Below are 144,179 nucleotides of genomic sequence, written 5' to 3'. Positions count from 1 at the left end.
AATGAGTATAGGTACAGCAGATGACAGCATGGCTGGAGAGATGGTACAGGAGGGAGGGCTTTAGATTCCTGGGGCATTGGGACCATTTCTGGCTGAGCTGGGACCTGTACAAGTTGGATAAATTACATCTGAACAGGAATGGCACCAACATCCTCACGGGGAGCTTTGCTAAGTGCTGTTGAGATGGATTTAAACTAAATCGGCAAGGGGATGGGATCCTGACAGGTAGTGATAGAATCTTCAGGTTTGCAAAGTGGTCAGGGACAGGAGGGAGTGACTGCAGCTGAGGCAGTCACTAATCTAAAAGGGGCAAAGGGAATTGGGTGGTAGTTCTGGGGAGGGGATAATGTAATAGCTTTGTTAATATGAGATGGAATAAAGACAACAACAAGAAATGATCTTGGATCAGAAAATGTAGAATCCATATGGGTGAAGGGAAAAAATAACAAGGGGAAGAAGACACTGGTGGGAGTAGTCTATCAGCTCCCTGACAGTAGATATACTGTAGGGCGGGGAATGAATCAGGAGATAATGAGGATATGAAAAAAGGCAGTACATTAATCATGGCTGACTTTAATCGTCATGTGGATTCGGACAAGTTGGCAGAGGTAGCCATGAGGAAGAATTCAGAGTGTATTAGACACAGTTTCCAAGAAGAATACTTTATGGATCCAAGCAGAAACCAGGCCAGTTTGGATATTGTAATGTTAATGATACAGCTTTCATAAACAATCAGAGTAAAAGCTCCGCTCGGAAACAGTGACATTAACATGGTGGAATTTAGCATTCAGTTTTGAGTGCAAACTTGAGTCAGAGGAAACTGTGCTCAACTTAAATAAGGGTAATTGGAAAAGAATGAGAGCAGAGTTGGCTAGACTGGACTGCAAAAGATGTTTAGCAGAAAAGACGATCGCTCAGCAATGACATACGTTATGAAAATAGTTTATGACTCACAACAAAGATACATACCAGTGACAAACAAGGATTCTGGAAGGGAATAAATCAACCATGGTTAACCGAGGAAGTTAAAGATTGCATCAAACTGAAAGAAGAACATAGGATGTTTCATATATTAGTGGTAGGACAGGGCATTGGGGAAGTTTCAAAAACCAACGAATGATGACCAAAAAAATACTAACGTGGGAGAAGATGAACTACAAACGTAAATTAACAAGTAATTTAAAAAGAAACAGGAAGAGCTTCTATAAATATATAAAAACAAAGAGAGAGGCTAAAGTGAACATAAGCTGCTGAGAGATTGAGACTGGGAAATAAAAGGAAATGGCAGAGGAGTGAAATACATAATCTGTGTCAGGATGGCCGAGTCGTCTAATGTGCTTTGTTCAGGTCACAGTCTCCTCTCGAGGCATGAATTCAAATTCCAGTCCTGACATTGTTTAGGGGAGGCAGTGGTGTCATGGGCCAGTGATCCACAGACTCTGGGTAATGCCCTAGGGACCCGCGTTCAAAATCCAACACAGCAGATGGTGAAATTTGAATTCAATATGAATCTGCAATTAAAAACCTAATTATCGCTCATCATAAAACCCTATCTGGTTTACTAATGTCCTTTAGGGAAGGAAATCTGCTGGGCAGGCGTGTGTTTGAATTGTCAAGTCTTGAGGTAACAAAAGCATGGATGAGGGTTTCAGGTACGGGTGAGTTGAGGTATTATCAACAATGTGTGACGTTACACAGCTGGTAAGAGGTGATCTTGGTGAAGGAACAGATATGTGGTCAGAATCTCATTTCCGAGTCTAATGAGGTGCCAAGATTATGAGGGTTTGTTTCAACCTCGAACACTGACCAGTAGGAGAGATGGAGTCAGTGATTGGGAACAGAATTTGTGGTGGGACTATTGGTCTTCCAAATATTTAATTGGGGGAATTCTCTGCTTAGTCAGTAGCAGAGGTCGGAGAAGGTGTCTCATAATTTAATGATGTGGAGATGCCGGCGTTGGGCTGGGGTAAACACAGTAAGAAGTTTAACAACACCAGGTTAAAGTCCAACAGGTTTATTTGGTAGCAAAAGCCACACAAGCTTTCGAAGCTCTAAGCCCCTTCTTCAGGTGAGTGGGAATTCTGTTCACAAACAGAGCTTATAAAGACACAGACTCAATTTACATGAATAATGGTTGGAATGCGAATACTTACAACTAATCAAGTCTTTAAGAAACAAAACAATGGGAGTGGATTGTTTTGTTTCTTAAAGACTTGATTAGTTGTAAGTATTCGCATTCCAACCATTATTCATGTAAATTGAGTCTGTGTCTTTATAAGCTCTGTTTGTGAACAGAATTCCCACTCACCTGAAGAAGGGGCTTAGAGCTTCGAAAGCTTGTGTGGCTTTTGCTACCAAATAAACCTGTTGGACTTTAACCTGGTGTTGTTAAACTTCTTATCATAATTTAATAACAGAGGATTGGTTGTGAGAGGTGATGGTGAGGTAGAGCTGGGTGTTATCAGCATACATGTGAAAGCTGTGTTTTTAGATAATGTCACTGAGGGGTCAGGTGTAGATGAAAAATAGGAGAGAGTCAAGGAAAGATCCTTGGGGGATTTGGGTGGTAACAGAATAGAAGTGAGAAGATAAACCATTGCAGGTGATATTCTGCATATGGCCAGAAAGATAAGATCGGAAGTGCAGTCTTACCCAGCTGAACAATCCCTGCTCATCCTTCACAACCTATCCACACCTTTGACATGGTTGACTGCCCCATTATGCTCCAATACCTTCCCACTGTCAGATCAGTGTTCACAGCAGATGAAGATGTTAATGTACCTGACATCCTGGGGAAACTAATGATGAATGAAGGGCTGGGCCTCAGTAAACGAGTGTAAAGAAGGCTGGAGTTCTCAATCATCTTCGTCTCGGGTGGCAACTCCTCCGTCTCAATGTGTGTGGTGAGATCAGGCCATTCTGCTAGTCAGGAACACCCAGACTGACTGTAAGAGAGAGAGAGGCTGAAATTAGAACCAAACAATGAGGGATATTCAATCAGAGTAACCAAGCCCCACCCCCAAAACACAGCACAGGAAGATCCCAGTATCTCTCCCTGGCCTATGCAGTGTGAGGTCCTCTAACCCGGTGTGGCACTGAGCCCCACACACAGGGTACAGGAAGATCCCTGTGCTGATTGGTCTGACTCCAGGGGGTTTGCAGCGCTGCCACTGCTGAGCCCGGGGATCTGCAGCGTGACATGTTTACACAGGAAGCCGCCATTGGAAACCCTGAGCTCAGGATTCACAGCCGGGCGGGACGGGATTCCCGCTGCCAAAACCCTTCCCCCATTCGGAGCCCCGCCGCGGGCTCAGGATCCGGGCCCGGGGACTGAAGCCACTTGCGGGACATTTGCTGCCGCTCCGCGCGGTGTCTGATGGGCCCGGGGTAAATCCCCGCCAACGGCCTGTGACCGGCAGCTGGGAAAACCAATCGGAAATTGACGCATCGCGGTTATCCAATGGCCGCTTTGCGGCTACTGAGTGACAGCTACTTTATCCAATCCGTGAGCTCCATCCAGCTGAACAGAATGAACGCTGAAAATGACGCTGACAATTGTAACCAATCACAGTCCCTGCTGATGGAAACACACGCCCCTCAATGTAATTGACATCTTCTTTAGCCAATCGCAACGCATTGACCAAGTGGAATGTGCCGCTCCTGCGCCTTTCGCGCAGCGTCACTCCCAGCCCAACGTCATTGCGTCATTTAATTTGATGAAACCAATGAGTGATGAGAGAGGTGGAGGCGGAAAGAATCCTTAAAGTTGAACTGTTCAGATAATTATAGTTGTACAATTATAATTCGTTGATGGCAGTTAAAGCGGCAAAAGGACTGCGGAAAGTCAGAGGGTGCAAAAAGTGAAACCCGCGGGAAAGATAGGAGAAAATAAATGAAGAGAACAGTCAACAAAAATGAACGGGGAGGAAAGCAAGCAAGAAGCAGGTGCATTTAGAGAGGGAATTCCAGAGCTGAGACATCGAGAGCTGAAAGTACGATCATCAGTGGTGGAGTGAATCAAATCAGGGATGCTCACGAGGGCAGATTCAGAGGAGCTCAGATATCTCAGAGGATTGTTGGGCTGGAGATGATGAAAGGGAGGAAGAGCTGAGGACATGGAGGGATTTGGAAACACGGATAAGAAAATTAAAATTGAGACATTGCTTAATCAAGTGTCAGTGTTTGTCACTGAGCACAGGGTTGATGCATTAACGGTATCTGGAGTAAATTCTGATTTAATGATGAGGAATGAATTAGCGGCTTTCTGGACCCAGCAGCACAATAAATCGGATCAGAAGTGGACTACATGGCCCCTGAAGCCTGCTGCTCGATTCAATAGGATCATGTTTTAGATTCCAAACCACTGAATCTTTACAATGCAGTAACAGCCCATTTGGCTCATCAAGTCTACACTGCCTGATTGAAACAGTGTTCCATCTAATTCCACTCTCCCGCCTCACAGCCCCAGAGACCTGGGCTTGCTTCTGCCCTTTGGTGACTGTACAAATTTTGTACATTCTCCCCGTGGGTTTCCTCTGGGTGCTCTGGTTCAAAGATGTGCAGGTTAGGTGTATTGGCCATGTTAAATGTTCCTTTAGTTTCCAAAGATGTGTACATTAGGCACTGAATCGGTGCTGTTTTAACACTTATTTTGAATTTTTTCCCCTGCTTCTTGATGAACTCTTGAATCGAACATGAAAAACTCTATTACAGAATCCCTACAGTGCAGAAGGTGGCCATTCGGCCCATTGAGTCTGCACTGATTCTCTGACCTATCCACACAACCTCACATATTTACCCTGTTAATCCTCCTAATCTAAACATACTGGGACACATAAGGGGAAATTTAGCATGGTAAATCCACTTACCCTATCAATGGAGTGTGAGGGGAAACCAGAGCACCCGGAGGAAAGCCACGTGGACATAGAGAAAATGTGGAAAATACGTACAGTCACCCAAGGCCTGAATTGAACCTGGGTCCCTGTCATTCCGCAGCAGCAGTGCGAACCATTGTGCCACCCTTCTTTATCTTCCATAAGACCATAAGCCACAGGAGCAGTATTAGGCCACTTGGCCCATCTGTTCCACCATTCAAACATATATTTTTCTCATCCCATTCTCCTGTCTTTTCCCCATAACACCTGATCCCCTTATTAATCAAGAATCTATCCCTGTATTAAAAACATTCAATGACCTAGCCTCCACAGCCTTCTGCGGCATAGATTCACCGCTCTCTGGCTGAAGAAATTTCTCCTCATCTCTGTTTTAAAGGATCGTCCCTTTAGTCTGAGGTTGTGCCCTCTGGTACTAGTTATTCCTACCAGTATATATTTTGTCACCAGCTTCCTACTAGTGGAAACATCCTCTCCATGTCCACATCCATTCTAGCCAGGCTTCGCAGTATCCTGTAAGTTTCAATAAGATCATCCTTCTAAACTCCAACGTGAACACTCCCAGAGTCCTCAACCATTCTTCATACAACATGCTCTTCATTCCATGGATCATTCTTGTGAACCTCCTCTGGACCCTTTCCATGGCCAGCACATCTTTCCCTAGATATGGGGCCCAAACTGCTCGCAATACTCCAAACGAGATCTGATCAGAGCCTTTGCCAGCCTCAGAAGTACATCTGTGCTCTTGTATTCTAGCCCTCTCGACATTGCATTTGCCTTCCTAACTGCCGACTGAACTTGTACGTTAACCTGAAGAGACTCTTGAACAATGACTCCCAAGTCCCTTTGTTCTTCTGATTTTCTAAGCATTTCACAATTTAGAAAGTAGTCTATATCTCCATTCCTCCTTCCAAAGTGCATAACTTCGCATTTTCCACATTGTATTCCATCTGCCACTTCTCTGCCCACTCTCCAGACCTGTCCAAGCCCTTCTGCAGCACACCTGCTTACTCAATGCTACCTGTCCCTCTTCAGGTCCGCTCAGACTCCTTTCCCAAAAGAAAAATACCCAAGCTCTCAATTCTATCTTCATAGCTACAAATCTTTATCAATAGAATCATTCATGTGAATATCCTTTGCACTGTCTCCAATGCCTTCGCAACCTTCTTCAAGTATGGTGTCCAGAACTGGATGCAGTGCTCCAGGTGAGGCCTATCTCGTGTATTTAAAAGCTCAACATGACCTTCTTACTCATGTATTCAATCCTCCAATAAAACATAGGATGCCATTTGCTGTATTACTTGCTCTCTCAACATGCCCAACCACCTTCAATAACCTTTGTACTTAGAAACTGAGATCCCTCTGTTCCTGACTTTCCTTAAGAGTTTCTCCCTTTATTTCTCCACACTCTCAAAATGAATCAACTCACACTTCTCTGCATTGAACTTCATCTAGTTAGGTGCATTGACCCGAACAGGCGCCGGAGTGTGACGACTAGGGGAATTTCACAGTAACTTCATTGCAGTGTTAATGTAAGCCTTACTTGTGACCAATAAACTTTACCTTAACTTTACTTTACTTTTACTTTATCTGCCACTCGTCTGCCCAGAGGACAGCAATGGAAGCATTCACTCAGCGTCTCTACATTCTTCTGAACTCCAGGGTCTCTCAGCCTAATTCACTCAGCCTCTCATCATAGAACAACTTCCTCATTCTGGGGGGCAATCTAGTGAATCTGGTCTGTACCGCCTCCAACGCAAGTTCTATTCTTTCTCAAATGTGGAGACAATCGCTGTACACAGCATTGCAGATGTGGTCTCAATAAAATCCTGTACAATTGCAGCAAGACATCTTTCTTCATCTACTCCAATCCCCTTGCAATAAAAACAAACATGCCATTTGCTTTTCTAATTGCTTTAGTGGATAATCCCGATTGTGCTCCGAATTCTCTTCAGCATTTAAAAATCCGTCACATTTCAACCTCTCTTCAGCTCTGAAGAAGAGTGCTGCAGACTCGAATTATTAACTCTGTTTCTCTCTCGATAGATGTTGCCAGACCTGCTGAAGTTTCTAGCATTTTCTGTTTTTATTTCAGATTTCGTCCCTCTGCCATCCTCACATCCTTTTAGACACATATTTGGTTTTTTTTTTAACTCGCTCGTTAGACTTCTGATTCCCCACCAACTCTCTTGCCATTTAATCATTGCTGCACTTCTCCTTGTTTAGGAATGACAAGAGAAAAGTTCCCACTGATTCAGTGATGAGTGATGAATGAGAAGTTGTGACAGAAAATGAACATCTCCGCCTTCTCCCTGTAACCCTGCACATTCTTCCTTTTCAGATAACAGTCTAATTCCCTGAGGACGTTTCAATTGAATCTGCCTCCGCCACACTTTCCGGCAGTGAATTCCACACATTAAGCACTCACTGTGTGAAAAATGTTTTCCTCGTGTTCCTATTCCTTCCTTTGCTCATGATGTTCAATCTGTTCTCTCTCATTCTTCATCATTCCATGAGTGGGAACAGTTTGTCCCTATCCCTTCTGTCCAGACGTTTCATGACATTTAATACCTATAAGTGGAACCCCTGATGGGGTGGTAAGATTGTTAAACCAGTGGACATTAAGGCACTGATAAAACTCGCATTCACTTAAATGACTTTTAAATACGTTTATGAACAAGAAGCAATGTGAGATGCAGTAATTGATTCAAATGAGTAATTACGATTGTAAAACACATATGCTGATATTTTGAATGGATTTTTATTGACTTTGAGGAAGTTACCAGTTGGCAGTAAACCAGCCCAGATGACACTTTGTCAAAGGGTCATCTGGACTCGAAACACTAGCTCATTTCACTCCTTACAGAAGCTGCCAGACCGGCAGAGATTTTCCAGCATTTTCTCTTTTGGTTTCAGATGACAGCATCCGCAGTAATTTGGTGTTATTTTAGAGTTGTACTGTTGCACCTCATTTAGAGTTGTTGGACTGAGAAACCTCACTAATGAAATGCATTAGAACTTTGGAACTGTTTCCCTTTTACTTTTCATTGTCTCTCTATAATCTTCCTACCAGAATGAATCACTTCACAATTCTCAGCTTTGAATTTCATCTGGAACTTGTCCACTCATTCCGTCAACTTGTCTAGATCCTTTTTTGAAGTTTTACACTATCCTCCTCACAGTTCACAATGCTTCCAAGTTTCACATTATCTACAAATTCTGAAATTGTGCCCTGTGCACCATTACCTCGATCAGTAATATATCCTGGCGCATGTTCACAGTATCTACAGCTTGTGTGCATAGCAAACTGGTTTGAGGCTTATAACAGAGAAGACGAGCCGATGCAAATACCTGCCTGCATATTCCACGTAAATGTTGCAGAATTGTCGTTAAGTGAGTTTGTTATCATTGTTGATAGGAAGTAGCAGAGAATGGTTTCAACCCATTGACCTCTGAGCTATGGGCCCAGCACGCTTCCCCTGCGCTACTCTGCTACAGAAAGCCAGCACTCATTGCCAATCCCTAACTGAACTTAAGAAGATGGTGGTTCGCTGCTTTCATCAACTGCTGCACTCCCTTGGTGTCGGTACAGCCACAGTGCTGTTAGCCTAACAGTCTTTCAGGATTTTGCCACTGCGACAGTGAAGAAGCTATGATGTATTTCCAAGTCAGGACGTTGAGTGGCTTGGAGGAGGCGGGGGGGGGGGGGGGGTGGGGGGGGGGGGGGGTGTGGGGTGGGGGGGGGGGGGGGTGTGGGGGGGGGTGGAGGATGGTGGTGGTGGGAGGGAAGGGGGGTGTTTGCAATGCTGGTGCTCCCTTGTATCTGCTGCCGCTGTCCTTCGAGACGGTAGAGCTGGTGGCTTTGTGGGTGCAGTCTAAGAAGAGTAGATGAAGAAATATTGTTCCCATTGCCAGAGGAAATAAGGATGGTTTTTAATGCGCTGAGTGTTTAGGACCTGGGATGCACTCCTGAGAGGGTGACAGAGGCAGCATCAAATCAGGGCTGTCAAAGGGGAATGGGATCAGCACCTGAAGTGAAAGGATTTGCAGGGTTCTGAGACAAGGACTGGGAAAGGCATGAGCTGAGTTGTTCTTGCACAGACCAGCACACAGACAAAGGGCCGAATGGTCTCCCTCTCTCTGTTGTATCCATTCTAAGATTCTATGGGTAGGAGTGTTGGACTCTTTCTGTATTGCTCTGTATCTGGTGTGACAAATGTGTGTGATATTCATTATAAATCTATCTGAGAGACTTCGAAAATCTGTACACATTCTACATGGAAGATACCTAATTGAAACCGGGCCTTTTGTTCTAATTAGTACATGATTTCACACGATCCTCTACTCAAAATCTTCAATGTAACATCATCTGCTTATCTCTGAAATTAATTCTCCATCGTCTCATTTCCGAGATTTCCCTTTAGTTCATCGATGCTAGTCGACTCAACTGCTCCAGGTAATAGAAAACTCCAAGTTATACTGACTACATGGGAAAGTACATTAATATTGAATTCTCTATGGGATTTAATACTGACATCCAATCATTAATTCCTGGTTGATCTGTCTCTGCAACAGCGACAGTTAATGTGCGTTTTTCCGCTGTACTGCGATTCTGTATTGCGGCCAGTAGATGTCAGCACACTCTGGTAGACTGAAGTTTAGATCCAACAGACAAGAATTTTTCACATTATATTGAACCTGGACGGAGGAATTTAGAAATACTATTGACCATATCATTTTGAAATCTACCAGTACGCTGCTTCCCTCTGTATTCATCATTTAAATCCTGATACACAAGTGAAAGTATCAGTGCCGGGAGGCATTTTATTTTGAACCAAGTGGCATTTTGAATCATTGTTGTTTAGCATCGTTAGAATTTCATAAAGCAACAGTTTGACTATTAGTACAAATCTATTAAAGCATATATTACACAAAGTTTTACCCTATTTATGATTGGGGACGGTATATAGAGAGAAACTTGCTTTCCTTGCTATTTATTACTGACCTATATCTGGGTGCACAGGTTTCAATCTCAAAATTTGCCAGTGGTGCAAAACTTGAAAATATTATGAACTTTAGTGAGGAGGATATTGATAATCTTCAAGAATATATAGACAAGCTGGTGGAATGAGTAGACACGTGACAGATGCATTTTAATTAATGTAAGGAAGTGTGAAGTGATACATTTTGGTCCGAAGATCGAGGAGAGGTGAAATAAAATAAAGGGTTCACCTTTACCCTTCCTAATCCCTATTGCACCTTTACCGTGCGAAGATTCCACAGTCTATTTACCCATTTCAGAACCCATTCAATATCCAGCCTGCAGTCTGCATTGCACCTTCGACTTGTACAGTGATCATTAAACATTTAGCACTCCCACTTTCTTATGTACCTTCACCTTGCAATGTCTCCCTGCTCCGTCTCACAAGCCAGTCAACGTCTCACCTCCACTTTGTCCATTGCCCATGGTAGGCTTATCCTGATGTCGAGATGCCGGCGTTGGACTAGGATAAACACAGTAAGAAGTCTCACAACACCAGGTTAAAGTCCAACAGGTTTATTTGGTAGCACAAGCCACCAGCTTTCGCAGCGCTGCCCCTTCATCAGTTAAGTGGGAGTTCTGTTCACAAACAGGGTTATCTTGCCCAGTCCCCATTGTGTTTCACTTTGTTCAGTTGTATTGCCCAGATTGCAGACTGTTCCAACTTTTCTATTCTCCATTAATAATACATGAATAAACAGAACCATCCCTTGATTAAACACTGTCACCTTTCAATGTTTAGCGGGTGAGTTTCATGACGTGCTGTGTGTGATTTCCGCCTTCATGCTCCGGTACAAATTTAGTCAAAGTTATCCAAATGTATCCTCAATTCCCCTTCTCATTCACAAAGAACTGAGCGGGTGATGGATACAGTTTCAATAGTCGCTTTAAAAGATAGAGAATGGATTTACAAATTTAAAATCCAAGAGTGACATCAATGCCTGAAGTGGTTTTCAGGCTGTGGCGACTAGAATAACAATGCAGATGATCAATCTGAATTGTTCAAAATCATAGAATGGAGCATCCATTGTGGATGAAGGGAAACTTTAAACTGTGCAGCTGTGCTGTGCTTCAGAATCTTGTTTTACAGAAATCTCCATTAATCAAAAGTGGTGCCTCAGCTACTGAGCATTTCCAGCATTTTCTGTTTGTGTTTCAGATTTCCAGATTCCAGCTTTGTGTTGTGTTCTGTGCAGGTGTTTAACTGGAGCAGGGAACGGGTTCTGATCAGCCCTGTGACAGATAGAGTAGAATGTGTCTCCCGACTATCAAGCCTGCGAGATTTGACTCCAAGCTGTACAGGAGAATAAGGAAGGGAGAGAGGGAGGATCATTCTGTGATGGACAGATTTCCTGTATAGAGGACAAAAGCAGCTGCTTCAACAGACACAACATATCTCAACATGACTTGCAATCAATAAAGTCGCTCTTAACAGTCCTTGACATTTGAACTATGAGATTGTTGAACTTACCAATAGTTTCCACATTGTCAAAAATCCATATATGGACAAGTAAAGTGAACTTCCAGCACACGGCTCTGTGACTCAATGGATAGCACGTTGGACCTCGAAATAATGGCAAGTCAGCCATTCAAAGGTTGTGGGTTTGAGAGCCACCAGAGTCGGATTTTGGATCAGGTTAGTCGCAAACAGTTTGCTGCTTCATTGATATGATTCAGCTTTGGCACAGACATTTCCTGTTCTGTCATCTCTCTATGCTGCTTCTGTTTACTCGGCTCCCAAGGAAACCACTGACTCGAAAATAAATCGCAAGTCCCAGGGCCTTTCTTAAATTACGACACAACGTTCGCTGGTTGGGTTAGAAATAGTAACATGTTTTCAATTAGATATTTCGCTTTTTTTGGAAGATAAAGATTTTAAAGAACACACACGCACAACAACAACTTATAAATAACTACAATCAAAAAATAAATATCAGTGCCCTGCAACCTGGTGGTGTTATTCTGATGTGTCTACTGCGCTTGTCCTTCTAGGCTGCAGCGGTCGTAGGTTTGGAAGGTGCTGGCAAAGGAGCCTTGCTTTGTTGCTGCAGTGCATCTTTTAGATGGTGCACACTGCTGCCATTTTGTGTCGGGAGTGGAGGGAGTGAATTTTTATGCATGGGAAGCGAATGAAGTGGGATGCTTTGTCCTGGATGGTGCCAAACGCCTGTAGTGCTGTTCAACCTGCAGTCACCCAGGCAAGTAATCTCAGCAAACCAGGTGCTCCGGTTTCCTCCCACAGTCCAAAGGTGAGCAGGTTGGGTGGATTGGTCATGCGAGATTGCCCCTTGGTCCCCAAGGTGTTCGTATTCGCAGAGTGGGTGTGTGGTGCAGCAGGGATAGGTCCTGTGTGCGATTCTCTGTCGGAGAGTCGGGACAGACTCGATGGGCAGAATGGTCTCCTTCAGCACTGTCGGAATTGTACGATTCTAAGGCCATTTGACTGTGTTAGAAATTCCCTGAGAAAAAAATGGAAAACTGTGTTTCTAGAATTTACAGCATTGGGTTTATTGCAGATTAAATGTTTTTTGCTGCAAGATGATAAAAATACTTCGATATTGTAACTTGCGCTGTTGCAAACATCACTGGAAAGGTATACAAGGCTCTGCTGGGATTTGAACCAAGGATCTACTCTTTTTAAGAGGCAGGCACTTTTAACCAACTAAGTCACAGAGCCTGATACTGCTGCTCCTGCCACAGCGGAATACTGCAAATACGTGCCAGACCTGGTGGTATTTGTGAAAAAAGAGATATTACCAGATCTGGAACGTATCTGTGAAAATAGAGATAGTTCACATTTCAGATGCAGACCTTTCACGGGAATGACCGGTTCTCTCTCCACAGATGCTGTGAGATCTCTGATAGACTTATGAAAGAAAAATAATTGAATTCCACAGTGGCCCATCAAGACTGCACCGATTTCCCCGGAAACCTTTCAAATCCGCCTTTCCCCGACACCCACCCACCAGGGTCTCAGGGGAAGTGTTCCTCAGGAATTCACAAAAGCAAGCACATCAGAGGGAATTACACACATCACTCTTCCACTCAACATTGAGCGGTTTATCGTGAGCTGGTTCCACTGACTGTTTTCAGGCACGCATCTGGTGTAAAATTAGCCGTATTCAGGATGTGATTCACACACACATCTTTCTGCTCTGAAGGCAGATGTGCTCCTTCTGTGGCACGAGGTGATTTTTAAAAAAATACTTCATTCATACGGGATATGTGTGCTGCTGGCCCGGGAAGCATTTATTCTCAAAATTAATTATCTTTGAGCAATTGGTGATGAATTCAGTCTTGAGCCACTGCGGTCCATGTGTTGTATGTGCACATATACTCCTGTTAGGGAGGGAGTTCCAGGATTGTGAGCCAGCCAGGGGAACGGCGGTATGTTTCCAAGCCAGGATGATGTGCGTCTCGGAGTGGAACTTCCAGGTGGTTGTTGTTTCTCAGCATCTGCTGCTCTTGTGCTGCCAGGTGAGAGATTTCTTGGGTTTGGATGGTGCCTCGTGAAGGAAAGAAATCACTGTTAGAAGTGGGATTAGAGCTCACACCACCAGGGAAGACTGTAACCTATACGCAGCACCTTCGATCGATCGACCAACCTGACTACATTGGCAAAAGTGTAAAATCTCTGCACAAATTGAAAACTCGATGTGTTTTTTCCATTTTTGAACCCCAGCCAGAGGCCTGTAACTGAGTCCCATCCTTCCCCAGGCCGCCGGGGGGTGAGGAGCTTCTCATTGCTGCATTGCTCTGTTTGCTCAAATCAACAAAGACCCAATCCCCGCCCCACCTGTTCCTTACACTGAGCTGTTGAGATTGTAAGATCTGAACAACGTGAAGTATCCAATTGTAGAGTTACATCCTGGTGACAGGAATATCTCTCCACGGCTGTTTTCGGAGCCGCTGAATATTTCCAGCATTTCCTCTTTCTGATTTTGTGCCATTATTACAGGAGTTCATTTACTGACAACCCAAAACTTGTCTCTTGGACGCAGCACATAACACAGGTTTTCTGTGATCTTCACACAGACAAGTTCACTCTTCACTTTCCAACACACATGCTTTAAAATCGGCTGTTTCACACTCAGCATCTTTTGGCATTGCCTTCAAATCTCACCCCACCCTCCACCCGCCCACCAGAGTGTCAGAGGTACAAGTGCTTCTTAGGAATTCACAAACTTAAGGGAATCACAGTGTTTATAAGGGAATATAAAGGGTTAATCCACACTCACAAACAGACTGATTATGTGAGAACCTCTCTCTCACACACATAGACACACACACAGACACGCACAAATTGAAAACTCGATGTGTTTTTTCCATTTTTGAACCCCAGCCAGACGCCTGTATCTGAGTCCCATCCTTCCCCAGGTCGCCGGGGGGGGGGGGGGGGGGGGGGGAGGAGCTTCTCATTGCTGCATTGCTCTGTTTGCTCAAATCAACAAAGACCCAATCCCCGCCCTATCTGTTCTTTACACATCACCACCACCACGGCAAATGGTGAAATTTAATAAAAATAAAATTCAATAAAAACATCTTACCTGGTCTGGACCTAAATGTGTCCCCCGACCCACAGCAACTTTGGTGACTCTAAGCTGCCCTCTGCGGTGACTTATCAAGCCGCTCAGTTCAAGGGCAATTTGGCATGGGCAATAATTGCGGGCCCAGCCAGCGACACCCACATCCCAGGAATGAATAAACAAAATAAATCGGTGATTCAAAATGAGGGGATACAGAAAGTTAGCTGCAGTACCAAAGGTTGACAGATACAGAATTAATTTACAAACTATGTTTCAGTTCCGGAAGCTGACAGTCAGAACAAGTGACTTGTACTCGCACAGTTTAACTGATAAAATCAGAAAGATCCCAATGCTCACTGAGCAGCAGATAATGCAAAACACAGTCTGAATACAGACAGATGCACCAGAAAAAGCATTCCTTCTGGTTGCCTCACAGCTTGGTCTGGTTCCTGCTCTGTCCAAGACCGCAAAAAATCTACAAAGTGTCGTAAACAAAGCCAGTTCATCACGCAAGCCAGCCTCCCATCCATTGACACTTCCCACTGCCTTGGAAAAGCAGCCAGTTTAATCAAGCAGCGACACATGCTGGACATATTCTCTTCCACCGGCTTCCGTCGAGAAAAAGGTACAAAAGTCTGAGGACAGGCACTAACCAACTAAAGAACAGCTTCTTCCCTGCTGCCATCAGAATTTTGATTGGACATATCTCGTATTAATTTGATCTTTCTCTACACGTTGCTGTGACTGTAACTCGACATTGTGCACTCTCTCCTTTCCTTCTCTCTGTATGGTATGCTTCGTCTGCATAGCATGTAAGAAACAATACTTTTCACTGTGTACTAATGCAGGTGACAATAATAAATCAAATCAAATGTAATCAAAGAATATAACACAGATATAAAGGTAAAGTCGCTGTAGTCGCAAATGACCAGAGGCTGCTCATCCTCTCAAAGGGGAGAGCTTACTGGTGGTGATTTAGCCTAAGGATTACCACACCTCAGGCGAGGGGCAAGATTGAGAATATCTAATGTGCTATCTAATAGCACATCTGCATTTTCTTTGCAATAAATTTGCATCAACGTCTTGATTTAGTTTTTAAATCCGAGGATGCTGTGCGGTTCTCACAGGCTGTCGTCATCTTCAATGATTTAAACACATGTTCACACATTTCCCGCTGTTCCTGCACCCACTTTTGGCATTATACGCTTTATTTTATATTGACACTACGGTCTTCCCACCAAAACGAGTCACCTCATTCTCCATCTGCCACATGCCATCCCATTCCACCAAGCTGTCTGTGTCCTTTTGAAGTTTTTTTCTGTAACTCTTTTCACAACCACAGGACGCCCCAAAATGTTTCACTGACAACAAAGTATTTTTGAAATATAATCACTGTCCCAATGCTGAACTTTTGATGTGTCTGTTTGACAACATCAGAAATTCCCATATGGAGATGGGAAATAACTGATGTAGGTGTGGCTCTGTGACGCAACGGATAGCGTGTCATTGTCTGGTGAGACATTCAACGGTAAAGCTTGAAGGAATCAGCTATTAATAAGCTGATAAGTGGCTACAGCTGCGATGGCCGAGTGGTTAAGGCGTTGGACTTGAAATCCAACGGGGTTTCCCCGCGTCGGTTCGAACCCTGCTCGCAGCGAGTGTGTTTATTCTCTTTCGTCATTTCTTGAAAACTGGTTGCCATTCTGATTGGATTTCGTGAAGGTATCGACAAAATATTGAGTGAAGTGATGGTAAAGAAGACAATAAGAATATCTGTTTGATTTTTGAACTTTGGGAGCGGATCGTGGCTCTGGGAGGTGTAGGGGGTGAGGACATAGGTGCGGGAGATGAATAGGACACGGTTGACCGCCCAGTCAAACACCGAGGGAGCGGGTGGAGGCATCCTGGATTCAGGAAGTTGGAGTCCATGTCAGAAGCGCCGTTTTGGAAAGAGGCATCAGGGAAACAGTTGCGACTGAGGTGAAGAAACTAGGAGAATGGGGATGGGGTCCTGACAGGGAGCGGGGTTTCAGGATCTGTACTCGACGTGTGAGTCGGTGGGGTTTTAATTACTGGCGGTCAGTCTATCTAGAATTGGAGACAGAGAGGTCAAGGAAGGTTAGAGAAGTGTCGGAGATGGACCTTGTGAAGGAGTGAGATTGGAAATTGGAACCAAATAGTTATTTTTGTTCCAGCTGTAGACGAGGGCAGGAAGCGGCACCGATACAGTCGAAGATGTAACAGAAAAATAGGGGCGGGAAAGGGTCCTGAACAGGACTGGAACAACGGAGATTCCACATACTCCATCAAAGTGACTGTAGCCGAACGGATGAGGTGTCTAATTTCTAGTGCTTTCAGTGCTGCTACCTGAAAATTACAGGTTCCAGCCCGGTCGCTTTATACAGAAATCTGGTGGAACCTCCTGAAAACCGAGCTCTCGCCCGTTAACTGCAATCCACCGTTCCTTCCAAACATTGCAAGGAGCTTTCTCAGGTTACTTTCGTTGTAACTTTGTTCATTTAATTCTCACTCATTTTAGTATTTTTAAATTCGAACTGTTCCACAATATCTGTTTGATCTGGATAAATTATTGATGTTCCCAACGAGAACAAAATGCTTTGTATCAATCGGCTGATTGAAATTCTGTGGAGGGAATTCTAATCTCCTCAGGAAGAGGTTTAATAATGAGCTGAATGAACTGTTTCCGTTAATCGGCGTGAAAGGTTGTGTCATTGGGCACTAATATTTGGGGATAGGGAGTAAATCCCACCACGGCAGCTGGTGAAATTAAATTCACTGATTTAATGCATAGAAATATCGATAGAAAACAGAAACAGGAGTGGACCATTCAGTCTAAATTTATCTGGAATTGAAAGCAAGTCTCAGTAATGGCGGCCTTGAAATTCCCGTCGATTGCTTTCCCACAGAAAACATCTTCACAGAACAACAGAGAACATTTCACACCACAGGCAACACCTTTACAGAACAGAGAAAACTTCTGCTGAAGACTGATCATATTTACACAACCGGGAACACATTTACACAACAGGGAAGAATTTGACAAGAACCACAGTGAAGATCTGTCAACGGCAGAGTCACAGTTCCACAACAGAGAGAACAGTTCCACAGCAGAGAGAACAGTCACAGGAAATACATTTCAAATGGGCGGCACGGTAGCACAGTGGTTAGCACTGCTGCTTCACAGCTCCAGGGTCCCGGGTTCGATTCCCGGCTCGGGTCACTGTCTGTGTGCAAGTTTGCACATTCTTCTCGTGTCTGTGTGGGTTTCCTCCCACAGTCAAAAAGATTAGTTTGATTGGCCAGGTTAAAAATTGCCCCTTATTGTCCTGATGTGTAGATTAGCGGGTAAATATGTGGGGCTCGGGGTGGGGTGGGATTGTGGTTGGTGTAGACGCGATGGGCCAAATGGCCTCCTTCTGCCCTCTATAATCCCCCCTCCCTGGGTGAGGTGCCCCTGAGCCGCCTCGCGGAAATGTCCTCCGTGCCTTTTTCTACTGCGCGGAGGCGTTTCCTGTGCGGGCTGCTGCTGCACACCTTCCACTACCGCCTCCTCACCTGTCGCCCGGATACACCTTGGCGGGCCTTGTTGGCGGAGGTCCCCGCTGGAGGTCCCTCTACGGAGGGATCTCCCCCAATTACGTCGGGGACCTGGGGTGGAGGGTGATGCATGCAGCAGTTCCGCACAACCCACTGGTTCAAGGGCTCCGAAGACTGCCCTTTCTGTGGCCTTGTGGAGTCCGTGGACCATGTCTATGTTTTGTGTCTTAGGCTGCACTCCCTTTATGTCTTCCTAAAGAACCTTTTATTGATGTTTTGTTTGCACTTCAGTCCCACGCTCCTGATCTGCGGACACCCGGTGCGGAGAGGGGAGGGTCAGGATGGCGACCTCCTCGTGAACCTGCTCCTGGGCCTGGCGAAACGCGCCATTTACTGGTCCAGGCAGCGGGCGATTGAGGGGGCCGTCCATCCTGACTGTCTTCCCCTCTACCGCGGCTACATTCGCGGCCGGGTGTCCCTGGAGAGGGAGCATGCGGTGTCCACTGACGCGGTTGACGCCTTCCACGCCCGCTGGGCACCGCAGGGGTTGGGGTGCGTTATCGACCCTAATAATCACATTTTCATTTGATGTTTTTAAGTTTCCTTTGTACTTTGATTTCTGTTCGGGCTGTTCCCCCTCTTTTTTGGCGAGCTGCCCCTTTTACTTTGTCCTGACTTAATCTGAGTTTGTTTATTTGGTTTGACCTAAAAAGAGGGCACAACAGAAGCGTGCTGGGCTTGTAACTGAGAAGTTGCTGCATCAAAACCATCCTTTGCTATTCGATTCTCACTCGTAGCAAAAGGACATAGTCGGCTGCTGTCCAATTGCATATCAGGGTTTCCTTGACAGTAAATTTGCTTTGTCATCTTGATTTGTCTTACCGTGGGTGATACAGCGCATTTGTCTCAGGTTGAGCTCAGTTGGCTGGATAGCAGATTCAGCCACCAGCTCTGGATAAATTCCTGTATCGGTTGAGATTATTGATAAAGGCCCCGCCTTCCCAGCCTTGCTTCCCGCCTGAGGTGTGAATCCTCCGGTTAAATCATCACCATTTCGCTCTCTGCTTTGTGTCCTCTCATAGCAGCCATTTCAGCCCTGGGAAAAAGCCTCCGAGAATCCACCCGATCTATACCTCTCAACATATTGTACACCTCTATCAGGTCACCTCTCATCCTTCGTCACTCCAAGGAGAAAAGACCGAGCTCCCTCAACCTATCCTCATAAGGCATGCCAACCAATCCAGGCAACATCCTTGTAAATCTTCTCTGCATGCTTTCAATCATTTCCACATCCGTCCTGTAATGAGGCGACCAGAACTGAGCTCAGTACTCCAAGTGGGGTCTGAGGAGGGTCTTGTAAAGCTGCATCATTATCTCCCGACTCCTAAACACAATCCCTCGATTGATGAAGGCCAGCACACCATATGCCTTCTTAACCACCCCCTCTACCTGCGAGGCCCATTTAAGAGTCCTATGGACCCGGACCCCAAGGTCCTTCTGATCCCCTACACTGCTAAGAGTCTTACCCTTGATATTATACTCCTTCATCCCATTTGACCTGCCAAAATGGACCATTACACATTTACCTGGGTTGCAATACATCTGCCACTTCTCTGCCCAGTCTTGCATCCTATCTATGTCACGCTGCAGCTCCTGACATCCCTCCAACCTATCCACAACACCACCAACCTTCGTGTCGTCGGCAAACTTACCAACCCATCCCTCCACTTCCTCATCCAGGGCATTTATGAAAATGACAAACAGCAAGGGTCCCAGAACAGATCCCTGGGGCACACCCACCACTGGTGACCGACCTCCATTCAGAAAAAGACCCATCTACAACCACTCTCTGCCTTCTGCAGGCAAGCCAGTTCTGGATCCACAAGGCAACAGCCCCTTGGATCCCATGCCCTCTCATTTTCTCGAGAAGTCTTGCATGGGGGACCTTATCAAACGCCTTGCTGAAGTCCATGTAAACCACGTCTACCGCTTTTCCTTCGTCAATGTGTTTAGTCACATTTTCAAAGAACTCCACCAGGCTCGTAAGGCACGATTTGCCTTTGACAAAGCCATGCTGACTCCTTTTGAGCATACTGAATATCCATTGCTGCCTAAGAGGGACTAATCTTTTACTAGGAACTGGACCTTTTAAAAGAGTTTCATATCCAGTTATTATCTATTACAAAGTTGGCATTTAATTGTTCATTGTACAAATGTACAAATACGAAACTTCTCTAAATGTTCATCAATCCTGTTCCTCAGGATCTTCTCCATCAAATTGCCAACCACTGAGGTTAGACTCACCGGTCGGTAATTTCCTGGGCTATCCCTATTCCCTTTCTTGAATATAGGAACCACATCCACAATCCTCCAATCCTCCGGAACTTCTCCCGTCTCCATCGACAACGCAATGATCATCGCCAGAGGCTCTGCAATCTCTTCCCTCGCCTCCCATAGTAACCTGGGGTACATCCCATCCGGTCTCGGCGACTTATCTATCTTGATGAGATTCAAAATTTCCAGCACATCCTCTTACTTAATGTCCACATACTCAATCTTTTCAGTCCGCCTCAATCCTGTAGAACCACCAAGGTCTTTTCCCACCGTGAATACCGAGGTAAAATATTCATTAAGCACCTCTGCTATTTCTTCCGCTTCTGTACAGACTTTCTCACCTTCACATTTTATAGGTCCTATTCCTTCACATGTCATCCTTTTACTCTTCACATATTCATAGAACACCTTAGGGTTCTCCTTAATCTTACCTGCCAAGTCCTTCTCGTGATCCCTTCTGGCTCTCCTAATTTCTTTCTTAAGTCCCTTCCTACAAGCTGTATACTCATCGAGATCCCAATCATCGCCTAGCTCTCGGAACCTTTTGTATGCTTTCTTTTTCTTTTTGACTAGGTTCAGCGCAGCTTTCGTGCACCACGGTTCCCATAACCTACCAAAACCTCCCTGTCTCATCGGAACGTTGTCATGCAGAACTCCAGACAAACATTCCTTGAAAATCTGCCACCTTACTTCGGTACTTTTCCTCGAGAATGCCTCCTTCCAATTTACGCCTCTAATCTCCTGCCTGATGGCTTCATATTTCCCCTTACTCCAGATAAACACTTTCCTAGCTTGCGTGATCCTATCTCTTTCGAATGCTAGCGTAAAGGAGATAGAGCTATGATCACTATCCCCAAGATACTCCCCCACTGAGAGATCCGACACCTGTCCAGGCTCATCAGCCAATACCAGATCGAGTACAGCCTCTCCTCGTGTAGGCTTATCCACATGCTGTGTCAGGAAACCCTCCTGAACACACCTAACAACCTCCTCCCCATCCAAACCCCTTACCCTAGGGACATTCCAATCGATATTTGGGAAATTAAAGTCTCCCATCACAACAACCCTGTTATTACTACATCTCTACAGGATCTGTTTCCCTATCTGCTCCTCAACATCCCTGTTGCTATTGGGCGGCCTGTAGAAAACACCCAGCAAAGTTATCGACCCCTTCCCGCTCCGAACTTCCCCCCACAGAGAATCCGTAGACAATCCCTCCATGGCTTCCATCTTCTCTACAGCTGTGACACTATCCCTGATCAGCAGTGCCACCCCCCACCCCCCCCCCCCCGCCACCCCCCCTCTTTTGCCTCCCTCTCTGTCTTTTCTGAAACATCTGAAACCCGGCACCTGAAGTATCCAGGCCTGTCCCTGTCCCCAAGTCTCCATAATGGCCATCACATCACACTTCCAAGCATCGATCCACACTCTAAGCTCATGCACTTTATTCTCTACACTCCTGGCGTTAAAATAGAAACATCTCAAACCTTTGGTCTGAGCTCTCCCCTTCTCCATCACCTGTCTATTCTCCCTCTTACACTGTCTACAATCCTTCTCTATTTGCAGGCTAACCTCCTCGCTCTCAGTCACCTCATCTCGATTCCCTCCCCCCAACCTTTCTAGTTTAAAGTCTCCCCAGTAGCCTCAGCCAACCTTCCTGCCAGGATGTTGGTCCCCCTGGGATTCAAGTGCCACCCGTCTTTTTTGTACAGGTTACAACTGCCCCTAAAGAGGTCCCAATGATCCAGGAACCTGAATCCCTGCCCCCTGCTCCAGTCCCTCAGCCACACATTCATCCTCCACCTCACTCCGTTCCTGCTCTCACTTTCCCGTGGCACAGGCAGCAATCCTGAGTTTACTACCTTTGCGTTCCTCCTTCCCAACTGTCTACCTAACTCCCGATATTCTCTTTTCATGACCCCTTCCCTCTTCCTACCTATGTCAGCGGTACCAATATGTACCACGACCTCTGGCTCCTCTCCCTCCCACCTCAGGACATCTGGGACGCAATCAGAGACATCCCGGATCCCGACACCAGGGAGGCAGACCACCACCCGAGACTCCCGTCTGTCTCCGCAAAAACGCCTGTCCGACCCCCTTACTATTGAGTCCCCAATTAATACTGCCTTCCTCCACCTTTCCTTAGCCCTCTGAGTTACAGGGCCAGATTCTGCTCCAGAGACACGGCCACTGCTGCTTCCCCCAGGTGGGCTGTTCCCCCCAGCAGTACTCAGACAGGAGTACTTATTGTGAAGGGGCACATACACCGGGGTGCTCTCTATCACCCGAGCTTTCCCCTTCCTGGACGTTACCCACTTGTCGGCCTTTTGGCTAAGATCAAGTGTAGTATGGTCGGCAGCCCATGGTCGGCCGCACTTGGTCGAGGTCATTAGGTTACACTGAAGCTTCATATGTTTCATATGAAGCAATTTTTAAAAGCGGCATCTCGGCCTTTTGGCTAAGATGCAAATGAGCTCAGGTCTTGGAGGAGGAACCTCCCCCTTCTCCAATCAGCTTGGCTCATGTAGATCAGGCCCAGGACAGGGTGGTTTGGTCGCTCGCCCTGTCTTGTCAGCCTGGATCTGAAATGTCTCAACTTGTTGAGACTCTGAATTGGATTTGATTTGATTGAATTGGAAAAGTATTTTAAAAAACTTGTCTACCTCCCGTGGCCCCGGTGTGACCACCTGCTGACAGCTCCTGTCTATCATCTCCTCATTTTCCCTAACCAAACGAAGATCATCGAGTTGCAGCTCCAGTTCTCTAACATGGTCTCTTCGGAACCGCAGCTCGACACACCCATCACAGATATGGACGTCCAAGTTTGCAAAATGCTAGAATATGATCTGCGCGTGGAAGCCGGAAGTATCCCTAAAAAATCATTATATCATAATTTGAAATTTATAATTTCGGAAACAATTTACCCAGAGACAAAATCCAAAGACCGAATACAGTAAAGCGCCGTGAGTCTGACGTGATTTGAACGCGCAACCATCGGATCTGGAGTTAGAAGCGCTATCGTTGTACCACAAGCTCACGCTAACAGCATCTTTCGAGATCTGGCTTATTTTCTGTGAATTGAAAATCAGACAGGGACCAGAGAGGATAACTGTCTCTCTCTTTACTTTCTATTGATTTGAATCGAATGGAAGAGTAACAGCGAACCGAAATTAACGAGAGAGCAGAAACACAACATTATCCTGCGGGAGAAATGCGTTTCTTTCTAAGAACACAAGAGCTCGTTGGGGGGATAGTGACTGCATGACGAGGTGGCCGAGTGGTTAAGGCGATGGACTGCTAATCCATTGTGCTCTGCACGCGTGGGTTCGACGATGGACTGCTAATCCATTGTGCTCTGCACGCGTGGGTTCGAATCCCATCCCCGTCGGAAATATATTGACATTGATCCACTTATTGAGGGTCAACTGATGACTTATGTTGAAGTTCACGAACCAAGGTGAAGTTGAGGTTCAGAGTTCCACAGGTTTGAGGGTGAATAATCCAGCACCATTCCATATCCCTCATCCAAATGAAAAACCAAAAGAGAACTCGAGCTTGAAATCAGGACACCAGCTTTGGACAGGAGTTTGCCACCATGAAAACATGTGGTTTCAGAAGCTCCAAACACCAGCTTCATTTGCGGCACCAGTGACAGATTTTGTTTTTAGAGAATCGGCCGTTCCGCCATGAAAATTAGCGCCGGGTTAGGTGCAATGGTCATGGTAAATTGCCCCTTAGTGGTCAGGAGCGTTAGCTCGTTAAATACGTGAAGTATTGTTCACGATTGTTGTTGGCGCAGATTCTTCTGTACTGCAGGGATTCTACAACGTTCGGGGCGGCAGTTTCACTCCTCTGAGAATATTCACAACTGTTCTCTGATAACATTAAAACTTCTAACCAGTCAATGCCTGTTTGAGAAATGGCCATGAATAGGGCTGACATTGAAACGGTTCATATTGAATTAGTTACAGCAAATTGATTCTTGAAGAGGTGTTAATATAATGCTTTCAGAGAGACTGTCATAACATCTTAAAAGATCAGTTGCCCTTGTTTTTCCTTTGTTCGGTAATTTTGTGAATCTATTGGGAGCGGGTGCATTTGGTCAATATCTGTGCCTCTTGCTTGGCCAGCTCCGCGGCAACAGCAGCTCCATTCCTGTCCAGATGCGTGGACACAAACAGCAAATCCGAATTATTGTTCACTGCTGCCATCCCCTGGCTGAACGCGAGTTGTGCAACATGGTTACCATTCGTTCAGAACCTTTTTGGATTGGAGTGAAATAACATGAACATGGTTCTCACCGATTAAAATGAGTGCAAAACATGATATTAATCAAGTTCCATGTCTCAGAGATCTGCTTTCTGACTGGGCGATCCTGCTCACCCCGATCTACCGGAAAATGTAAAACGTAAGACTCCCAGACCTGAAATATCTGTTACAAGATTCTCTAATCTCTGATTTCTCTGCCACTTCATTGCTCCTGTGTTCGTTCTATAAATACAGAGGGGGCGGCAGAGTTTGGTGAGCGATGGTGGTGTAGTTGTGACTGTGCGAGCATTTGACCAAGGGCCAGTTCCTGACCATCACAATGGTGACTTACTTAATTAGCTATCGCAGGTCAGTCCCTCCTAAAATGAAATTCACTGAATATTCTCATTATTAATGAGTTACTGACGGAAAATCCAACTCCAATTTGTTTTCAGTGTAAAATTTCAATGGAAGAACAGGCCTCAAAATTAATCCATGAGTTCTCAGTCAGAAACAACAGTAAAAAGATCAAATAATCTGTCCAGAAAAACGAGACAAGCCAAGTTCAGTTTACAAACTGTGCTCTGGACACACCTGTGAAATCAGCAACTAAGCTAGTTCCGTAATTATAACTAATGAAAATAACAGGTACTGAAACAGTGAGCGATGGTGGCATAGTGGTGAGTATAGCTACCTTCCAAGCAATTGACCCGGGTTCGATTTCCGGCCACCGCATTTGTCGTATATGTTGAACCTTATCCATGGCCTCTTGCGTTTCAAAGCATGTGGACAAAAACAGTTCGAACGCAACAATAAAATAAAATGGATTTTCCGCTTGAGTTTTTTTTCGGACGGAAAATTCGGCTTCAATTTCTTTATACTGCAAAATATATTGAAATAGAAGAAAAGTCTCTGGACTAATAAATGAGTTCTCAGTCAAAGATAAAGATATCAACAAAAAAATCAGATGAACAAATTTCAGCTCACACACTGCTCTGCACAATTCTGGTGCCTGATGAATTTAATATGAACGTTGCTGAGGTGGTTATATCATTCTTACAACCTTCGAAACCTGCTCGCAGAGGCTGTCATTGGAAATGCTTCATTGGTTTCTCCAGGGCAGTTCACAAGAATGATTCCTAATTTTCAGTGGTCTTTTTCTATGAAGACCTGGATCTGTGCTGTGGGCCGGGTGCAGGATGTTGGTATTGGAATGAGCAACACGGTGTTCTCACAAGGCATGGCCAAGATGGGCCGAATGGCTTCTGTGCTCTAACTTCCATGAGAAAAACAATGACGTGAGAAGAAAGAAAAATAGCAGCATAGGAACAAAACAAAGTCTCATGTCAGAGGAAGATTCTTGTGTAATGACACACAGAACATAAGAAATACATTTCACCAGAATACATTGAAAAAATGAGAATTTCAAAATGCTGCTTCGATGATATGACATCGTGTTCATTCAAACACATTGTAACAAGCTGGGCATTGGGTATTCCTGGTGACAACAGTTTGGGAATGAAAGGAGCAGGTGAAAAATAGGGAGGAATAGCATATCGGAACTTTATCGAAAGAGGATTCTTGAGAATAATAAGACATCAGTGGAAATTCCATGTTAGAATTGATTTCAAAATGTCTATGGATCACTTTGCTCAGGACTCCAAACACAAGCGATAAAGTGGTGGAATATATTCAGAGATTAGAAAATTTTGGTCGAAATCGATGTTGCTTTAAAAGACCTCTAATCATTTCTGACAGATTGAACCCAGCTGGGCAGCTCATTCAGAAAGCAGTTGTCTTGTTTACGCACAAGATATATTTCTGGTACAATATGTCCCAGGCCAACAAGATGATATCCGAGAGTGTGTGGAAAATCTGTGTGAGAGTCAGAACTGGATCCGAAATGAAACCAGTGGTGGCGGCACAGAGCAACTTAAAGGCAGAGAGCCGACGGAGCAGAGACAAGCTGCTGTCAGCTCCCGGCTCCTCCAGCCTCTCTGTGTTTCTCTCTCCTCACAAACTCTTCCATTGCAATTAAAATTGGACACTCCAGATTCTCAGACTGACTTATTTCTGTTACTGAAACCCGACTATTTCCTGTTGAGAAAGTTCCATCCGAATTCAAGGCGGCAATTTCCATTTCAACCCCCTCTTTGCTGCATTGATCGCGCTCTCTCAGTCAAACGCTGACTTATTCGCCGTTTGTCAACTGAAATCTTGAAATGGACTAACATTTTCCATTATATTCTCTCTTCAGGTCTGAGCAGTGGAGCAGCGCGATCCTATGACAGGGAAATCTTGTGATTTGACACAAGAAGGGCTGGGAAATCCGGCGCTGAGAGCGGACACACAAACACAGTAACATTATTCTAACCCAGTCGCCCCTTCAACACACTCTCGCTGACACAATGTTCACATCTGTACATTGACAGGTCAAACTGTGCCTCAGATTGACAGCTCCAAGTCCAGGCTTTCCTCTCCTCTCGCTCTGTGTTGTGGATTCTCGGGGATTAGTTCGAGTTTCCCAGCTCAGTAACTGTTAAAGCCTCTGAGGCCCGCGATGCTCACAGTGGCTGTTCCCCAGATTCAGGGGGCTGCAGCCAATCAGAGCTGGGTTAACCAGAACTGGTTGAAATTATGACCTTGTTCACAAACTGAATTCTATTTAGTCAGATGAAGATACCGATTGTGTGCATTCAGACACTAAACAATATTCAGCTTTCATACAGACTTGATGAGAGGGGGTGGAGGGATAGACAGCTCGGCTAGATTATGTAACAGTGCCAAAAATCCTTGTAAATTCCGGCTTGGACAAACAGAAGCTGCAGTCTGAGCTCTCACTGATATTGTAGCAGAGACACATTATTCATCCCACATTCAGGAACAGTGCTGCGTTCTGACAGAAACGATTGGAAAGGCAACAGAACAAAGGATCCTGACAGTATGAAGTAGGCAATTTGGCCCATCGAGTCTGTGTTGACCACAATCCCACCCAGGCCCTATTCCCATAGCCCCACACATTTACCCGGCTAATCCCCCTGACAATATGCATTCAATCCCATTGGCATTTAGTATGGTCAATCAACCTTACCCGCACATCTTTGGACTGTGGGAGGAAACAAGAGAACCCGGAGGAAACCCACGCAACACGGGGAGAAAATGCAAACTCCACACAGACAGTGACCCAAGGTCGGTAATAGAACCCGGGACCCTGGTATTGTGAGGTAGTAGTCTGAGTCACACCTCAGCAACCTCAGCACACCTCACCACCTCAGCAACGTTCATATTAAATTCATCAGACAGTCACAACCACTGTCCCGATGACTGTGCCACCGTGACACTCTGAGTGGTCCAGTTGTCAACAGTGTGCAGGATCAGAGGGACCTGAGGTTCAGATAGATTTTTGAAGGTGAGAGGAGATTTTGAGAGAGTCGTTTGGGAAGTGGATTGGATCCTTGGCTTCAGTAGTGGAGAGCTAGAGTATAAAAACAGGGAAGTTATGATCAATCTTTATAAAGCTCTGATTAACTGCGGCTGCTTCAGGATTGCATCCAGATCTGGGAACCAGGCTTTAGAAAGTGTGTGAGGGTCCTTAGGAGGGAGAAAAGGAGATTTACTGGTTTGGATCCAGCGATGAGGGACTTTGGTTATAAAGTTTGGTCGGATAATTCGGAGTTTCTCCCTTTGCAGCAAACGAGATTGAGTGATGCTGTAAGAGACGTGCAAAAGAGTGCAACATATTGAATTAAGGTACACAGGGGAAGTTGCTGCATTAGCTGCGAGCAGAAGGATTCGGGGACAGATATTGAATATTGAAGACGGGATGTATAGGAGGCATAGGATCCCGACAGTGCGATATGAGGCCATTCGGCCCTGTGATTCTGCACCGCCTCTCCAACAGAGACTCCCTCCCTATCTTTGTGACCCCGTAATTACCCTGCTAATCCCCCTGACACTAAGGGTCAATTTGGCCTGGTCAATCCACCTAATCTGCACATCGTTGAAGATGAGAGGAAACCGGAGCACCCGAAGGAAACCAAGGCAGACACGGGGAGAACGTGCAAACTCCACACAAAGGGTGATCTGGACTCGAAACGTCAGCTCCTTCTCTCCTTATAGATGCTACCAGACCTGCTGAGATTTTCCAGCATTTTCTCTTATCGTTTCAAACTCCACACAGACAGGCACCCAAGAATGTTAGAACTGGACTGTAGTTTTCCGCACGTTACAGCAGCTGGAGTTTTCCCTTCAATTTTCTGGTATCTGGAAATCAGCGGAGTATCCAAAAATAGAACTGACAATGAGTATAACCGCCGTAGTTATTCACATGACACTAACACCCGGCGCAGTGCTTCATGTGTTGACCGCGTGGCCTAATGGATAAGGCGTCTGACTTCGGTGATCATGACGATGATATCAGAACATTGCAGGTTCGAGTCCTGTCGCAGTCGCTTGATGCAGAAATCTGGCAGTGTTTCTGGAAAACCATGTTGGCTGTCGTCAGCTGAAAGTTCCGCATCTGTTTTGGAAACATTGCAGGGCGCCTTGTCAGAAAGTATTTCCTTGTTGTTTTGTTCATTCAATTTTCTCATATTAATTTATTGAGCTCCTAAGAAATCAATCTCATCTGTGAAATCTTATTAAAACTTAAAAAAACAGCTAATGTGACGCCACTGTTTAAAAAAGGTCGACAAAAGGCGGGTAACTACAGGCCGGTTAGCTTTCCGTCCGTAGTTGGGAAATTGCTGGAATCCATCATTAAAGAAGAAATAGCAGGACACCTGGAAAAAAATGGTTTGATCAAGCAGACGCAGCATGGATTCATGAAGGGAAAGTCGTGTTTGACGAATTTACTGGATTTTATTGAAGATGTAACGAGTGTGGTTGACAGAGGGGAACCGGTGGATGTGGTGTTTTTGGATTTCCAGAAGGCGTTCGATAAGGTGCCTCACAAAAGGTTGCTGCAGAAGATTAAGGTACACGGAGTTGGGGGTAAAGTGTTAGCGTGGATTGAGGCTTGGCCATCGAACAGGAAGCAGAGAGTTGGAATAAATGGGTGCTGTTCTGGTTGGCAGTTGGTGACTAATGGCGTGCCACAGGGATCGGAGCTGGGGCCTCAACTGTTTACCATATACATAGACGATCTGGAGGAGGGGACCAAGTGTAGGGTAACAAAGTTTGCGGACGACACAAAGATGAGTGGGAAAGCGAATTGCGTGGAGGATGCAGAAAGTCTGCAGAGAGATTTGGATAGGCTAAGTGATTGGGTGAGGATCTGGTAGATGGAGTATAACGTTGACAATGCAAGGTTATCCACTTTGGAAGGAATGATAGTAAAATTGACTATTATTTAAATGGTGAAAAATTACAACATGCTACTGTGCAGAGGGACCTGGGGGTCCTTGTGCATGAATCGCAAAAACTCAGTTTGCAGGTGCAGCAGGTGATCAAGAAGGCAAATGGAATGTTGGTCTTTATCATGAAGGGGATGGAGTATAAAAACAGGGAGGTCTTGCTGCAATTGTACAAGGTACTGGTGAGATCACAACTAGAGTACTGTGGGCAATTCTGGTCCCCTTATTTGCGGAAGGATATATTGGCCTTGGAGGGAGTACAGAGAAGGTTCACCAGGTTGATACCGGAGATGAGGGGGTTAGCTTATGAGGAGAGATTGAGTAGATTGGGCCTGTACACGTGGGAGTTTAGAAGGCTGAGGGGAGAACTTATACAGACATATAAGATAATGAAGGGGCTAGACAGGGTAGAGGCAGAGAGATTCTTTCCACTTAGAAAGGAAACAAGAACTAGAGGACACAGCCTCAAAATGAGGGGGAGTCAATTTAGAACAGAGTTGAGGAGGAACTTCTTCTCTCAGAGGGTCGTGAATCTCTGGAATTCTCTGCCCATTGAAGCAGTGGAGGCTACCTCGTTAAGTATGTTTAAGTCACAAATAGATAGATTTCTGATCAATAAGGGAATTAAGGGGTTTGGGAAGTGGGCGGGTAAGTGGAACGAAACCACTGTCAGATCAGCCATGATCTTATTGAATGGCGGGGCAGGCTCGAGGGGCTAGATGGCCGACTCCTGCTCCCATTTTTATGTTCTTATTGATGCTCCCGAATGGAGCAACAGGCTTTGCAGCAATAGGTTTAATAGAGTTTTGTGGGAGGAATTCTCATCTCCACAGGAAGAGGTTTAATAATGAACTGAACGAACTGTTTCTGTTTACAGGGATGAACATCAATGTCACTGCGCTGGTAATCCAGAGGCCCGCACTAATCTTTGCGGACACGGAGAGAATCCCACCATAGCAGCTGGTGAAATTTAAATTCACTGATTTGATCAATCTGGAATTGAAAACTAGTCTCAGTGATGGCCGCCTTGATTGTTGTAAAACCTTGTCTCGTTCACCAGTGCACTTTAGATAAAGAAGTCTGCCCTCCTTACCTGGTCTGGCCACATGTGCCTCCAGACACAGAGCAATGTTGGTGACTCTTACCTGCCCTCTGAAATGGCCGAACAAGCCATTCTCACTTGAAGGGCAATTAGGGAAGGGCAACAAATGTTGTTCCTGCAGGTGACACCCACAAGAACAAAGGAAAGGCCTGGTAAAGTTTTGACTGTTTGCATCTTTCTTTTCTTCTAATAACAAGGCTGAGGGTTGGCCTGATGCTGGGCTTTAAATAAGTGAAAGATTTTGAAAAAATTCATTTCGATAAAATGGGCCAGAGAAGGGAAGATAAGAATGTATCTCACTCTCATACATGTCGTTGACAGTTCGTGATTTTAGCACAATGATGTAACTGCTACCAGTGTATCAGCGAATCCTAAGAGTGTGAGAGAAATTCCATCAGCAATGTTTCACCGACGTCCTCTAGGTTGAAACGAGGCAGCATTCATGCTGATGACTGGAAGGAGTTTGTTACTCATCCTTAAAAATGGCCAATACCTGTCCCCCAAACTGCAGCACACTTTGAGTCACAAGATCTTAATGATGAAGCAGAATGGCGGCAGGGAAGAAAGTAACAGGAAGCAAATCCTGAACTCCGGATCCCACCGTCTCGTCGGACATCCTGTCCCATGTGTCCAAATATCTGTGGGCCGAGAATCGCCCTGTTCACTCACATGAACACCCATAGGAGAAACTCACGGCCCTGAGTGGATGTCATCCTCGAATCAAACGACAGACAGCGATAACAACTGTTTACTACAAAATAACTGTCATTAAAAGCCACGTCAAACATTAGTATTGTTAAAACTTCCCACTGCCAACAGAATGTGAACAATTCTTGCCTGTTGTGTCCCTCTCTAATCTGAGAGCTTCGCTCTACCCGAGTGTGCTGACATCTACTGGCCGGAAAACAGACCTTCAACAGAGGGAAGATATTCACATCAATTTTCGGTGTTGCAGGAACAGGTCAATATGAAGAATTAATGATGGGATGAGATAGGATCGACCTCGTAATTTAATCATTAACTATAAAAATCACTATTAAATTATCATTGAATCGGCAGCATTTGCAAACTGCTATCGTCTCGAACATTGGAGACGATTAGCACAGCTGCAATTAATGGAAATGTGGATAAGTGTTGGGGGGAGAAAGGATTTCAGAGACTAATAGGTAATGTTACATGAAATAGTCTGGATGGAGGGTCGTGTCAATCAGTTTATCAATTAGAACAAATTGTTCCAATTCCATTTAGGTATATTATTTGTCGTAGGGAAAGATACCTCTGAGTCGATTCGTAGGTCAAAATACTTTGGTTTATTTGCACAATTGTGGGAGACCGTCCGCTGCCTAACATGGCCTCAGATGTCTCAGCAAATACAGGCTAAAAACATACATTTATACCCCTCCTTGCACGTACTCAGTTTCCGAGTCCTCACAGGTTCCCAGGCAGTTGCACATCTTCCTGTGTGAACCTTGCTGCCTTGGCGTTTTCTTTACGGTTATCCCAAGGCCGTGGGTGTTGTTGTTCTCTGTGAGCACAGGTGGGGTATCTTACTAACGTACAAAGTTACAGTCTTCGTACAAACCAGTTAATTGGCATACAACAGTTTATATACGTTCGTAGGTCATTGTATAATGTATATCGGTACAGGTTATGATGAAGGTATCATTATACGTCAGAGAAGGCCGACATATAGGCCTCAACTGTTACACAGCAATACATAATTAAAGAATACAAAATGGCGGGTTAGCCACATTCTTGAACAGAAAAACATACAACAGCTGTGCTCTTATCTGTTCTGGATACATGAGCATGAAAACACCCTAACGTAAACATGAGTTCTACAGTATTTCTCACACAAGCTCTAAATATCACAGAGGTCACTGTGACACTTCGAGTATTGAAGTTCATTAACCCATTCCCGACTTCTGAATTACTCCAGATTTACAAAGTGTCTCAGAGGCTGGAGATAACGAATAAATCCCCACTCACATTGTGAAGAGTATCACAGGATGAATCAGTCACTCATAGTTTGAATCAGGGTAGGACTGACTCAGTTCATGGTAGGGCGTTGGGGAGAGTTACAGAACAAAGAGATCGAGGGGTGCATATTCATAGCTCCTTGAACGTGGAGTCACAGGTGGACACAGTGGTGAAGAAGGCATTCGGCATGCTTGGTTTCATTGGTCAGAACATTGAATACAGGAGTTGGAAGATCTTGTTGAAGTTGTACAAAACATTGGTAAGGCCACACTTGGAATACTGTGTGCAATTCTGGTCATCTTATTATAGAAAGGATATTATTAAAGTAGAAAGAGCGCAGAAAAGATTTATAGGATACTACCGGGACTTGATGGATTGAGTTATAATGAGAGGCTGGATAGATTGGGACTTTTTTCTCTGGAGCGAAGGAGGATGAGGGGTGGTCTTATGGAGGTCTATAAAATAATGAGGGGCACAGATCAGCAAGATAGTCAATGTCTTTTCCAAAAGGTAGGGGAGTCTAAAACTCGAGGGCATAGGTTTCAGGTGAGAGGGGAGAGATACAAAAGTGTCCAGAGGGGCAATTTCTTCACACAGAGGGTGGTGAGTGTCTGGAACAAGCTGCCAGAGGTAGTGGTAGAGGCGGGTACAATTTTGTCTTTTAAAAAGCATTTAGATAGTTACATGGGCACGATGGGTATAGAGGGATATGGGCCAAATGCGAGCAATTGGGATTAGCTTAGGGGTTTTAAAAAAAACGAGCGGCATGGACAAGTTGGGCCGAATGGCCTGTTTCCATGCTGTAAACCTCCATGAATCTAAACCTCAATACACACCCGCAGTGACTGACAGATAAACTATGAATTCCACACTCAAATCCTGCACCACTAACCAAGTGACACAGAATGATTCCGACACCCATACACATAGAATAGTTACAGCACAGGAAAAGATCATTCGGCCCTTTGTGTCTGGGAGTTGTCTTTCAATAGAAGCACAGCGATCCCAATCCACAGCATGAAAGCATGGGAGCAAAACTTGCAGAAGACACAATATATGTAGGAATGTAAGTTGTGGGGAGAACGGAAGGAGCTTGCAGATGGCGAAAGATGGGCTCTGAGCATGGAACTAGAAGATAATGTGAAGTTATTCACTTCGGCAGGAACCAAACAAAATTAGATTATTACTCAGATATGGAACGGCTGCAGATTTCCAATGTGCAGAAGGATCTCGGTGTTCTAGTGCATGAGGCGCAAATAATTAGTATGCAGGTATAGCAAGTAATAAAGAAGGTTAATGGAATGTTTGCTTTGTTACAAACATTTGACCATGTAAGAAAATAATGTCATGCTTCAGTCGGGAGTCGAACAACACCAGGTTAAAGTCCAACAGGCTTATTTGGTAGCAAACACCACTAGCTTTTCACTCGCCACGAGCATCGACACAGACATCAAGTTTCTACACTGAAAGCTAGTGGCGTTTGCTACCAAATAAACCTGTTGGACTTTAACCTGGTGTTGTTCGACTCCTTACTGTGTTTACCCCAGTCCAACGCTGACATCTCCACATCATGCTTCAGTTGTACAGGTCATTGGTGAAGGATCAAGTATATTAGAAACATAGAAACATAGAAAACTACAGCACAAAACAGGCCCTTCAGCCCCACAAGTTGTGCCGAACATATCCCTACCTTTTAGGCCTACCTATAACCCTCCATCATATGGAGAAAATGAAGAAAGGTTTTCAAGAATGTTCACCCACGCAACCGGACTGTAAACTTGTCCCAATAAACCAGTCAGGCCTGTCCATTGTTTCCCGTTGTGGAGATGCCGGCGTTGGACTGGGGTAAACACAGTAAGAAGTTTAACAACACCAGGTTAAAGTCCAACAGGTTTATTTGGTAGCAAAATCTTCAGAAGAAGGGGCTAAGAGCTCCGAAAGCTTGTGTGGCTTTTGCTACCAAATAAACCTGTTGGACTTTAACCTGGTGTTGTTAAACTTCTTACTGTGTTTACCCCAGTCCAACGCCGGCATCTCCACATCATTGTTCCCCGTGTCAGGGACCTTGCTTCATGTGTTCAATTGTATATTTGTCAGAAAGAAATTGCAGTCTGACAAAGCTGGGGGAGAGGGGGGCGGGGGGGGGGGGGTGGGGGGGGGGTCACTGTTTGGTTTTGAATTGATTATATTTAAACTGTGCTCCAGGTGTTTCACTGGGCAGAAAGTGAATCTTTGTAATGTTGTTCGGCATTCCATTCCAGAGGTAGTTAACACTTTCAAGAGGGGGTTTTGGAGAGGCTGTCCATGTTTGATTAGACACTCGGACCAGGTTTCATGAATCTAAGGATACTGAAGGAAATGATCAATGTAATTGCAAAGAGACTGGAAATAATTTTCCAATCTTCGGACTTACCAAAAGCAACAATGTTTTCAACTGACTGTGTTGAGTATTTTGCAGTGGTAACCGAGGGGGTTGATGAGGGTAATGCTCTTGATGTGGTTTACATAGAATTCCAAAGGCATTGAAAATGTTTCATACGGCATATGAAAAACAATGTGGTGAAATGTGAAATGATTTGTGTTGAAGGAAGAACCAGATACAAAACCTAAAATACATGGCTCAATTCTAAAGAGGCAGGTCCATAGATATATCTACCAAGTTGTCAGGTTTGGTGAGGAGAGTGGTTAGAATAAATCAGTAAGAAGTCTCACAACACCAGGTTAAAGTCCAAGAGGTTTATTTGGTAGCAAATACCACAAGATTTTGGAGCGCTGCTCCTTCGTCAGATGGGGTGGAAATGTGCTCTCAAACAGGGCACAGACACAAAATCAAGTTACAGAATACTGATTAGAATGCGAATCCCTAAAGCTAGCCAGGTCTTAAAGGTACAGACAATGTGGGTGGAGAGAGCATTAAACACAGGTTAAAGAGATGTGTATTGTCTCCAGACAGAATAGCTAGTGAGATTCTGCAAGCCCAGGTGGCAAACTGTGGGGGTTACTGATAATGTGACATAAATCCAACATCCTGGTTTAGCCCGTCCTCATGTGTGCGGAACTTGGCTATCAGTTTCTCCTCAGTGACTCTGCACTGTCGTCTGTCATGAAGGCCGCCTTGGAGAACGCTTACCTGAAGATCCAAGGCTGAATGCCCATGACTGCTGAAGTGCTCCCCCACAGGAAGAGAACAGTCTTGCCTGGTGATTGTTGAGCGGTGTTCATTCATCCGTTGTCGTAGCGTCTGCATGGTTTCCCCAATGTACCATGCCTAGGGACATCCTTTCCTGCAGCGTATCAGGTAGACAATGTTGGCCGAGTTGCAAGAGTAGGTACCATGTACCTGGTGGATGGTGTTCTCACGTGAGATTATGGCATCCGTGTCGATGAGAATAAATCAGACAGTGACCTGAATTTTACCAATGGGGGCACAGAGTACAAAGCACAGTTAAGCCTGCAGGAAACATTGTGTTTGGCTTCAAGTGGATTATTGTTTCCCTTTTTTTGGATAGCAAATTTTAAGAAGATTATAAAAGTATTAGGGGCAGCACAGTGGCACAGGGGCGTCATGGTGGCACAGGGGTGGCACAGTGGTTAGCTCTGCTGCCGTACAGCGCCAGGGACCTGGTTTCAAATCCCGGCTTAGATGACTGTCTGTGTGGAGTCTGCACATTCTCCCCGTGTCTGCGTGGATTTCCCTCTGGTGCTCTGCTTTCCTCCCACAGTCCAAAGATGAGTGGGTTAGGTGGATTGGCTATACTAAATTGCCACCTAGTGTCAGAGGGACAAGCTATGGTAAGTGCATGGAGTTTTCAGGATAGGGACGGGAAATTCCACCATCTGCCATGGTGGGATTCGAACCCACATCAACAGAATACTGGCTGAGTTTCTGGATTGATAGTCTAGCAATAATACACTCAGCCGCCGCTTCCCGAGCAATGGTGCGAAAGTGATGAGCACAGCTGCTTTCCAAACAGTTGTCCTGGGTTCAGTTCCCAGCCATCGCATTGATAATTTATTAAGGGCGGCAGGGTGGCATGGTGGTTAGCACTGCTACCTCACAGTGCCAGGGGATAACTGTCTGTGAGCAGTTTACACATTCTCCCCTTGTCTGTGAGGGTTTCCTTCTGCAGTCCAGAGATGTGTGGGTTAGGTTGATTGACCATGTTAAATTCTCCCTTAGTGTCGTGGGTTAGCAGGGTAAATAAGTGGGGTTGTGATCGGTGCAGACCTGATGGGCCAAATGGCCTCTTTCTGCACTGTCGGGATTCTATGCTTGCAGTTTTCAGTTCAATTGACTCCATAAACTTCAAAACCTTTACATTTTAATCAATAATTTGTTGTTAAGTTCTTGAAAAGTGTTGACTTATTGCTCTACATTGAAATGATTTTCGGGTTAAAAGGATAGTGTCCACAATTAAAGAGCTGGTTTCCCCAGTAGATGGCTGGCATTACAAGACACTAAATTAATACTGTGTACATTAATGATCTGGACGTGAATGAGGGGATGCGGTCTGATTAATAGGTTCGTTGACGACACAAAAAATTGTGGTGTGGTTCATAGTAAGGAGCAAAGCATTGGATTAGCGGATGATGGATGGGCTATTCAGATGAGCAGAACAGTGGCAAATGATTTAATCGTTAAATGTGTGACGTGATGCATTTTTGGAGGAAAAACACCAATTTCCGTTCCAACTTCCAACACCAATCTTCATTCAGAGAGCTTTCCCGGGCAGGAATGAGCAGCTTAACAAGTTCATTGTCCAGATTCCGCATTCAGACACTGGGGCGCTCTGATTGAATGGTAGTCCAGGCTGCTTCCGGTCCTCCACCTCTTCCCATGCTCAACACCACAGCATGAGTTCCGTGGGGGGGGGGGGGGGGGGGCAGCACCGCACATGCGCATATTCTCCATTCCGTTGGACATGCGCTCCCTTTTCGGGGAGGGAGGGGTGCTCCCAGAGCGGAAGCCGGCAGCCGGTTGCCTGGAAACCTTGGCTCGCGGAGGGGGAGGACACAATGGGTGGGGGTGGGACTACTATGTCCGCGCGCCGGGCCTGCCCACTGGAACACGGAGACGTCACCTCGGAGTTGATTGGCTGATTCAGGGAGGGGTCCATTTTGATAGCACGAGGGAACAGGCAATGACCGGTCGGACACAAGAAAGTGGAGAGGACCAGAGGGACCTTGGGCTGCATGTCCATAGCAACCTGAAGACAGCATGACAGGAGATAAAGTGCTTTCAAAAGCATATGGCATACCTGACTTTTTTAGCTGAGGCACAGAATATAAGTAAGAAGTTTAACAACACCAGGTTAAAGTCCAACAGGTTTATTTGGTAGCAAAAGCCACACAAGCTTTCGGAGCTGCAAGCCCCTTCTTCAGGCAAGTGGGAATTCTGTTCACAAACAGAGCAGAAAAGACACAAACTCAATTTACATGAATAATGGTTGGAATGCGAATACTTACAACTAATCAAGTCTTTAAGAAACAAAACAATGTGAGTGGAGAGAGCATCAAGACAGGCTAAAAAGATGTGTATTGTCTCCAGACAAGACAGCCAGTGAAACTCTGTGGGGGTTACAAATAGTGTGCCATGAACCCAATATCCCGGTTGAGGCCGTCCTCGTGTGTGCGGAACTTGGCTATCAGTTTCTGCTCAGCGACTCTGCGCCGTCGTGTGTCGCGAAGGCCGCCTTGGAGAACGCTTACCCGAATATCAGAGGCCGAATGCCCGTGACCGCTGAAGTGCTCCCCAACAGGAAGAGAACAGTCTTGCCTGGTGATTGTCGAGCGGTGTTCATTCATCCGTTGTCGCAGCGTCTGCATAGTTTCCCCAATGTACCATGCCTTGGGACATCCTTTCTTGCAGCGTATCAGGTAGACAACATTGGCCGAGTTGCAAGAGAATGTACCGTGTACCTGGTGGATGGTGTTCTCACGTGAGATGATGGCATCTGTGTCGATGATCCGGCACGCCTTGCAGAGGTTGCTGTGGCAGGGTTGTGTGGTGTCATGGTCACTGTTCTCCTGAAGGCTGGGTAGTTTGCTGTGGACAATGGTCTGTTTGAGGTTGTGCGGTTGTTTGAAGGCAAGAAGTGGGGGTGTGGGGATGGCCTTGGCGAGATGTTTGTCTTCATCAATGACATGTTGAAGGCTCCGGAGGAGATGCCGTAGCTTCTCCGCTCCGGGGAAGTACTGGACAACGAAGGGTACTCTGTCCACTGTGTCCCGTGTTTGTCTTCTGAGGAGGTCGGTGCGGTTTTTCGCTGTGGCGCGTTGGAACTGTTGATCAATGAGTCGAGCGCCATATCCTGTTCTTATGAGGGCATCTTTCAGCGTCTGGAGGTGTCTGTTGCGATCCTCCTCATCCGAGCAGATCCTGTGTATACGGAGGGCTTGTCCGTAGGGGAAGGCTTCTTTAACGTGTTTAGGGTGGAAGCTGGAGAAGTGGAGCATCGTGAGGTTATCCGTGGGCTTGCGGTACAGTGAGGTGCTGAGGTGACCGTCCTTAATGGAGATGCGTGTGTCCAAGAATGCAACCGATTCTGGAGAGTAGTCTATGGTGAGTCTGATTGTGGGATGGAACTTGTTGATGTCATCATAGAGTTGTTTCAGTGATTGTTCACCATGAGTCCAAAGGAAGAAAATGTCATCGATGTATCTAGTGTATAGCATCGGTTGAAGGTCCCGTGCGGTGAAGAAGTCTTGTTCGAACCTGTGCATCAAGATGTTGGCATATTGAGGTGCGAATTTGGTCCCCATGGCTGTTCCGTGTGTCTGGATGAAGAACTGGTTGTTGAAGGTGAAGATATTGTGGTCCAGGATGAAGCGGATGAGTTGTAAAATTGCATCTGGAAACTGGCAGTTTTTGGCGCTGAGCACTGAGGCCGTTGCAGCAATGCCATCGTCATGGGGGATGCTGGTGTAGAGTGCCGAGACATCCATTGTGACGAGGAGCGCTCCTGGTTCAACTGCTCCATGTGTGCCGAGTTTCTGTAGGAAGTCCGTCGTGTCGCGACAAAAGCTGGGGGTTCTTTGTACAATGGGTTTCAGGGTGCCCTCGACATAGCCGGAGAGGTTCTCGCACAGGGTCCCATTAGCCTGTCTTGATGCTCTCTCCACTCACATTGTTTTGTTTCTTAAAGACTTGATTAGTTGTAAGTATTCGCATTCCAACCATTATTCATGTAAATTGAGTTTGTGTCTTTATATGCTCTGTTTGTGAACAGAATTCCCACTCACCTGAAGAAGGGGCTTGCAGCTCCGAAAGCTTGTTTGGCTTTTGCTACCAAATAAACCTGTTGGACTTTAACCTGGTGTTGTTAAACTTCTTACTGTGTTTACCCCAGTCCAACGCCGGCATCTCCACATCATGACAGAATATAAGAGCAGGGAGGTTATGCTGGAGCTGTGTAAAACACTCGTTAGGTCACAGCTGGAGTACTGTGTGCAGTTCTGGTCGCCATACAAGAGGAAGGATGTGATCGCACTGGGGAGGCTGCAGAGGAGGTTCACCAGGATGCTGCGTGGGCTGCAGCATTTCAGCTATAAAGATAGACTGAATAGGCTGGGGTAATTTTCCTGGAGGCAGAGTAGGCTGAGGGGAAATCATTTTTATTCATCAGAAGTAGGCTTACGTTAGCAGTGCAGTGAAGTTACTGTGAAAATCCCCTAGTTGTCACACTTTGGCGACTGTTCATGTCCACTGAGGGAGAATTTAGCACATCTTTCGGATTGTGAGAGGAAACTGGAGCAGCAAATGTAAACCAAAAACAGACATGGGGAGAACATGCACAATCTCCACAGACCATGATCCAAGCCAGGAATCGAACCTGGATCCCTGGTGCTGTGAGGCAGCAGTGTTAATCACTGTGCCACCATGCTGCCCTGTCGAGGTGCACAAAATAATAAAGGACATAGATGGAGCAGAAAGGAATAAACTTTTCCCTTCGACGAGGGGTCAAAAATCAATACTCTGATCCCGTCTCCACCTCCTCCCCTTACCCTTGATCCCTCTCGCCCCAAGAGGTATATCTAATTCCTTCTTGACAATGTTTTGTCCTCAACTACATTCTGTAGTAAGGAATTCCACACATCCACCACTCTGTGGTTGATGAAGTTAATCCTCACCTCAGTCCTAAAAGGTTTACCCTTTATCCTCAAATGATGACCCCTAGTTCTGGAGTCCCCCACCATTGGGAACAATCTTCCTGAATCCATCCTATCTAATCTTGTCAAAATTTTCTAAGATTCTATGAGATCCTCTCCTACACTTCCAAACTCCAATGAATATAATCCTGACCAATTGAGTCTCTCCTCATGACAGCCCTGCCATCCCAAGAATTTGCTTGGTAAACCCTGTGAGCCCTCGGTAGCAAGGACATCCTTCCTCGGATAAGGATACCAAAACTGCACACAATACTCCAGGTGCAACTCAGGTCCATGACAGTTTTTTGTCAAGCAAAATGTCAGCCTTGAGCGGGTACCATTCTGTAACCCTGTAGTGTCCATCCAATTTCATTTAGAAATTATTGATCATCTCTGCTTGATGACCTTCATGGGCAGCAAGTTCGTGATCATGATTAATCACAATCCCTGTATCTTAACCAACTGAAAAAATCCTATCCATTAAGCACATTTCTAGTCCAGTGATATTTATGTGTCTGGGAGCCTGCATGAAGCTTTTCAGGTCTGTGTCCAGAACAGGAAGCAATGAGCGTGGATCTGTCAATCAGCCTGAATCAGCTCCTTCAGCAGAATTGAGAGGGTGAATGTTATATAGAGCAGAGTGAGAAAGGAGGGAGAATGTGTGGGATGGAGATTTACAGCCTATGGAGAATGAGAGAGGAAATAATGTTCCATAGGAACTAGAGTTGTCTTTTCTGAATTTCTATCCTGTATTGACAGTGATGATTTTTGCAAACGCCTTTACAGGATATCAGATGGTGAGGATTTGCAGACAGAAATCTCAAACCAAACATTGTCAAGACATGACAGAATCACTCATATTCATCGGGACCTGAATATTATCGGCCTTTAAATGTAGAATGCATGTCTGTTCTGTCTGCTTCTGAAAAGAGTGAGTGGAGAAGCACCGAGACACGCACGCACACACACACCTGAGTGAAAGTGTTCCAGTGCACTGACTGAGGAAAGAGTTTTATCCAGCGACACAACCTGAAAAAAATCACTGTTCACAGTGGAGAGAGATTGTACCGCACACATGTTGTGTGTGTGGCTTCAACTGATGTCTCACACAGGCACCATGGAGAAACGGTGGAAATGTGGGGACTGTGGAAAGGGATGCAAGTTTCCATCTCAGCTGGAAATTCACAGTCACAAAGGAGAGAAACCGTTCACCTGCTCTGATTCACTCTATCATCCCATCTGAGACACACCAGCAAGTTCACAGTGGGGAGAGACCGTTCACCTGTCCTGTGTGTGGGAAGGGATTCATTTGGTTACCCCATCTGCAGACACACCAGTGCATACACACCAGGGAGAGGCCGTTCACCTGTTGTGTGTGTGGGAAGGGATTCAGTCAGTTATCCCATCTGCTGAGACAACAGCAAGTTTTTTTTTATGCATTCGTGGAACACGGTCATCACTGACTGGCCAGCATTTATTGTTCATCCCTAGTTGCCTGAGGGCAGTTGAGAGTCACCACGTTGCTGAGGATCTGGAGTCACATGTAGGTCAGACCAGGTAGGGACAGCATATTTCCGAAAGGACATTAGTGGAACATTCACACAGATTAATAGGGTTGGGTTCTGCGGTTATTACTGCTGTTAATCACACCCTAGGCTGGGTGAGAGGGGTTGGCATGGTTTTTAACAGAGAGAGAGTCCCTCAAAAGTAATTATCAAAGGTGCCAGAGGGGGAGATGAGTTTTTTTTTAAAATTGTTTAATGTAGTGAGTAGTTCTAATTTGCCTGAAAGTAGATTCAATCGTATCTTTCCAAAGGGTAAATACTTGAAAGGGAAGAATTTGCAGGGATGTGGGAAAAGAGCAGAGCACTTGGATGAATCAGAGACTCCTTTCAAAGGGATAGCAGGGGCACAGTGGGTCAAATGGTATCCTCCTCCTGCAGCCTGTCAATCTGAGCCTTCAGCTTTTGTGCAGATTAAAAACGACAGATTTCATTGCAACCTCTTCCCTGTATATGCATTTAAAGAGATGGGTTTCTCTTTAGCTGTGTGTCCCCAAAATGTGGAGATGCCGGCGTTGGACTGGGGTAAACACAGTAAGAAGTTTAACAACACCAGGTTAAAGTCCAACAGGTTTATTTGGTAGCAAAAGCTACCAAATAAACCTGTTGGACTTTAACCTGGTGTTGTTAAACTTCTTACTGTGTCCCCAAAATAACAATTGTTTGGAGGCCCATTTCCCAGTCAGTCTCCAGCATCTTCCTGCCTATTAGTGTGATATTAGTGCGATACTCATTGCAATTTACCAACTAGGACACAGGCCTCATTATTCTGAGCTCCGTCACCTGGCTATCATTGACGAGCAATGGAGAGACAGAAAGGTGTCTGAGGCCCAAATGGAAGTCAAAACTTGTAGCTTTAAACCAACTGTTAAGATCTCTGTAATGATCAATAAAGATTAATTCTCAACCCAGTGAACAAATTAAAAAATCACAAGACAGAAACTTCAAGCTTTATGACTTTTCTGCAACAAACAAACTGGTAGTAACAATGACGAAACACTATTTTTTGGAGGGGACATGTCCCTAAACTGTAAAATTGAACTTTGCCCTTTTAGTCGTAACACAATCAAATATCCCACCCAACGGTTATATTGGGCGGCATGGTAGCATATTGGTTAGCACTGCTGCTTCACAGCTCCAGCGACCTGGGTTCGATTCCCGGCTTGGGTCACTGTCTGTATGGAGTTTGCACATTCTCCTCGTGTCTGCGTGGGTTTCCTCCGGGTGCTCCGGTTTCCTCCCAGTCCAAAGATGTGTGGGTTAGGTTGATTGGCTATGCTAAAATTGCCCCTTAGTGTCCTGAGATGTGTAAATTAGAGGGATTAGCGGGTAAATGTGTAGGGATATGGGGGTTGGGCCTGGGTGGGATTGTGGTTGGTGCAGATTCGATGGGCCAGATGGCCTCTTTCTGCACTGTCGGGTTTCTATGATTCTATGATTTTACTCTGCCTTAGAATGTTAACACTGAATTCTCCAAAAACCCGTCCAAAGTGAATATTCTTTCCCCGAGGGTATATTTTCATTATTTTCCTTTTCCATCTGGCAACCTTTAATCCCAGAACTGTCTTTCAGTGATTGTTCCCCGAGACGTTTTACCCCTACCTGATGCAAGGCGGATCTTCCAGCCTTGTTTCACCATTCTCAGGAATTTGTGACCAACATACGACATAGGAGCCATTTTGCCCCTTGAGTCTGCTCCACCATTTATTTAGATCATAGCTCATCTGTTTGTGTTGAGTTTAGCGTTCCGTTTTACCCCCAATTCTGGAATCAATCTAGTAAACCTCCTCTGAATGGCTTCCAATGCATTGATATCCTGTCCTGAAATCGGACAGCAAAATTGCACCAGTGTTCAAGATGCAGTATTAGCAATGCCCTGTATAACTGAAGCATTATACTGTTACTTCTATGTTTAATTTCTGTCATAATAAAGGATAGCATTCCATTTGTAAGAACTTTGATTTATTTGAATTAAGATTTATAGGGCTCACTTGTTTGCAATAACCACCCTAATCATAAATCTCACCAGGTTCTAGTGACTTAGCCAAAAACCATTAAAAACGTAACAAGTCAAGAAGATAAAAAGCAAATTTTTGATTCACAGTAATTAGAGAAAGCTTAACATTAATAATTGAACAGACTTCTCTCCACCCCATGACTGTAACACAACATTCTAGAAACATAGGAAATAGAAAGCAGGTGGCCATTTGACCCTGCTCCACTATTAATTTTCATCATGGCTGATCATCGAATTCAATATCCCGATCCTCCCATATCCCTTGATTCCTTTACCCCAAGAGCTATATCTAATTTCTTCAAATCACACAACGTTTTGGCCGCAACAACTTTCAGTGGTAGTGAATTCCACACATTCACCACCCACTGGGTGAAAACATTTCTCCTCACCTCAGCTCTAAAAGATTTACCTCTTGTTCTGCACCCTCTCTTTTCCTTCTCTATGAATGGCATGTTTTGTCTGTATAGCGCGCAAGAAACACTACTTCTCACGTATCCCAATACATGTGACAATAATAAATCAAAGTAAATCAGATGACAAGGACATGAAGTATTGGCTCTGAATACGTGGATAACTTGGAAAACCAACAGCTCTCAAAACCTCTCGAAACATCTCTCTCTCTCTCTCTGCCTCTCTCCACCAAATTGGTTTCTCAAGACCCCTTTTTTATACTTTAAAAATATTCAGTAAGTAGTCTCACAACACCAGGTTAAATTCCAACAGGATTATTTGGAAGCACGAGCTTTTGGAGCATTGCCCCTTCATCAGGTGAGTGAAGAATTCAGTTCACAAACAGGGCACAGATAGACACAAACTCAATTACAAGATAATGGTTGGAATGCGAATCTTAACAGGTAATCAAGTCTTTATAGATGCAGACAATGTGAGTGAAGAAAGGGTGAAGCACAGGTTAAAGAGGTGTGAATTGTCTCCAGCCAGGACAGTCAGTGAGATTTTGCAAACCCAAGCAAGTTGTGGGGGTTACAGAAAGTGTGACATGAACCCAAGATCCCAGTTGAGGCCGTCCTCATGTGTGCAGAACTTGGCTATCGGTTTTTGCTCAGCGGTTCTGCGTTGTCATGTCTCGTGTGTCTTGGAGAACGCTTACCCGAAGATCAGAGGCTGAATGCCCTTGACTGCTGAAGTGTTCCCCAACAAGAAGGGAACACTCCTGCCTGGTAATTGTTGAACGGTGTCCATTCATCCGTTGTCGTAGCAAAAATGTTCAAAGCTAACCTGAGCCAATTGTTGGGAAGTAGCTCATTGGTCCATAACTTGTCAATGATGAAACTGATTTGGTTTTTAGCTCATTGCGCACAATGTCTTAATTTAAAGGACACCCGATCCTTTGTGGGTGGTACATGAGGACACCCGATTCTCTGTGGGTGGTACATGAGGACACCCGATCTTCTGTGGGTGGTGTGTGAGGACACCCGATCCTCTGTGGGTGGTGTGTGAGGACACCCGATCCTCTGTGGGTGGTACGTGAGGACACCCGATCCTCTGTGGGTGGTGTGTGAGGACACCCGATCCTCTGTGGGTGGTGTGTGAGAACACCCGATCCTCTGTGGGTGGTGTGTGAGAACACCCGATCCTCTGTGGGTGGTGTGTGAGGACACCCGATCCTCTGTGGGTGATACATGAGGACACCCGATCCTCTGTGGGTGGTGTGTGAGGACACCCGATCCTCTGTGGGTGGTGTGTGAGGACACCCGATCCTCTGTGGGTGGTACATGAGGACACCCGATCCTCTGTGGGTGGTACATGAGGACACCCGATCCTCTGTGGGTGGTACATGACTTCGATATCCTGTTGGTGATGCCAATTTTTTCGGTAAGAATGACTGAAGACAAATTACTCGACACTCAGGTTAGTTGCAATCATCAAATGGTCTTTGTTTTACACCGGCGGGGAGCAAGTCACTGGGCCCACCATGCAACCTCTCCATCAAACAAAGCAAACCACACATTCTTATACATTTACTTCAGCCCATCTTGCCTGGTTACAAACCAATCACAATATTAATTGACTACATACTTATCCAATCAAGCTAACTATTCAGCATCATGCTACTGTGTGATCAGCTCGTGGACAGCTCTGGACCATCACAGTCCAACAGAAAGTAACCCTTCCCAATGACCAACTGAAAGAATGAATAAAACACAGTCCTGGATGTAATTGAGAGCAGAATCCACCCCCTGTAATCACCACCTGTGATCTCGCTGGTGGGGCAGCAGATGGAGTGAATAACTAAATCCCTTCACACACGCAGTACACATCTAGCACCTCTCCCCAGCATGAATTGGCTGGTGTATCTGCAGACTTAATAATCGAGTGAATCCCTTTCCACAGTCGGAGCAGGTGAATGGTGTCTCCCCAGTGTGAACTCGCTGGTGTACCTGCAGTTGGGATGACGTTTTAAATATTTTTGTGCAGTGAGAGCAGCTGAACAGTCTCTCCTCAGTGTGAATGCGCTGGTGGGACATCAGTTCCCGAGGACTTTTGAAATCTCTCCCACAGTCAGAGCATTTGAAGGGTCTCTCACTGGTGTGAGTGACATGATGGGTCAGCAGATGGGATGACTGACGGAATCGCTTCCCACACACGGTGCAGGAGAAAGGCCTCTCTCCGGTGTGAATTGGCTGGTGCCTCTGCAGGGTTGATAATCGAGTGAATCCTTTCCCACACACAGAGCAGTTGAATGGTCGCTCCCCAGTGTGAACTCTCTGGTGTATCAGCAGTTGCGATGAAGTACTGAATCGCTTCCCACACACAGAGCAGATGAGCAGTCTCTCCCTGTTGTGAACCTGCTGGTGTACCCGCAGAGTGGATGACTTTCTAAACCTCTTTGTGCAGTGAGAGCAGCTGAACGGCCTCTCCTCAGTGTGAGTGCGCTGGTGGGCCATTAGTCCCTGAGAGCTTTTGAAATCCCTCCCACAGTCGGAGCATTTAAAGGGTCTCTCATTGGTGTGAGTGACATTGTGTCTGAGTAGGCTGGGTAACTGAGTGAAGTCCTTCCCACAGATGGTGCAGCTGAACAGTCTCTCCCCGGTGTGAATGTGCTGGTGTGTCCGCAGGTTGGATGAATCATTGAATCCCTTCCCACACGCAGAGCAGGTGAATGGCCTCTCTCCAGTGTGAGTCCGTCGATGAATTTCAAGCTGAGATGGGAACCTGAATCCCTTCCCACAGTCCCCACATTTCCACTGTTTCTCCATGGTGCGGGGTCCTTGTGTCACTCCTGGTTTGACTATCAGTTGAAGCCAAACACAGTCTGTGGTCTCTCCCCGCTGTGAATGGTGCGATGTTTGTTCAGGCTCTGTAATTGGTTAAAGCTCTTTACAGTCAGCGCACAGGAACAAGCTCACTGTAGAGTGTGTGTGTGTCTCCAGTCACACTGATGTTTAAAGTCTTCTGCAACAGACTGAACCGAGAAACATTTCTTCATCTAGATTCAAAGGTTGATGATATTTAGCTGATATATATTGAGTGACTTGGTCAGAAGTTGATGTGAACTTTGGTTTGAGATTGCTGTCTGTAATTCCTCACCTTCTGATATCCTGTAAGAGGGGTTTACAAAAATCAGGACTGTCAGTACAGGACAGAAATTCAGAACAAAGAACAAAGGAAAGTACAGCACAGGAACAGGCCCTTCGGCCCTCCAAGCCCGTGCTGATCATGATACCCGAATTAAACTTTAAAAAATCTTCTGCTCTTCCTACAACCATATCCCTGTAATCCCTCCATATTCATGTACCCATCCAGATGCCTCTTAAATGTTGCTAATGTACCTGCTTCCACTACCTCCTCTGGCAGCGCATTCCACACACCCATCACTCTCTGCTTGAAAAACTTCCTCCACACATCTCCCTTAAACCTTCCCCCTCTGACCTGGAACCTGTGCCCCCTTGTAATTGACACTTGCACCCTGGGAAAACACCTCCGACTAAACAAACTGTCTATTCCTTTCATAATTTTGTAGACTTCTATTAGGTCTCCCCTCAGCCTCCATTTTTCAAGTGAAAACAATCCTAGTTTAGTCAATCTCTTCTCATAGCCAATGTCTTTGAGAACAGACAACATCCTGGTGTACCTTCTTTGCACCCTCCCAAAAGCTTCCATATCCTTCTGGTCGTGTGGTGACCAGAACTGCACACAATACTCCAAATGCTGCCGAACCAAGGTTTTAAACTTCACATCAACTTCTGAATCACCTTGGCTATCTGTGTTGCCACTATTAGGGAACTGTGGACCTGCACGCCCAAATCCTCTGTATTTTAATGTTCCTTAAGGTTCTGCCATTTACAGTGTAATTCACACCTAAATTTGATCCTCCGAAATGCATCTGCTCACATTTGTCTGGATTAAACTCCACCTGTCATTTCTGTGCCTAAGTCTCCAGATTTTCTATATCCTGTTGTATCCTCTGACACTCCCTGGTACTATCAGCAATTCCACCAATCTTCGTGTCGTCCGCAAACTTACTCTTCAGACCACCCACATTTTCCTCCAGATCATTTATATATACTGCAAACAACAGATCCCAGCACTCATCTCTATGGAATACTACTAGCTACTGAGCTCCATTCTAAAAAACAACCTTCCACCGCTACTCTCTGTTTTCTATGACCAAGCAAGCTCTGTATCCATCTAACCAGCCCACCACGAATCCCACGTGATTTTTGTTATTGTACCAATCTGTCATGTGGAACCTTGTCAATCGCCTTACCAAATTCCATATCAACTACATCCACGGCTCTTTCCTCATAATTTATCATTGTCACCTCTTCAAAAAATCTGAATCAAGTTGGTGAGACATGACATTCTCTGTATAAAACCACGTTGTCTGTCACTAACTAGTCCATTTTCTTCCAAATGTGCATATCTCATGTCCCTCAGTATCTTCTCCAAAAGCTTCCCCACCACAGACATCAGGCTCACTGGCCTACAATTTCCTGGATTATCCCTGCTTCCTTTCTGAAACAAGGGAATAGCATTGGCTATTCTCCAGTCCTTGGAACCTCACCTGTGGTCAAAGTGGATGTGAAGATATCTGTTAAGGCCCCAGCTATTTTTTCCCTTGCCTCCCGCAGTAACCTGGGATAGATCCCATCCGGTCCCGGGGACTTGTCTACCTTAATGCAATTTAGGATATCCAACACTTCTCCCTTCAATATATTGATATTCTCTAGAGCATTCACACACCCATCCCTGACCTCAACATTTGCCATGTCCTTCTCCTTGGTGAATACTTAGACAAAGTACTCATTAAGAATCCCATCCACTTCCTGTGGCTACACGCATAACTTTCCTCCTCTGTCCTTGAGTGGGACGACTCTTTCTCTTTCTTCTAATAGATGCATAAAAAGCCTTGGGATTCTCTTTGACCCTATTTACTAAAGACATGGCCCTGTTCAGCCCTCCTAATTCCATGTTTAAGTTCCTTCCTACTTTCTCTGTCCTCCTCAAGGGCTTCATCAGTTTTTAGTTGCTTCGACTTGTTGGAGGCTTGTTTTCATTTCAATTAAACCTACAATTTCCCGAATCCTGCCATTTCTATCCTTCATTTTTGTGGGGGCATGCATATCCTGCACTTCAATCAACTGGCCTTTAAAAGCCTCCCACATGTCAGACGTGGATTTGCCCTCAAATAGCTGCTCCCAATCCACATTCGCCAATTCCTGTCTAATCTGAATGTATGACAATTCCACTTTCTATGGAACATTTTTTTCTGCTCTCATTCCCCAAAAGCTGTAAATCTCTATCCAACAGACTCTCCCTCCATTCTCACTCTGCTGCATCTACCATTCACTCAATTCTGCTGAAGGTGCTGATTCAGGCTGATTGACAGGTCCACACTCCCTGCTTCCTCTCCAGGACACACATCTGCAAATCTACATGTAGGCTGACAGACAGATAGATGTCTACATTAATAATAATGGGGTCACCATTGCAGATGTCAGAGCAGCTTTCTTGAAGGTCAACCCACGGAAAGCAACTGGCCCAGATGGGGTACCCAGACGTGCACTCAGATCCTGCGTGGATCAGCTGGCGGAGTTGTTCACAGACATCTTCAACCTCTCTTTAAAATTCGACGTCCCTATCTGCTTCAAGAAGATGAACATCATCCCGGTACCTAAGGAAAACCGAGCACCGTGCCTTAACAACTATCGGCCGCTGGCTCTGACATCCATCATTATGAAGTGCTTCGAAAAGTTAGTCATAGCACAAATCAATTCCAGCCTCCCGGACTACCTGGATCCACTACAGTTTGCCCACTGCTGCAACAGGTCCACAGCAGGCGCCATTTACTTGGCCCTGCACGCAACCCTGGAACACCTAGATAACAAGGACACCTATGTCAGACTCTTATTTATTGACTACAGCCCAGCCTTCAATACTGTTATTCCCACGAAACTCATCTCCAAACTCCGTGGCCTGGGCCTCGGCATATCGCTCTGCGACTGGATCCTGAACTTCCTAACTCACAGACCATAATCAGTAAGTATAGGCAACAACACCTCCTCCACACCGCTGCCCCACAAGGCTGTGTTCTCAGCCCCCTACTATACTCCTTTTACACCTATGGCTGTCCGGCCAAATTTCCCTTGAATTAGATTATCAAGTTTGCTGACGACACCACTGTAGTGGGTCAGATCTCAAACAACGATGAGACAGAGTATAGGAATGAGATAGAGAATCTGGTGAACTGGTGCAGCAACAATAATCTCTCCCTCAATGTCAGCAAAATGAAGGAGATTGTCATCGACTTCAGGAAGCGTAAAGATGAACATGCCCCTGAGAACATGTCTACACCAATGGGGATGAAGTAGAAAGGGCCAAGAGCTTCAGGTTTTTAGGTGTCCAGATCACCATCAAACTGTCCTGATCCCCCCATTCCGACACTATTGTTAAGAAAGCCCACCAACACCTCTACTTTCTCAGAAGACTAAGGAAATTTGGCAAGTCAGCTACAACTCTCAGCAACTTTTACAGATGCACCATGGAAAGCATTCTTTCTGGTTGTATCACAGCTTGGTATGGCTCCTGCTCTGCCCAAGTCCGCAAGTTCACGACAAAAGGTTGTGAATGTAGCCCAATCCATCATGCAAACCAGCCTCCCATCCATTGACTCTGTCTACACTTCCCGCTGCCTTGGTAAAGGAGCCACCATAATTAAGGACCCCACGCACCCCGGACATTCTCTCTTCCACCTTTTCCTTCGGGAAAAAGATACAAAAGTCTGAGGTCACCTACCAACCAGGACAGCTTCTTCCCTGCTGCTATCAGACTTTTGAATGGACTTACCTTGTATTAAGTTGATATTTCTCTCTACCCTAGCTATGTCTGGAACGTTACATTCTGCACTCTCTCATTTCCTTCTTTGTGAACGGTATGTTTTGTCTGTATAGCGCGCAAGAAACAATACTTTTCACTGTCTATTAATACATATAACAATAAATCAAATCAAAATTACTGGATTAAAAATGTGTATAACAAACCGACTGGATTCACTTCCTTTCCCTTCAGCTGCTCCAAGTCACTGATTTCATCCAGAATGGGAACAGCAATGGAAAAGGGGAAACATTGCTTTCCTCCCACATGCTGCCCAAAGGAGGAAGATTCAGTCTGAATATCATTGGTCAACTTCCGCATTTTGACGTCACAATGGAGCCCTGTTTGACTCAGCCAGTAGGAATCACGCTGCTCGCGGTGATGTCACTAGGTGCGCAGGCCCCGGCGCGCGGACACGGCTGCTCCGTCCTTCTCCTTATTCCCCCTTCCGCCACCTCGAGCCAAGGTTTCCAGGCAACCGGCTGCCGGCTCCGGCCAGAGCGAGAGGCTGATCGGTGAGCTCCCCCTCCCCGGCAGAAGGACTGCGCATGTCCAAGGGAATGGGGAAGCTGCGCATGTGCGGCGGTGCGCCCAGACCCCCCCAACCCCGCCGAGCTGAGGTGAACATGGGAAGAACTGGAGGACCGGAAGGAAGCTGGTCCTCCAGCTAATCAGAGCTCCCCATTGTCTGAATGCGGAAGCTGGACAATGAGGTTGTTAAGCTGCTCATTCCTGCCCAGCAAAGCGGCCCCTCTGAATGAAGATTGAGCTTCTCACACACCAAAACTGCCTCCTGGCTCCAACATCTGTGAGTAAAACACTTTCCTTTCTCCCTCTTTTCATTGCTTTTCTCATTCTGGGGGGAAATTGCGGAACTTGCAAGAACTGAAGGGAAAGGAAGTGAATCCAGGGAGAATGCAGATTCTGGAAAGGTTGGCCCAAATCTCTCTCTCTCAAAGATATTGACATCCTTTGCTCCCTCAGCTTGACTCATTTATTTGTCTGGCGAAAAGGATGGTCTCTTTCCTCATGTTCGCAATTAAAGTGCTGGCTTCCCCTGACATTTAAGGGTACAATAAATTATAGGACAGAGATATGTCTATTATTCTTATATGATACACGAGATATTTATGGTTCTGTTGCACAGCAATATTGTACTGCAACTATATTATATATTTTCAGTCATTTCTTCCCTCAGAGTTGTTAGTCTTTGGATTTCTCTTCCACAGGGACCAGTCTGAAAGACGTGCTGGTTAGGTGCATTAGTTATGCTAAATTCTCCCTCAGTGGACACAAACAGGCACCAGAATGTGGCGAACAGGGGATTTTCGCATTAACTCCATTGCAGTGTTAATGTAAACCGACTTGTGACACGACTAAATGAACTTTAAAACAGTTGAGGCTGTTGATCATTGAATGTGTTTACAGATGAGTTAGACAGATTTTAGATTGAGTCAAGAGGTTGGGGAACAGATGGGAAAATGGAGTGAAAGCTAAGATGTGGGTGTTTTCCTCACCCAAGGATGTGGTGAAGCTTTGAAATTCTCTAACCCAGAGGACTGTGGAGCCTCAGTCATCAAATATTTTCAAGACAGAGATGATGAAATCGCTGGGCCTCTGACGCAAATGTTTGTCTCGTCACTGGACGCAGGTGAGGTCCCGGAGGATTGGAGGATAGCTAATGTGGTCCCGTTATTTAAGAAGGGTAGGAAGGATAACCTGTGTAATTATAGGTCGGTGAGCTTGACGTCCGTGGTGGGGAAGTTGTTGGAGAAGATTCTTAGAGATAGGATGTATGCGCATTTAGAAAGGAATAAACTGATTAACGATAGTCAGCATGGTTTTGTGAGAGGGAGGTCATGCCTCACTAACCTGGTGGAGGTTTTTGAAGAAGTGACCAGAATGGTTGACGAGGGAAGGGCCGTGGATGTAGTCTATATGGACTTTAGTAAAGTGTTTGACAAAGTCCCTCATGGTAGGCTGGTGAAAAAGGTTGGACCTCATGGGATAAAGGGGGAGGTGGCTAGATGGGTGGAGAACTGGCTTGGTCACAGAAGACAGAGGGTGGTAGTGGAAGGGTCTTTTTCCGGCTGGAGGCCTGTGACTAGTGGTGTTCCGCAGGGCTCTGTATTGGGACCTCTGCTGTTTGTGATTTATATAAACGATCTGGAAGAAGGTGTAACTGGGGTGATCAGTAAGTTTGCGGACGACACAAAATTGGCAGGACTTGCAGATAGTGAGGAGCATTGTCAGAAGCTACAGAAGGATATAGATAGGCTGGAAATTTGGGCAAAGAAATGGCAGATGGAGTTCAATCCTGATGAATGCGAAGTGATGCATTTTGGTAGAAATAATGTAGGGAGGAGCTATACGATAAATGGCAGAACCATAAAGGGTGTAGATACGCAGGGGGACCTGGGTGTGCAAGTCCACAGATCCTTGAAGGTGACGTCACAGGTGGAGAAGGAGGTGAAGAAGGCATATGGCATGCTTGCCTTCATAGGACGGGGCATAGAGTATAAAAGTTGGGGTCTGATGTTGCAGATGTATAGAACGTTGGTTCGGCCGCATTTGGAATACTGCGTCCAGTTCTGGTCGCCACACTACCAGAAGGACGTGGAGGCTTTGGAGAGAGTACAGAGGAGGTTTACCAGAATGTTGCCTGGTATGGAGGGGCTTAGTTATGAGGAGAGATTGGGTAAACTGGGGTTGTTCTCCCTGGAAAGACGGAGGATGAGGGGAGACTTAATAGAGGTGTATAAAATTATGAAAGGCATAGATAGGGTGAACGGTGGGAAGCTTTTCCCCAGGTCGGTGGTGACGTTCACGAGGGGTCATAGGTTCAAGGTGAAGGGGGGGAGGTTTAACACAGATATCAGACGGACGTATTTTACACAGAGGGTGGTGGGGGCCTGGAATGCGCTGCCAGGCAAGGTGGTGGAGGCAGACACACTGGGAACGTTTAAGACTTATCTAGACAGCCATATGAACGGAGTGGGAATGGAGGGATACAAAAGAATGGTCTAGTTTGGACCAGGGAGCGGCACGGGCTTGGAGGGCCGAAGGGTCTGTTCCTGTGCTGTATTGTTCTTTGTTCTTTGATAGATTCCGAGATGTTGCGGACATCAAGGGAGATGAGGGACAGTGTGGAAAATTATGCTGAGGTAGATTGGCCAATGATCTCATTAAATGCTTGAGCAGGCTTGGTGGGCGGAATGGCCAACGGAACCTCATATTTCTTATGATTTTTGTGCCCTGGACAGGAAGCGATGAGCATGGAGCTGTCAATCAACATGACTCAGCACCTTTACAAGAATTGGGAGGGTGAATATTACGTGCAGCAGAGTGTAAAAGGGGGGTGAGCGTATGGAATGCAGATTTACAGCTTTTGGGGAACAACAGAGGAAAGAATGTTTCATAGAAACCAGAATTGTCTGTTTTTGAATTTCTATCCGATACTGACAGTGATGTTTTTTGTAAACTCCCTTTACAGGATATCAGAAGAGGAGGAATTACAGACAGAAATCTCAAATGTCACGTTAAGATCTGACAGAGTCACTCGATTCCTTGGGTCCTGAAGAGCATTGGCCTTTGAATCTGGAAGGAGAAATGTTTGTCTGCTTCAAATGTTTTGAAACATCAATGTGACTGGAAAACCATCAAGACAGACTCACACCCAAGTGAAGGTGTTCCAGTCCACTGATTGCAGGACGAATTGTCACCACTTACACAGCTTGAATAAATATATCACCATTCAGAGCAGGGAGAAACCGTACACTTCTTGTGTGTGTGGTCAAGGCTTCAACTGATTGTCCAACCTGGAGAGACAGAAGAAGAACCGAAATATGGAGAAGCCATGGAAATGTGGGGACTGTGGGAAGGAATACAGATTCCCATCTGTGCTGGAAGCTCATCGACGAATTCACACTGGGGAAAGGCCGTTCACTTGCATTCGGTGTGGGAAGGGATTCACTCAGTTATTCCACATGTTGAGACACCAGCAAGTTCACACTGGGGAGAGGCCTTTCACTTGCTCTCAGTGTGGGAAGGGATTCACTCAGTTATCGAACCTAAATTCACACCAGCGAGTTCACACTGGGGTGAGGCCGTTCAACTGCTCTCAGTGTGGAAAGGGATTCACGCAGTTATCCCAACTACAGTTACACCAGCAAGTTCACACTGGCGGGAGGCTACTCATCTGCTCTCAGTGTGGGAAGAAATTCAGATATTCATCCACTTTGCAGAGACACCAGCAGCTCCACACTGGAGAAAAGCCATTCACCTGCTCTCAGTGTGGGAAGGGATTCACTCGTTCATGCGCTCTGCAGAGACACCAGCGAATTCACACTGGGGAGAAGCCATTCACATGCTCTCATTGTGGGAAGGCATTCAGACATCAATCCACACTGCATTCACACCAGCGAGTTCACACCGAGGAGAGACCATTCACCTGCTCTGAGCAGGAGAAGGCATTCAGTGGTCAGTCCCACCTACAAAAACACCAGCGAGTCGACGCCAGGGAGAGGCCATTCGCCTGCTCCCAGTGTGGGGACAGATTTTGTAATTCATCACACCTGCTGAGACACCACCAAATTCACAAGTGATTCCAGGGGGTGGATTCTGCTGTTATTGTTTCTGTTCTCAATTACATCCAGCACTGCATTTTGTTCATTCTCACAGTTGGTCAATGGAAAGGTTATCTTTCCGCTGGACTGGCCAGTCCCACAACATTCCCTGCAGTGGCCTGGTGCTCTTTAAAACTTGTTGCGATACCTGGTTTCGAAATTCACAAGGATTACAGAATGAAAACATGTTTAGAAGTTGGAAGACATTTCGGTCCCATTTGAAACCTGTCACATTGCCATGACGATGGGATGTGGTGGTTACATTTCTGTTTTGTTTAATTTATCTGGGTGTTTCTCACTGAAGAAAACTATCAAAATTAGAGTGGCAAGTTGTCTGAGGTGGACTGGGAAACTATATTTAAAGGTATGATGGGAGTCAGGTAATAGCTAATATTTAAATATTAAATATTACGTATTGCCAAGATAGTCAGTTCGCTCAGTTGTCTGGACCACTGGTTCATGATGCGGAATGATGACAGCGGCATGGAATCAAATTCTGTACCAGCTGGCGTTACCCATGAAGGTCACACCTTCTCAATCTTGCCCCTCGCCTGAGGTTAACCCCTCAGGGTTAAATCAGCCTGTCATAATACCTGTTGGCTCTCTCTCAAAGGGGAGAGCAGCCTATTGTGATGATACTGTGCCTTTAAGAAATGTATTTTAATATTTATTTCTATTTCATCGAAGAATCCATAGAATCCCTACAGCGCATAAGGAGCCATTCAGACCATTGAGCCTGCACCAAGAACAATCCCACCTCGGCTCCATCCCCAAATCCAAAATATTTACCCTGCTGACCCCCTGACACTAAGTGGCAATTTAGCATAGCCAATCCACCTCACCTACATATCATTGGACACTAACGGACATTTTAACATGGCCAATCCACCTGACCGGCACATCTTTGGACTGTGGGAGGAAATGGAACACCTGGAAGAAATGCATGTGGGGAACGTCCACACAGGCTGGAATTGAAGCCAGATGCCTGGCACTATGAGGCATCATTGCTAACCACTGTGCTGCTGCTGTTTCAGTGTTCCCTGGGATTGCAGAGTTGAGCTTGATTTGGGGGTGATTGACAAGTCAGGTCATGTGCGGACAGACAGCTATTTTCACAGAGAAATCCAGTTTGAGTTTGGTTTTTCAGAAGCTGCTTGAAACGGAGAGAGGCAGCCATGTTTTCCCCCCTCTCTGGAGTTGGAGATTCTGTTCTCTGGGTGGCTGTTATTGGAAGCTGCCAAAGACTGGGTTTACCTCTCTTAGGTTTTGCTGTTTTCAGAATATATCCTTCTCTGAAAGCTGCCGACCTAGATTTCTGTCCATTAGTGTCACACAGCTGAAAACCCAGCATCACGTGAGCGTACTTGTTTTTGTGCTAACGAAGACTGAAGAAAGGAGTATATCTGTGGGATGATGCTTTACATTGGAATAGCTGAGACAACTCGCTGTTTGGAGTTATCATGTGTCATGTTTAAGTCTTGTAATTGGTAAAAGTTATGTTAATCTTCTATGTTATATTCTAACTGTGCCCTTAAATAAACCTGGTTTGATAAAAGCTTCCAAGTGTAATTAATTATTTATTTATTTATTTTTTCAGTTAATTTTGGGTTTAAAATCGGAGGTTTTTTTCAAAACCGGAAGTCAGGCCAGGAGTGGCCAGGGGAAGTTTTTGGAGGGTTTAAAAAGGGCTTACCTTGGAGGTTCAGCTTCATTGTTCCCAGGAGCAGGCTGAGGGTAAGAGAGTGGGTCTTCTGACTGTAATTAATTATTTATTTTTTCAGTTAATTTTGGGTTTAAAATCGGAGGTTTTTTTCAAAACCGGAAGTCAGGCCAGGAGTGGCCACGGGAAGTTTTTGGAGGGTTTAAAAGTGCACCAAAGTATACAGCGGGCAGCATCGTAGCGGGCAGCAGAGTGAGTGGGAAGTTGAGTGAGCTGTCAGGGCTTTGGCTCACAGGGCTTGGACGAGCAGGGGTGAGTTTTTGTTTCCTTACACTCTTATTAACTTTTCACTGTCTTACTTGACATAAAGTGTCCAGTATGAGTGTGAAACCAATGTGTTGTTCCCAGTGTAGGATGTGGGAGGTCCTGGAGGCATCTGGCCTCCCGGACATCCACATCTGTGAGGGGTGTGTCGAGCTGCGGTTCCTGAGAGACCGTGTTAGGGAGCTGGAACTACAGCTCGAGGATCTTAGGCTGATGAGGGAGAATGAGGAGGTGATAGACAAGAGCTATCATCAGGTGGTCACACCAGGGCCACGGGAAGAGGCCAAGTGGGTGACGGCCAGGAAGGGTAAGGCTAGGGTGGTTGAGAGCACCCCGGTGGATTTGCCCCTGCACAACAAGTACTCCTGCTTGAGTACTGCTGGGGGGGACAGCCCGCCTGGGGGAAGCAGCAGTGGCCGTGTCTCCGCAGTGGAGTCCAGCCCTGTAACTCAGAGGGCTAAGGAAAAGAGGAGGAAGGCGGTATTAATCGGGGACTCGATGGTGAAGGGGACAGACAGGCGTTTCTGCGGAGGTAGGCGGGATTCTCGCATGGTGGTCTGCCTCCCTGGGGCCGGGATCCAGGATGTCGCTAGTCGCGTCCTGGAAATCCTGAGGTGGGAGGGAGAGGAGCCTGAGGTAGCGGTATATATTGGTACCGCTGATGTGGGTAGGAAGGGAGAAGGGGTCATGAAAAGGGAGTACAGGGAATTAGGGAGACAGCTGAGAAAGAGGAAAGCAAAGGTAGTAATCTCAGGATTACTGCCTGTGCCACGGGAAGGTGAGGGCAGGAATGGAGTGAGGTGGAGGATGAATGTGTGGCTGAGGGACTGGTGCAGGGGGCAGGGATTCAGGTTCCTGGACCATTGGGACCTCTTTAGGGGCAGGGGTGATCTGTATACAAAAAACGGGTGGAACTTGAATCACACGGGGACCAATATCCTGGCCGGTAGGTTGGCTAAGGCTACTGGGGAGAATTTAAACTAGATAGGTTGGGGGGAGGGGAGCTAGAAGAGTTGACTAGGATCAAGGAACTAATTGATGGGGGGGAGGATGCAGGGGTAAGGGGAATTACAAAATTAATGGTAGAGGAGAGGGTGCAAGTGAATGAAGGTGGTAATTTAGATAAGGGAGTAGAGGGAGAGGGTGTTCGCGACTCATCAAAGCGGGTTCAGATAAAAGCTGGAATAAGGACACTTTGCCTGAATGCACGAAGCATTCGGAACAAGGTGAATGAGTTGATGGTGCAAATCAGCACAAGTGGGTACGATCTAGTGGCCATTACAGAAACGTGGCTGAAAGGTGACCCGGACTGGGAGATGAATATCCAGGGGTATCAGGCGTTTAGGAAGAATAGACAGGAAGGAAAAGGTGGTGGGGTTGCGCTATTAATAAGAGATAATATCAGGGTAGTACTGAGGGATGACATAGGCTCTGAGGAACAAAACGTGGAATCATTATGGGTAGAGATGAGGAATAGTAGAGGGAGAAAGACACTAGTAGGTGTGGTATATAGGCCCCCAAATAATAATGTTGAGGTAGGGAGGGCTATAAACAAGCAGATAAGGGATGCGTGTAAAAACGGAACGGCAATAATCATGGGGGACTTCAACATGCACATTGACTGGCAGACTCAAGTCGGTAAGGGTGGAATGGAGGAAGAGTTCTTAGAATGCTGTCGGGATAGTTTCCATGAACAGCATGTTACGGAACCGACGAGGGGACGAGCTATTTTGGATCTGGTATTGTGTAATGAGGTAGGTAGAATTAAGGATCTTATTGTGAAGGACCCTCTTGGGTCTAGTGACCACAATATGGTCGAATTTCTGATTCAGATGGAAGAGGAGAAAGTTTGGTCTCAAACCAGTGTCCTCTGTTTGAATAGAGGGTATTATGATAGGATGAGGGATGAATTGGCTAAGGTAGACTGGGAGAGCAGGTAGGATAGCTGAGGAACAGTGGAGGATTTTTAAGGAGATCCTTTTCAGTTCTCAGCAAAAATATATTCCAGCAAAAAACAAGGATTGTAAGAAAAGGGAGAACCAGCCGTGGATAACGAAGGAAATAAAGGAGAGTATTAAAATAAAAACAGCTGCGTACAGAGTGGCCAAAAATAGTGGAGAAACAAGTGATTGGGAAAAATTTAAGAAACAACAAAGAGAGACTAAGAAAGCGATAAAGAAAGGAAGGATAGACTATGAAGCTAGGCTAGCAATTAATATAAAAAATGATAGTAAAAGTTTTTATAAATATATAAAAAGGAATAGAGTGGCTAGAGTGAATGTTGGACCCTTGGAGGACGAGAGGGGGGAGATAATAGTGGGAAATGAGGATATGGCTGAGTCTTTAAATAAGTTTTTTGTGTCGGTCTTCACGGTGGAGGACACAAATAGTTTGCCAAATATTAACGATAGAGGGTTGGCAGCAGGAGAAATACTTAATACAATTAATGTTACCAGAGAGGCAGTGCTGGGTAGACTAATGGGACTGAAGGTGGACAAGTCCCCAGGTCCGGATGGAATGCATCCCAGGGTATTGAAAGAAATGTCAGAGGTAATAGTGGATGCGTTAGTGATTATTTATCAAAACTCGTTGCATTCTGGGGTAGTGCCGGTTGATTGGAAAACGGCTAATGTTACGCCGCTGTTTAAAAAAGGAAGGAGACAAAAGGCGGGTAACTATAGGCCGGTCAGCTTAACGTCTGTAGTAGGGAAAATGCTGGAATCCATTATTAAAGAGGAGATAGCAGGGCATCTGGATAGAAATGGTTCGATCAATCAGACGCAGCATGGATTCATGAGGGGAAAGTCGTGCTTGACGAACATGTTGGATTTTTATGAAGATGTGATGAGGGCGGTTGATGGAGGAGAACCGATGGATGTGGTGTTTTTGGATTTCCAAAAGGCGTTTGATAAGGTGCCCCATAAAAGGCTGCTGAAGAAGATTAGGGCACACGGAGTTGGGGGTAGTGTGTTAAAGTGGATTGGGGACTGGCTATCCGACAGGAAGCAAAGAGTCGGAATAAATGGGTGTTTTTCTGGTTGGAGGAAGGTAACTAGTGGCGTGCCGCAGGGATCGGTACTCGGGCCGCAACTGTTTACCATTTATATAGATGATCTGGAGGAGGGGACGGAGTGTAGGGTAACGAAGTTTGCAGACGACACAAAGTTAAGTGGAAAAGTGAATCGTGTGGAGGACGGAGAAGATCTGCAGAGAGATTTGGACAGGCTGAGTGAGTGGGCGAGGATATGGCAAATGGAGTATAACGTTGAGAAATGCGAGGTTATACACTTTGGAGGAAATAATAACAAATGGGATTACTATCTCAATGGAAACAAATTAAAACATGCTACCGTGCAAAGGGACCTGGGGGTCCTTGTGCATGAGACGCAAAAGCCCAGTCTGCAGGTACAACAGGTGATCAAGAAGGCAAATGGGATGTTGGCCTATATTGCGAGGGGGATAGAATATAAAAGCAGGGATGTCTTGATGCACCTGTACAGGGCATTGGTGAGGCCGCAGCTGGAATACTGTGTGCAGTATTGGTCCCCTTATATGAGGAAGGATATATTGGCATTGGAGGGAGTGCAGAGAAGGTTCACCAGGTTGATACCGGAGATGAGGGGTTTGGATTATGAGGAGAGGCTGAGGAGATTGGGTTTGTACTCGTTGGAGTTTAGAAGGATGAGGGGGGATCTTATGGAGACTTATAAGATAATGCGGGGGCTGGATAGGGTGGAGGCGGAGAGATTCTTTCCACTTAGTAAGGAAGTTAAAACTAGAGGACACAGCCTCAAAATAAAGGGGGGTCGGTTTAAGACAGAGTTGAGGAGGAACTTCTTCTCCCAGAGGGTGGTGAATCTCTGGAATTCTCTGCCCACTGAGGTGGTGGAGGCTACCTCGCTGAATATGTTTAAAGCGCGGATGGATGGATTCCTGAGCGGTAAGGGAATTAAGGGTTATGGGGATCAGGCGGGTAAGTGGTACTGATCCACGTCAGATCAGCCATGATCTTATTGAATGGCGGGGCAGGCTCGAGGGGCTAGATGGCCTACTCCTGCTCCTATTTCTTATGTTCTTATGTTCTTAAGTGGGTCACTTAAGTAGTTGCGGCAACAATAATCTGTCCCTCAATGTCAACAAAACAAAGGAGATTGTCATCAACTTCAGGAAGCGTAAAGGAGAACTTGTCATGAATGTAGCCCAATCCATCATGCAAATCAGCCTCCCATCCATTGACTCTGTCTACACTTCCCGCCTCAGCAAAGCAGCCAGCATAATTAAGGACCCTACGCACCCCGGACATTCTCTCTTCCACCTTCTTCCTTCGGGAAAAAGATACAAAAGCCTCAGGGTACGTACTAACCGACACAAGAACAGCTTCTTCCCTGCTGCTGTCAGACTTTTGAATGGACTTACCTTGCATTAAGTTGATCGTTCTCTACACCCTAGCTATGACTTTAACACTACATCCTGCACACTCTCGTTTCTTTCTCTGTGAACGGTATGTTTTGTGTGTATAGCGAGCAAGAAACAATACTTTTCACTGTATATTAATACATGTGACAATAATAAATCAAATCAAAATTAAATCATACCTGGAGTGAAATACATAATGCTCACCCTACTGCCAAAATCAAATGTAACATTTAGGGTCGAGGTTAACTTGACAAGATACCTTGGAGTTTCTGGCTTGGGTCTTAACATTATGGTCCTCTGGGAATTTTGGGAGACTTTAATTTCACATATATACAACAATTATAGATTCCTTTAAGGAACAAAAATCCAACAGGAAAAGCGAAGCAACTGTGGCTAAGAAGGACAGTGGAAGATTCCATCAGATCAAAGGAAGGGACTCGTATCCTGCCCAAAATAGTCAAAAGCTTCAGGATTGGGAACATGTTTTAGAATTCAGTAAAGGGGGACCAAGAAACTAAAAAAAGAAAGAGAAAATAGAATATGAGAGCAGATTGGTGAGAAACATAAAAACCATAGAAGTTAGAAAAGGAAAAGATTAGCAAGGGCAAATGTGATCAATTCCAGGCAGAGACAGGAGAGTTTATAATGTGGAACAGATAAATGGCAGATCAACTAAATGTGTGTCTGTCTTCATGGAGGAAGATTCAGAAATCACCCTAAAAACACGAGAGAACCAAGGGAGTAGTGAGCATGAGGAACTGAAAGAGGTTAGTATTAGTGAAAAAAAACTGGAGAAATTAATGGGGTTGAAATTTAATAAATCTCCATAAACTGATGTAAATTCCAGAGTTTTGAAAGGGGTGGTAGCGTGGCCGGTCTAAGGTGCTGGATTAAGGTTGCAGTCTCTGGGGGTGTAGGTTTGAATCCCAGAGCTGCCGGACATGAGGGGCAGCACAATGATTAGCATTGCTGCCTCACAGTGCCAGGGACCTGGGTTCAATTCCCGGCTTGGGTCAGTGTCTGTGCAGAGTCTGCATGTTCTCCCCGTGTCTGCATGACGTTCCTCCGGCTGCTCTGGTTTCCTCCCACAGTCCGAAAGACAGGCATTGGCTATGTTAAATTCTCCCTCAGTGTATCCGAACAGGCACCAGAGTGTGATAACGAGGGAATTTCCACAGTAACTTCATTGCAGTGTTAATGTAAGCCTACTTGTGACGCTAATAAATAAACTTAAACTGGAGATGTTGGATACATTGGTAGTCATCTTTCCAAATTCTATAGATTTGGCAATGGTTCCTGCAGATTGAAAGGTGGTAAATATAAACTGATTACTTGAAGAAGAGAGAGAAGGGAAAACCACAGACCCATTAGCCTGACATCAACAGCAGGGAAAATGCTACAATCTTTTAGAAAGGATGGGATAGCAATTAAATTAGGAGCAGGAGTAGGCCACTCAGACTCTCAATTCTGCTCCACCATTCAATGAGTGATCCGACATGATAATCCAAATTTCACTATCTCACCCTATCCTCATAATCCTTGATTCCTTTATTGATTATCAATCTACCCATACTCATTGACCCAGCTTCTAGCTCACTCAGTACCAAGAAGTTACCAGAAGATTGGAACACAGCCAATGTGACTCGGTTGCTAAGAAAGGGAAAATGACAGAAGGTGGGAGCTGTAGGCCAGTTAGTTTCACAGCTATTATTAGCAAGACACTGGTGTCAATAATCAATGAGGAAATAGCTAATCATTTTGGAAAGTTGAATGTAATCAAACCGAGTCAACATGGTTTTACAAAATGTAAATCATGTTTGACAAGTTTACTTGAATTCTTTGAGGATGTTACAGGGAGAAATGATAGAGATCAACCTCTAGATATAGTGTATATAGATTTCCAAAAAAACATTTGACAAGGTACCACATAAGAGGCTGGTGCATAAAGGAAACGTCCATAGAATTGCAGAAAGTGTGTTAGCACGGATTGAAACCTGCCTATCACAGAGAAAACAGAGTTGGAAAAAATGGATTATTTTCAAAGTGCAAATATGTAACTAATGAAGTATCATAGAAATCATTTCTTGGCCTGCAATTGTTGATCATTTACACTATTAAAGTGGAAGAAGGAATGGAATGTAAGGTTTCCAAATTTGCCAACTATTCAAAGATAGATGAAAGGGCAGGTTTTAATGAGGATATTGCGAATCTGCAATGGAAATAGATTGGGTGATTGGGTGAAAATCTAGCAAATGGAGTTTAATGTGGGTAAGTGTGAGCTCATGTGCTGTGGCAGGAAGAAACAAAAGGTAGATTATCATCTAAATGGAGAGAGGCTGCAGGTGAGTGAAGTACAGATGGACCTAGGTTTCTAGTGCAAGAATGTAAAAAAAGCTAGTAGGCAGATTCAACTAATAGTTAAGGCGGCAAAGGGCATTCTGGCCAACACTGTAAAGGGGATGGAATTCAAAACTATGGAGATTTTGTTGCAATTTTACACGGTGTTAGTGAGACCTCTGCAGGAATACTGTGTACAATTTTGGTTTCACCTTAAGTGTCTTGAAGTCAACGAGAGTTTGATTTCAGTTCTGCCATCCTCAGTCATTGAGCAACTACATGAGTGTCCGATTCATACTGTATGCATCAGTCTCCGGTACAACATCTGGATGTACTTTTCCTACTGTATCTCTCTGTGGTGCTGTGTATGACTGCAAGATTCGTTCTACAAATGTTACTTGCTGATACTGTGCGAGTGTTGAGATCATTTTGTTTCATGATTTCCCTCATGAACGTTTGGATGTAGGAATCACACCGTAGTGGACCATCTCTCGTACATTTTGGAAAACCTTGCTCTTCTGCCCGTCTCTCGAGAGTTTGTGAATGTAGCATTAATTTTACATCTGTGATTCTCTTCTTATCTATGTGAGTGCAGGACTCAATCTTTATACAAGTGTCTCTGATGTTGTATCAAATGTGAGATACTTCTGAACCTTAAAATTACATGCATTCTGGTACTTTGTTAGAAATTACTTGTTTAAAATGTAATACATGATATTTGTTTTCTTTTCAATTGAATAATATTCAATTTATAGCCCTGTGAATAGTAACATCTGGATACAGAGCCTGGTAAGTAATTCCTACAGATTGTAGTAAGGGAATCGTCATTGCATCTTTCAGTCTAACTGATTGAGAAAAATTGGATTGTATATAACATGTTTCTCTATCTAAATTCTGAGTGAATTAGTTGCAATTTATTAATTATTGTACAGTTTTTGTCTGTTCTCGTGATGAATTGTTAGTTAATTTGTGACGAATGTGACAGTGTTTTATATCTGTGAGTGGGTGACTTTAAAATCTTGTGATGTATCTACCTGTAGGTCAAATGCAATAGTGACAAGTTTGCAGATGACACAAAGCTCGGTGGAAATATGTGTCATGTGGAAGATACAAAGCAGCATCAAGCGGCCTTGGAAAGTCTTTGCAAATGGAATAAAATGTGGAAAATATAGAAAAATAGTGTTCTGACAGTGCAGAATGAGTCCAGTCGGCCCATCAAGCATGCATTGACAATATTCCTACCCTGCTAGTCCCCCTGACAATCCCCTGAAGGAAACCCATGCAGATATGGGTAGAATGTGCAAACCCCACACAGACAGTGACCTGAGGCCAGAATTGAACCCAGGTCCCTGGCACTGTGCCACCATATGAGGTTTTCCACGTTGATACGAGGGGAGTGCAGAGTATTTCTTAAATGGTAAGATATTCAAAAGTGTAGATGTATGAAGGGACCTGGATGTCCTCATTGAAAATGGTATGTTGGCCTTTACTGCAGGAGGATTTGAGTTTTCCAGGAGTGAAGTCTTACTTTTACTGTATAGCAGCTTGGTTAGACCATAACTAGTGTTCTTTGCAATTTTGCCCGCCTTACATTAGTAAGAATATTTGGGGCATTGAGTTTAAAAATTGCAAGTCATGTTGCAGCTTTATAGAACCTTAGTTATGCCGCACTTGGAAGATAGTGTTCAATTCTGGTCGCCACACTATCAGAAAGATGTGGAAGCTTTGGAGAGGGTACAGAAAATATTTACCAGGATGGTGCCTGGTTGGAGGGCATTAGCTATGAGGAGAGGTTAGAGAAACTTGGTTTGTTCTCATTGGAATGACGCAGGTTGAGGGGCGACCTGACAGAAGTCTACAAGATTATGAGAGGCATGGACAGAGTGGATGATCAGAAGCTTTTTCCCAGGGTAGAAGAATCAATTCCTGGGGGGCATAGATTTAAAGAAGATGTAATTTTTTTTTTTACACAGAGGAACTCGCTGCCGGGGGGAGGTAGTGGAAGCAGATGCGATAGTGAGTTTGAAGGAGCGTCTGGACAAATACATGAATAGGATGGGAATAGAGGGATATGGTCCCCGGAAGAGTAGGGGATTTTAGTTCAGTAGGGCAGCATGGTCAGTGCAGGCTTGGAGGGCCGAAGGGCCTGTTCCTGTGCTGTAATTTTCTTTGTTCGTCTTTGTTCTTATTACTGCCATAGAGAGAAAGCAATTAATGTTCGCCAGATGTGTGCAGCAATGGCAGGACTCTTCTATGAAGAAACTGGTCCTGTACATCACTGAATCTGACATAATACTTAACAACATAGACAGGGTATGTGCAGGTAAAATGCATCCCCTGGTTGACTGTCTAGGTAAGAAGTCTGACAACACAGACAATGTGAGTGGAGGGAGCATGAAGCACAGGTTAAAGAGATGTGTATTGTCTCCAGACAGGACAGCTAGAACAAATAACTGGGTTTGTGTCACACTATCTGTAACCCCCACAACTTGCTTGGATGTGCAAAATCTTACTAGCTGTCCTGTCTGGAGACAATACACATCTCTTCAACCTGTGCTTAATGCTCCCTCCACTCACATTGTCTGTACCTTTGAGACTTGATTAGCTGTAAAGACTCACATTCCAATAATTATTCATGTAAATTGAGTTTGTGTCTTTGTGCCCTGTTTGATCAGAACTCCCACCCACCTGATGAAGGAACAGCCTGTTCCGAAAGCTAGTGGCTTTTGCTACCAAATAAACCTGTTGGACTTCAACCTGGTGTTAGACTTCTTACTGTGTTTACCCCAGTCTAACGCCTGCATCTCCACATCATGACTGTCTAGGACCAAGAAACACAATTTCAAAATTAGGGGTACCACATTTAGACAGAGATCAGAGTTTTTTTTTAAAACTCAGTAAGCTGGGGGACATTGGAATTCTCTAGCCCAGAGGATTGTGCAAGCTTAGTCATTGAGTATTTTTAAAATACACATTAACAGGTTTTGAAATGCCAATAACATAAAGGGATCTGGAGATCGAGTAGGAAAAAGGCATTGAAGTGTGTGATCAGATTGGATGGTGGAGCAGGCTCAATGGGCTGAATGGCCCACTCCTGATCCTATGGTCCTATTTTGGAGGGAAATGAGAAAAAATCAGCCTCTCGTGCTTTTCAATTCTTGGATTAAAAGTTGTCTCTTCCTTTGGGGCTGAATACTTCTCTTTGTGACAATGAGCTGGCAGTATTTCTGTGCTTTGTGAGTGAGACTGGAACTGCTTTGTGTTGGAACTGGCTTGATGAAATTGTGCTTGCATCGAGGAATCATTTGGTTCCTTCAAATATCTGCCTGCAAACAGAAAAATAACTGACTTAACTGAGGAACAGATGAAATAAAATATATAAAATCTATCAATATAATTTTTCAAACACTAATTATTAGGAACCATCGTAAAAGAAAAATTATCAGCACAAACAATGTTTGAGATCATTTCAGTAATACACCAATCTGCTTCTGCTCATTGGGTGATTGGAGCGGATGTCAAACAATTTTGTGACATTCAGAAACAGCCCAATCCATGCACTGCTCCTTGAGTTGAGCTGAGTGAAGCAGCAGTAACTTTTGCACGGGTCAGATATCTATTTTCAGTTCTCACTTTCATCAAATATCGAAACACAAACAATCATAGAAAGAACCTCAGAAAGGTTGCAGCACAGATTGAGGTTTTTCCACCGATCTTGTCACAGCCAGGCAGTGCCGGATTTAGACTTGGTGAGGCCCTAAGCTATATAAAGCTTGGAGGCCCCTTGTTAAAAAGTTACACCAAAAGGTCTCACAAAGGTGCGTGCCAAAACAGGACCTTGGGTCGCCATAAAAGAATTGAAAACCTTTTAATTATTTAATAGCAAGGTATTTAAATTGAAAAATACAAATTATTTTCAAATGAGTGCATTTACCAATTACATATTTATCATTTGGCTGGCTTGATCTCTCTCATAGATTTTGGTAATTTTTTGAGTTGCTCTTCAAGCTGGTGCTTTCTTTTTCTTTTCTGGTATCCACTCCTTAAATGTTCTCTTCATTGGAAACCTTCTGAAATTTTGTGAGGCCCCTGCGGATTGTGAGGCCCTAAGCTGTAGCTTGTTTAGTTTATGCTTGATTCTGGCACTGCACCCTCATGCCCTGTCGAATCTCACCTTCCAGCAACAGGCCTAGAGTTTACAACACTCAGAGTACTTACAACTGGAAATTGCATTTCACTCTCACGTCAGTAGGTGCCTGGGAAAGCCGAGTAAACAGCTTCAATCATACTCGCTGCGAGCGGGGTTCGAACCTGCGCGGAAAATCCCTCGTTGAATTTGAAGTCTAACGCCTTAACCACTCGGCCATTACAACTACTTATTTGTCAGAATGATGCAACCACCCCAGTAACGTTTATATTTACATCATCAGGCACCAAGATTATTGAGATTACAATCAGTGAGTTAAATGTGTTCCTTCCCCTTTTTATATATTTGTCTCTGATTGAGAACTCATTTATTAGTTCAGAGATTTCTTCTTCTATTTGAATAACTTTTCATAAAAAAGAATTGAACCCGAATTTTATGTCCGAAAAATAAAACTGCTTTACTTTGTCGTCGAAGTTTGCGTTTGAACTGTTTTTGTCCACTCAGTTTAAAACGCAGACCGTGGATAAGTTTCTAAATAAATTTTCAATGCGATGGCCGGGAATCGAACCCGGGTCAACTGCGTGGAAGGCAGCTATGCTCACCACTATACCACCATCGCTCACTCCTGTCTTCAATCTATAAGGGTTCTGAATGAACGGTTAGCTTGCTGCACAACTCGCGTTCAGCCAGGAGATGGCAGCAGTGAACAATAATTCGGATTTGCTATTTGTGCCCACACATCTGGACAGGAATGGAGCTGCTGCTGCCGCGGAGCTGGCCAAGCAAGAGGCACAGATACTGACCAACTGCACCCGCTCCAAATAGATTCACAAAATTACTGAACAAACAAAAAACAAGCGCAACTGATCTTTTAAGAAACTATGACAGTTCCTCTGAAAGCATTACACTAAAGGATCAATTTGCTGTAATTAATTAAATCTGAACCGTTTCAATGTCAGCCCTATTCCTTGCCAGTTCTCAGACAGACATTGACTGGTTGGAAATTTGTTTCATTTTTTAGGTCTGATTCAATAAAATAAGTAAGAGTTTTAACAACACCAGGTTAAAGTCCAACAGGTTTATTTTGTAGCAAATGCCATGCTTGCTGTGGCAGGGTTGTGTGGTGTTGTGGTCACTGTTCCTCTGAAGGTTGGGTAGTTTGCTGCGGACAATGGTCTGTTTGACTTTGTGTGGTTGTTTGAGGGCAAGAAGTCGGGGTGTGGGGATGGCCTTGGCGAGATGTTCGTCTTCATCAATGACATGTTGAAAGCTCCGGAGGGGATGCCGTAGCAACCCCCATCAGCATCCCCCACGATGATGGCATTGCTGCAGCGGCCTCAGTACTCAACGCTGACAACTGCCAGTTTCCAGATGCAATTTTACAATGCATCCGCTTCATCCTGGACCATAATGTCTTCACCTTCAACAACCAGTTCTTCATCCAGACACACGGAACAGCCATGGGGACCAAATTCGCATCTCAATATGCCAACATCTTCATGATGTGGAGATGCCGGCGTTGGACTGGGGTAAACACAGTAAGAAGTTTAACAACACCAGGTTAAAGTCCAACAGGTTTATTTGGTAGCAAAAGCCACACTTTTGCTTTTGTTACCAAATAAACCTGTTGGACTTTAACCTGGTGTTGTTAAACTTCTTACAACATCTTCATGCACAGGTGCGAACAAGGCTTCTTCACCACACAGGACCTTCAACCGATGGTATACACTAGATTCATCGATGACATTTTCTTCCTTTGGACTCATGGTGAACAATCACTGCAACAACAAGATGATGACATCAACAAGTTCCATCCCACCATCAGACTCACCATGGACTACTCTCCGGAATTGGTTGCATTCTTGGACACATGCATCTCCATTAAGGACAATCACCTCAGCACCTCACTGTACCGCAAGCCCATGGATAACCTCACGATGCTCCACTTCTCCAGCTTCCACCCTAAACACGTTAAGAGGATGTGTTGGAACTATTGAATGGCATCAAGGTTGGTAAGTCGCCGGGACCGGATGGGATGTACCCCAGGTTACTGTGGGAGGCGAGGGAGGAGATTGCGGAGCCTTTGGCGATGATCTTTGCATCGTCGATGGAGACGGGAGAGGTTCCGGAGGATTGGAGGATTGCGGATGTGGTCCCTATATTCAAGAAAGGGAACAGGGACAGCCCGGGAAATTACCGACCGGTGAGTCTAACCTCAGTGGTTGGTAAGTTGATGGAGAGGATCCTGAGAGACAGGATTTATGATCATCTAGAGAAGTTTAGTATGATCAAAAGTAGTCAGCACGGCTTTGTCAGGGGCAGGTCGTGCCTTACGAGCCTGGTTGAGTTCTTTGAAAATGTGACCAAGCACATTGACGAAGGAAGAGCGGTGGATGTGGTCTATATGGACTTCAGCAAAGCGTTCGATAAGGTCCCCCATGCAAGACTTCTTGAGAAAGTGAGAGGGCATGGGATCCAAGGGGCTGTTGCCTTGTGGATCCAGAACTGGCTTGCCTGCAGAAGGCAGAGAGTGGCTGTGGAGGGGTCTTTCTCTGCATGGAGGTCAGTGACCAGTGGAGTGCCCCAGGGATCTGTTCTGGGACCCTTGCTGTTTGTCATTTTCATAAATGACCTGGATGAGGAAGTGGAGGGATGGGTTGGTAAGTTTGCTGACGACACCAAGGTAGGTGGTGTTGTGGATAGTTTGGAGGGATGTCAGAAGTTGCAGCGAGACATAGATAGAATGCAAGACTGGGCGGAGAAGTGGCAGATGGACTTCAACCCGGATAAGTGTGTAGTGATCCATTTTGGCAGATCCAATGGGATGGAGCAGCAGTATAAAATGAAGGGTACCATTCTTAGCAGTGTAGAGGATCAGAAGGACCTTGGGGTCCGGGTCCATAGGACTCTTAAATCGGCCTCGCAGGTGGAGGATGCGGTCAAGAAGGCGTATGGCGTACTAGCCTTCATTAATCGAGGGATTGAGTTTAGGAGTCGGGAGATAATGCTGCAGCTTTATAGGACCCTGGTTAGACCCCACTTGGAGTACTGCGCGCAGTTCTGGTCACCTCATTACAGGAAAGATGTTGAAGCCATTGAAAGGGTGCAGAGGAGATTTACAAGGATGTTGCCTGGATTGGGGGGCATGCCTTATGAGGATAGGTTGAGGGAGCTTGGTCTCTTCTCCCTGGAGAGACGAAGGATGAGAGGTGACCTGATAGAGGTTTACAAGATGTTGAGGGGTCTGGATAGGGTGGACTCTCAGAGGCTATTTCCAAGGGCTGAAATGGTTGCTACGAGAGGACACAGGTTTAAGGTGCTGGGGGGTAGGTACAGGGGGGATGTCAGGGGTAAGTTTTTCACTCAGAGGGTGGTGGGTGAGTGGAATCGGCTGACGTCGGTGGTGGTGGAGGCAAACTCGTTGGGGTCTTTTAAGAGACTTCTGGATGAGTACATGGGATTTAATGGGATTGAGGGCTATAGATAGGCCTAGAGGTGGGGATGTGATCGGCGCAACTTGTGGGCCGAAGGGCCTGTTTGTGCTGTGACTTTCTATGTTCTATGTTCTATGTTAAAGAAGCCATCCCCTACGGACAAGCCCTCCATATACACAGGATCTGCTCGGATGAGGAGGATCGCAACAGACACCTCCAGACGCTGAAAGATGCCCTCATAAGAACAGGATATGGCGCTCGACTCATTGATCGACGGTTCCGACGCGTCACAGCGAAAAACCGCACTGACCTCCTCAGAAGACAAACACGGGACACGGTGGACAGAGTACCCTTCATCGTTCAGTACTTCCCCGGAGCGGAGAAGCTACGGCATCTCCTCCGCAGCCTTCAACATGTCATTGATGAAGACGAACATCTCGCCAAGGCCATCCCCACACCCCCACTTCTTGCCTTCAAACAACCGCACAACCTCAAACAGACCATTGTCCGCAGCTAACTACCCAGCCTCCAGCCTTCAGAACAGTGACCACGACACCACACAACCCTGCCACAGCAACCATGGCATTTGCGACCAAATAAACCTGTTGGACTTTAACCTGGTGTTGTGAGACTATTTACTGTGCCTATCCCAGTCCAACGCCGGCAACTCCACATCATGGTTAACATTTGTAGCGCAGACAATTTGAGAACAAATTTATTGGATCTGCTTTGACGAAGGGTCATCTGGACTCGAAACGTCAGCTCCTTTCTCGCCTTACAGATGCTGCCAGACCGGCTGAGATGTTCAAGCATTGTCTCTTTTGGTTTGATTGGATCTGCGATCATATCAGATTACTAGACTTTCTTCCCCTAATATACTTTCTCTATGAATAGTGGTATTCACAGCTGAGCTCGGAATTGATGTCAATGAGGTTCAGAGTATGAAACGTGTCTCTCAGAAACCCACTCGCACAGATATAGTCATTGCAGAGACACTTGCACATGAGGACAGATAATAATTCAACCTGTTTTCAGATAAAGTGAGTGGCTCTGAAAATTCATGATTAAAGACAATGCAATTATCAGTTGCATCACAGACTCACATTTCAAAGAAATGATATTGGAAATAGGATCATTTCAGTTCACTGGGATAGTTTCCCCAATAAATAGCAGCAAGTTGCAAACATCAAAATACTGTTTGTGTCAATAATTCCGTGCACAGAGAACACTTCGGATCGATAAGACAACGTGGGAAACAGCTGTACTGTGAATAACAGTGCAGAATCTGACCGATAGACACCAGGTCGCCCTTTTTCAGATAAAGTGAGTGGCTCTGAAAAGAGCCTTTGGGTTATCAGATTAAAGAATGGTCGCTTCACTTGCTCTTCGCGGCCCCAGCGCTGCTTTTCTTGGGCAGCAGCACGGCCTGGATATTGGGCAGCACCCCGCCCTGAGCGATGGTCACCCCTCCCAGCAGCTTGTTGAGCTCCTCGTCGTTGCGGACGGCCAGCTGCAGGTGTCTGGGGATGATGCGGGTCTTCTTGTTGTCCCGGGCCGCGTTCCCGGCCAGCTCCAGGATTTCAGCGGTCAGATACTCGAGCACAGCAGCCAGATAGACCGGGGCTCCGGCACCCACACGCTCAGCATAGTTGCCCTTTCTCAGGAGCCTGTGAACACGGCCCACCGGGAACTGCAGTCCAGCCCGGGAGGAGCGAGATTTGGCCTTGGCCCGAGTTTTCCCGCCGCCCTTTCCTCTTCCAGACATTTGCACAATCTCGCAAACACTTTCACAAAGAATCAGCAATTTCTCCAGCATTGACTGTTCTTATAAACTGACAGCTCCTCTGATTGGCCGCTGCTCTATTCACCTCATTTGCCTATATTCTTCACCAATCAGCTCACTGGAAACAGAAGAGGGCGGGATTTCCCCACAACAACCGGCAGAAGCAGAGAATTTGTCCATTTCCAAAAGCCCGCCAATTTCATTGTGGGAAAGGAGCGAATTCAAATCAATGTCGTCCTTAGTCAGAGATTTCAAATCCCTTCTATTGATTTGCTTTTATTCAGCTCTTCCCGTCACCAATCGCAGGCGCGACTTTAACATTTTCTTTCAATGTGCTTCATTCTCCTATCGCTTTCTAACTGTCCCGGGCGGGAATCAATCCCTGTTCACAGCATTCCCAGAAGGAAAACACTCCGTTTAGTCTTCAATCAGAACCCAGTGTCCTTCACTGAAAACAGGGAGTCGGATCGAGTCCTCACACTGTCCTTATTCCGCTCTGTAATAATCCCACTCCGGACTGTTACATTGCGGAGAATTACTGTGAATAAAATGATGAATCAATGAACATTTCAGGAATTGAGAGAAGGGACCGTTAACCGCGAAAAACAGCCGCTAATGAGGTCATTTAGGAGCTGTGAAAATAACAGAATAATAACAGCTTTCAGCACAAAGCGAAGGCAATGAGTGAATTCTGGGTCAGTGTTTGGATTACAGGACAGGAGACACAAACAGCAGTGGAAGTTTTTCTATTTTACATTCTAACCATCGAATAGGAAGGAGCCAGGTACAGCTTTTTCACAGAGATTGTGGGTGGCTCTTAAAAGAGCCGTTGTGTTTGGGATGTTTTTCAGTCCATGGCGAGTTTTACTTGGAGCTGGTGTACTTGGTCACCGCCTTTGTCCCTTCCGACACGGCGTGCTTGGCCAGTTCCCCGGGCAGCAGCAGGCGCACGGCGGTCTGGATCTCCCGGGAGCTGATGGTGCTGCGCTTGTTGTAATGGGCCAGGCGGGAAGCCTCACCCGCGATGCGCTCGAAAATATCGTTCACGAACGAGTTCATGATGCTCATGGCCTTGGAGGAGATGCCGGTGTCGGGGTGAACCTGCTTCATCACTTTGTAGATGTAGATGGAGTAACTCTCCTTCCTCGACTTTCGCCGCTTCTTGCCGCCCTTTGTTCCCGGTTTCTTAATCACTTTCTTCGCTCCCTTCTTGGGAGCTGGTTTCGATGTTGGTTTCTTCTCATCAGCCATCTTCAATTTCGCACAGAAATAAAGTAAACCCCTTCCGAGCGCTGATTAAATAGACAGTCCCACAGAACTATGCTAATGAGGAATTGGGAAAGCAATGATTGTGATTGGACATTTTGAAAGTTGCCACATCACTTATCAGGGGTTCATTTGAGTGAAGATGTAAGTAGACCAATCAGATTGAAGCCTTTCCGCCAATCACAAGCTACAATCAGGAAATACCTTTGACAAAGAATCTCTCCAGGACCAGTTTTTCAGATGCACCGGGAAATGTCGCCTGGCTGTCGGTGTGAGGGACCCGTCTCCACAGAGGAACTGTGGGGGAGTGTGGGTTCCTTCCGGAACTGTGAATCTCTGGGAATGTGTGTGAGTGTGGGATTTACTCACTCTCTGACACAGTGTGAGAGTGTGGGATTTACTCACTCTCTGATACAGTGGGTGTGTGTGTGTGTGTGTGTGGCGGGGGGGGGGGGGGGGGGGATTTACTCACTCTTTGATAGTATGTGTGTGTGTGTGGGATTTACGTACTCTCTGATACAGTGTGTGTGGGGGATTTACTCACTCTGATACAGTGTGTATGTGTGGGATTTAGTCACTCTCTGACACACTGAGTGTGAGTGTGAGATTTACTCACTCTCTGATGGTGTCTGTGCGATTTATTTTTGCATTCTCAGTACCTTGGAATCTTTCAAACCAATTCTGCATCTGATTATCCTCTGTGCTGTCTGGGAGAGTGGGATTCAATCTGTCAGTCGGTGGTACTCTATGTGAGAGTGCGATTAATTCTGTCAATTGGTGATACTCTATGTGAGAGTGGGATTCATAATTTCACATGGTGGTACTGTGTGTGACATTGGGATTAATTCTGTCAGTCGGTGGTGCTGTGTGAGAGAGTGGGATTAATTCTGTAAATCGGTGGTGCTGTGTGTGAGAGTGGGATCAATTCTGTCAGTCGGTGGTGCTGTGTGTGAGAGTGCGATTAATTCTGTCAGTCGGTGGTGCTGTGTGTGATAGTGGGATTAATTCTGTCAGTCAGTGGTGCTGTATGAGAGATTGGGATTAATTCTGTTAGTTAATGGTGGTGTCTGTGAGAGTGCAATTAGAACTGGGCCCACTTCCTGTGAATTAATAAAAAAACTCATCTCCTGCAGCCACCAGTGATCACTGACCCTCTGGATGTTTTTCCAGGATTTACAACCTGAACTTGGAAAATGATTTTTGAATCCAAGCAAACCAACAGCAGCTCCTCAGAATTAAAAGAAGGAAACTGAACCCAAACTAGTTAATTGCTCATTTCAGAAGTTGAATCAAATGAAAACACTTATATTTCAATAGGAGAATTGGATTGGGGACCAGACAGCTCAGGACAACTAAATCTGAGAATGGAAAGGGTAATGAAGAAGAGAATTGGAGCTGACTGGAGTGGGATAGATCCTAAGATACAACAAAGGATTGATTAAAGCTGCTTTGTAACAGTGTTGCTGAATGAAGCTGATGTCGAGTTATCAATATTGTTCTTGAAACAAGCTGTCAGCAGCATTGCCTTAGACAATGAACCCTGCGAAGCATTGATTTTGAGGGGATATGACTGGTGTTTATGAAGGGAACACATTCTTTCCGTGTGGATCGGTTATTTTAGTTTGATGGGCACGAGAGACACAGAAAAAGGAGAAATTAACAGAAAAGAGAAATAAAAACAAGGCTATAGGGACGTGATGGGTGAGTGGGAGTAGCTGAGTTGCTTTTGAATAGAGTAGGTACAGATCAATGGGCAGACTGGTCTCCTTATGTGCTTTACCCATTCTATAACTGCCAAACAAAGAGACAGCCTGTTGAAGCTTTTGATTTTGCATTCATAAGAACAAATGCAAGAATGCCAAATGTCAAAGGGAGGAACAAGTACTGGAAAAAAAGGATGCTGATCGTTGACAAGTGAACTCTAATTGGTCAAGACGTTGTCATGGGGAGGGCACAAAGAAAACTTAGCCCTGTATACTTCTGTTCAATTCAACATAGGCACAGTGCCTGGACACGTTCCTTTTGCCTGTGGAGAACAGGGCCCTCCATATGAATGTGTGTAGCCTCGAGCATGTGTAAATGAGACACATTGTGAAGGATGAAGAGCTTCAGTTCCTGAGATAAACTGGTGAAGTTGGAACCACTTTCCTTGGAGCTGAGAAGGTTGAAAAGAGATTTAATAACAATATTCAGAATAAGGTGGAATCTGGACAGAGTAGATAGAGAAGAAACTGTTCCCATTGTGGGAAGGATTGAGAAGCAGAGGGAACAGATTTAAGGAAATTGGGAAAAGGAGGAATAGATTCATGAGGAGAAACCTTTTCATGCAGCGAGTGGTTATGATCTGGGATGTGGGGCCGGACAGTGCGCTAGAGGCAGCTTCAATCAAGGCATTCAAGAAAGAATTGGATTATTGCCTGAAAAGGAAGAATGTGCAGAGATGTGGGGAGAAGGTGGACGGATGGAACAAGGTGTGTTACTCACTTGGAGAGTCAGTACAGATTTGACAGGGCAAGTGGCTTCTTTCAGTTGTGCAAATAGTCTGTGTGTGTGTGTGTGTGTGGGGGGGGGGGGGGGGTGGGGGTGAAGAGGGCTGTTTGACTGTGTTGATTACCTATGTCAGATACTGGTGCTGGATGCGAATATGGAACTCATTCTGTGTTTGCCAGGACCTTGTGCTGGATATGAGTGTAGGATTAGTTTAGTAAAATTCAGTGATTCTCTATGGTAATGTGGAAAATCTGTAAGAAAATGTGGGTCTGTAACTTCCTTTCTTTAATATGGGGTGTGTAGTCTGGGCACATTCATCAGTCTGTGTGGGTTTGTGATGATTTCTGGACTCTATCAGTCGTACCATATATGTGTGTCAGACTGATTCGTGTCATTCAGGATCAGGTGCTGTCAGTGAGTTCAGTAACAGTCTGTGTCTGTCAGTGTCTGGTAATGGACATGTGCTGGAGACTGATTCTGAATCTGTCAGTCACTGCTACTCTGACAGTGTGGGATTCATTACATAACCGCAGGCTCTGAGACAGTTTAACAGTCTGGATTCATTCCACATTGAAATTTCAGTGCAGAAACAGGCCATTGATGCTGCAGGTTTTTTTTTTAATTCTAATTTTTGCCTTGTATTAAATCACTTTCTGTGTGAGCACAATTGTGGAGGATCATGCATCTTTTCATGTAACACGCCATTGTTAAGTAAAGGTAAGTGTAATTCACATTTTAATAATCAAATTGATGCCTTCATCATTCACTCTGTTTGGGAGAACTTTAATACTTGAATGTTGAGCTCTGTTTGACTGAGAATTATTACAATTTCTGCCCTACACGTCTGAGGCTTTAAGTCAGGTATGTGATCTGTATCTCAGTTTGTACCAATTTATATGTATCCTTATTACAATAATCAGTGTGTGTCTCAGATTATACAATCATTTATTTCTATCTGGTATTCAATTGAATTGCATCTAATGCTACAATATTGTAGGACTGACACACTGACAATCTGATAGCGGGTGAGAATTTGGACTGGGATTTATGTATCTCCCTGTCAGTGGTACTGACTTGGGATGACATGGAAACAATGTCTGTCTCTCCTGCTCGGATTGATTGTTGGATTGAAAATGTGTCTCTGCAACCATTTCTGCTGCCTGAGACTGTGGAACTGATGCACTCTGTGAGAGAGAACAGACATACTATGTGTGAGGAGCTCGCTGCACTGTTCATTGCAACTTAGGTGAGGAAACTTCAAACTAACCTTGATTGGTTCAATGATTTGCCTGTCAGGAATAATTTACTCATTGTAACCCAATTACAGGTGAGGGAATAATACACAGCCCTTTTTCAATTTGATTTACTGTTGTCACATGTATTGGCATACTGTGAAAAGTATTTTTTCTTGTGCGCTATACAAGCAAAGCATACCATTCATAGAGTACACGGGGAGAAAGAAATGACAGAGTGCAGAATGTGTTACATTCATAACTAGTCTGTAGCGAAAGATCAATATAAGGCAGGTCCATTCAAAAGTCTGATGGCAGCAGGGAAGATGCGGTTCTTGAGTTGGTTGATACATGATCTCAGACGTTTGTATCTTTTTCCTGTTGGAAGAACGTGGAAGAGAGTATGTCCGGGGTGCGTGGGGGTGTTTGATTATGCTGACTGCTTTTCTGATGTGATGGGAAGTGCAGACGGAGTCAATGGATGGGAGGCTGGTTTGTGTGATGGACTGGGCTACTTTAAGAACTGTTCGTAGTTTCAGGCGGTCTTGGTAAGAGCAGGAGCCATACCAAGCTGCGATACATCTGGAAAGGGTATTTTCTATGGTGCATCTGTAAAACCTGGTGAGAGTCATAGCGGAAATGCTGAATTTCCTTAGCCTCCTGAGAAATTAGAGGTCTTACTTAACTATAGTGTCAGGGTGGAAGGACCAGGACAAGTTATTGATGATCTCGACACCCAGAAACCTGAAGCTCTCAACAATTTCCATTTCATCCCCATTGATGTAGACAGGGGCATGTCCTCCACGATGCTTCCTGAAGTTAATGACAATCCCCTTTGTCTGGTTGACATTGAGGGAGAGATTATTGCCGTCACACTAATTTACCAGATTCTCTGTCTCATTCCTGTAGTCCGTCTCATCATTGTTTGAGATCCGATCCACTATGGTGGTATCATCAGCAAACTTGAAAATAGATTTGAAGTGGAATTTGGCCATACAGTCATAAGGGTATAAGGAGCATCGTCAGGGGTTGAGGATACAGCCTTGTGGGGCACTGGTGTTGAGGATAATCGTGGAGGAGGTGTCGTTGCTTATCTTTACTAATTGCGGTCTGTGGGTTAGGAAGTCTAGGATCCAGTCGTAGAGGGAGGAGCCAAACCCGAGCCATGGAGTTTGAAGATGGGTTTTGTAGGAATAATGGTGCTGAAGGCTGAGCTGTAATCAATAAATGGGAATCTGACATGAGTCTTTATTATCCAGGTGTTCCAGGGTTGAGTATACAGTCAGGGAGATGGCATCTACTGTGGACCTGTTGCGGCAGTAGGTGAACTGTAGTGGATCCAGGCAATCTGAGAGGCTGGAGTTGATCCGTGCCATGACTAACCTTTCGAAGCACTTCATAATGATGGATGTCAGAGCTACCAGGCAATAGTCATGAAGGCACGACGCCTGGCTTTTCTTTGGTACAGGGATGATGTCATCTCCTTGAAGCAGATACGGACCTCAGATTGGTGTAAGGAGAGGTTAAAGATGTCTGCGAATACCCCTGCCAGCTGGTCCACGCAGGATCTGAGTGCCTGTCCCCGTACCCCATCCAGGCCACTCGCTTTCTGCGGGTTGACGTTCAAGAAGGCTGATCTGAAGTCTGTGATGGTGACCTCGGATACAGGTTCGGCCAAGGCTTTCAGAGTGGAGGGCATCCTCTCTCTCCCTCAAAACAGACACAGAATGCATTGAGCTCATCAGGGAGAGGGGCATTGTCGCTGGCAATTCGACATGCCTTCATCTGGTAGCCTGTTATGTCTTTCAGACCTTACTATAAACGGTGGGAGTCCATGTGGCGAGCCTAGGACTCTAGCCTGGTCCGGTACTGGCACTTGGCATCTTTGATGGTTCTCTGTAGATCACATCTGGATTTCTTTACAGTTCAGGGTCCCCTGACTGAAACCCCTCAGACCTGGACTTCAGGAAGCAGTGGATATCCCTGTTCATCCATGCTTTCCGGTTGGGAAAAACATGGATTTGCTTCTTTGGCTCAGTCTTCTATGCAATTACTAAGGAAGTCAGTTACTGTCGTGACGTACTCATTCAGGGTGCTTGCTGAGTTTTAAATATTGACCAGTGCATTGACTCGAAGCAGTCACGTAGGAGATCATCCGATTCCTCAGACCAACAATGCGTGACTTTCTTTAATCGGATTCTCCTGCTTCAGTTTTTTGCTTGTAAGCTGGGAGCAGGAGCACAGCCTTGTGATCTGATTTGCCAAAGTTTGGGCGGGCGAAAGAACGGTAGGCATGTTTGATTTTTGTGTAACAGTGGTCGAGGATGTTTGGGCCTCTGGTGGGACAGGTGACATGTTGGTAGTACCTTGGTAGGACACTCTTGAGATTGGCCTAGTTGAAGTCCCCGGCCTCGATGAACAAGGCCTCGGGATATTTTGTCTCAAGGCTGTTTGTGGTGGTAGATATTTCATCCAGCGCGACCTTCATGTCTGCCTGGGGTGGAATGTGAACTGCTGTCAGGATAACAGAGGTGAACTCCCGTGGAAGGTTGTCGGGGCAGCATTTCAGCGTCAGGTATTCTAGGTCCGAGGAGCAGAAACTCGCCAGTGTTGTGACACCGGAGCACCAAGAGGTGTTGATTAGAAGGCAGACGCCACCTGCGCAAGCCTTATCTGAGGCCGCTGTACGGTCCATTCGGTGGATGGAGAAGCCCTGAGGTTGTAGGGCACTGTCCGGTGAAGGAGGTGTGATCTGTGTCTCCGTGAAACAGAGCACACAGCAGTCTCTCAGTTCCCTTTGAAAAGCGAGTCTGGTTTTAAGTTCATCTAGATTGTTTTCCAGAGATTGAACATTTGCCAGGAGTAAGCTGGGGAGGGGGGCCTTGGAACCACATTGTTTCAGTCTCACCTGCAAGCCTGCGCGTTTCCCACGCTTCCTGGGGTCGCTGCTTCCTGTCGTGCCTGTGAGACGGTGTTTAGTCTGTGGGATCAAGGGTGTAGCTGTATCCTGTTTCCGCTTTGGTTGGTGTGTGGGTGGTGGATTTGTTGCCATGGTCACGGTTCCTGCGTCGGCAGTCGGGTCTGAGCGGTCGGGAGTTTCGGGTCGCTGTCGGGCTGCGGTTTGAGTTTGGAGGGTGTTCACACCACACTCCGGCGTGGACGGGTTGAAGGCCGGTTAGTGGATGGGGTCTCTGGGGTCACGGCTGGGTCCACGTGTTCGGGTTCTCCGGGTCACTGCCAGGTCGGGGTCTCCCTTCCGAGGTCAGAGGATCTCTGGTCTTGCAAATAAATTTAAAAGAGCAGTTTTAGTAATTTATAAATCTCAGTATATAATCATATTGAACATCCACAAAGGAACCCCAGTGATACAAACATTGTCAATGTCTGACTGCAGGCCTCAGTGTCTGTGTACGAGATGCATGATCAGTGGCGGTAGGCGCTACAACAATTCAATGACATTCAGATAGAACTGAAACCCTGCACTGCTCCATGAATGGGATAACCGGATGGAGCAGGGACATTTGTAATGTTCATATTTCCATTCATTGCTCCCGTGTGATTAACCAGATAGTAATCAAAACCAAACAGTCTCTGTTTAAAATGTGTCCATCCTCGTTCTCACCTGGTGCCTGCAAGAGCTGCTCTTTGTCTAACTCCCCACATCCTGACTGTCTGCCTCTGCTTCCAATCTTCACTGTCCAATCACAGCAAACCAGGGGAGACTGGAATTAGAGTCATTACCGTATGGAAGGAGGCCATTCGCCACATCCAGTCCATGCTGGTTCTCCATGGAGTAATCCAGTCAGTCCCATTCTCCTGCTCTATCCCCATAGCCCGACAAGTTTATTTCCCTCAAATGTCCCTCCAAATTCCTCTTTGAAATAATTCATCATCTCGGCTTCCAACCTCAGAGACAGCAACTTCCAGGTTGTCACTCGCTGCATGAGAAGTTCTTCCACACATCCCCCCCCCAGTGTCTCTTCCAAAGCCTTCAACTTGTGCCCCTCAGTCCTTATACTATCAGTGAATGGGATCAGCTTTTCTTTGTCTACCTGAACCACACCAGCCATAATCCTGTCCACCTCTATCAGATCGCTCTCTCAATCTGCTTTGCTCCAAAAAGATCAACCCCAGCTTATGCAACCTAACTTTGTGGCTAAAACCCCTCATTGCTGAAACCATTCTGGTCAATCTCCCCTGCACCCGCTGAACCACCGTCACATGTTTCCTCAAGTGTGCTGAGCAGAACTGGACTCAATGCTTCAGCTGTGATCCAATCAGAGTTTTCTAAAGGCTCAGCATAACTTGCATGATTCTGTACTCAATGCCTGTGTCCTCATGGAGAGGGTCACTCATGTGGACGAGGAGGGTTTGAACTAAACTGGCAGGGGGATGGGCACCATTCTATAGAAGTGGAAAAGAGGAATATCTAGAGAAAGAAAAAAAATCACCGGCTCCAACGCACACCTCCCTGATGAGCTCAATGCATTCTGTGCCTGCTCTGAGCAAGAGGTCAGTGAGAGCACGCGCTCCACCCTGGAAGCCTGAGATGAATCTGTATCTAGTGGCACGCCACTCGTTACCCTCCGGTTGGAGGAAGGTAACTAGTGGCGTGCCGCAGGGATCGGTACTCGGGCCGCAACTGTTTACCATTTATATAGATGATCTGGAGGAGGGGACGGAGTGTAGGGTAACGAAGTTTGCAGACGACACAAAGATAAGTGGAAAAGTGAATCGTGTGGAGGACGGAGAAGATCTGCAGAGAGATTTGGACAGGCTGAGTGAGTGGGCGAGGATATGGCAAATGGAGTATAACGTTGAGAAATGCGAGGTTATACACTTTGGAGGAAATAATAACAAATGGGATTACTATCTCAATGGAAACAAATTAAAACATGCTACCGTGCAAAGGGACCTGGGGGTCCTTGTGCATGAGACGCAAAAGCCCAGTCTGCAGGTACAACAGGTGATCAAGAAGGCAAATGGGATGTTGGCCTATATCGCGAGGGGGATAGAATATAAAAGCAGGGATGTCTTGATGCACCTGTACAGGGCATTGGTGAGGCCGCAGCTGGAATACTGTGTGCAGTATTGGTCCCCTTATATGAGGAAGGATATATTGGCATTGGAGGGAGTGCAGAGAAGGTTCACCAGGTTGATACCGGAGATGAGGGGTTTGGATTATGAGGAGAGGCTGAGGAGATTGGGTTTGTACTCGTTGGAGTTTAGAAGGATGAGGGGGGATCTTATGGAGACTTATAAGATAATGCGGGGGCTGGATAGGGTGGAGGCGGAGAGATTCTTTCCACTTAGTAAGGAAGTTAAAACTAGAGGACACAGCCTCAAAATAAAGGGGGGTCGGTTTAAGACAGAGTTGAGGAGGAACTTCTTCTCCCAGAGGGTGGTGAATCTCTGGAATTCTCTGCCCACTGAGGTGGTGGAGGCTACCTCGCTGAATATGTTTAAAGCGCGGATGGATGGATTCCTGATCGGTAAGGGAATTAAGGGTTATGGGGATCAGGCGGGTAAGTGGTACTGATCCACGTCAGATCAGCCATGATCTTATTGAATGGCGGGGCAGGCTCGAGGGGCTAGATGGCCTACTCCTGCTCCTATTTCTTATGTTCTTATGTATCTGAGGTCACCATTGCAAATGTCAGAGCAGCTTTCTCAGAGGTCAACCCAAGGAAAGTGACTGCCTCGGATGGGGTACCCGGACAAGCACTCAGATCCTGCATGGATCAGCTGGCGGGCGCATTCGCAGACATCTTCAACCTCTTTTTACAACAATCTCAGGTCCCTACCTGCTTCAAGATGATGACTATCATCCCAGTGCCAAAGAAAAGCTAAGCAGCGTGCCTCAATGACCATTATCCAGTGGCTCAGACATCCATCATTAGGAAGCGCATCGAAAGATTAGACATGGCACAAATCAATTCCAGCCTCCCAGACTATCTGGATGCACAACAGTTCGCCTACCAGCGCAACAGTACACAGCAGACGGCATCTCCCTGCCCCTGCACTCAGCCCTGGAACACCTCGATAACAAAGACACTTACAGCAGACTTCTATTTATTGACTACAGCTCAGCCTTCAACACCAATATTCCTGCAAAACTCATCTCCAAACTCCGTGGCCTGGACCTCGGCTCCTCTCTCTGCGCCTGGATACTGAACTTCCTAACCCACAGACCACAATCAGAAAGGATAAGAACAACACCTCCTTCACGATCATCCCCAACACTGGTGCCCCACAAGGCTGTGTTCTCAGCCCCCTACTATACTCCTGATACACCTGTGACTGTGTGGCCAAATTCCCCTCCAATTCGATTTTCAAGTTTGCTGACGACCCCACCGCAGTGGGCCGGATCGCAAACAATGATGAGAGAGTTCAGGAACGAGATAGAGAATCTGGTGAACTGGTGCGGTGACAATAATCTGTCCCCCAATGTCAACAAAATGAAGTAGATTGTCATCTACTTCAGGAAACATAAGAGAGAACATGCCCCTGTCTACATTAACGGGGACGAAGTAGAAATGGTCAAGAGCTTCATGTTTTTAGGTGTCCAGATCACCAACAACCTGTCCTGGTCCCCCTCATGCCGACACTATAGTTAAGAAAGCCCCAGCAACGCCTCTACTTTCTCAGAAGACTAAAGAAATTTAGCACATCAGCTACGACTCTCACCAACTGTTAGAGATGCACCATTGAAAGCATTATTTCTGGCTGTATCACAACCTGGTTTGGCTCCTGCTCTGCCCAAGACTGCAAGAAACTACAAAATGTTGTGAATGTAGCCCAATCCATCACGCAAACCAGCCTCCCATCCATTGACTCTGTATACACTTCCTGCTGCCAGCCAGCAGAATTCAGGACCCCACTCACCCCAGACATTATCGCTTCCACCTTCTTCCGTTGGGAAAAAGATAGAAAAGTCTGAGGTCACGTACCAACCGACTCAAAAACAGTTTCTTCCCTGCTGCTGCCAGACTTTTGAATGGACCTACCTTGCATTAAGTTGATCTTTCTCTACACCCTAGCTATGACTACATTCTGCACTCTCTCCTTTCCTTCTCTATGAAAGTTATGCTTAGTCTATATAGCGCGCAAGAAACAGTAATTTTCACTATATACTCATACACGTGAAAATAATAAATCAAATCATATAAGGTAGGAGTATATGAAGAAGGAATCTCAGTGGAATACAAGGATAGGTTTGGAAAGCATGTGTGTAATCACACAAAGTGTCATCGAGTCAGAGGTTTACAGCATGGAAACAGGCCCTTTGGCCCAACTGGCCCATGCCACCCCGTTTTTTAACCCCTAAACTAGTCCCAATTGCCTGCATTTGGCCCATATCCCTCAATACCCATCTTACCCATGTAACTGTCTAAACACTTCTTAACAGACAAAATTGTACCCACCTCTACTACTACTGTGGCAGCTTGTTCCAGACACTTATCACCCTCTGGGTGAAAAAATTGCCCCTCTGGACTCTTTTATATCTCTCCCCTCTCACCTTAAACCGATGCCCTCTCGTTTTAGACTCCCCTACATTTTGGAAAAGATATCGACTATCTCGCTGCCCCTCATTATTTTATAACACTCTATAACATCACCCCTCAGCCTTGTACGCTTCAGAGAAAAAAGTCCCAGTCTATTCAGCCTCTCCTTATAATTCAAACCATCAGCTCCCGGTAGCATCCTATAAATCTTTTCTGCACTCTTTCTTATTTAATAATATCCTTTCTATAATGTGACCAGAACTGTACACAGTATTCCAAGTGTGGCCTGATCAATAGAACCATAGAACCATAGAAAATTACAGCTCAGAAACAGGCCTTTTGGCCCTTTGTGTCTGTGCCGAACCATTTTTTGCCTAGTCCCACTGACCTACACTTGGACCATATCCCTCCACACCCCTCTCATCCATGAACCCGTCCAAGTTTTTCTTAAATGTTAAAAGTGACCCCGCATTTACCACTTTATCCGGCAGCTCATTCCACACTCCCACCACTCTCTGCGTGAAGAAGCCCCCCCTAATATTCCCTTTAAACTTTTCTCCTTTCACCCTTAACCCATGCCCTCTTGTACAACTTCGACAAGACGTCCCAATGTCTTGTACAATTTCAACGACCCAATGTTTTGTACAACTTCAACAAGACGTCCCAACTCCTGTATTCAATATTCTGACCAATGAAACGAAGCATGCTGAATGTCTTCTTCACCATTCTGTCCACCTGTGTCTTCACTTTCAAGGAGCTATGAACCTGTACCCCTAGATCTCTTTGTTCTATAACGCTCCCCAACTCCCTACTATTAACTGACTAAGTCCTGCCCTGGTTCGATCTACCAAAATGCATCACTTTGCATTTGTCGAAATTAAACTCCATCTGCCATTCGTCAGCCCACTGGCCCAATTGATCACAATCCTGTTGCAATCCTAGATAACCTTCTTCACTGTCCACTATGCCAGCAATCTTGGTAACATAGTGGACAGTGTGGTGAATAAGGTTGGTGAGTTAGAAGCACAAATAGCCACATAGGAACACAAGAGAGTGTCAATGTTGAAAATGTGGTCTGGAAATGGAGAGAACCGGGCGATTACTATTCAATACAATGTGAACAGAAAAGAGAGAAGGGTAAAAGGTAGGTGTGGTGAGAAGGAAATAGAGCAGCAAATCTACAGGCAGATCATGCATTGTAGATACAGAATTAATTCCATTCTCACACAGACTGACAGGGAGGTTGACCACATGATCCAAGTGTCTGGAGGTGGTCACTTGAGTAACAGTGATCATTGTGTCACAAGCTTGATATTAGCAAGGAACAATCTAAAGTAGCACATCTGAATGGGAAGAGGACTAACCTCAATGGGAGGAGCTGGGATTGAGCCAGAGTAAACTGGAGCCAAAATCTGACAGGAAAAGCTGTCACAGAACAATGGGTGATCTTTCAGGAGATGTTTCAGGTACAGACTCGGTACATTCTAACCAGGGTGAAAGGGAGGGGAACCAAAGCCAGGGCTCCTTGGAGGATGAGGAAGATAGAAAGTATAATGAAACAATGAAGAGGCCATTTGATTGAGTTTTTTGAAGGGGTAACCAAGAAGGTAGATGAGGGCAGTGCAGTTGATGTTGTCTACATGGACTTTAGCAAGGCCTTTGACAAGGTACCGCATGGTAGGTTGTTGCATAAGGTTAAATCTCACGGGATCCAGGGTGAGGTATCTAATTGGATACAAAATTGACTTCTTGACAGAAGCCAGATGGTGGTTGTAGAGAGTTGTTTTTCAAACTGGAGGCCTGTGACCAGGGATGTGCCTCTGGGATCTGTGCTAGGTCCACTGTTATTTGTCATTTATATTCATGATTTGATGAGAATATATGAGGAATGGTTAGTAAGTTTGCAGATGACACTACGATTGGTGGCAGAGTGGACAGTGAAGAAAGTGATCTCCAATTGCAAGGGGATCTTGATCAATTGGGCCATTGGGCTGACGAATGGCAGATGGAGTTTAAATGCGAGGTGATGCATTTTGGTAGATTGAACCAGGGCAGGACTGACTCAGTTAATAGTAGGGCATTGGGGAAAGTTACAGAACAAAGAGATCTGGGGGTACATGTTCATAGCTCCTTGAAAGTGGAGTCACAGGTGGACAGAGTGGTGAAGAAGGCATTCGGCATGCTTGGTTTCATTGGTCAGAACACTGAATACAGGACTTGGAATGTCTTGTTGAAGTTGTACAAAACATTGGTAAGGCCACACTTGGAATACTGTGTGCAATTCTGGTCACCCTATTTTAGAAAGGATATTATTAAACTAGAAATAGTGTAGAAAATATTTACTAGGATGCTACCGGGACTTGATGGATTGAGTTATAAGGAGAGGCTGGATAAACTGGGACTTTTTCTTCTGGAGCGTAGGTGGTGATCTTATAGAGGTCTATAAAATAATGAGGTGCCCAGATCAGCTGGATAGTCTATATCTTTTCCCAAAGGTAGGGGAGTCTAAAACGAGAGGGGAGAGATACAAAAGTGTCCAGAGGGACAATTTTTTCACACAGAGGATGGTGAGTGTCTGGAACAAGCTGCCAGAGGTAGTAGTAGAGGCGGGTACAATTTTGTCTTTTAAAAAGCATTTAGATAGTTACATGGGTACAATGGGTATAGAGGGATATGGGCCAAATGCGGGCAATTGGGATTACCTTGACTTTTTGTTATTAAAAAGGGGCGGCATGGACAAGTTTGGCTGAAGGGCCTGTTTCCATGTTGTAAACCTCTATGACTCTATGCATATCAGAAGAATTCTTCAAGTGAGAACCATTAGAGTGTGGAATTCACACTCGATCTGTCCATCTCTGTTACTGTATGAGAATGTGGAGTTAACTCATTCCTGCTATCTGTCAATCTGTACATGAGAGCACGATTCACTCTGTCAGTCTCTGTTACTGTATCCCAGGGTGGAACTACAGTGAATTTCTTCCTGTCAGTTTATTTGAGGATGGATTAATTCTCTGATGTGTCAGCCTGTATTCGTGCAAGTGAGTGTGGAATTAAATTGATTCGCCAGTCTCAGTTCCTGTGTTTCAGTTTGCAATTACCTCTCTTGGGGCATCTTGACAAGTACATGAATGAGATGGGAATAGAGGGATATGGTCCCCAGAAGCGTAGGGGGTTTTAGTTAAATCAGGCAGCATGGTTGGTGCAGGCTTGGAGGGCCGAAGGGCCTGCTCCTATGCTGTAATTTTCTTTGTTCTCTGTCCTACCCTGGGGGTTGATTTGCTCAGTTGGCTGGACAGCGGGACTGTGATGCAGAGTAACCCCAACAGCGTGGGTTCATATTCCTGTACCAGCTGAGGATATTCATGAAAGGAGAGAGCAGCCGATGGTCATCTGGGACTGTGCTGAATTTAGCCATTACCTTTCTGTCCATCTTTGTTAGCGTATGTGAATATAGAATTAATTCTGTATCTGTTATTCTTTATTACTGTATGTGAATGGGGCATTAACACTGTTCATCTCTGATTTGGACATGAAGCTGGAATTAACGCTTCTCTATTCTTTATCCTTTACTGCAGTGTGGCATTAACACTCTGTCAATCTCTATTACTGTGTGTAGATGTGGAATTGACTCAATCAATTGATAATAATGTCTGTGTCAGTGTCTGTTCGTGTATGGAAGTGGGTCACTGTCAGCTTAGAAAACTGCAGCGAGTGGAGGCTGATTCCTGAGATGAAGGAGTTCTCTTATGAGGAAAAATTAAACAAGTCTGGCCAATTTTCAGTGGAGAAGAATGAGCGAGGATCGTACTAAAACATATAAGATTCTCAAGGGCTTGACAGTGTAGATGCTGAGTGGGATGTTGCAATGTGTAGGGGGAAACTGGAACGAGAGGCACAGTTTAAAGATAAAGCATCTCCAATTTAAGATGGAGATTAGGAGGAATTACTTATTTTAAGGGAACCTTAATTTTTGTCATTGAATAGATTCAATCTTGAGTTAGACAGATTTTTGAGCTACAAGAGAATCAAGGGTTATGGGGACAGGTACTGAAGTGGAGTGGAGGCCACAATCAGATCAGCCATGATCTTACTGAATGGCAGAACAGGCCTGATGGGCTGAATGGTCTTCTCCTGCTCCTTTTTCTTATGTTCTGGTAGTGTGTGTGTGGGACTAACTCCTTTTCTCAGTCTCTGTTACAGTTTTCAGTGTGGAATTAACTCAGTCTGATACTGCATATCAATGTGGAATTGATTCTCTGTCCAACACTTATTGTATGTGAGTGTGCAATGTTTCTTTAACTGTACAAGACACAGTTAATGATCTTTGATCAGAAGTGTTTTGACCCTACTGCTCTCAAATTTACTCAGAATTAAACCCATCACTTTCTCCTGCTTCTACACACTAAAGTCACCCAAACAAAAACATACCTTCACAGAAACTGAGGGGCCGAATTCCAAAACCAACATCCAGCTTGATTCAAAATCGCTCTTAATTTGTCTATTTCAGGCCTCAGTTTTCTGAGCAACAGCTGCAATAATTCACAGGTAAAATCATGTGGACGCTGGACATCTGAAACAAGGTGAAAATTCTGGAATACACAACAGGTCAGGCAGCATCTGTGAAGAGAGAAACAGAGTTCATGTTTCAGCTCACAGACAATCAGCCTACAATAAACTACTTGCTGATATCTGCTCGTGGCGGCCACAGTTCCCACGTGAGGAGGTAATGGCGTAGTGGTATTGTCACTGGACTAGTGACCCAGAGGTCCAGTGCAATTCAATGGGACCTGATTATCACCTCAGCACAGTGTGCAATTTGAGCTCAATTAAAATCTGGAATTAAAGGTCTAATGATGGCCGTGTTGTAAAAACCCATTTGGTTCACTGATACCCCTATAGGAAAGGAACCCACCCACATTACCTTTTCTGGCCTCCCTGTGACTCCAGACCCACAGTATGTTTTTGACTCTTTAATGCCCTCTGACATGGCCTAACAAGCCACTCAGTTCAAGGGAAATTAGTGCAATAAATGCTGGCCAAGCCAGTGATGAACACATCACATGAATGAATACAATTTACTTTTCATTCTAATTGGCTTCGATTACAGGCATCATATTCAAGATCACAGCAACTTGCTGCCCAATGTAATGACAAATGTATTCCCTGACGGTTTTCTTTGTTCTTTTATATCATTCACAACGAACCCGTGCCATTGTTTCACAGAAACATTTTATTTCCATTTACTCTATTGAAACCGATCATGATTTCAATCACCTCTCTGAAAACTCCTCTCAACCTTAGTACTGACTTCAAATGGTATGAATGCAGGAAATATGAATTTAATTTCGAAGATCTGTAATTACATAACAAGTGAGCTGCTGCAGAGACAAACAGTTAATAGCAAATATTTCAGATCAACATCTGCCCATCAGAACTGTTTGAAGTTAGAAATGTAATACATTACAGGCAAATGGAGAGGAGAGGGGCTCATGTGAAAAAGAACGAAATGGAATATCTGTGACATGCACGCATGCATTAAATAATAAGAATTAGTTACACAGTGAAAGGGATAATCACCAGATACATAAAGTAAGAAAAATCTGAATGGAGGAGAGGTGCTCTGAACACCAGGAAAGACCCAGGACAGAATAATCCGTGTGAGAGTGAGATGCAGAATGAAAATGGCAGGTGACTAGAAACTCTTCTCAGAAATTCAATCATCATTGTGAACTGATTGGAAATGTTCCAAGTGTGGGACATGGGAGCGACACACTTGAGAACCCTGCCTGCCACAGAGTGGTGAGAAGATTGGTTGAGGAAAGGGAAGAAATACCAGAAGTTCCTGAATGGAAGGCCACATTACCTTTCCTCACAGTTCAGTGTCTACATGCAGGAGAATGAGCTTTTGCAACATTATATTTTTTCTAAAATTTCACTGCTAATGATGTGCTCTGCATTGGTAGATTGAGTGACTGCTTTGTGGAACATCTCCCATCAGTCCAGAAGCATGACTCAGATCCAATCCTGAACGAGAATCCTAAACCTAAATAACGTAAACTAGGAAGTTATGAGAGGTGAGTTTGCTAAAATAGATTACGGATTAATAGATTCATAAAATGGCATAACGGTCGATAGGCAATGGCTAATATTTAAGGCATAGTTGTATGTAATGGAAGAGTTATACATTCCTTTCTGGCACGTAAACATAACTGGAAAGTGGCCCAATCATGGATAACAAAATAAATTAATAGTATTGGATCCAAAGAAGAATATGAGATTATAAAAGCATGGAGCATCAGTCGGCCTTTTGTCACCTCGAGCCTGCACCGCCATTCAATAAGATCATGGCTGATCTTTTCATGAACACTTTACACAAATGATCAGTCGGTCCATTCTCCTCTGCGTGTGCCTCCTGTCAGTCTCTTGCTGCTTTTATGTGTGTTCCATTCTTGGTGTGTTAAGCATGGAATTGTGCCGCCAGGCGGAGCTGCCGAGCACATTTTCTGACATTAAACAGCAATGCAACAGTGACATTTTGTCCTGCTACAGCTCAGCAATAATAAGCAGGAAACTGTTAGCTTATAGCAGAGTGGCGCAGCGGAAGTGTGCTGGGCCCATAACCCAGAGGTCGATGGACAGTCAAATGACCTTTAAATCACAGAATCCCTGCAGTGCTGAAGGAGACCATTTGGCCCATTGAAACTGCACTGACTCTCCAACAGAGCATCCCATCCATGTCCTATCGCCAGAGCCCCACGCACCCACCCCGCTAATCTACCTAACCTTCACTTTTTACCACACAAAGGGCAATCTAGAATGACCAATCCACCCAACTTGCACATCTTTGGACTGTGGAAGGAAGCCGGAGTACCCGGTTTCCACATGTAACTTGCCTGGGTGAATGCATCTCCAACAACACTAGAAGTTTGACACTATCCAGTACAAAATATCTGACTTAATTCGTTTCCCAACCACAAAGAGTCACTCCCTCCACCAAAAGTTAAAGTTAAAGTGTATTTATTAGTCACAATAAGGCTTATGTTACCATTGACAGACAGGGTCAGCAGTGCACACCATCTACAAGATGCATTGCCAGAATTCACAAAGGTGTATTTGACAGAACCTTCCAAACCCACCATGACTATCGCCTAGAAGGAAAAGGAAAAGCAGATGCATCAGAACAACATCACCTGGAAATCTCCCTCCAAGCCACTCATCATCAGGGCTTGGAAATATATCGCCGTTCCTTCAGTGTCAGTAGGTCAGAATCCAGGAACTTCCCACTCCCCAGCATCCCCCCCCCCCCCCCCCCTGCCAAAGAAAAAACACACTGTGGGTGTACCTACATGACATTGGCAGCAGCAGTTGAAGATTGCAGTTCAGCACTGCCTACCCCAGGGCAATTAAGTGTGGGCAATAAATCCTGGCTGAGCCAGTGATGCCCTCATCCCATGAATGGATAAAGAAAAAAAAAACAACTGATCAAAAAGGTTCCTCCTCACCTCTGCCTTAAAGGGTAGGTCACATTTTTCAAAAAAAAACTCTGCCCTTCTGGTCACATTTTCAGTGTAATTCTGAGCACAATCAGGATTATTTAGTAAGTGTTGCCCCATTGCAGAATCACATTGTGCAGTAGCAAAAGAGAAAATGCTGGAGAATCTCAGCAGGTCTGGCAGCATCTGTAAGGAGAGAAAAGAGCTGACGTTTCAAGTCCAGACGACCCTTTGTCGAAGACCTTTGTCATCTTACAGATGCTGCCAGACCTGCTGAGATTTTCCAGAATTTTCTCTTTTGATTTCAAATTCCAGCATCCACAGTAATTTGCTTTTATTTGTGCAGTAGCGACCTGCCTGGTGATGTATATGGTAGGATTTGCCGTCATGATCCACCATATCCCCGTAGGTATGGGCTGCCCAAGACACACAATCAGTGTTGGAATCAATTCACATGTTTCAGTATCTGGTTCCATTCTGAATCTGAATTTGTCTGGTGTTATTTCTGAAGGAGCCAGTTATATATATCTGGCAGACTCTTATAAAGTGTGTGAGTGTTGGATCATTCGAGACCTGTCAATGGCCTCTATATCTGTGAGCATTTCATATAAGTGTGGCAAACATCAGTAATTTTAAATCCCCTGCTGCTGTTTGTGGAATATATGCTTTAATTCCTCTGGTACTGTTTGCAGAACATCAGCTTCATGCTGTTCCTGTCAGTGGAATTAATCATGTATGTAAATCTATGGTGCTGTTTAAAATTGTGTGTCTCATTTGGGATTTGTCACTCACGTCTCTCTCTGTCTAATCTTCCATTTGTTTCCGTTACTCTGTGTGAGCCTTTGGTTGTTTCCAAATCCCTCAGTGATACAATTGGTGTGTGTGTGATTTATTTCATATCACTCAGACTCAGCTCCTGTGAGTGAGTGCAGTAAACAGCCTGTACTTTTCAGCTGTTGATGCTGAACATGTGATCAGAACTATTCTCTTATTTATCAGTCTTTGGTATTTAGTGTGAGTATGGGATTAATTAAATAACCTTCAATCTCTGGGACAAGTTATCTATTTGGATTAATTCCAAATAACTTTCCAACATAGAAATAGGCCACTGATGTAGTAGGTTTGAAGAAAATAATGTGAGTGAGTTTTGGCCCAGTAACAAATCTCTGTCACTGTGAACACAACTGTGAAAGGTAATGTATCCTTCAATCTGATACTGGATTGCTATGCAAGTTTCACTCAGGTTGTTCACATTGATATGATCTGTGACAGTCTGATTCGGAGTAAGAATTTTGACATGGGTGTAAAATGGAGCTCAGTCTGGAATTGGCACAATGTCTTCCATCTGGCTCAGTGTGAGTGAGGATTAGTTTATAATTTATGGTTCAGTTCATAGTCATCAAATTGATATTGTAACTTTTAGGTTCATAATTTAGGTGAGTTTTCAACTGGAACCTGAGTTTGTATCTCAGGTTATACTCGCTTTCAGAATATCTCAATCTGAGATTGTCCTTCAGATTTGTATCTAATGTATTTGTGAGAACTCACCATGGCGATTAGTACTGCCAGTTCCAAACCCCTGATGTGGGTGATATGACTGGTATTTAACTGGAATCTCAAAGTACATTATTAAGGTTAATTGTGTAACATTTAACCAAAAAACCATTTTACGGTTTTATCAGATACTTAATTTGGAGCTAAGGCTGCTCTATTGTGGGATTGACACAGTGATGATCTGATAATGGTTTGGACTGGGATTTATGGATCACCCTGTCGGCGGTATTGAGTTTGATTTGATTTCTTATTGTGACAAGAAATAATTACTCTGTTGTGAAAACTCTGGTTGCGTGCGCATTTCGCAGTGTATACAGAGGAGAAGGTGCAGAATGTAGTGTTAAAAATCCTTCTACCAGGAGTGGGTTCGAACCCACGCGGACATATGTCCATTGGATCTTAAGTCCAATGCCTTAACCACTCGGCCATCCTGGTACGAAAACGAGACGTGATAGGGACACAGCATCTGCCATTCCTGCTGTTTGATTGCTGGATTGAAAATGTCCCTCTGCAATAATTTCTGTTCTCGGAGACTGTGGAATTGATGAGCTGTCTGTGTCCTCTTTTTAGGTCAAACCAAACCAAGTAAACAAACTCAGATTAAATCAGGACAAAGTAAAAGGGGCAGCTCCCCAAAAAGGAGGGGGAACAGCCCGAACAGAAATCAAAGTACAAAGGAAACTTAAAAACATCAAATTAAAATGTGATTATTTCTCTGAGCTCGGAGTATGTGTGAGAAGGAGCTGGCGACATTCTTCCCTGTAACTCGTGTGGAGGAAATATGTGGTTTCTTCAAATATTTATCTGTGGAAACAAAGTACATTTAATATCTCAAATACAGATTCCGTCAGTTTAATCTCTATTAATAATCATTGTGAGCGGTTTGTGAGGCTGCAGCCAGACTCTAGCTCTGATTGGTCACTCACATTTCAATCCAATTCTTCACCAATCGGAGAGCAAGGGAGAAGAAATGGGAGGTTTTGATTGGTTCACATTTTCAAATTGGGAAAAACCCGCCAATTTCAGTGCAGGAAAAATATAAAATAACGGAACACCTTAATGTTCAGGAAACTATTTAAATCTCATACTTTATAATCTGTTTATTGTATTTTCCCTCACAGAATCCTGGCGCTATTTTAGGAACAGTTTGAATTTCTCAATCTCTTATCTATAGCCCGCGGTAATCAGTCCCCGTTCAGCAATTTGAAACGGAGCAAATCTCAGCTCAGTGGAAAAGCAGAAACATAGAGATTACCAACCAACTCCTTCACACAGGCTTCACAGGGACAGAGAGAAACGGCTGATTTCTGACCCTCTCCCCTGAAAGCTGTCGGGAATGTTACAATGGAAGGTGTGGAGAGAATTCCTGACTCAATCCCGCCGGTGGAACAGGCAGCTTTGTGTCCGGAGAGTAGCGAGGGCAGGGGGGAGGCAGATCTTAAAGCGCTGCAATGGACTCAGGCGCAGCTTGTGCGCAGATCTCGCTGATTCCGTCCTCTGGGAAAACTGCGGAATAAACAGATCAGCCCGAGAATAACCTCTTAATTCCCGCCTTTATTCTGTTCCGGGAGCGGTGCCCAGATAACTCGAGTGAAAAAAAAATCTTATTCTGAAACTGAACATAGTTATCATTAAATGTAAATAATTACGTCCTGATATTGTGCTGGGCCTCATTGTCCGTCACAAATCCCAGGCTGGGTTTTAAAATCTGCTCTCAGTTCAGTTTGATTGTTCCTTCAATCTGAGTGTTTGTGTGAGGGGCGGATATGAAGTCCCATTCACAGCATTCCGGAACGGGACAAATCTCTATCCTCCAGAAAGAGATTTCTCATTAACTCAATAAGGGAAAAGATGGCGCAGATTTTTCAGAGATTGTGGTTGGTTCTTAAAAGAGCCGTTGAGTTTGAGGTGCTTTTCAGCCATCAATCTTTGATGCTGTTTCTCACTCTGGGGCAATTGTGTACCTGCATTTAAATAATTACCTCAGACATGGTGCTGGAAATGATATTTCCAACATATGTAAAATGTTCTCCAATAAATAGCATAAATTTACATGCATTAAAACACCTGGGTCAATAATGTGCACAGGGCGAATTACGGATTGATAAAGCAAAGCGAGAAACAGCTCTACTGTGAATAGCAGTACAGTGTCTCTGACGGTTAAACAGATCGCCCTTTTTCAGATAAAGTGAGTGGCTCTGAAAAGAGCCTTTGGGTTATCAGATTATGTGGGGTGGGATTGTGGTCGGTGCAGACTCGATAGGGTTTCTATGATTTCTATGATTAAAGAACGGTCGCTTCACTTGCTCTTGGACGAGGCCGCAGAAGTTTTCTTGGGCAGCAACACGGCCTGGATATTAGGCAGCACCCCGCCCTGAGCGATAGTCACCCCTCCCAGCAGCTTGTTGAGTTCCTCGTCGTTGCGGACGGCCAGCTGCAGGTGTCTGGGGATGATGCGGGTCTTCTTGTTGTCCCGGGCCGCGTTCCCGGCCAACTCCAGTATTTCAGCGGTCAGATACTCGAGCACAGCAGCCAGATAGACCGGGGCTCCGGCACCCACACGCTCAGCATAGTTGCCCTTTCTCAGGAGCCTGTGAACACGGCCCACCGGGAACTGCAGTCCAGCCCGGGAGGAGCGAGACTTGGCCTTGGCCCGAGCTTTCCCGCCGCTCTTTCCTCTTCCAGACATCTGCACAATCTCACAAACACTTTCACAAAAAATGCTGAAATCCACTCCCTTTCGCTTCTCTTATAGCTCCGGGAGGAATGGAGGTGCGGACATTGCTGATTGGTCACTTTGTTGCTGCCTCTCAGCATCTTGTTCATATGACCAATCAGAAATCTGCTTAACTCACCAATCCGGAGAGCCCACGGAGTGATAGCGGAAAATAACGGCGCCAAAATCTCAGATTCCAACCGATTTCATTTCAAACCGTAAAAGCCGCCATAGCGGAAAAGAACAAGAGTTTCGGAAATTATTCTAATCGGTAATGGTGAATTCATTTTGAGGAATGTAAGAATCTCCCTTTCTCTCTTCCCCAGTCTATAGTTAACCTGTAACTGGCAGTTTCTGATTTTCAGTCTGGGTTTATCTGAAAACAAGCCGAAAATAAATTGTTCAATTTTGGAAAGTACGCAGATATATTTCTCAAACAAGAAATGCGGTTAATACCAAATCCCATCAATAATTAACTATCTATCAACAACGTTTTTAAAACATCAGTCTGTGTTTGCACAATTTCACATTTTATCCCAAGTTGCAGATTTGCTTTTAGAATGCGGGATACATTCGGGGTTAATCTCTTTCTTTTTAAAACTCTCGAACCAGCCGCCAGAAAGTTTCATTGACATCGTTCTGCAAACGGACGGGCTGTTCTCCATCTTCGTCGAGACTGAGGGTTCCTGCACAACCGGGGCTTATAGGGAATAAACTGATCGATCATTGAGACCAAACTGGAAACTGAGGAGTTTGCACTTTTTCCCCCGATTCCGCGTGGTTTTCCTGCGGGCACTCCGCTTTCTTCACACAACCCAAAGGTATGCGGGTTGGGTGGATTGGCTATGCTAAATTGCCCCAGTATGAGGGGGATTAACAGGGTAAATATTTAGGGTTACGAGGACGGGTGAGGGATTGTTGTAGGTGCAAACTCGATGGGCCAAATGGCCCCCTGTACTGCAGGGATTCGATGATTCTGACACATTTGCTCCATTACCTCGCTCTCTTTCGAAAGCCTGGAAAAGGGACCGAATATCAACGCGTCTGAGATCTAAACCCAGAGAGGGTGAGGAACCAGTTAATTAATTTTAAATATTACTCAGAGCCAATGATCCACGGGGCGATTGACTTACATTCCTCCGTGTCTTTCATTGATAACCAGAAAAACAACAATTATCATTGTTCGAGACGCTGCGTCGTAATATAATAATTGAAACTAAATGGATGATACAGCCTTTTCCCAGGGATTGTGGGTGGCTCTTAAAAGAGCCGTTGTGTTTGGCTGCTTTTCAGTCCATTGTGGAGTTTTACTTGGAGCTGGTGTACTTGGTCACCGCCTTTGTCCCTTCCGACACGGCGTGCTTGGCCAGTTCCCCGGGCAGCAGCAGGCGCACGGCGGTCTGGATCTCCCGGGAGCTGATGGTGCTGCGCTTGTTGTAATGGGCCAGGCGGGAAGCCTCACCCGCGATGCGCTCGAAAATATCGTTCACGAACGAGTTCATGATGCTCATGGCCTTGGAGGAGATGCCGGTGTCGGGGTGAACCTGCTTCATCACTTTGTAGACGTAGATGGAGTAACTCTCCTTCCTGGATCTTTTCCTCTTCTTGCCTCCCTTTGCTGGCAGCTTTTTCTGCGTTTTTTTAGCGCCCTTCTTGGAAACCGGCGCTTTCTTCTCATCCACCATTGTTACAGTTAATTTCAGACACAGAATCACTGAGTCGCGCTCGGAACTCCTCTTTTATAGACCAAAGCAGAGGCCTATGCTAATGAAGCATGGCTGAAAGACGTGTTCCCCATTGGCTCATTCACAGTGATGTCAATTCGTGATGCTGTCTCTGATTGGTTAGTTTAGACACCCAAACACATTGGTTGCTGCTCAAATCCACAAACTGTCTGTTGTCAATCCGTCCTTTCCCCTTGTCCGCCCCGATCCACCCAACCCCCTGACCCTCTCACTCCCTCTCCCGCACCAGCGCATTCTCTCTGCTGCTAATCCCACATCACTCTATCAGACTGCTGATACTGTTCATACATTTCCCCTTCCTCACCAGCACCAACTGCTCTGCTTTACTTCTGCCCATCACCGGGAGCTGGCAGTGCAGAATATCTGGGCTCAGGCAGGGGTTAATGCGAGCTCTGCTGTGCGTGTTAAAAGGGAATATGTTTGATAAGCAGCAGCCACAAGTCCCATATGTGACACTAGCATTGTGGCTAAAACAGAAAAGTGACTGAAAGAAGGACTGGAATGAGAGTTGGACATTACTGGCTGCAAGGTGTTCAGGGACGATTAGTCAAACAATCCCGGAGGGTGATTTACTGTTCAAAACAACTATTCGGCCTTTTGGCTAAGATCAAGTGTAGTATGGTCGGCAGCCCATGTTCGGCCGCACTTGGTCGAGGTCATCAGGTTACACTGAAGCTTCATATGTTTCATATGAAGCAATTTTTAAAAGCGGCATCTCGGCCTTTTGGCTAAGATGCAAATGAGCTCAAGTCTTGGAGGAGGAACCTCCCCCTCCTCCAATCAGCTTGGCTCATGTAGATCAGGCCCAGGACAGGGTGGTTTGGTCGCTCGCCCTGTCTTGTCAGCCTGGATCTGAAATGTCTCAACTTGTTGAGACTCTGAATTGGATTTGATTTGATTGAATTGGAAAAGTATTTAAAAAACTATTAGAGTGCTGGGGGGATGACATTGAGGGATCAAACAGAATCTATTCGGTACCAGTTATGGAACAATGCGAGAGCGATTCCACAACAGGATACACACATTCTATTTCAAACTGCTTCTCTGTCAGCCATGTGCGAGTGGGTTTCATGCTGTGTCGACTCGTATCTGATATTTCTATGTTGCTTCTATCTCTGTTAGTCTACGGTCGGTGATGTTAAGATTTAATTCAGAAAATGCAATCTCTGATATATGTCCGTGTGTTTTATTTTCTCTATAACATTCAGTATTTAAGAGAGTGTGGGCTTTACAGTCTGTTGGTTCTGGGATGTTATTCTGTATTTCATTTGGCACCTGTTGGTTTCTGAAATGGAAAATCTTGCGATTTTTTTCGAGCTGCGCTTCTCAGTTTTGGATTTGTTTGTGTTATTTCACTGCACACTTTAATTTCTGCCATGTGAGTAAGTTTTTAATCTATGCATAACAGTCTTTGGTATAAGTGTGTTGGTATTTTCCCAAACATGCTGTTCTATTATTTGGAGTGTGTCTCTACCACTAATTCTCAAGGTCTCAGTTATGTGTGATGTTACAGTTCCCATTGAGATTGATATTGCCCAGTGACCATCTGAAAGGGTCACATGACAAAGGTTCACAACTTGTACTGTAACAAATTAAAGTCAACACTAACCAACGAATCAACATTTGCCCCTTAGCGTCATGGGATTGAAGGATAAATACATAGGGTTCCGGGGAAAGGGCCTGGGTGGGACTGTGGTCAGTGCAGGCTCGATGGGCCGAATGGCCTCCTTCTGTACTGTATGGATTCTATGAAACGTCACTTAGTCACTAATGCACTAAATAGAGATGAGACACCATCCTGCCTACCGTGACTATTAACTTATGCATGTTCTTTATTCAACATCTAGTACACTCTGCTAGCGAGGTGTGGATTGTTTATAAGTTCCTGAAACATAAATATGGATTTCAGTCTGTGCCAGTCATTTTCTGCTTTATTACAACGGGCTTTATTCTGTCCCTCTCTGTTTCTGGCCTGGAAGGACTTCAAGTATGTCCTGCTGTCAGTGTGTGGTAGGTCTGCGTGTCTTTACGCAGAATCTGTTAATTGTTGCAATGTGAGTATTATTTTTCCTGTCAGTGTGAGGAAGATGTGGGTTGTACTCTGTAGCTGCTGTATTTTATGAGTAGCAGTGTTTTATGCTGTTCTTGTCAATTTGCTGATTGCAAATACAGTATTCTGTTTCCTACCTCTAGTTTCTTTGCTTCTATGTTAGGTGACAACAAATCCAGGAAACATGACCTGAGGTGAGGAGAAATTTCTTCACCCAGATCTTGGTCAATCTGTGGAGTAAATTTGAGATAGCTCTTTGGACTCAAGGGATCAAGGGATATGGGGGGAAGGCGGGAACAGGATATTGATCTTGATAATCAGCCACAATCAAAACGAATGTTGGAGCAGGCTCCAAGAGCCAAATGACCTACTCTTGCTTGTATCTTCTATGTTTCTATTTTTAACAGTTCCTGATGGTCTGATGAAAGTGAAATCAGGTTCAGCAAACCTGTTGGAGATCTGAGGATGCAACTAACTGAATAGATCAGGAGTAACCAGCTGTTGTGGTATATTTACATTTTCAGAAATCCTTTGATAAGTTTCCACACAAGAGGTTAATAAACACAATCAGAACACATGGTGAATACTGGCCTAGATTGAGAACTGGTTAAAGGACAGAAAACAGAGAATGGATATAAATAGGTCATATCAAGTTAGCAGACAATGACAAGTAGGGTACAACAAAGATCAGTGCTTGGGCCCCAACATTCACAATCTATATCAATCTTTGGAGAATGCACAAAATAAGCTGGAAATGTGAGTTGTGAAGAGGAGGCAAAAACTCCTCAAGGGGATTTGAAGTGGCTAAGAGAGTGGGCAACAATTTTGCAGATGGAATGCAATGTGCAGAGTATTCCTTAAATGATGAGGGGCTTGAAAGTGTTGAAATTCAAAAGCACTTGACTGTTCCTGTTCATGAGTCACAGAAAACTAATCTGCAGCTAGAACAAGCAATTAAGAAGGAAAATGGAATGTAAGCCTTTATTACAAGATGTTTTGAATACGGGATAAAGATGTTTACTGTACTAAGAACAAAGAACAAAGAAAATTACAGCACAGGAACAGGCCCTTCGGCCCTCCAAGCCTGCACCAGCCATGCTGCCCGACTTAACTAAAACCCCCTACGCTTCCGGGGACCATATCCCTCTATTCCCATCTCATTCATGTACTTGTCAAAACGCCCTTCAAAAGTCACTACCGTATCTGCTTCCACTATCTCCCCCGGCAACGGGTTCCAGGCACCCACCACTCTCTGTGTTAAAAATATGCCTCGTATATCTCTTAAAACTTGCCCCTCGCACCATAAACCTATGCCCCCTAGTAATTGACTCTTCCACCCTTGGAAAAAGCTTCTGACTATCTACTCTGTCCATGCCTCTCATAATCTTGTAGACTTCTATCAGGTCTCCCCTCAACCTTCGTCGCTCCAGTGAGAACAAACCAAGTTTCTCCAACCTCTCCTCATAGCTAATGTCCTCCATTCCGGGCAACATCCGGGTAAATCTTTTCTGTACCCTCTCCAAAGCCTCCACATCCTTCTGGTAGTGTGGCGACCAGAATTGAACACTATATTCCAAGTGTGGCCTCACTAAGGTTCTATAAAGCGTCAGCATGACTTGTCAATTTTTAAACTCAATACCCCGGCCGATGAAGGCAAGCATGCTGTATGCCTTCTTGACTACTTTCTCCACCTACATTGCCACTTTCAGTGACCTGTTTACCTGTACACCCAGATCCCTTTGCCTATCAATACTCCTAAGGGTTCTGCCAATTACAGTATATTTCCTATCTGTATTAGACCTTCCAAAATGCATTACCTCACATTTGTCAGGATTAAACACCATCTGCCATCTCTCCGCCCAAATCTCCATCTGATCTATATCCTGCTGTATCCTCTGATGGTCCTCATCGCTATCCGCAAATCCACCAATCTTTGTGGCATCCGCAAACTTACTAATCAATCCAGTTACATTTTCCTCCAAATCATTTATATATATTACAAGCAGCAAAGGTCCCAGCACTGATCCCTGAGGAACACCACTTGTCACAGCCCTCCATTCAGAAATGCAGAGTATTCCATAATTATATAGTCTTGCTGAGACAGCAGCTGGACTATTGTGTGCAGTATTGTTCTCCTTACTAAAAGAAAGATATGATTGCCATAAAGGGAGTGGAATGAAGGTTCACGAAATGAATTTCTTGGTTGGAGGGATTGTTGGATGAGTAAAAACGAGAAACACCAGGTGTTTATTTTCTGGCATTTAAAAGAATGAGAGTTGCTGACATTCAAACATACAACAATCTTACAGGGCCCAAGAGGGTAGAAGCAGGAAGTATGCTTTCCCTGGCTGGTGTATTTGGAACCAAAGGATACAGCTCATTTAGGACTGAGATGTGGTGGAATTATTTCCCTGAGTGGGTGATTCTTTGGAATTATCAGTCCAATGGGCTGTGGAGTCTTACTTGTTGATTAAGTTCATGAGTGAGATGGATAGATTTCTACGTATTAGTAACATCAAGGGATATGGCGATACAGCAGGGAAATGGTGTTGAAGTGGAAAATCAGCCATGACCTCATTGTGTGACAATATGGGCTCAAAGAGCTGAATGGCCTACTCTTCCTCACAATTTACATCTTTAATTATGTTTCAGCATGGTCATCATTTTGTGACTGTAATTAATGACAAATGACTCCAAGGTTCTTTTCGTATCCTGTCACAATGTGACTGTGGCTTTAAATATAGAGCAGAGCATGTCCACAGCTACTGACTGACCCTTTATTTCCCCAAAGACTTTCCACAATTGAAAAGTCGCATGTCAGGTCAGAGATGGAATACTCTCCACTCACTGGGTAAGTGCATCTCCAACAACATGAAAGAATCTCAAAAACAAAATAATATTTTGGGTTTCACTTGCACACCAGCTTCAGCATTTAATTCCTCAGCCACTGGTGCACAATGTGGACCATCCGTGAGATACACTGCAACAACTCAGTGAGGCTGAGTGTGGGACTCAATCTGCATCTCTCCATCTCTTATAAAGAATGAGATTAATTTTGTGCCTATAAGTATTGGACACTGTTGTCCGTCTGCATGTGTGAGATGAGATGAACACGATTTTGTGACTCTGGCACTATGTCAGTCTCCGCTGTTGTATGTTAATATGGGGTTAATTCTGTTCCTCAGTTTGCCATGAAGTCAACATGAGTTTGATTTCAGTTTTGCAGTCTTCAGATTTTGAGTAAGAACATGAGTGTGTGATTCATACTGTTTGTATCCATCCCTGGTACAGCAGCTCGAAGTTATTTTCCTTCTGTATCTCTGTTCCTGTGGTGCTGTGTATGACTACAGGATTCATTCTGTAAATGTTACTTTGCTGATACCGTGTGAGTGTGGAGTTCATTTTGTTTCACTTTTCCTCTGATGAACGTTTGGGTGTAAGAATCATTCTGTCGTTGTCATTCATGAGTATGTTATGGAATTCTTTGTTCTTCCATCTGTCTCTTGGGAATTTGTGAATGCAGGATTAAATTTACATCTGTGATTCTCTCGTTATCTTTGCAAGTGTAGGAATCAATCCTCCTGCAGTTGTTCCTTGTGATGTATTGAAATGTGGGATACTTTTGCACTTTAAATTTACATGCATTTCAGGCACTGTGTTAGAAACTATTTATTTAAAACATAATGCATTGATATTTATTTGCCATTTGATTCAATTTATCACATGGATTTGGGTACATTTTACAGTCATGGGTTATATTCAGTAGCTGTTTTTAAGTTGTGCAAATGGTATTCAATTTATACCTCTGTGAATGGTAACATTTGGATACATAACCTGGTAATTAATTACTGCAGTTTGTAGTAACAGAATTGTCATTGCATCTTTCAGTTTGACTCATTGAGAGTTTTGGATTGGTTTACAAAATGTGTCAATGCCTATATTCTGAGGTAATTAATTGCAATTTTTTTTAGTATCACAACATCATTTTTTTGTCTATTCTGGCTATGAATTCTTATTCAATTTGTGACCAACATGACACAATGTTTTATATCTGTGAGTGGTGTGTTTTGTTGAAATCCTGTGATTGATGTATCTACCTGTCAGCCAAATATAATATTGAGGAGTTTGCACTTGACACAAAGCTCAACGCGAATGTGTGTTGGGAGAAAGATACAAAGCAGCTTCAGGAGGATTTGGACAGAAGTAATGAGATGTTCAGAACATTGCAGATGGAATATCATGTGGAATGTGTGAGATTTTCCATTTTCGCAGCAGGAACAGATGTTCAGAGTATTTCTTCAATGCTAAGAGGTTAGAAAGTGTCGATGTACAAAGGGACATGGGTATCCTCATTAATAAGTCACTGGAGGTAACAAGGAAATGAAGCAGGTAATTTGGAAGGTTAATGGTGCATTGGTCTTTATTGCAAGAGGATCTGAGTACAGGAGGAGTAGTGAAGCCTTGGTTTAGTTGTATAGCAGTGTTATTAGATTGCATCTAGAATACTGTGTGCAGTTTCAGTCCCCTCACCTTACGAATAATATTATTGCCTCAGAGGGAGTGCAATGACCGTTCAGCAGATTTGTTCCAGGAATGGTGGGACTGTCTTATGAAGAAATCCTGGGGAAACAGGGCCTGTCGTTCACTGAAAACAACAAAGTATTTAAAAGGGTATACATGGTAGATGCAGGCGAGATGTTTCCCCGGTTGGGAGTCTAGACACAATTTTAAAATAAGGGAAAATCCTCTTTGGACCGAGATCTGCATTTTTCTTTACTCAGCGTTGTGCTCCTTTGGAATTCTGTAGCTCAGAGGGCTGTGGAAGTTCACACACAGAGTAAACATTCATGTAGACATTGACAGATTTCTAAATCTCAATGTCATAAAAGGAAATTGGGGATAGAGAGGGGAAAGGGCATTGAAGGAGATGGTCAGCCATAATCAGATTGAATGGTGGTGCAGGCTCAATGGGCTGGATGGTCAACTCCTGATCCTATGTCCCACATTTGTGGGGAAGGAAATAAAAAAAAGCCTCTTTTCCTGTTCAACTCTTGGATTGAAAAGTTGTCTCTTACCTTGCAAACAGTATGGGGCTGAATACTTCTCTTTGTGACAGTGAACCCAATGAGTTGGCAGTATCTCTGTGCTCTGTGAATGATACTGGAACTGCTTTGTGTTGGAACTGGCTTGATGAAATTGTGCTTGTGCCAAGGAATCATCTGAGACCTTCAAATATCTGCCTGTAAAAAGAAAAATAACTAACTTAACTGAGGAACAGATGAAATAAAAGGTACAAAAGTTTCGATATAACTTCACAAATAACAATTATTTGGGAACCTGGGTAAAAGGAAAACCATGAGCACAAACAATATTTGAGATCACTTCACTAATACACCAAACTGCTTTTGCTCACTGGGTGTTTGGGGCGAGTTTAAAACAATTTTGTGACATTCAGAAACAGCCCAATCCATGCACTGCTGATTGAGTTGAGCTGTGCGAAGCAGCAGTAACTTTTGCACAGGTCAGATATCTATTTCCTGCTCCCACTTTAAACAAATATCGAAAAATAAACAAGCAGCCACTTTGTAAACCCTCTCCTTCCCACTCCAAACCTGCTGCCGACAGTAGAACTTGTTTGTACGGCTGCTCTCGTGGTTATTGTGCAGTTACATTTCCGCTGTTCATTGTACAATAATAATAACAAACATTGGGAGATGGGAACTAAATGAGGCACCTTCCCGGCGGTTTGGGAGTGAAAACAGCAACAATGTTGAATAATGAGTTCTTGCCATTGTGTCCCCCTGGCCTTGTTCAGAACCTGTCTGTGAATTGCCTCCCCCATTAAGAACGTGGCTTTGACATTGCCTCCCCCTTCTCTCCACCTCCCCCAATTCTCTCCACCCCCCACTTCTCTCCATTCCCCCACTTCCAATGGCTGGACTTGCAGATAGTGAGGAACATTGTCAGAGGCTACAGAAGGATATAGATAAGCTGGAAATTTGGGCAAAGAAATGGCAGATGGAGTTCAATCCAGATGAATGCGAAGTGATGCATTTTGGTAGAACTAACGTAGGGGGGAGCTATACGATAAATGGCAGAACCATAAAGGGTGTAGATATGCAGAGGGACCTGGGTGTGCAAGTCCACAGATCCTTGAAGGTGACGTCACAGGTGGAGAAGGTAGTGAATAAGGCATACGGCATGCTTGCCTTTATAGGACGGGGCATAGGGTATAAAAGTTGGGGTCTGATGTTGCAGTTGTATAGAACGTTGGTTCTGGTTGCCACACTACCAGAAGGACGTGGAGGCTTTAGAGAGAGTGCAGAGGAGGTTTACCAGGATGTTGCCTGGTATGGAAGGGCTTAGTTATGAGGAGAGATTGGGTAAACTGGGGTTGTTCTCTCTGGAAAGACAGAGGATGAGGGGTGACCTAATAGATGTGTATAAAATTATGAAAGGCATAGATAGGGTGAATGGTGGGAAGCTTTTTCCCAGGTCGGTGATGACGTTCACGAGGGGTCATAGGTTCAAGGTGAGGCGGGGGTGGGGGGGAGGTTTAACACGGATATCAGAAGGATGTATTTTACAGAGGGTGGTGGGGGCCTGGAATGCGCTGCCGGACAAGGTGGTGGAGGCAGACACACTGGGAACGTTTAAGACTTATCTAGATAGCCACATGAACGGAGTGGGAATGGAGGGATACAAAAGAATGGTCTAGTTGGGACCAGGGAGTGGCGTGGGCTTGGAGGGCCGAAGGGCCTGTTCCTGTGCTGTATTGTTCTTGCCCCCCCCCCCTCTCTCCGGGTCAAAGGTTTGACAAACGGTCATCTGGAATTGAAACATCAGTTCTTTTCTCTATTTACAGATGCTGCCAGACCTGCTGAGATTTTCCGCATATTTTCTTTTGGGACCAAAGACTGACAGATACAGAATGAACTCCACACACCCATTCAGCACCAGAGAATCATAGAATCATAGAAACCCTACAGTGCAGAAGGAGGCCATTCGGCCCATCGAGTCTGCACCGACCACAATCCCACCCAGGCCCTACCCCCACATATTTACCCGCTAATCCCTCTAACCTACACATCCCAGGACTCTAAGGGGCAATTTTTAACCTGGCCAATCAACCTAACCCGCACATCTTTGGACTGTGGGAGGAAACCGGAGCACCCGGAGGAAACCCACGCAGACACGAGGAGAATGTGCAAACTCCACACAGACAGTGACCCGAGCCGGGAATCGAACCCGGGACCCCGGAGCTGTGAAGCAGCAGTGCTAACCACTGTGCTACCGTGCCGCCCAAAGTGATGCATAGACTGACGGATACAGATTGAGATCCGTGCACCCTTACAGCAGCAGATGTTAACAGGTACAGAGTTAAACTCACATTCCCACACAGTACCAGGCACTGACAGTGGATGAGAAGTTCACACTCAGACAAAGAAACCCAGACTGAATCAATTTCACACTGACGTACAGTGTTAGAGAATGACAGTAACAGGGTGAATCTCTTTTACATACAGTTCCAGAAAGTGACAAGTACAGAATAAGTCCAGCATGGTGAATGTGACACATGCACAGTTAATTCAGCACTGCCTTTTATCCCCAGGGAGAGAATCAATACACTCACTCACATGCCTCACTATCGAACAGATACACAATGAATCCCCAGAAACAAATGAGTCCAATACTCAAATATAGAATGAATCCAACACTCAAACATGGTCAGAGCAAGTCAGATACATGATTTCCAAACTCACATAATGTACTCCATACTTACAAACAGTGAATTAATCCCATGCAGACACACACTGTATCAGAGAGTAACTCCCACACTCTCACACTGTGTCAGAGAGTGAGTAAATCCCACACTCACACACTGTATCAGAGAGAGTGAGTAAATCCCACACTCACACACATTACCAGAGATTCACAGTTCCGGAAGGAATCCCACACTCCCGCACAGTCCCTCTGTGGAGAAGGGTCCCTCACACCGACAGCCAGGCGACATTTCCCGGTGGATCTTTACACACTGAGAAACTGGCGCTGGAGATTCTTTGTGAAATGTATTTCCTGATTGTGGTAAGGGGGCTTGTGATTGGCGGAAACTCCTCAATCTGATTGGTCTGTTTTCATATCCACTCAATTGAATCCCTGATAAGTGACTGTAATAACTTTCAAAATGTCCAATCACAATCATTGCTTTTCCAATTCCTCATTAGCATAGTTCTGTGGGACTGTCTATTTAATCAGCGCTCGGAAGGGGTTTGCTTTATTTCTGCGTGAAATTCAAGATGGCTGATGAGAAGAAACCAACATCGAAACCAGCTCCCAAGAAGGGGGCGAAGAAGGTGATTAAGAAACCGGGAACAAAGGGCGGGAAGAAGCGGCGAAGGTCGAGGAAGGAGAGTTACTCCATCTACATCTACAAAGTGATGAAGCAGGTTCACCCCGACACCGGCATCTCCTCCAAGGCCATGAGCATCATGAACTCGTTCGTGAACGATATTTTCGAGCGCATCGCGCGTGAGGCTTCCCGCCTGGCCCATTACAACAAGCGCAGCACCATCAGCTCCCGGGAGATCCAGACCGCCGTGCGCCTGCTGCTGCCCGGGGAACTGGCCAAGCACGCCGTGTCGGAAGGGACAAAGGCGGTGACCAAGTACACCAGCTCCAAGTAAAACTCCCCATGGACTGAAAAACACTCCAAACACAACGGCTCTTTTAAGAGCCACCCACAATCTCTGTGAAAAAGCTGCGCCATCTTTTCCCTTATTGAGTGAATGAGAAATGTCTTTCTGGAGGATAGAGATTTGTCCCGGTGCTGAATGCTGTGAATGGGACTTCATACCCGCCCCTTACACACACTTTCACATTGAAGGGACAATCAAACTGAACTGAGCGCGGATGTTAAATTCTAGTCTGGGATTTATGATGGACAATGAGGAGAAACACCACATTGGAAGGTCGTTCTTTAGATTTAATGATAACTATATTCACAGTTTCGCAGCAGCAGAATTAAATTCATAATACGATTATTTATTCGTTATTTCGGGTGATCTGGGAGCCGCTCCCGCAACAGAGTACAGACGGAAATGAAAAGGTTATTTTCGGGCTGATCTGTTTATTCCGCAGCTTTCCCAGAGGACGGAATCAGCCAGATTTCTGCACACACGGGACCTGAGTTCATTGCAGCGCTTTAAGATCTGCCTCCCCCCGGCGCTCCCTATTCTCCGGACACAAAGCTGCCTGTTCCACCGGCGGGATCGGGCTGGGGATTCTCTCCGCACTTCCCATTGTAACATTCCCGGCCGATTTCAGGGGAGAGGATCAGAAATCAGCCGTTTCTCTCTGTCCCTGTGAAGCCTGTGTGAAGGAGTTGGTTGGTAATCTCTATGTTTCTGCTTTTCCAGTGAGCTGAGATTTGCTCCGTTTTAAATTGCTGAACGGGGTCTGATTACCGCGGGTTATAGATAAGAGATTGAGAAATTCAAACTGTTCCTAAAATAGCGCCAGGATTCTGTGAGGGAAAATACAATAAACAGATTAGAAAGTGTGAGATTGAAATAGTTTCCTGAACATTAAGGCGTTCGGTTATTTTGTATTTTTCCTGCACTGAAATTGGCGGGCTTTTCCAGTTTCAAAATGTGAACCAATCAAAGCCTCCCATTTCTTCTACCTGGCTCTCCGATTGGTTAAGAATGTGATTGAAATGTGAGTGACCAATCAGAGCTAGAGTCTGGCTGCAGCCTCACAAACCGCTCACAATGATTATTAATAGAGATTAAACTGACGGAATCTGTATTTGAGTTATTAAATGTACTTTGTTTCCACAGACAAATATTTGAATGAACCATAATAAATGTGATATTTCCTCCGCACAAGTTAGAGAGAAGAGAGTCGCCAGCACCTTCTCACACACAGTCCGCACATTGTCACTGACGGAGCTCAGTCTCAGACAGCAGAAATAATTCCAGAGATGCCTTTTCAAGTCACTGCTCAAACAGCAGCAGAGACAGGTGTTGTGTCCATATCATGCCCAGCTCTCGTACCAGGATGGTCGAGTGGTTAAGGCGTTGGATTTATAGATCCAATGGGTTTGAACCCCACTCTTGGCAAATGGATTTTTAACACTACATTCTGCACCCTCTCCTTTCGTTCTCCCCTATCTACTCCATGAACGGTATGCTTTGTCTGTATAGCGCGCAAGAAACAAGATTTTCACTGCATACCAATTCATGAAACAAGAAGTAATCAAATCAAACTCTGTACCATCGAGTCATAGGGGTTTACAGCATGGAAATAGGCCCTTCGGCCCAACATGTCCATGACACCCTTTTTTAACGGCTAAACTAGTCCCAATTGCCCGCACTTGGCTCATATCCCTCGATAGCCACTTACTCATGTGACTGTCCAAACGCTTTTTAAAAGACAAAATTTTATACTCCTCCATTACTACCTCTGGCAGCTCGTTCCAGACACTCACCACCCTCTGTGAAAAAATTGCCCCTCACTTCCCTTTTGTACCGCTGCCCTCTCACCTTAAACCTATGTCCTCTAGTTTTAGACTCCCCTACTTTTGGAAAAATATATTGACTGTCGAACTGACCTGTGCCCCTCATTATTTTATGGACCTCTAAGATCACCCCGAAGCCGACTATGCTCCAGAGAAAGAAATCCCAGTCTATCCAGCCTCTCCTTATAACTCAAACCATCAAGTTCTGGTAGGATCCGAGTCACTCTTTTCTGTGCTTTCTATATTAGGGTGACCAGAACTATACACAGTATTCCAAATGTGGCCTTACCAATGTCTTATACAACTTCAAAAGACGTCCCAACTCCTGTATTCAATGTTCTGACCAATGAAACCAAGCATGCCGAATGCCTTCTTCACCACTCTGTCCACCTGTGACTCCACTTTCAATGAGCTGTGAACATGTACCCCGAGATCTCTTTGTTCTATACTCTCCCCAATGCCCTACCATTAACTTAGTAGGTCCTGCCCTGATTCGATCTATGAAAATGCATCACCTTGCATTTATCTAAATTAAACTCCACTGTACCACTGATAGGGGGATCCATAAAGCCCAATCCAAATTGTCATCCACAATCAGATCATCACTGTGTCAATCCCACAATAGTGCAGCCTTAGCTCCAAATTAAATATCAGATAAAACTGACAGATGGTTTCGGTTAAAAATTAGACAATTAACCTTAATAATGCACTCTGAGATTCGAGTTCAATACCAGTCATATCACCCACATCAGGGGTTTGGAAGTTACTGTACTAATCCTCATAGTGAGTCCTCACAAATATATTCGATACAAATCCAAATCTGAAGTACAGATTCTCAGATTGGGATATTCTGAAAGCTCGTCTAACCTGGGATACAACTCAGATTCCATTGAAAACTCACCCAGATTATGAAACTAAAAGTTGCAATATCAATGTGATGACTATGAACTGAAATATAAATTGTTAACTCATCCTAAATTCTCACTCACGTTGGGCCAGATGGAAGACACTGTCCAATTCCAGGTTGGACTCCATTTTGTATTCATGTCAAAATTCTTATTTGGAATCCGACTGAGTGTCACAGATCAAATCAAGGTGAACAACCTGAGTGAAACTTGCATAGCAATCCAGTATCAGATTGAAGGATACATTATCTTTCACAATTGTATTCACACTGACAGAGATTTAATGCTGGACCGAAACTCACTCACATTGTCTGTTTAAAACCTACTGCATCAGTGGCCTGTTTCTGTGCTGGAAAGTTATTTGAAATTAATCCAAACTTATAAATAGTCCCAGGGACTGAATGTGATTTAATTCATCCCAAACTAACACTAAATAGCAAAGACTGATAGATAAGAGAATCGTTCTCAATCACGTGTTCAGTGTCAGGAGCTGAAATATACAGGCTGTTCACTGCACTCACTCACTGGAGCTGTCATGAGTGATACAAAAAACATTACACACACCAATTGTATCACTGAGAGATTTGGGAAGAATCCCAGTCTCACATTGAGTAATGAATACAAATAGACTATCAGAGAGAGAGAGAGAGAGACGTGACTGAAAAATCTCAACTGAAGCCATCAGTTTAAACAGCAGTATAGACTTGCAAACATAATTAGTTCCGCTGATAGGTACAGCATTAAGCTGATGTTCTACAAACAGTACCAGGGAACATAAAGCATATGTTTCACAAACAGCACCAGGGGACTTAAAGGTATTGATGATTCCAACATTTATATAAAATTATCACAGACATAGAGAGGCATTGACAGATCTAGAATGATCCCACACTCACACACTTCATGAGTGTGAGACACCCTCAGAAACAACGCCAGACAAATTCAGATACAGAATGGTACCAGATACTGAAACATGTGAATTAATTCTAACACTGATTGTGTGGCTTGGGCAGCCCATATCTACGGGGATGCAGTGAATCATAGGGACAAATCGTACCGTATACACCACCAGGCAGGTCACTACTGCACAATATGATTCTGCAATGGGACAACGTTGACTAAACAATCCCGATTGTGCTCAGAATTACACTGACAATGGGACCAGAAAAGCAGAGTTTGTTTTTTAAATGATCTCCCAGTTAAGACGGAGATGAGGAGGAACCTTTTTGATCAGTTGCTTTTATTTCATTTTGTGCATTCTTCAGATTCGGGCATTGCTGGTTTGGTCAGGATTTATTGCTCATCTGAACTGCATGCTTCGACTGCTGGCATCAATGTCATGCAGGTACACCCACGGTGCTGTTTGGGGGGAGGGGGTGGGGTGGGTGGAATGCAAACTCCCTGGATTCTTATCTGCTGACGCTGAAGGAATGACAATATATTTCCAAGTCCGGATAGTGAGTTGTATGGAGGGAGAATTCCAGGTGGTGTTGTTCTGATATGTCTGCTGCCCTTTTCCTTTCAGGCCATAGTCAAGGTGGGTTTGGGAGGTGCTGTCAAATGAGCCTTTGTGAATTCCTGCAGTGCATCTTTTGGATAGTGCGCTCTTCTGTCCCTTTTTCTCGGTGTTGGAGGGATTGAATGTTTGTGGATGGAAGCAAATTAAGTCAGATATTTTGTACTGGATGGTGTCAAACGGCCAGTGTTGTTGAAGCTGCATTTACCCAGGCAAGCTATGTCTGGAAACCAGATATTCTAGTTTCCTTCCACAGTCCAAAGGTGTGCAGGCTGGGTGGACTGGCCATGCTAGATTGTGCCTGGTGTCGTAAGAAGTGCAGGTTAAGTAGATTAGCGGGGTAGATGCGTGGGGCTGTGGGTAAAGAGCCTAGGTGGGATGCTCTGTCGGAGAGTTGGTGCAGTCTCGATGGGCCCCATGGCCTTCTTCAGCGCTATAGGGATTCTATGATTTTTGGGTCATTTCTCTGTCATAAATGCCCTGAGATAAAAAGAGAAAACCTGTGTTTGTGGCATTTACAACAGTGAGCATGTTGCAAACTAAATTGTTGATTGCAAGCGAGAGCTGATGAAAATAACTGTAGCAGTGATATTTGCGGGGAGCAGCAATTTTTTTTTACTGATCCTGAAAACGTAAATAGCAGAGAATGGTTTCGATCCATCGACCTCTGGGTTATGGGCCCAGCATGCTTCCGCTGCGCCACTCTGCTATCTACCAACAAGGTTCTGTTTATTATTGTTGCGCTATAGCAAAGCAAAAAAAATCACTTTCGTATTGCTGTTTAATGACAGCAAATGTGCCCAGCAGCTCCGCCTAGCGGCACAATTCCACTGTCTAAACACCAAGAATGGAACAATAACAGAAATACACACAAAAACAGCGAGAGACTGTCAGCATACACAAGATCACACACAGGCAAAGGAGAATGCACCGACTGATCATTTGTGTGAAGTTTTCCTGAAAAGATCAGCCATGATCTTATTGAATGGCGGAGCAGGCTCGAGGGGACAAATGGACCACTCCTGCTCCAAGTTCTTAAGTTCTTCTTTGAATCCAAGACTATTTAATTTATTTTGCTCGCCATGGTTGGACCACTTCACCAGTTATGTTTTCGTGCCAGAAAGGAATAATGCAAGGAAAGAAGCAATTATTTATTAGTAAAAAGTAGGCTTACATTAACACCACAATGAAGTTACCGTGAAAATCCCCCAGTCACCACGCTCCAGCGCCTGTTCAGGTACTGAGGTAGATTTTAGCATGGTCATTGCAGCTAACCAGCACGTCTTTTGGACTGTGGGAGGAAATTGGTGTACTTGTAGGAAACCTGCACAAACACAGAAAGAACATGCAAACTCTGCACAGACAAGGACACAAGACCGGAATTGAACCCAGGTCACTGGAGTTGCGAGTCAGCAGGGTAACCAGTGTGCCACCGTGCCGCCCTTAAATGTGAGTAAATCTTGTCCCTCAGAATTTTTTTTCCAATAATTTCCTGTTATGTTTACGTTCATTGCATACAACTATGACTTAAATACTAGCCATTGCCTATCCACCGTCATGCCATTTGATTAATCTATTAATCCATAACCTATTTTAGCAAATTCACCCCTCATACCTTCCGAGGTTACTTTGTTTAGATTTAGGATTCCCGTTCAGGATTGGGCCCTCAGAAGCACTTTCCCAGGGTAGAAGAGTCAATTCCCAGGGGGCATAGATTTAAGGTGCAAGGGGCAACGTTTAAGAGAGATGTACAATGCAAGTGTTTTTACACAGAGTGTGGTGGGTGCCTGGAACTCGCTGCTGGGGGAGGTAGTGGAAGCAGATAAGATAGTGACTTTTAAGGGGCGTCTTGACAAATATATACAGAAGATGGGAATAGAGGATTATGGTCTCTGGAATGGGAGGGGTTTTTAGTTTAGACAGGCAGCATGGTCGGTGATGGCTTGAAGGGCCGATGGGCCTGTTCCAGTGCTGTCATTTTCTTTGTTCGTTGTTGATGTTTATGGACTGATGGGAGGTGTTCCACAAAACAGTCACTCAATCTACCCAATGTAGAGCACATTGCAGTCACTCAATCGACCCATCATTAGCATTGAAAAATTGGACAAAAAAATGTTGAAAAAGCTATTTCTCCTGCATTGTATGTATCTAAACACTGAACTGTGACGAGAGATAATGCGACCTTCCATTCAAGAACTTCTGATATTTCTTCCCTTTCCTCAATCAATCCTCTCACCCCTCTGTGGCTGGCAGGGTTGTCAAGTGTGTCATTCCCATGTCCCACAGTTGGAACATTGCAAACCAGTCCATAAGGATGATTCAATTTCTGATCAGAGTTTCTGCCAGCCTGTCATTTTCATTGTGCGTCTTACTCTCACATGATCAATCTGTCCTTGGTCTTTGCTGGTGTTCCAAGGAAGAGGTTTAACAACACCAAGTTAAAGTGCAACAGGTTTATTTGGTGGCAAAAGCCACACAAGCTTTCGGAGCCCCAAGCCCCTTCCAAGGAAGTTCAGAGCACCCCTGCTCTATACAGATTCTTCCACGTTTATGTGTCTGGTGATTATCCCATTTGATTGTGTCACTAACTCTCCTTATTTAAAACATGTTTGGTCCAAACGGTCACAGACCTTCCATTTTGTTCCTTGACACATGAGCCTCTCTCCTCTCCATTTGCCTGTAATGTTTTACATTTCTAACATCCACCAGTTCTGATGAAAATACATTGATCTGAAATATTCGCCATTAACTTTGTTTGTCTCCGCAGCACTGACGTGTTATGTAATTCCAGAACGTCGAAATTTAATTCATACTTCCTGCATTCATACGATGTGGCGTCAGTGCTGAGATTCCGAGGAGTTTTGAGAGAGGTTATTAAAATCATGATCAGTTTCAATAGAGTAATTGGGAATAAATTATTTATGTGAACCAACGGCACAGATTCCTGGTGAATGGTACAAAATAAGAAAACCGTCAAGGAACATATTTGACGTTACATTGGGCAGCGAGACTTATGATCCTGAATAAATTGCCTGTAATCCAAGCGAATCAGAATGAACAGTAAATTTAAAATGTCATTGGACAAATGAGATAGAAATACATTTTGAGGTTGAATTTTTAGACAAGAGGAAGTATTGCTCCAAAGCGATACCAAATCTCAGGTGGAATGCGGATGATTTGAAATATAATTCCATGTGCTGTTTTATTCAATGCAATGGTGGCCAGTGTAACCCAGGATACAGCGCGGGGGTGAATTTCGTCTCTCTCATTCAGAATGGTCCGCACAGCGCAGGCTCTATTAGGCCGCGCCCCCGGGAACCGTGTGGCTGCGCGGTGCAGGCGCGCTGCGGCTCCCGGAAGGTCGGCGTGGCCGCGCGCAGCCGCAGTAATACCGAGTCAGAGGCCGGAGCAGAGGCGCCCGGCGGCGAGAGCACGGCACCATAAAGCGGATGGTGCAGCGAGGCCATCCTCACCGCCCCATATGGAACAGTGTGAGTGAGAGGAAACAGAGAGCAGTGGTTAATGGTTGTTTGTCAGACTGGAGGAAGGTTTCCAGTGGAGTTCCCCAGGGCTCGGTGTTTGGAGCCCTGCTCTTCCTGATATATATTAATGACACACACCTTGGTGTACAGGACACAAGCTCAACATTTCCACACGCCACCAAACTTGGAGGCATTGGCAACTGTGAGGAGGAAAGTGGGAAACTTCAAAAGGACACAGGCAGCTTGGTGGAATGGGAGACAAGTGGCAGTGGGAAAAGTTCCTGCACCGATTGCCCCGCAGCTGCCCCTGGGGAGCGTGCCCACTCTCAGTGCCTGGGCAAGTCAGTGTTGGATAGAGCGCTTTCTGGGTGCAGATAATTGTTTTATTCATTCATGTGATGTGTGCGTCACTGGCTTGGCCAGCATTCATTGCACTAATTACCTTTGAACTGAGTGGCATCTTCGGCCATTTCAGGGGGCATTAAAGCGTCAAAAACATACTGGGGGTCTGGAGTCACATGTGGGCAGATATGCTTCCTTCAAGGGGTATCAGTGAACCAAGTGCGTTTTTTACAACATGCCCTTCATTAGACCTTTAATTCCAGCTTTTTATTGAGTTCAAATGTCACTCTCTGCTGTGGTGATATTCAGGTCCCAATGCATTACAATGGATCTCTCGATCACTAGTCCAGCGATAATACCAGTACACCATTACCTCCCCATGTGGGAACTGTGGCTGCCATTCGCCGGTATCAACAATTGTTTTATGGCTGGCTGATTGTCAGAGAGCTGAAACGTGAACTCTGTTTCTTTCTCCACAAATGCTGCCTGATTTCTGTATTTGCAGAATTTTCATCTTGTTTCAGATTCCCAGTGTCCACCAGTGAAATATTGCAGCTGTTGCTCAGAAAACCGAGGCTTGAAGGAGCCAAATGTGAAGAGCTCTTGAATCAGGCAGAATGTTGTTTGTGGAACTCAGTCCCTCAGTTTCTGTGAAGGTATGTTCTTGTCAAAAGAGTGACTTTGGTGTGCAAAAGCAGGAGAAAGTGGCGGGTTTAACAGTAACCTTAACATCTGAGAGCAATAGGGTCCAAACACTTCTGATCAAAGGTCATTAACTGTGTCTTGTACAGTTATAGAGACATTGCACTCTGACATAAAATAAATGTTGGGCAGATTCACATGGGCACATTCATATGCAGTATCAGACTGAGTTAATTCCACACTGAAATACTGTAAGAGACTGACAGAAAAAGAGTAATATCAGAACGTAAGAAAAAGGAGCAGGAGAAGGCCATTCAGCCCATCAGGCCTGCTCTGCCATTCTGTAAGATCATGGCTGATCTGATTGTGGCCTCAACTGCAGTGTCTGTCCCCATAACTCTTGATTCTCTTGTAGATCAAAACTGTGTAACTCAGGATTGAATCTATTCAATGCCAAAAAGTAAAGATCCATTAAAAGAAGTAATTCCTCCTAATCTCCATCTTAATTTGGATATGTTTTATCTTTAAACTGTGCCTTCAATTTTAGTTTCCCCAACACATTGCAATATCCCCCTCAGCATCTATCCTGTAAAGCCACTCAGAATCTTGTATGTTTTAGTACAATCGTCTCTCATTCTTCTCCAATGAGAATTGGTCAAACTTGTTTAAATTTTCCTCTTAAGATAACTCCTTCATTTCAGGAATCAGCCCAGTGAATCCTCACTGAACTGCCTCCAATGCAAGTATATCCCTCCTATAGTAAGAAGATGAAAACTTTACACAGTACTCTTGATGTTGTCTCACCAATGCCCTGTAGTTGTAACAAGACTTTCCTACTTTTATACTCCAGCCCCTTTGGAATAAAGATCAACATTCCATTTGCCTTCCTAATACTTGCTGAACCTGTACATTAACTTATTATGATTCGTGTACAAGGACAGCCAAATCCACCTGCACTGCAACATTCTGCCGTCTCTCTCTATTTAAATATTTTATACTTTTCTATTCTTCCCACTAAACTGGAAAACCTCACATTTTCCCACGATGTGGAGATGTCGGCGTTGGACTGGAATGGGCACAGTAAGAAGTCTCACAACACCAGGTTAAAGTCCAAATGGTTCATTTGGTCGCACAAGCTTTCGGCGCACTGCTCATTCATCAGATAAGATTCACCTGAAGAAGGAGCAGCTCTCCGAAAGCTCATGATACCAAATAAACCTGTTGGACTTTAACCTGGTGTTGTGAGACTTCTTATTGTGCTCACATTTTTTCAGATTGTATAAAACATCTGCCAAATTTGTGTCCACTCACTTAACCTATAGAGATCCCTTTGCAGACTCTGTGTCCTCCTCACAACCTGCTTTCCCACCTATCTATTGTCTGAAAATTTGGTGATGGTCTGTCCCTTCACCTGAGTCATTAATATAGATTGTAAATAGCTGAGAACCCAGCACTGATCCCTGTGTCTCTCCACTCGCTTCAGTTTGTGAAGCTGACAGTGACCCACTTCCATACAGTAACAGGGACTGACAGATAAATTGTTATGAATTGATTTAGAGTCAATTCCACTCCTACGTACAGTAACAGAGATTGACAGTGTTAATGCCTCACTGCAGTGAAGGATAAAGAATAGTTACTTCCAGCCTCACGTGCAAATCAGAGATGAACAGAGAGTTAATGCCCCATTCACATCCAGTAATAGAGAGTAACAGAGACAGAATTAATTCTATATTCACACATGCTAACGAAGATGGACAGAAAGGTAAAAACTAAATTCAGCACAGTCCCAGATGACCATAGGCTGCTCTCCCCTTTCATGACGGGGGGTGGCACGGTGGCACAGTGGTTAGCACTGTTGCTTCACAGCTCCAGGGACATGGGTTCGATTCCCGGCTTAGGTCACTGTCTGTGTGGAGTTTGCACATTCTCCTCGTGTCTGCGTGGGCTTCCTCCGGGTGCTTCGGTTTCCTCCCACATTCCAAAGATGTGCGGGTTAGGTTGATTGGCCATGCTTAAATTGTCCTGAGATATGTAGGTTAGAGGGATTAGTGGGTAAAATATGTAGGGATATGGGGGTAGGTCCTGGGTGGAATTGTGGTCGGTGCAGACTCGATGGGCCGAATGGCCTCTTTCTGTACTGTAGGGTTTCTATGATTTCTATGATGAATAACCTCAGCTGGTACGGGAATTGAACCCATGCTGTTGGGATTCTCCGCATCACAGCCCCGCTGTCCGGCCAACTGTGCAAATCAATCCTCAGGATAAGACAGAGAGGTAATTGCACACTGAAACACAGGAACAGAGACTGACTGATCGAGTTAATTCCACACTGACTTGCACTAATTGAGGCTGACACATCAGAGAATCAATTCCATTCTCAAATAAACTGACAGGAAGAAATTCACTGTAATTCCACCCTGAAATACAGTAACACAGACTGACAGAGAGTGAATTGTGCTCTCATGTATACATTGACAGATAGCGGGAATGAGTTAATTCCACATTCACATACAGTAACAGAGATGGACAGATAGAGAGTGAATTCCACACTCTCACTCTATAGACTCCAGGATGGCAGTTTGCGTCCCTGGTGCCAGGGTCCTGGGTGTCTCTGAGTGGATACAAAGCATCCCAAAACAGGAGGGAAATCAGACAGATGTCACGAATGACATAGGTAGAAAGAGTAACAGCAATTTAGGCAGTTAGGTAGAAGATTAAAAACAGGACCTCTCGGAGAGTAATCTCAGGATTACTCCCTGTGCCACGTGCGAGTGGGGCTAAGAACAGGGAGATAGTGCACCTGAACACGTGGCGAAAGAACTGGTGCAGGAAGGAGGGCTTCAGATTTTTGGATCATTGGGATGTCTTCCAGGGAAGGTGGGACCTGGCCAAGAAGGATGGGTCACACCTGAGCTGAAGGGGCACCAACATCCTGGCTGGGAGGTTTGTTGCTATGGTTCAGGTCGGTTTCAACTAATGTGGCAGGGAGTGGAAATCAGAACAGTACGGATGACCATGGGACTATGGCCAGGCGAGCTAAAAGGAACAGCAGGCTGGGGGACGTCGAACTCAGTGGACCTGGAGGTCAGGAGTTGAACTGCTTCAATGTAAGGAATATAAGGGGGGAGACAGATGAACTTAAAGCCCTGATTCATGAGCAGAACTTGGATGTAGTTGCAGCAATGGAGACTTGGTTAAAAAAGGGACAGGACTGATTGCTAAATATTCCAGAATATAAAGTGTTTTAGGCGAGTCAGAGGGGAAGGTTAAAGAGGTGTGGGAGTTGCAATACTGGTGAGGGAACATGTTACAGCTGTACAGAGGGAGGACAACTTGGAAGAATCATGTAACGAGACACTGTGGGTAGAGCTCAGAAACAGGAAGGGGGAAGTCGCTATGATAGGGGTGTACTACCGGCCTCACAACAGCCTATGGAAGTTGAACGGATATATAAACAGATTCTGGACAGATGTAGAAATAAAAGGTTTGTTGTAGTGGGAGACTTTAATTTTCCTCATATTGACTGGAAATCCCTTAGTGCTTGGGGTCGGATGGTGAGGAATTTAAGAGTGTCAAAGGTTTTTTGGAACAATATGTGACTAGTCCGATTAGAAAAGGGGCTATACTGGACCTAGTACTGGGGAATTTGCCCAGCCAGGTCATCAAAGTTGCAGTGAGGAAACATGCAACGGACAGTGATCACAACTCCGGAAGCTATCAGATACTCATGGAAAAGGGCGAGTGTTGTCCTCGGGTGAAAGGTGCTAAATTGAGGGAAGGCTAACTGCAACCAGATTAGGCCGGATTTGGAGGCTGTTGTTTGGGAGAGGCTCTTTGAGGGTAAATCCACATCTGACATGTGGGAGTCTTTTAAGGAGCAGTTGATCAGAGTGCAGGACTGGAATGTGCCTGTGAAAAGGAAGGACAGGAAAGGCAGGATTCGGGAACTGTGGATGACCAGGGAAATTGTGAATCGAATCAAAAAGGAAAAGGATACATACATGAGGCCTAGGCAACTAAAAACAGATGAAGCACTTGAAGAATATAGGGGAAGTAGAAAAGAACTCAAACAGGGAGCTAGGAGGGCAAAAAGGGGTCAAGAAATATCCTTGGCAGACAGAATTAAGGAGAATCCCAAGGCATTTTGTACAGATATTAGGAACAAGAGGGTAGCTCGAGAAAGAGTTGGTCCACTTAAGGACGAAGGAGGGAAATAATGCGTAGAACCAAAGGAAATGGGTGAGATCCTTCATGAGTACTTTGCATCGGTATTCACAATGGAGAGGGACATGTTGATTGGTGGTGTCTCAGAGGGATATGTAAGCCTTTTGGGACAAATTATGAGGCAGGAAGTGTTAGGTGAATTAAAAAGCATTAAGGTGGACAAACTCCTAGGACCAGATGGCATTTATTCCAGATTTCTGAAGGAGACAAAATTTGAAATTGTTGGGCCTTTAACAGAAATCTTTGTTTCCTCGTTGGCCACAGGTGAGGTCCTACAGGATTGGAGGATAGCTAATGTTTTCCCATTATTTAAGAAGGGTAGCAAGGATAACCCGGTTAATTATAGGCCGGTGAGCTTGACGTCAATGATAGTGAAATTGTTGGGGAAGATTTTTAATGAGAGGATTTGGAACTGAATGGTCTTATTAGCGACAGACGGCATGGTTTTGCAGGAGGGAGGTCATGTCTCATTCATTTAATTCAGTTTTTTGAGGAGGTGACAAAAATGATTGACGACGGAAGTGCTGTGGATGTTGTCTACCTTGACTTTAGTTAAGCATTTGAAAAGGTCCCTCATAGCAGGCTGGTACAAAAGATTAAATCACATGGGATCGGTGTGAACTAGCCAGATGGATTCAGAACTGGCTTGACGACAGAAGACAGAGGGTAGTGATGGAAGGGTGTTTTTCTGAATGGAGGTCTGTAACTAGGGGTGTTCCGCAGGTGTTCTGCTGTCTGTAATACATATAAATGACTTGGAAGAAAATGTAGCTGAACTGATTAACAAGTTTGCGGATGATACAAAGATTGGAGTTGGGGATAGTGATGAAGATGGTCAGTGAATACAGCAGGATATAGCTAGACTGGAAAATTGGGCAGAGAAATGGCAGGTGGAATTTAATCCGGACAAATGCGAGGTAATTCATTTTGGTAGATCCAGTTCAGATGGGAGCTATAAAATAAATGGCAGAGCCGTAAGGAGTATCGACACCCAGAGAGATCTGGGCGTGCAGATCCACAGATCCTTAAACGTGGCAGCACAGGTGGAAAAGATGGTGAAGAAAGCATATGACTTGCTTGTCTTCATTGGACGGGGCATCGGGTATAAAAGTTGGCAAATTATGTCACAGTTACATAAAATGTTGGTTTGGCCACATTTGGAATACTGTGTTCAATTCTGGTCACCACACTACCAGAGGAATGTGGAGGCTTTGGAAAGAGCGCAGAAAGGTTTGCCAGGATGTTGCCTGGGATGGAAGGTATTAGCTATAAAAGGAGAGATTAAATAAAATGGGATTGTTCTCCCTGGAAAGACGGAGGCTGAGGGGAGATAGAAGTTTATAAAATTATGAGGGATATAGATAGGGTGAACAGTTGGAAGCTTTTTGACAGTGACAATTACAAGGGGGCACAAGTACAAGCTAAGGGGGGGGAAAGGTTAAGTGGAGATGTGCGAGGAACTCTTCAAAATGCAGCTAATGAAAATACAACAAAACTTACTCCAACTTATAAATCAAAGAAAGGGTTTGGAATGCACTGCCAATGAGTTGGTTGAGGCAGATATGTTCGCGACATTTAAGACTTATCTGTATAGACATATGAACAGGCGGGGAATAGAGGGGTACAGGTGGATGGTCTCGATAGTACAACGTGTTCGGCGTGGGCTGAAGGGCCTGTTCCTGTGCTGTACTGTTCTTTATTTTCTTGTTCTCTTTGTATAACGGTTCTCACTTGAAGAATTCTTCTGACATGCATCATGCGGCTTCTTCATTGTTTCGTTATATTTTCTATCTTCTTCATCACCCAGCCCTGGCTTTGGTTCCCCTCCCTTTCACCCTGATTGGAATGTACCGAGTCTGTACCTGAAACATCTCCTGAAAAATCACCCATTGTCCTGTCACAGTTTTTCCTGTCAGATTTTGGCTCCATTTTACTCTCACTCAATCCCAGCTCCTCCTGTTGAGGTTAGTCCTCTTCCCATTCAGAGTGCTACTTTAGATTGTTCCTTGCTAATATCAAGCTTGTGATACAATGATCACTGTTACTCAAGTGACCACCTCCAGACACTTGGATCATGCGGTCAACCTTCCTGTCCGTCTCTGTGAGAATAGAATTAATTCTGTATCTGCAATGCATGATCTGCCAACAGATTTGCTGCTCTATTTCTTTCTCACCACACCTCCCTTCTTCCCTTCTCTGTCTTTTCTGTTCACATTGTATTGAATAGCAATCACCCGGTTCACTCCATTTCTAAACCACTTTGTCATCATTGCCAGTGTATTGTATTCCCAAATGGCTATTTGTGCTTCTAACTCACCAACCTTATTCACCACACTGTGCGATTACACACATGCATTCTAAACCTGTCCGTGTATTCCTCTTAGATTCCTTCTTCATCTACTCCGATCTTATATGGAACTACTTCTTTCTCGAGATATTCCTCCTTTCTACTTCTATACACTGATGTCCATCCCCCTGCCAGGTTAGTTCAGACCCTCCCCATCCACATGAGTGACCCTCCCCATGGGGACACAGAGGCATTGAGTACAGAACCATGCAAGTTATGCTGAGCCTTTAGAAAGCTTTGATTGGACTACAGCTGCAGTATTGAGTCCAGTTCTGCTCAGCACCCTTGAGGAAACGTGAGGATCGTTCAGTGGGTACAGAGGAGATTGACCAGAATGGTTTCAGCAATGAGGGGTTTTAGCTACAAGGTTAGGTTGGAGAAGCTGGGGTTGATATTTTTGGAGCAAAGCAGATTGAGGGGGACATTTGATAGAGGTGGACAGGATTATGGCAGGTGTGGATCAACTAGACAAAGAAATGCTGATCCCATTCGCTGAGAATACAAGGACGATGCACCAGTTGAAGGTTTTGGGATGAGACAGAGAGGGGATGTGTGTGGAAGAACTTCTCATGCAGCGAGTAACAACCTGGAAGTCGCTGCCTCTGAGGGTGGAAGCAGAGACGATTAATAATTTGAAAGATGAATTGCGATGGACATTTGAGGGAAATAAACTGATAGGGCTCTGGGGATAGAGCAGGAGAGTGAGACTGACTGGATTGTTGCATGGAGAGCCAGCATGGACTGGATGTGGTTCCAGAGATATATTTTAAATCCACAATCGGTCAGAGCAGGAGAGACAGACATTGTTCCCATGTCACCCCCAACTCAGTACCACTGACAGAGAGATACATAAATCCCAGTCCAAATTCTCACCCACTATCAGATTGTCAGTGTGTCAGTCCTAAAATATTGCAGCATTGGCTGGAATTAAGTTAAATGCCAGATACAACTGAATGATCGGATAACCTGAGACACCAACTGTGATCATTAAAATAAGAATACATATAAATTTGATGAGTACAGATTGAGATACAGATCACATACCCAACCTGATGCCTCATACAGTGTATGGCAGATATTATATTCTAACAGTGATAGCTAAGCCAAACATTCAAGTATAAAGTTCTTACAACCAGAGTGAATGATGAAAGCATCAATTTGATTAATAAAATTTGAATATCACTTTCTTTCACTTTGCAACGATTGTGAGATGAAAAGATCCATGGTCCTTCCCAATTGTGTTCAAATAGAAAGTGATTTAACACTAGGCCAAATTCTCAATAATTCCATTAAAACCCACAACATTAATGGTCTGTTTCTGTGCTGAAATTTCAACGTGGAATGAATTCAGATTGTTAAACAGCCACAGAGCCTGAGGTTATGTAATGAATCCTGCACTGTCAGAGCAGCTGACAGATTCAGAATCATTCTCGAGCACATGTTCATTACCAGACACTGACAGAGACAGACTGTTACTGAACTCACTGACAGTACCTGATCCTGAATGACACGAATCAATCTGACACACATATATGGTACCACTGACATGGTCAGAAATCATCACAAACCCACATAGACTGCCGAATGTGCACAAACAGCACATGTTTCTTCAGAAGGAACTCTTCAAAATGCAGCTAATGAAAATACAACAAAACTTACTCCAACTTATAAATCAAAGAAAGGGTTTAATAAGAAACATCATGACTCCAAACTTAGGGTCTTGCCTGGGCCAATCCAAGCTCTCCAAAATTCTGCATAGTTCCTTATTTATAGTGAGTCAGCTGACTATTACATCACTCTGTAATTGGTTCCATGGTTCACTGGGTCAGCTGACCCTTACATCTTGTTCCCATTAGTCTCATTACATCCAATCAAAGTTGTCACCGGTTACATTCTAACACCACACAGCTATTAAAGAATGAGAGTTACAGACCCACATTTTCAAACGGGTTTGCCACATAATAATCCCACATTCACACCCAGCACCAGATCCTGACAGACACAGCATGAATTCCACATTCACATACAGCACCAGAATCTGATGTGCGTAATCAACATAGTCAAACTCACAGAGAGACACACTTGTTACACGACTGAAAGAGGATATTTGGCCTGTCAAGTTCTGGCTCTCCAAGTGAGTAACACACCTCGGGCCATTCATCCGCCTTCTCCCCACATCTCTGCACATTCTTCATTTTCAGGCAATAATCCAATTCTTTCTTGAAGGCCTTGATTGAAGCTGCCTCTAGCGCACTGTCAGGCCCCACATCCCAGACCATAACCACTCGCTGTTTGAAAACGTTTCTCCTCATGTATCCATTCCTCCCTTTCCCAATTCCCTTAAGTCTGTTCCCTCTGCTTCTCAACCCATCCAACAATGGGGACAGTTTTTCTCTGTCAACTCTGTCCAGACTCCCCATGATTCTGAATACTGTTATCAAATCTCCTCTCAACCTTCTCTGCTCCAAGGAACGTGGTCCCAACTTCACCAGTTTATCTCAAAAACTGAAGTTCCTCATATATAACAATGTGTCTCACTTACACAGGCCAGAGGCAGCATATATTTATATGCAGGGCCCTGTCAATTGATCCCAATCTCTCAGACAGTACCACCGACTGACAGAATTAATCCCACTCTCACAAACAGCACTGAAGATAAACAGATGCAGAATTGGTGTCAAAGATTCCCAGATTTTGAGAACGATTCCCACGTTCCAATTCAATGTGAGTAGCTGACAGATACAGACTGAATTCCACTATCACATTGAACAGCAGAGCACACTCAATGCCACAGACTGAAAGATATCCAATCAATATCACACTGATTCACGCTGCCAGAGACTGACAAATACAGGATGAATCTCACAGATGGTTACAAAGACTGATAGGTACAGAATAAACCCAGCCCCCTCATATAGTGGCCGAGAAGGACAGCTACAACATTAATCCCAAACTGGCATATCATCTCAGGGAGTGAATGAATCCCGCGCTCACTCTCAGCCCCCACTAACTGGCAAATACACAATGAGTCTCCATCTGTCACATGCAGTCCCTGAGACTGAAAGATACAAAATGAACCCCACCTTCACAAACCAACATAGTGAGTAAATCCCACACACTCACACTGTATCAGAGTGAGTAAATCCCACACTCTCACTGTATCAGAGTGTGAGTAAATCCCACACTCGGATACTGTATTCAAGTTCCAGGGACCCAGGTTCAATTCCACCTTGGGTGATTGTCTGTGTAAAGTTTGCACATCCTCCCCTTGTTTGCATTTCCTCCCATGCTCCAAATGTTAAGTGGATTGACCATGCTGGATTGCCCCTTAGTGTCCCAAATATATTAGAACATAGAACAGTACAGCACAGAACAGGCCCTTCGGCCCACGATGTTGTGCTGAGCTTTTTCTGAAACCAAGATCAAGCTATCCCACTCCCTATCATCCTGGTGTGCTCCATGTGCCTATCCAATAACCGCTTAAATGTTCCTAAAGTGTCTGACTCCACTATCACTGCGGGCAGTCCATTCCACACCCCAACCACACTCTGCGTAAAGAACCTACCTCTGATATCCTTCCTATATCTCCCACCATGAACCCAATAGTTATGCCCCCTTGTAATAGCTCCATCCACCTGAGGAAAAAGTCTTTGAACGTTCATTCTATCTATCCCCTTCATCATGTTATAAACCTCTATTAAGTCTCCCCTCAGACTCCTCCACCCCAGAGAGAACAGCCCGAGCTCCCTCAACCTTTCCTCATAAGACCTACCCTCCAAACCAGGCAGCATCCTGGTAAATCTCCTCTGCACTCTTACCAGCGCTTCCACATCCTCCTTATAGTGAGGTGACCAGTACTGCACACAATATTCCAAATGTGGTCTCACCAAGGTCCTGTATAGTTGAAGCATAACCCCACGGCTCTTAAACTCCAACCCCCTGTTAATAAAAGCTAACACACTATAGGCCTTCTTCACAGCTCTATCCACTTGAGTGGCAACCTTTAGAGATCTGTGGATTTGGACCCCAAGATCTCTCTGTTCCTCCACAGTCTTCAGAACCCTACCTTTGACCCTGTAATCCACATTTAAATTAGTCCTACCAAAATGAATCACCTCACATTTATCAGGGTTAAACTCCATTTGCCATTTTGCAGCCCAGCTTTGCATCCTATCTATGTCTCTTTGCAGCCTACAACAACCCCCCACCTCATCCACTACTCCTCCAATCTTGGTGTCATCAGCAAATTTACTGATCCACCCTTCAGCCCACTCCTCTAAGTCATTAATAAAAATCACAAAGAGCAGAAGACCAAGCACTGATCCCTGTGGCACTCCGCTAGCAACCTGCCTCCAGACCGAAAATTTTCCATCCACCACCACCCTCTGTCTTCGATCAGATAGCCAGTTACCTATCCAATCGTCCAACTTTCCCTCTATCCCACACCTCCTTACTTTCATCATAAGCCGACCATGGGGGACCTTATCAAACGCCTTACTAAAATCCTTGTATATGACATCAACTGCCCTACCTTCATCATCACACTTAGATACCTCCTCAAAAAATTCAATCAAATTTGTGAGGCACGACTTGCCCTTCACGAATCCATGCTGACTATCCCGGATTAATCCGCATCTTTCTAAATGGTCGTAAATCCCAATCCCTAAGGACCTTTTCCATCAATTTACCAACCACCGAAGTAAGACTAACCGGTCGATAATTACCAAGGTCATTTCTATTCCCTTTCTTAAACAGAGGAACAACATTCGCCACTCTCCAGTCCTCTGGCACCATCCCCGTGGACAGTGAGGACCCAAAGATCAAAGCCAAAGGCTCTGCAATCTCATCCCTTGCCTCCCAAAGAATCCTAGGATATATTTCATCAGGGCCAGGGGACTTATCGACCTTCAGTTTATTCAAAACTGCCAGTACATCCTCCCTCCGGACAACTATTTCCTCCAGCCTATTAGCCTGTAACACCTTCTCTTCCTCAAAAACATGGCCCCTCTCCTTGGTGAACACTGAAGAAAAGTATTCATTCATCACCTCGCCTATCTCTACTGACTCCATACACAAGTTCCCACTCCTGTCCTTGACTGGCCCTAACCTCACCCTGGTCATTCTTTTATTCCTCACATAAGAGTAAAAAGCCTTGGGGTTTTCCTTGATCCGACCCGCCAAGGATTTCTCATGTCCCCTCCGAGCTCTCCTAAGCCCCTTTTTCAGCTCATTCCTTGTTAACTTGTAACCCTCAATCGAGCCATCTGAACCTTGTTTCCTCATCCCTACGTAAGCTTCCCTCTTCCTTTTCAAAAGACTTCCCCCTCTTTCGTGAACCATGGTTCCCTCACTCGGCCATTTCCTCCCTGCCTGACAGGGACATACCTATCAAGGACACCCAGTATTTGTTCCTTGAAAAAGTTCCACTTTTCATTAGTGCCTTTCCCTGACAGTTTCTGTTCCCATCTTATGCCCCCTAATTCTTGCCTAATCGCATCATAATTACCTTTCCCGCAATTGTTAACCTTGCCCTGCCGTACGGCCCTATCCCTCTCCATTGCAATAACAAAAGACACCGAATTGTGGTCACGATCTCCAAAGTGCTCTCCCACAACCAAATCTAACACTTGGCCCGGTTCATTTCCCAGTACCAAATCCAATGTGGCCTCACCTCTTGTCGGCCTATCCACATATTGTGTCAGGAAACCCTCCTGCACACACTGCACAAAAACTGCCCCATCCAAACTATTTGACCTACAAAGGTTCCAATCAATATTTGGAAAGTTAAAGTCCCCCATGGCAACTGCCCTGTGACCCCCACACATATCCATAATCTGCTTAGCAATTTCTTCCTCCACATCTCTATTACTATTTGGGGGCCGATAGTAAACTCCGAACAACATGACCGCTCCTTTCCTATTTCTAACTTGAGCCCATATTACCTCAGTGTGCAGATCCCCCTCGAAGTGCCTTTCTGCAGCCGTTAAACTATCCTTGATCAACAATGCCACTCCTCCACCTCTTTTACCAGCTTCCCTAATATTGGTGAGTGAGATTAGCAGGATAAATATGTGGGGTTACCAGGATAGGTTCTGGATGAGATGCTGTGTCAGAGAGTCGGCGTAGACTCGACGGGCCAAATGGCCTTCATCTGCACTGTAAGGATTCTATGACAGTTAAGGCTGAAATAGACAAACTTTGGTTTCTCCAAAAATCAAGGAGTAAAATGGGGTTGAAGCTGAAGATCTGAAACACTATAAGCTGCTACTACGCCCACATCTGGAGCCTGAATCCACAGTTTGGAATCCACATTTTCAAAGAGAAATACAGCTCATAGAGCGGAAAGACATGTTACCAGGAAAATGGAAGGAATGTGGGGAATATTTTATGAGGCATTAAGAGATTTTGGATTGCAATCTTTAGAGAAGGCTGATTTATGGTTCAGTTCAAGTTTATAAATTGATACATTTTAATTTGACATGGGAGTACTCTGTGAAAGGTCTGGTACTGGGAACTTCCGAACAACAAAGGGACCTTGGCGTGTTTGTTCATAGATCTCTGAAGGCAGAAAGGCAGGTTAATAGTGTGGTGAAAAAGGTGTATGGCACATTCACCTTTATCAATCAGAGTATAGATTACAAAAGCAGAGATGTCCTGATGTGTAGAGCTTTGGTGAGGCCACAGCTGGAATTGTGTGTGCAGTTCTGGTTGTCACATTATAGAAAGGATGTGACTGCATTGGAGGGGGTGCAGAGGAGATTTACCAGGACGCTGCCTGGGATGGAACATTTAAGTTATGAAGAGAGGTTGGATACGCTTGGGTTGTTGTTGTTGAAGCAGAGGAGACTGAGGGGGCGACCTGATTGAGGTGTTTAAGATTGAGGGGAATGGACAAGGTGGATAGGGAGCAGCTGTTCCCCTTAGTTGAAGGGTCAGTTATGAGGGGACACAAGTTAAAAGTGAGGGGTGTGAGGTTTAGGGGGTATTTGAGGAAAAATGTTTTTACCCAGAGGGTGGTGACAGTCAGGAATGCATTGCCTGGGAAAGTGGTGGAGGCGGGGTGCCTCACATCCTTTAAAAAGTACCTGGATGAGTACTTTGCATGCCATAACATTCACGGCTATGGGCCAAGTGCTGGCAAGTGGGATTAGGTGCCCCGGTCAGGGCATTTCCTGCATCGGTGCAGACTCGATGAGCCGAAGGGCCTCTTCTGCACTGTAATATTCTGTGATACATGGCCTTACTACTCAAGCTTGAAAAGTTCTTTACTCACAGTTACTGTATTTTGTGTGTCATAATAAACGACAGAAATTTGGTTCACGTCTCAATCGTCACTTTGTTTACCCACATAGAATTGTTATTTCAAAAGCTTTGCCCGATTTTGTGGTGAATGCAGTGACTTTTGGAAAACCTGTCAGAAACATAGTGCGATTTCTATTTATGTATTGTCTGATGTTGTTGCTGTTCTTGGTGGAACAGAGTCAATGTGCCTTGTGGGGGGGCCAAGGATAGATCCTTGGGGGATTCGGGAGGTAACAGCACAGGAGTGGGAAGAGAAACCATTGCGGGTGATGTTGTGCTTACGACCAGAAAGAGAAGAATGGAACTGGGGAGTGCCATCTTACCCAGCTGAACAATCTCTCCATCTGTCCACACTATTGACATGGTTGACTGCACCATCCTGCTCTGATACCTCCCCACTTGTCAGGTCAGTGTTCGCAGCACATGAAGATGTTAATGTACCTGACAACCTGAGGAAACTAATGATGAATGAAGGGCTGGGCCTCAGTAAACGAGTGTCGAGAAGGCTGGAGTTCTCAATCATCTTCGTCTCGGCCGGCAGCTCCTCCATCTCAATATGCGTGGTGAGATCAGGCCATTCTGCTCAGTCAGGAACAGCCAGACTGACTGCAAGAGAGAGAGAGGCTGCTATGAGAACCAAACAATGAGGGAGAGCCACTGAGAGTCACCACAGGGCACCGGAAGATTCCAGTATTTCTCCCTGGCCGATGCAGAGTGAGGTTCTCTAACCCGGTGTGGCACTGCACCCCACACAAGAACACAGGAAGATCCCAGTCTCTGTGCTGATTGGTGTGACGGGGTTTGCAGCGCCGAGACTGGGGAGCTGCAGCGTGACATGTTTACACAGGAAGCCGCCATTCGAAACCCTGAGCTGCGGATTGACAGCCGGGCGGGGCGGGATTCCCGCTCCCAAAACCCTTCCCCCATCCGAAGCCCCGCCGCCAGCTCAGGATCCGGGCCCGGGGACTGAAGCCACTGGCCGGAAATTTACCGCCGCCCGGTGTCTGATGGGACCAGTGTATTCCCCGCCCTCTGTCCAATCACAGTCACCGACCTGTGACCGACAGCTAAGGAAACCAATCAGAAATTGAGTTATTTCTGTCATCCAATAGACGCTCTGCGCTGATTGAGTGATGGCTGCATCATCCAATCAGTGAGCTCAGTCTGTGAAATGTGCGCGAACAATGGAAATGACGTTTTAATCTTGACCAATAGAGCGACATGCTTCACACAACACCCGCCCACATCACGATTGACATCGGCCTGAACCAATCTAGAAACGCCGCTGTAACACATACACCAATCGGAATGCGGCGCTGTTTCTCCAGCCCAGCGTCACTGCGTCATACAATTCGATCCGCGGCAAAAGCCGCGGCGAAAGAAATCAGACAGCTGGAGGCGGGTGAAGAATCCTTAAAGCGGAACCGCTATTAGAATTACCGTTGTACAACTCTAATTTACTTACGATAGTTAAAGCAACAACAGGATTGGTGAAAGTCAGAGCGTGAGAGAAGTAGAACTCGGGGGAAAGAAAGGAGGAAATAAATATAGGAAACGCGATCGAAATGAAAGGGGAGGAAAGGAAAATGGAGGCAGTGAGGTTTAGAGAGGGAATTCTGGAGCTGGGTCCCTGAGAATTGAAAGCATAGCCATCACTGTTGGAGGGAATCGAATATGTGGAGATGCTGCTTCTGGGGGTGTTTCCGAGTCAGGAATGTTGGAACTGATCTTTAGTTTTCTGCATGTTGCAAACTAAAGTCTCATCTGCTTCTCAGAAGGAATGCTCAGTGAGCTGGGGCTAAGTTTCTGCGTGAGCACCCACACAAGCTTTACCTGCAGCCTGGAGCTCAATTACTGAAGAGAGATTTTGTCTTTCTCATCAGGATGGTGCAGGCTGAACAGGTGCAGTGTTGCAGTGAGGAAAATGGAAAAGAGAATTGGTGCAGTGACACAACCTTGTTTGGCTGCAGTTTTTACTGAACGGGGTTTGTGTTGGTTCACTGGGTTAGGATCACTGACTGCATGTATTTGTGGAGTGTTTTAGGTTCGTTTATTAACATCGCAAGTCGGCTTACATTAAAACTGCAATGAAGTTACTGTGAAAATTCTCTAGTTGCCCCACTCCAGCACCTGTGCGGATACACTGAGGGAGAATTTAACATGGTCAATGCACTTAACAAGTGCATTTTTTGGACTGTGGGAGGAAAATGGAGCACCCGGAGAACACTCACGCAGACACAGGGAGAATGTGCAGACAGTGCACAGAGAGTGATCCAAGCCTGGAATCAAACCCGGGTCACTGGCTCTGTGAGGCAGCAGTGCTAACCACTGTGCCACCATGGGGAGAGAGTGGTGACACATGTCCGTGAGAAGCCAAGTCTGAGGACAATAGCGAGAGACATACAGTACAGAAGAGGTGCTTTGACCCATCACGTCTGCACCAACAAACCTACATTAAATCTACAAGTATTCCTACCTTCCAGCACTTGGCTCATAGCATTGAAAGTTATGACATTTCAAGTGTTCATCCACATACTTTGTAAAATTAGTGAGTTTTCCCACCTCTACTACCTTTCCAGGCATTGCAATGCAGACTCTGACCATGCTTTGGATGAAAAAATGTTTCTCTCAAATCCCCTCTAAACTTTCTGCCCCTCATCTTAAAATTCTGCTTCCTTGGTATCAACCCTGCAACTAAGAGAAGCAGCTGCTTCCTGTCCACCCTTTCCATAACCCTCATAATGTTATATACCTCAATCAGGTCTCCCCTCAGCCTTCTCTGCTGTAAAGAAAATGACGCGAGCCAATATAGTCTCTCTTCATAGTTCAAATTCTCCATCCCAGTCAACATCCTGGTGAATGGCCTCTGCACCCTCTCCAGTACAATCATATCCTTTCTCTAGTGATTTGACCAGAACTGCACTCAGTGCTCCAACTGTGGCCTCACCAAAGTTTTGTACAGCTCCAACATTGTCTTGCTCTTGCTCTTATAATCATACATTAATACTCCATCCCTCATGTTTCATGAATCTTCACAACTCACATCGTGAAAGGCTCTTTTATCATCAAAACATACAATGTACAGCAGCTGGAACTTTCCCTTGTATTTTCAGGGATCTAGGAATCAGTGGATCATCTAGAGATAGAACGAAAAGAATATTTTCACAGTATTTATTCACATGGTACTAACATCAGGTTGCAGTAGTTATGAGCTGACCGTGTGGCCTTATGGATCAAGTGTCTGACTTTGGGGGTTGTAGTAATGATATCAGAAAATTGCAGGTTTGGGTCCTGTCACGGTCGTTTCTGGTGGAGCTTCCTGGGAACCGATCTCCCACGTCATATTAAATCCACATTTTCTTCCAAACATTGCAGGGTGCTTTCTCAGAATGTACGTCCTTGTTATTTTATTAATTCAATTCTAAAATAATCTTAGCTCTGAACAATTCCACAATATCTGTTTGATCTGGATAAATTATTGATGTTCCTCACTGGAGCAAAATGCTTTGTATCGATTGGGTGATTGAAATTCAGGACGAGGTTTAATAATGAGCTGAATGAAGTGTTTTTGTTTACAGGGATGAAAGGTTATGTCACTGGGCTGGTAAACCAGAGGCCCGCACTGATCTTTGGAGGCATGGAGTAAGTCCCACCATGGCAGCTGGTGAAATTTAAATTCACTGATTTGATACACAGAATCATTGATCAAAAACAGAAACAGGAGTAGGCCATTCGGCCGAAATAAGTCTGGTCTTGAAACCAAGCCTCAGAAATTGCGGCCTTGAAATTCCTGTTGATTGTTTTCCCACAGAAAACATCTTCACTGAAAAACAGAGAACATTTCACCGAACAAGAAACACCTTTGCAGAACAGAAAATAAAAATTCTGCTCAAGATGGCTCATATTTACACAACCGGGAATCTGGTCAGACCCCATTTGGAATATTGTGAGCAGTTTTGGGTCCCATAACTAAGGAAGGATGTGCTGGCCTTGGAAAGGGTCGAGAGGAGGTTCACAAGAATGGTCCCTGGAATGAAGAGCTTGTCGTATGAGGAACAGTTGAGGACTCTGGATCTGTATTCCTTGGAGTTTAGAGGAATGAGGGGGGATCTTATTGAAACTTATAGGATACTGCGAGGCCCGGATAGGGTGGGCATGGAGAGGATGTTTCCACTCATAGGAAAAATTAGAAACAGAGGGCACAACCTCAGGCAAAAGGGACGATTCTTCAAAACAGAGATGAGGAGGAATTTCTTCAGCCAGAGAGTGGTGAATCGGTGGAACTCTTTGCTGCAGAAGGCTGTGGAGGTCAGGTCATTGCGTGTCTTTAAGACAGAGATAGATAGGTTCTTGATTAATAAGGGGATCATGGGTTATGGAGAAAAGGCAGGATAATGAGGATGAGAGAAATATATGATTGAATGGTGGAGCAGACTCAAAGGGCCAAGTGGCATAATTCTGCTCCCATGTCTTATGAATATATTTACACAACAGGGATGAATGTGACACAACCACAGCAAAGATCTGTCAACGGCAGAGACACAGTTTCACAACAGAGAGAACAGTTACACAGCAGAGAGTGCAGTTACACTTACATGAAATACATTTTAAAACAAGGTCTATCTTTGTGTAACAGAAAATCCCTTTTCAAACATAATCAGTTTTTCCATCTCAGTATCTTGTTGGTTTGTTCGGTACCTTCTCTGTCGATCGCTGTGTGTGTGTCCTGATCATATCTTACTGCTTCTCTGTGTGTCCTTCTCAGTATGTTTGATTCGGGCTGATGTTAAGTGTTATTGTCCAGCCAGGGTGCGCTTCCCAACATCCTGTTAAATCACCAGCAGTCAGCTCTCTCCTTTGATGACCCAGAGAAACATCTGAGTCTGTGGACCTTGCTTTAATTTTGCAAGCAATGAACACCTCACAACTCTGACACATTGTTTCAGATATAAAACTGTGCAAAAACAAAACTGAGCATGCGAACCGGAAGCATCCCTAAAATATCATTTCTACCATCGTTTTGAAATCTGTCATTTCGGGAACAATCGCAAACAATCAACTTTACCAAGATACCAATTTTACCCAAATACAAAATCCGACGCTGAAAAGCTTCGTGAGCCTGACGTGATTTGAACACGCAACCTTCTGATCTGGAGTCAGACGCGCTACCGTTGCGCCACAAGCTCAGACTGCTTGCTGCTTTTTACATCCGGGTTATGTTCGGTGAATTCAAAATCAAACTGGGACCAGGGAATGGAACTGTCTCCCTCTTTACTTTCTGTGGTTGCACACCGAATGGAAGAGTAGCAGCGAACCGGATTAACAAGAAAGCAGCAACACAGCATTATCCTGTGGGAGAAATATGTTCTTTGTTACGGGTGTTAAAACACCCTGGTTTGGTGAGAAGTCAAAAGAGAAAACGCTAGAAATTCTCAGCAGGTCTGGCAGCATCCGCAAGTAAAGAGCTGACATGTCGAGTCCAGATGACCCTTTGTCAAAGCTTGGTGAGCATTCATTCTGTGACGAGGTGGCCGAGTGGTTAAGGCGATGCATTGCTAATCCATTGTTCTCTGCATGCGTGGGTTCGAATCCTATCCTCGTCGGTGATGCATTTGCTCTGACCCCCAACTGATGGTTCGTTTAGCATTTTGATGTTCACGGAACCAAGATGAAGTTTGGGGACACAGGCTGTCCAGAACAATTCCATATTCCCATAATTCTCATGCTATGAGAAACTCGACCTGACAATCGATTCAAATCAGGACACCAGCTTTGGACAGGAGTTTGCCACCATGTGGTTTCAGAAGCTCCAAAGCAGACGGCAGCTTCATTTGCGGCCCCAGTGGCAGATTTTGTCTTTCCAGAATCGGCAGGTCAGCCATGAAAATTAGTGCTGTATTAGCTGGTTTGGCCATGCTAAATAGCCCCTTAGTGTTAGGAGGATTAGAACGGTAAATATGTGGGGTCACGGGGAAACGGTCTGGGTGGGATTGTTGTCGGTGCAGGCCTGATGGGCCGAATGTCCTCCTTTTACACTACAGGCATTCTATGAAGTTCGAGGTGGCAGTTTCACAACACCAGTTCCTAATTTCTTCAAATTCTACCCGAAAACCTGACTCCGATGAGATTCGGACCCACAACCTTTGAACATCTCACAAGACAATGACTAGCAGTCCAACATGCCGGTACCTACTGCCACAAAAGGCCCACAGCTGACGCCATTTCCCTGGCCCTGCACTCAACCCTGGAACACCTAGATAACAAGGACACCTCTGTCAGACTCCTATTTATTGACTACAGCTCAGCCTTCAACACTATTATTCCCACGAAACTCATCTCCAAACTCTGTGGCCTGGGCCTCGGCACCTCCCTCTGCGACGGGATCCTGAACATCCGAATTCACAGACTTACCTTGAATGGACTTCCCTTGCATTAAGTTGATCTTTCTCTGCACCCTAGCTATGACTGTAACACTACATTCTGCACGCTCTTGTTTCCTTCTCTATGAATGGTATGTTTTGTCTGTAGAGCGCGCAAGAAACAATACTTTTCACTGTATGTTAATACATGTGACAATAATAAATCAAATCAAATCAAAAATGCCATTCTTTGTGCCACAGAGACATTGCTGCAGCAACTATTCCCCGTTCCCATATGGGAATGTCTGATGTCGTCGAACAAACAGTTGAAAAGTTCAGCAATTGGGCAGCGATTACATTTCAAAAATACTTTGTCATCATTAAAGTATTTTGGGACGTCCTATGGTTGTGAAAAGAGCTACAGAAATTCCAGTAGAACTCTGAAACGACACAGACAGGTTGGTGGAATGGGAGGACATGTGGCAGATGATGAATGATGTGATTCATTTTGTTGGGAAGAACACAAAGTGACAATATAAAATAAAGGATTTAATTCCAAAAGGGGGTGCAAGAACAGCGGGACATATTTGGACATGTGTATATGTCATTGAAGGTGGCAGGACAGTTTTTAAGAGCCGTTAATAAAGCATACTGTATCCTCCGGTTTATAACTGAAAACAAGAAGTTGATACAAATTTACGGCAAAGACAATGCAGATGTGCTATTAGATAGCATATTAGATATCTCAGCCTTGCCCCTCGCCTGAGGTGTGGTAATCCTGAGGCTAAATCATCACCATTAAGCTCTCCCTATTGAGATGGGAAACGGTGGATGGTCATTTGGGTCTATGGTGACTTTACCTTTATACCTGTGTCATATTCAGAATATGTTTTGCATTATCTGCTGCTGTTCCAGGATTGGGATCTTTCTGATTCTGTTGGTAGAACTGCGCGTGTACATTTGTTCTGGCAGTCAACTCCCAGAACTGTAAATTAGTTTGGAATCCATTCTGCATTTGCAATCTCTGGGATTGTAAACGAGTTGATGGAGCTCCTCATTCTGAATCTCCGGTGTATTTTTTTCAGCATTGCTGACTGGGCTTGCAATTTTTTTTTAATTAATTCATGGGACGTGGGTGCCGCTGGCTGACCAGCATTTCATAGAAGAATCATAGAACATAGAACATAGAACATTACAGCGCAGAACAGGCCCTTCGGCCCACGATGTTGCACCGACCAGTTAAAAAAAAAAAAAAAAAACTGTGATCCTCCAACCTAAACCAATTTCTTTTCGTCCATGAACCTATCTACGGATCTCTTAAACGCCCCCAAACTAGGCGCATTTACTACTGATGCTGGCAGGGCATTCCAATCCCTCACCACCCTCTGGGTAAAGAACCTACCCCTGACATCGGTTCTATAACTACCCCCCCTCAATTTAAAGCCATGCCCCCTCGTGCTGGATTTCTCCATCAGAGGAAAAAGGCTATCACTATCCACCCTATCTAAACCTCTAATCATCTTATATGTTTCAATAAGATCCCCTCTTAGCCGCCGCCTTTCCAGCGAAAACAATCCCAAATCCCTCAGCCTCTCCTCATAGGATCTCCCCTCCATACCAGGCAACATCCTGGTAAACCTCCTCTGCACCCTCTCCAAAGCCTCCACATCCTTCCTGTAATGTGGGGACCAGAACTGCACACAGTACTCCAAGTGCGGCCGCACCAGAGTTGTGTACAGTTGCAACATAACGCTACGACTCCTAAATTCAATCCCCCTACCAATAAACGCCAAGACACCATATGCCTTCTTAACAACCTTATCTACTTGATTCCCAACTTTCAGGGATCTATGCACACATACACCTAGATCCCTCTGCTCCTCCACACTATTCAAAGTCCTCCCGTTAGCCCTATACTCAACACATCTGTTATTCCTACCAAAGTGAATTACCTCACACTTCTCCGCATTAAACTCCATCCGCCACCTCTCGGCCCAACTTTGCAACCTGTCTAAGTCTTCCTGCAAACTACGACACCCTTCCTCACTGTCTACCACACCACCGACTTTGGTGTCATCAGCAAATTTGCTAATCCACCCAACTATACCCTCATCCAGATCATTAATAAATATTACAAACAGCAGTGGCCCCAAAACAGATCCCTGAGGTACACCACTTGTAACCGCACTCCATGATGAATATTTACTATCAACCACGACCCTCTGTTTCCTATCCGCTAGCCAATTCCTGATCCAATTTCCTAGATCACCCCCAATCCCATACATCTGCATTTTCTGCAGAAGCCTACCATGGTGAACCTTATCAAACGCCTTACTAAAATCCATATATACCACGTCCACTGCCTTGCCCCCATCCACCTCCTTGGTCACTTTCTCAAAAAACTCAATAAGGTTAGTAAGGCACGACCTACCTGCCACAAAACCATGCTGACTATCACCTATCAATTCATTACTCTCCAAATAACTATAAATCCTATCCCTTATAATTTTTTCCAACATCTTGCCGACAACAGAAGTGAGACTCACCGGTCTATAATTCCCGGGGAAGTCTCTGTTCCCCTTCTTAAACAATGGGACAACATTCGCTAACCTCCAATCTTCTGGTACTATACCAGAGGCCAACGACGACCTGAAGATCAGAGCCAGAGGCTCTGCAATCACTTCTCTTGCCTTCCAGAGAATCCTTGGATAAATCCCATCCGGACCAGGGGATTTATCTATTTTCAGACCCTCCAGAATATCCTGCACATCCTCCTTATCAACTGTAATACTGTCTATTCTACTCCCTTGCAACCCAGTGTCCTCCTCAGCTATATTCATGTCCCCTTGCGTGAACACCGAAGAGAAATATTGGTTCAATGCTTCACCAATCTCCTCCGGTTCCACACATAACTTCCCTCTGCCATCTATAACTGGCCCTAAACTTGCCCTAACCAACCTTCTGTTCTTGACATACCTATAGAACGCCTTAGGATTCTCTTTAACCCTATCCGCCAAAGTCTTCTCATGTCCCCTTTTAGCCCTTCTAAGCTCGCTCTTCAACTCCCTCTTAGCCAATCTAAAGCTTTCTAGTGCACTACCCGAGTGCTCACGTCTCATCCGAACATGAGCCTCCTTTTTCTTTTTAACCAACAAAGAAACTTTTTTGGTGCACCACGGTTCCCTAGCCCTACCAATTCCTCCTTGCCTGACAGGGACATACCTATCACAGACTCGCAGTAGCTGCTCCTTGAAAAAACTCCACATGTCGGACGTTCCCAGTCCCTGTAATCTCCTAGTCCAACCTATGTTTCCTAATTCTCTCCTAATAGCCTCATAATTACCCTTCCCCCAGCTAAAACCACTGGCCCGAGGTTCATGCCTATCCCTTTCCATCACTAAGGTGAACGTAACCGAATTGTGGTCACTATCACCAAAATGCACACCAACTTCCAAGTCTAGCACCTGGTCTGGCTCATTTCCCAGCACCAGATCCAATATAGCCTCACCTCTAGTTGGCCTGTCTACATACTGAGTCAAAAAACCTTCCTGCACGCTTTGAACAAAAACTGACCCCTCTAACGAGCTAGAGCTATAACAATTCCAGTCAATATTAGTCAAGTTAAAATCCCCCATAACAATTGCCCTATTACTTTCACTCCTAAGCA

General features: G+C 44.9%; 5 protein-coding genes, 6 non-coding genes and 2 pseudogenes across 12 annotated transcripts; 5 read left to right on the top strand and 8 right to left on the bottom strand.

Moving 5' to 3' along the window:
* Positions 1–16,034: 16,034 nt before the first annotated feature.
* Positions 16,035–16,116, top strand: trnas-uga (transfer RNA serine (anticodon UGA)). The gene has a single exon. It is a non-coding gene; the product is annotated as a tRNA-Ser (tRNA).
* A 7,498-nt stretch (positions 16,117–23,614) lies between these two features.
* trnas-gcu (transfer RNA serine (anticodon GCU)) lies at positions 23,615–23,739 on the top strand. Its single transcript has 2 exons — positions 23,615–23,651; positions 23,695–23,739. It is a non-coding gene; the product is annotated as a tRNA-Ser (tRNA).
* Positions 23,740–44,699: 20,960 nt separating this feature from the next.
* On the bottom strand, positions 44,700–63,216 carry LOC144482279 (uncharacterized). The gene is made up of 2 exons (XM_078201460.1): positions 63,123–63,216; positions 44,700–48,322 (listed from the first exon to the last, which is right to left on the bottom strand). The coding sequence occupies exon 2, from the start codon at positions 47,978–47,980 to the stop codon at positions 47,042–47,044; it is 939 nt and encodes a 312-aa protein (XP_078057586.1). The 5' UTR covers positions 47,981–48,322; positions 63,123–63,216; the 3' UTR covers positions 44,700–47,041.
* LOC144482282 (uncharacterized) lies at positions 52,391–63,286 on the top strand. The gene is made up of 3 exons (XM_078201466.1): positions 52,391–52,905; positions 55,591–58,287; positions 62,795–63,286. Exon 2 carries the CDS (start codon positions 55,943–55,945, stop codon positions 56,699–56,701), a length of 759 nt encoding a protein of 252 aa, XP_078057592.1. The 5' UTR covers positions 52,391–52,905; positions 55,591–55,942; the 3' UTR covers positions 56,702–58,287; positions 62,795–63,286.
* A 6,867-nt stretch (positions 63,287–70,153) lies between these two features.
* On the bottom strand, positions 70,154–70,225 carry trnag-ucc (transfer RNA glycine (anticodon UCC)). Its single transcript has one exon. It is a non-coding gene; the product is annotated as a tRNA-Gly (tRNA).
* Positions 70,226–74,415: 4,190 nt separating this feature from the next.
* Positions 74,416–74,805, bottom strand: LOC144482293 (histone H2A type 1-like). The gene has a single exon (XM_078201475.1). It carries the CDS (start codon positions 74,803–74,805, stop codon positions 74,416–74,418), a length of 390 nt encoding a protein of 129 aa, XP_078057601.1.
* An 882-nt stretch (positions 74,806–75,687) lies between these two features.
* Positions 75,688–76,074, bottom strand: LOC144482325 (histone H2B pseudogene; annotated as a pseudogene).
* A 20,642-nt stretch (positions 76,075–96,716) lies between these two features.
* trnal-uaa (transfer RNA leucine (anticodon UAA)) lies at positions 96,717–96,798 on the bottom strand. The gene has a single exon. It is a non-coding gene; the product is annotated as a tRNA-Leu (tRNA).
* A 1,864-nt stretch (positions 96,799–98,662) lies between these two features.
* On the bottom strand, positions 98,663–99,052 carry LOC144482289 (histone H2A). The gene has a single exon (XM_078201472.1). The coding sequence runs from the start codon at positions 99,050–99,052 to the stop codon at positions 98,663–98,665; it is 390 nt and encodes a 129-aa protein (XP_078057598.1).
* A 1,334-nt stretch (positions 99,053–100,386) lies between these two features.
* On the bottom strand, positions 100,387–108,093 carry LOC144482238 (histone H2B type 1-M-like). The gene is made up of 2 exons (XM_078201428.1): positions 107,950–108,093; positions 100,387–100,815 (listed from the first exon to the last, which is right to left on the bottom strand). Exons 1-2 carry the CDS (start codon positions 108,091–108,093, stop codon positions 100,387–100,389), a joined length of 573 nt encoding a protein of 190 aa, XP_078057554.1.
* Positions 108,094–111,167: 3,074 nt separating this feature from the next.
* On the top strand, positions 111,168–111,984 carry LOC144482269 (histone H2B pseudogene; annotated as a pseudogene). The gene has a single exon (XR_013495919.1). The product of XR_013495919.1 is annotated as a histone H2B pseudogene (transcript).
* A 27,283-nt stretch (positions 111,985–139,267) lies between these two features.
* Positions 139,268–139,339, bottom strand: trnaw-cca (transfer RNA tryptophan (anticodon CCA)). The gene has a single exon. It is a non-coding gene; the product is annotated as a tRNA-Trp (tRNA).
* Positions 139,340–139,674: 335 nt separating this feature from the next.
* On the top strand, positions 139,675–139,756 carry trnas-gcu (transfer RNA serine (anticodon GCU)). The gene has a single exon. It is a non-coding gene; the product is annotated as a tRNA-Ser (tRNA).
* The last annotated feature ends 4,423 nt before the right edge of the window (positions 139,757–144,179 follow it).

The sequence above is a fragment of the Mustelus asterias genome, unplaced genomic scaffold, assembly GCF_964213995.1.
Source record: "Mustelus asterias unplaced genomic scaffold, sMusAst1.hap1.1 HAP1_SCAFFOLD_35, whole genome shotgun sequence".
NCBI lineage: Eukaryota > Metazoa > Chordata > Chondrichthyes > Carcharhiniformes > Triakidae > Mustelus > Mustelus asterias.
Note: the sequence above shows the minus strand (reverse complement) of the source record. Positions and strands in the feature narration are given on the sequence as shown.

What these genes read in the sequence shown, in the direction of transcription:
- LOC144482279 (XM_078201460.1), bottom strand. Translation starts at nt 47,980, where the DNA reads ATGGAGAAACAGTGGAAATGTGGGGACTGTGGGAAGGGATTCAGGTTC.
- LOC144482282 (XM_078201466.1), top strand. Translation starts at nt 55,943, where the DNA reads ATGGAGAAGCCATGGAAATGTGGGGACTGTGGGAAGGAATACAGATTC.
- LOC144482293 (XM_078201475.1), bottom strand. Translation starts at nt 74,805, where the DNA reads ATGTCTGGAAGAGGAAAGGGCGGCGGGAAAACTCGGGCCAAGGCCAAA.
- LOC144482289 (XM_078201472.1), bottom strand. Translation starts at nt 99,052, where the DNA reads ATGTCTGGAAGAGGAAAGAGCGGCGGGAAAGCTCGGGCCAAGGCCAAG.
- LOC144482238 (XM_078201428.1), bottom strand. Translation starts at nt 108,093, where the DNA reads ATGATTCCTTGGCACAAGCACAATTTCATCAAGCCAGTTCCAACACAA. An exon ending in AGCCCCATACTGTTTGCAAG is followed by an intron (nt 100,816 to 107,949) that starts GTAAGAGACAAC and finishes GGTCTATAAAAG; the next exon opens with AGGAGTTCCGAGCGCGACTC.